Source organism: Vulpes lagopus, chromosome 13 (genome assembly GCF_018345385.1).
Source record: "Vulpes lagopus strain Blue_001 chromosome 13, ASM1834538v1, whole genome shotgun sequence".
NCBI classification, from domain to species: Eukaryota; Metazoa; Chordata; class Mammalia; order Carnivora; family Canidae; genus Vulpes; species Vulpes lagopus.
The window spans coordinates 38,363,559-38,507,737 of record NC_054836.1 but is presented as its reverse complement, the minus strand read 5'-3'; the positions used below and the strand labels follow the sequence as shown (position 1 = coordinate 38,507,737).

General features: G+C 39.2%; 4 protein-coding genes and 1 pseudogene across 4 annotated transcripts; 3 read left to right on the top strand and 2 right to left on the bottom strand.

The window, feature by feature from the left end:
* The first annotated feature begins 63,407 nt into the window (after positions 1-63,407).
* NPVF (neuropeptide VF precursor) lies at positions 63,408-66,686 on the top strand. Its single transcript, XM_041727452.1, has 3 exons — positions 63,408-63,549; positions 64,843-65,236; positions 66,635-66,686. Exons 1-3 carry the CDS (start codon positions 63,408-63,410, stop codon positions 66,684-66,686), a joined length of 588 nt encoding a protein of 195 aa, XP_041583386.1.
* A 17,393-nt stretch (positions 66,687-84,079) lies between these two features.
* Positions 84,080-90,558, bottom strand: LOC121474572 (translation initiation factor IF-2-like). The gene is made up of 3 exons (XM_041727507.1): positions 90,456-90,558; positions 89,451-90,146; positions 84,080-84,219 (listed from the first exon to the last, which is right to left on the bottom strand). The coding sequence occupies exons 1-3, from the start codon at positions 90,556-90,558 to the stop codon at positions 84,101-84,103; spliced, it is 918 nt and encodes a 305-aa protein (XP_041583441.1). The 3' UTR covers positions 84,080-84,100.
* A 189-nt stretch (positions 90,559-90,747) lies between these two features.
* On the top strand, positions 90,748-125,921 carry C13H7orf31 (chromosome 13 C7orf31 homolog). Its single transcript, XM_041728033.1, has 9 exons — positions 90,748-90,881; positions 101,135-101,302; positions 110,715-110,786; positions 112,781-112,810; positions 115,831-116,012; positions 117,759-117,847; positions 121,650-121,824; positions 122,121-122,212; positions 125,103-125,921. Exons 1-9 carry the CDS (start codon positions 90,748-90,750, stop codon positions 125,919-125,921), a joined length of 1,761 nt encoding a protein of 586 aa, XP_041583967.1.
* Positions 125,922-134,512: 8,591 nt separating this feature from the next.
* LOC121474882 lies at positions 134,513-135,410 on the bottom strand (annotated as a pseudogene).
* A 5,081-nt stretch (positions 135,411-140,491) lies between these two features.
* Positions 140,492-143,081, top strand: LOC121474881 (cytochrome c). Its single transcript, XM_041728034.1, has 3 exons — positions 140,492-140,644; positions 141,744-141,920; positions 142,050-143,081. Exons 2-3 carry the CDS (start codon positions 141,752-141,754, stop codon positions 142,196-142,198), a joined length of 318 nt encoding a protein of 105 aa, XP_041583968.1. The 5' UTR covers positions 140,492-140,644; positions 141,744-141,751; the 3' UTR covers positions 142,199-143,081.
* Positions 143,082-144,179: the final 1,098 nt, after the last annotated feature.

Below are 144,179 nucleotides of genomic sequence, written 5' to 3'. Positions count from 1 at the left end.
TCAAAAGTTAAACAGCATTACACGAACATGATATTTTTCGGTTCAGCTGAGGACACTGGAAAAAACAGGCAGAATAAGCGAAACTTTAAGTGATCTCCCACCTTTGGTGAATTTCAGTTATCCTATTTATAAAGATAAATGAAGGAGGGGGAAATATGTGATAAAATTTAGCTCTAGAAGCTCAGCACTTACAAGATCTACTCTCAACCATTTCCACCCAGAAGGATCTCCTCAGGGAGGCTTGGCTGCCTTTGGCCACATCACACCCAAGCCAACTCTTGATGTGGGTATCATAGGAGAAGGAGGGAAGCAGCACGGCCCAGTGTCTCAGGCATCCTTTCTCTTCATTGCACAATGTGTGCTCTTTGTCTACCTCCCCACATAATTCCCCTTACTCCCAAACACAGGCAAAGAATGCAAAAAACATCCAAGCGAAGCCTAACTTTTGTCAACTAGATTTGATTATTCTTTCACTGAGACAAACTTCTAGTCAAAACAAAATCTGTTGGGAGCTAGGGATGAATAACTGAGGACAGAGATTGCTCCCATTTATAAGAGAAAACTTAAAATTCTCATTTCTCCTTAAACCAGATGTGTATGCTGTTTACACACTCTCTCTCTCTTTCTCTCTCTCTCTCTCTCTCTCTCTCTCTCTCATTTTTCTAGTTTCCTTGTTGAAGAAGAAAATGTCTAATTTACATGTAGAGCCCACAAATTATAGCCATACCAGACAAGGAAGCAGATGAAGACTGTGATTGATATTCCAAAATTTCCGTCCTGATTTCCCCATCCTCAGAATTAGCCACTCTATAAATCAAACCGACATATGAACATCTGATGTTGAAACCAATAGGTCACATCTGTGAAAAACATCAGAAACATAAAGAACTGGATTCTTCTGTTTTCTCCGAAAAAAACATCACCCCCTCCACCATCCCCATGACCACTTCCACTGTTAAACCTTAAAATATACTGTCTCTTCTAAGGAAATATAGTTTTCCATATGTGTATTGCTATTAACAGTGGCCATTTTTTTTTCTTTCCAGTTTGTTGTGTAGAAGATTAGGAATTACCACTATTTTTTCACAGTAAACGTGCATGAAACTTTAGCTGTTTCTAGGTATACATGAGACACACACATGTATACTGTCAACCAGTGACCTAATAGAGATGGAAATCCCTCATTTCTTAAGAGCATTTCTGTTTCTCTGATCTGGGCTCATGCATCTAGGAGTTGAGGATACAGACTACACATTTAGGAGCTGTTAAGAGTTGCCTGCTACTCTCCCCACGTCACCTTATGAGAATCACTTGTGGACTCTGGGCTTTGGTACTTCTCTCTCCAAGAATCTCCAAGAACAAATACTCATGCTGTTTCTCCTGTGTGAAACCAACACTAGTGACCCTGGAATATGCATCCTGGGGTCTTTTCCAGTCATGGTGATAGATTTATATTTATACAATGTTTAGAGCTGAAAAAACTTCATAGACCATCTTAACCAAATTCCTCATTTACAGCTAAGGAATCTGAGCAGTGAAGTGCATAAGTGACCTCTTCAAGGTCACACACCTTGTGGACAAGCCACCTCAGCCTCCTGATGCCCACGCCCCCCGCCCCATTCTTTCTTTCCTCTTTGCTCTATTTCAGCTGACTTCATCTATACACAAACAAAGTCTCCTTGGTGACCCTGGCACACATCTGCTGAGTGACTGGTAAGTAAGGGAGTAGCCCCTGGCTAGTGAAACAAACCTTAGTCTTCATGAAATTAGCCAATCCCTAGAGTGCTGATCCATGGCTCACCTCACACTGCTTGAACCAAATGACTATAGCATGTTGCACATAGTATGAACTCAATTAAATATGTGTCCAGTGAATAAAATAAGCTAATCAGCCCAGATGGTAGAGCCACATGATTTATTTTGTGGTTATAAAGAAGCAAATGTATTGCTATGTGGCACATTGTAGAAACGACTAAACCTTTCCCCAAATCAGGAGGCTATAAGCCATCACTAACAATAGGGCCCTGGTGGCCCTCACTCTTTCACCACATATTTAAAGGTTCATGTGTTGTGGGAAAATTTGATAAGGTGCTTGGTGAACAGAATTGGGATCAAAGAGATTAGAGAACCTTTAAGGCCATTCTCTTATTTTATGTATTTGGGACTCAAAGACTCAGACAACTAATGAAATTTGTCCAAGGTGCCCCTGGCCTCAAGTCCAGTTGTTGCCACCACTCTAGGCTGCTGCCTCCATGCTGGGGGGAGGAGATTTGGTTCAAGAAACTCAATCTCTACAACAGGGAACCCGTGTCTAGTGTTCAATGCTCTATACTATAGATCATCAAACATCTACTGGCTAATTAATAAAGATTGGAAATTTAGTCACTTTAGTTTGAACTGCACCACTGATAAGTTAATAACCATTTTACTGCTTCTGTGCTGTTTAGGTCAGCTAAATCAAAGTGAAGATTCCTTCCATCTGGCTTGGATAGGAGATCTAACCCAACACCTCCTCTGAAACTAGCTTTGGCTTCTTCTTCTCCCAAGTGAGCTGAATTTTGACTTCCTTCTTTTCTGCTCTTACATTTTCTGAAGATTCTGGAAAATGGTATCTATTCTGTGGGCATTGAGAATACACAGTCTATGATCACCAGGCTTGTCATCCTAAGTGTGTTGGTCAGACCAGCTATCTGCTATACAACCTCCACACCCCACCCACTCTCCACAAATATCTGTAGGATAGACTGATCCTTTTGCTCAATAGCCCAGGGGAATGGGGATCCTTGTCTTCTTCATTAACAGCTATAAAAACAAGGTCTGTGTGGAAGTGTCCAGAAAAAGAAGGTGATGCCAGCTTCTTTCTATATCATGGGAAAGAATCAAGAAGCCTCTATGCATGCTCAAACCCAAATCCAAGGTACTATAGACCTCCTCCTACTCTCTATCACAGCTCTTCAACCAGAGCTGGTGTGTATAAATTTTAGGGCCTCTGGAGAGATAAAAGAATTTAGCTATGTGCCTACTTCACACCCAGGAAAATCTTTCCTCTGCAAGCTTCTCAAATGCCCCATGTTTCTTGGTAATCTTACTACCTTCTTAGAAGGCTTCCACTGTTGAATCTACTGACTTCAGTCCTCTGTATGAAAGGACCATCCTTTCTGATCTATATATAAGAGTGCTGCCCAGCCAGATCATCCCAATACACCTGGCAATCCATGGAATGACATGGTGCTTCCAGATTGCTCTCATGATCTATTGGTTCTACTTGTTAGCTGACTCTCTTTAACTTAAAAAGGGAAATAGAGGGATCCCTGGGTGGCACAGCAGTTTGGCACCTGCCTTTGGCCCAGGGCACGATCCTGGAGACCCGGGATCGAGTCCCACATCGGGCTCCCAGTGCATGGAGCCTGCTTCTCCCTCTGCCTGTGTCTCTGCCTCTCTCTCTCTCTGTGTGACTATCATGAATAAATAAAAATTTTTTTAAAAAAAGGGAAATAGAAAAAACCCTAAAGAAATATAGTCAAGTATGAAGTGGCATCCTCCTGTTTGAGAAAATGTTGGCAGTGTGGGGTCAGCAATCTGGGCTGCAGTGCCAACTCTATCAAGTAGTAATTAACAAACAACAATAATAATAAGGAGGATAAGGGTGATGACAAGTGGCTTCATTTACTGCATACTTACTATAAGGTAGGCTACAGTCTTAGTGCTTTACACATATAATCTCATTTAATAATATTTGCAGTGTAAGCCAAAAGGTCAGACAATTTTCTCTAAGGCTTTGGTTTTCAGATCTGCTACACTGAGATAATAATTAAATCACAGAGTTGCTGTGCAGATTAAATAAGATAATGGAGATAAATGCAATTCTATTAACTCTAAAGTGATTTACAAATATTCCTTATTATTATTATGATAATTCCATTCCTTCCAAAAACATATAAAGTCCCCAAGCCATAGATGAGTCCTGACCAAGTACAGATGTTCCCTAGCAGTGGATCCTGGCCCCTCAAACACAAAGCACCCAAGCACCATCTTTCAGAAGGCAGTTTTGTCTTCCATGAAATTGGACAAAAAGGTCTAAACTAAGTGAATGCCAACATAAAGTTTAGAAATTTGATTTCTCCTTCTCTATCCCAATAAGGCAGTGATGTCTTTAAAATAATGTGCCTGGGTTCTGACGCTCCCTACCCCCACCCACCTAGATGTTTCCATGAAAGCAGAGAGGCTGCCACTATTCAAGTAAGCCTTGCCCTCTGGAAACCTTCCCAGCCTGAAGAGACCCCTGGTGACTTGCCCCCTCCCACAGGCCCCTTCAGGCAAGAAGGGAACCTTAAAGGGGCTCCACTGCTTCCAGAGTGGAGTATTCTGGTAGAAACATAGTTTTGTTTTGTTTTTAACTATTTTAATGGTGGTCTTTTTCATGGTTAAGGGTTTTAAGTGCTTTCCCAATATTTATTTAAAAAAAAAATCCTCTATCCCTTCAAGAACTGAATTGTATCTTCACAGTCTCCTCTTCTCTCAGTACTAACTTTCTGGAAAAATGTCCAACTGGATGGAGCAGCTCCTCTGCCCAAAGATACCCTTGGCATTGCATGGTGTTCTCAAAAGGAGAATGCTTTTCATATCTCCTACACTTCTACAACTTGGGTAGTATGGCTTTCAGATTTAAACTGCCTTTAGGTAAAATTATATACTTTACGATAGTAAGCTGTAGGCTCTACTCCACTGGATTTTCAAGAGGCTCTATCACTGCGGCCTTCAAATGATGGCATGGCCAGCTGTGATGCAAAACAAGGCAACAGAGGCACTGATCAGTGAAGAAAATACCACATAGCGAGTTCCATAACCACTACACTACGGACAGGGAGGAAGCAGCCAGCTCTTAGAGGTTAAGAAGAGGGGGAGGGGAACCTCACTACTTATTAGTTGTGTAACCTCATGCCAACTATTTAACCTCTCTGATCTCGAATTTCCTAACATATAAAACGGTAATAATGATAACACCTACTTTATAAAATGATCACGAGGAACAAAATACTGAATGTAAAACTTATTTAAAACGCTCAGCAAGTTGTGGAGCTGCTCAGTATTAGTTTCCTGTGACTGGCTGTAACAAATGACCATGGAAGAGGTGGCTTAAAGCCATAGGAATTTATTCTCTTAACAGATCTGGAAGCCAGAAGTTCAAAATCAAGATGTCAACTGTATTGGCTCCTCCTGCAGTCTCATGAGGGAAAATCCATTCTATGCCTTTATTCTACCTTCTGATAGCTGCTGGCAACTCCCCTATGTGTCTTCTCTCCTTGTCATCTCTTATAAGGACAGTTGTCAGTGGATTGAGGGCCCATCCCAACCCAATATAATCTCATCTTGAGACCGTTAATTACATCTACAAAGATCCTTTTTCCAAATAAGTTCCTATCCATAAATTCCTTGTGGACATATCTTTTGAGGAGACCATAATTCAGCCCATTATACCCTCTTGCCATCCATTTAGGTCACGCGAGTCTCAATTTTTTTTTTCCTCTGTGAAACAAAACATGGGTCAGCGTTTTTTCCACAAATTTCTTTACTCTTCCTATTCAGAGGCCTCTCTGGTCAGACTCTTCAAAGCTATGATAATACCTATTTTCTTTCTGTCCTGTAGCTCAATAGTTTGCATACGGAGCATGGGCATAAATGTTGGGAAGTATACAGTAGAGTTTCAGGTAGAAAAAACAGAAGATGGCCTTGTTCAAATTCTTCACATCCTTAATGAGGTAACAGAGATCTGAGAAGTAATGTGCCTTACCAAGGTAGTGCAGGTAACATGATAGCAGAACCATCATAGAGTCAGGCACCTGCCCTAGGCCCTGCCTCTCTTTGCAGTCCCCTCCCACTACGTCACTCTTCCACCAAGGCTTACAGTTGTAATGATATCCTTAGTATTCTATAAGCCCAGAAGAGGAAAGCCAACATGTCTCACACCTTACTGCATGCTTCTGGTTAATTCTAAAAGTCACACCAACTTTAGTCCATAAAATTAAGATGTAAATAAGCCAAAGTTAGACCAGCCAGGATGCCAGTCAACTTTTGATTTGCTTTTCTACATTTCAAAGTACAAGTACAAAGAGAAAGTTTGGAACATGTTTCCCATCCTACATACGGGCGATAGAATCTTATAACTTCACTTGAAATTTTGATCACATAAATAACCTCTTATATTCTAAAGATTCACCCAATACACCAATTGTTTGAAACTCAAATACTCCATTCTCTAGGATTGATATTAACCATAAAGAGTACATTTCCAGGTTATTGCCTACAAAATAATACAATTACAACAAAAAAGAAATCAATATTAATATTAACAATATAAGTAAACAAAGGAAACTTAAATTGAATTAGAAAATTGAATTCTTTTATTAATTTGCCCAGAATTTCGACTTGGGGAAAAAATAGGCTTAATAAAAGGAACATGAGGAAGTAGAAAAAAGGTTTTGGAAAAGTTGATGGGGACTTCTGGGTATTTTCAAGGGCATTAAAGATCAATTAAATTTAATTCCATTGTGGGGATCCCTGGGTGGCTCAGTGGTTTGGCACCTGCCTTCCGCCTAGGGTGTGATCCTAGAGTCCCGGGATCAAGTCCCACATCAGGCTCCCTGCATGGAGCCTGCTTCTCCTCTGTCTGTGTCTCTGCCTCTCTCTGTCTCTCTCATGAATAAATAAATAAAATCTTTTAAAGAAAATTTTAATTCCATTGTGAATTTATGATTTTTTTTTTCCAAATGAAACCTTTTATAGCTCTTTACAATTTTCAGACTGCTTTCACCACATAGTCTCACTTGCAAAAGCAGCCAGGGGAGTGGAGATTTTATCAGGTAACCACAGCAGATGAATTCCAGCAAGTGATAAATTAGCAATTGGGAAGTGGTTCTTACCAATCTCTTTCAAACCCCCACTACTCTGAGTATGGTCAGGAGCATCAGCATCAAGGAGCTTGTTAGAAATGTAGAATCTCACCTAGACCCCAAGACCTACAGAAATCAGAATCTGCATTTTAACAAGATCCTCAGGGGATTCCTATGCACCTCAGCATTTGAGAAGCAAAGCTGCTGCCAGAGGTGTCTTTGTGAAATAAAATAAAGTGGGTAAGCAAGGAAAAATACTCATAAAGAATATACATTTGATTTTTAATTATCCAGCAATGTTGCAAATTGAGCCAATATCCTTTTTGACCTCTATAAACAGATGCTGGATAAACTACAATAATTTAACAGAAAAACAAAGGCCAAACTCAAAGACTGAAAGGGAAATTTCTAGTTACCAAAAAACCTACAAAGGAACTCTTAGCACAAGAGCAAATGTACCAAAATCCTGAGGGATAGCACTTGGCTGCAAGTACTAACAGCAAGGTACTAGAGTCATAAAATCCCCATGAAAATCAAAGATGAGGCCTTGGACCCATAGGAAATGTGATGCTAGAACACAGACTCTGTCACAAATCCTGCCCCCGGGAGGATGGGAGACTTCCAAGGGGGCTGGAGAAAAAGCAAAGAAGCATCAGGTGATATGGGTCCCCAAGCCCTAGTCTGTGCCACGTGTAGATATGGAGTCCAAAAGAATACTTTCCACATTGTGTTGGGATCCCAAACTGACAAATTACTATGAAAATTCATCTTGGGCAAGTGAAAACCTTGGGACACCCAGCCATGACAAATATAAAAAACTTTTTTGTAAAGAGACTCCCACCAAACACAGCACATATGACTCACACAGACCAAAAATAATCTCAGCTGAGAATGAGTCCACAAGCAAAAATTAACACCATATGAAGAATTCACTGGAAGGGGACATTATCAGGTACCCAGAGCAATAGATAAGCATGCTTCAGAAAATAAGATAATAGAACCATTCTAAAGAGACTACAGTTTTATTTAAACCTCAAAGCAATTTACTAGATAAGAAAACCGAGGCTAACGGGTGATTTACAGGTAGGGAAACTCAAGTAAGGAGAGTCTCAGGCTAATAAAGATTGAGAGCTTCAATCCAGTGCCAGGGTTTTTTCCTACTCCATCACAGTACCTCTGTTCTTAATAAATTCTAGCTAGTTAGAACATTCCTTTGATTCATGCAAAACAGTAGAGAAAGAAGCCATTTTCTTAGATTGGGAAAGGGGAACTCTGATTCATTTCATTTGCTTTTAAGCATTTTTTTTAATGCAAAAAAAGGAAGGAAGTGGATAGGAATCTTTGTGTACTCAAAAATTCTTATTGGGGACAAGAGGAGGTGACAACGTAAGAATTTTGAGGCAATTGGACACAATGGGAGATGATGGGTAAATAACCATCTGAATGTTCAGAAGACAAGAATTTATTTTTTTGAATTTATTTATTTATTCATTCAGAGAGAGAGAGAGAGAGAGGCAGAGACACAGGCAGAGGGAGAAGCAGGCTCCATGCAGGAAGCCCGATGTGGGAATCGATCCCCGGTCTCCAGGATCACACCCCGGGCTGCAGGCGGCACCAAACTGCTGCGCCACCGGGGCTCCCCAAGACAAAAATTTATACCTTGGTAGTTGTCCTTATTTTTCCAAGGCAGGATGTCAACTAATCACTAGAACATGAGCCAAGAGGAGCTTTCACTTTTACTCCCAGAGCATCTTCACGGTGTTCCTGTAAGGCTATTTTAAGTAGCAGCTCTAACCTACAAACCTTTCTGCAGGGTGGTAGGGAAGTGGTGTACAGCTCAGGCACTGCAGCAAAGCCATAACTCCTCATCTCTTACCTCTTCACTAAATTACCATTAAATTCCATCATTCAAAACCGCCTGATCTTGGGCCAGATGCATATATCACAAAAAGGCATTAAAACCTGACCTTTTAGATCCCCAATAAGAAATGTCATGAGTCCATCACAGAATCATAACTCCCTCTTGAATTAGAGCTAAGAAAGATCTGAACTTCAAAGGGGAACTCTGATTATAGACAAATTTGAGGACTTTTCTAGTAACCTCTTAAAATTCTGAATTTTAAAGAAAAAAATGAGATGTCTTTTGTATTTCAGAGCAAAAGAAATAATGAATGAGTACATAGCAGAATGCTAAAGAAATGCTACATGCAAAAAAGTGAAAAGGGAGCACATTGACACATCTCTTTGAAGCCAGTTCTAAGATTACTGCAAACTTGAAAATTAGTAACATTTTTGCAGAGGCCCTAAAACCCAAAACAATTATCCATTGGCTCTTTTGCCAGATAAGATTTACATCTAGTGGCCTCATCATGTCGATACCACAGAGACTCCTATAAAGAGTACTGTGGGGTTTGGTGGCTTTGGAGCTTGCTCTTGGAATATTTATCATTTTAGTTCAGTAAATAGCTAGTCCTTTGCCAGCGGGGAGATAAGCAGGCAGCCTTATCAGTCTTACTACATTCTAAAGGTTTTCATTCCACAGCACACAGTGGGGGATCTATCATCCCTCTGATGATCATCCATGCCTATGAGAGTTAGAAAGTAGGTATTTAGGCCTTTGTAAAGAAGAATCATTTAAACAAGAAAGAAAAAAATGAATAGTAAGAAGAGGAGAAAGGGGGACAGGGGCAACTAGAGACAAAGATTAAAGAGCAACAGTGGCTGAGCCCTGCCATAGTTGAGGGTGTGAGGGATGGCTATGAGGCAATTCTAATAGAGGACATAGATGGAAGCCATACATAGTCACCTCCACCTCCATCCATACAAAAGCGTACTTGATGTCCAAGGGAAGGAGATGGCAAAGTGAGATGGCTTTCCTGACATCATCCACGTCTTCATTTAATAAATATTTATTGAGTTCTCACTGTGTATACATATATGCCAGAGATATATCATGAGTATAAAGAGGGAAAAAAGAGATGATAAAATATGCAATAGGTAAAATAAAATACCACTAATTCAAAAAAAAAAAGTAGAAAATATAGCAACTGTGGGACTATGTAGCTTCATGAATAAACAATATCTGAGTTAAGCCTTAAAAATTAGATAGGATTTGGACTTACAGATACACTATTGGGAAGTACAATATTCTCTACCACAAACAAAAGGGCCAGTGAATTATTGGGCTAGATGTACCTTTCAACCTTCCCTACATCTATGAATCACATAGGGAGAATTTTAAAAATATCAATGCCGGTGCCCCATCCCCAGATATTTTGGTTTAATTACTCTAAAGCGAGACCCAGATATGAGTAGCTTCACTTTTCTGATCACTCCCTTAGGTGATTCTAATATACACCTAAGGTTGAGAATCCTGAGCCAGAACAGAGCAGACATGGAGACTGGTATTTGCCTTTGGGAGTTTGTACCAAAACTTTATAAAAATCCCAATGTGTCATGACTCATGGATTGACACAAATCCCCACATATAAGACAAAGAGAGAGAACAAAATAAAATACTGATTTCAACATAGTCACAGTCCTTTGGGAGCTTCCATTTTTCAGTTGAAGAGGCGATGATATAGGAACTTTATGGACACTATTTGGTGCTCTGGTGGACTCTCTTCCAGAACAGCTCATACTTGGGGGAAATAGGTGAGGAACTGGCCACATGGAATCATAAGCAGGCAAGCTCACAGAGCACGCATAATGCTGCTTTTGGATATGGATTTGAAAACAGAACCAGGAGCACCTGATGATCTCAATATTATGATAGCCTCTGTGACAATTTAACAAAGCAAGATAGGCTTTTCTCAATCAGAAAGCACTTTTCAAAGTTTGAATTTTAGAAGATACAATGTTACAAACTTAGGTGAGCCAGGTGTTTGCTTTGGGCAGCATGAAGCCTTACAAGGATGAGGTTTAGGATTATGTATGAAAGAGTGAAAATGGATTTACATAGCTTTAGAGTAGTCTCCTGCTATAGACAGAGTTGACCTATCTATTGCTATACAGCAAACCACTAAAAATAAAAAAATGTGGTGGCTCAAAACAATTTATTGTCCTCAGGGTACCTGGGTGGTTCAGTCAGTTACACATCCAACTCTTGATTTTGGCTCAGGTCACAATCTCAGGGTTGTGAGATCACGCTATCTGTTGGGCTCTATACTCAGTGTAGAGTCCACGTGAGATTCTCTTCCCCTCCCTCTGCCTCTCCAGCTCATGTGTTCTCTCTCTCTCTCTTAAATAAATAAATCTTTTGAAAAAAAAAAACAATTTATTGTTTTCTCTCATAGTTTTATGTGTTGCCTGACTTAGCTGTCCAGATTTTTCTTGGTTGTCTCATGCAGTTGTAGTCAGATAGTGGCTCAATTGGACTGAGGGCTCAATTGGACTGAACATCCAAGAGGCGCACTCACATCACTTTTTACTACTGGTCACTTGCTGGGAGCTCAGCTAGGACTATTGACTGGAGTGCTGACATGAGCCTCTTGATGTGACTTGAGTTTCTCAAAGTATGATGACTGGGTCCCAAGAGACAGAAAGTAGAAACTGCCAGTTTCTCAAGTCTGGGTCTAGAAACTGGTAAATATCACTTTCACCATATACTGTTGATCAAAGCAGTCACAGAGTCTGTGACTTTTTGAGAAGAAGGGACACAGATCCCATGTCTCAAGAGAGGAATGTCAAAAATTTATAGTCACCTATATTCTTCCATAACTTATGAAGAGATTAGTCCTTCTTATTCTCAACACCATATATTTGAGCTTTAATTAGATATTTCTTCACAATTCTTTGATAGTAACTCTCACAGTAAATAAAAAAGAGCAATACTACGTACAATACAAATATGAAAGAGTGATACTGCGCTGTGCCTCACTGCAAGTTTATCACCTGTAAGTCTGAGTTGTTTTTTTCCCCACAGTCATGATGAGTTTGTACTCTACATCTCTCCTCTCTGCCTCGTACCCTGGGTGACCAAAAGTATATGTTTGCAAAGACAGGTGCAGAGACAGGGTAAGAAGGATAATCAGCAGACCAGGGCACAGATCAGGGCCACACACCAGGGTCAAATCCATAGCCTGGGCCTTACAGCAACCCTAGAATTTTTCCACAAAATGTGACTGTTGGAAATCTGCCAACGTCAGCCCCACAGTCCATAATGATCCAGTGCTCAAGAGCTTCTGCATCGCTAAATGTTTGCGGGGCTCAGAAATCAATATCTAATCACACTTAGCTGGAGCCCAATATTCTGTACACTCAGCAGTGTACGTTTTTGGTTGCTGGGTATATAAAAGTTAACACGGGAAGCAGAACATTTGTTGGAATGAGCTGCATTAAAAATATTACCACTGTGGTGCAAATCACTGTTAATGACATTTATCGAGCGCTCATTCTGCAAGGGTCCCACTCTACCAGGAGTTTTAAGATGATACAAAGGAAATAGAAGACACTCTTGTTGACCTCAGAAGCTAATGTCACTTTTTTCTCAGCCCCTCATTTGGAATGTAACAGCTAGATTACTTCTCAAAATCTCTGTCGGCTTTAAAATCTTGTTCAAAATAATGGGAGTATCAGCTATACCCGATGTCCTGGTAGGCCATTCCATTTTTTTTTTAAGATTTATTTTTATATTATTTTAGGGGGGGAAGGGGAAGAGAGATAAGGAAAGAGAGAATCTCAGGCACACTCCCCAGTGAGTATGGAGCCCGACGCAGGGCCTGATCCCACAACCCTGAGATCATGACCTAAGCCAAAACCCAAAAGTCAGATGCCCAACAGACTGAGCCACCCAGGTGGCCTTAAATGAGGCCTTTTTGTAAGTTCTTACAGGGCCCCAGGTATGGCCAAGTCCCTTCTGCCTCTTGTCTGTCCCAAAGCTGCAAAATTCACATTGAATTCATAGCCAAATCCCTAATAAAATGTCTAGTGGCAGCAGTGACATCCTTTCCCTTTTCCATAGGTGGGTTCTCCTATCACCTAAGGAACATATTTGTGCAGCACTTCCTAGATGAAGTGCTTCTCAAACACTGATGTTCATACAAATCTCACCCAGGGATCTTGTCACAATGCAGATTCCAATTCAGTGGGTCTCTGAGACTCTGCATTTCTAACAAGATCCCGGGTAATGTCAATGCTGCCAGACCTCAGACCACACTTTGAGTAGCAAGGACAGAGGTTACTATGGAAAGAGCTTTACCTGTTCCAGGCAGCATTCAAAGGAAGAGAGACAAAACAAAGGTCCCATGTCCACTATCTTTTCCTCTCTCTCTCTCTGTCTTTTCTCTCTTTCCCAAACTCATTCAAGCACTACAGAATATATGCCGATCAAACTTCCAAAAAAGCCTTTGGACCTTCAAAATTTTCCAACTTGGATATGCAACCTAAGTTCCAAATGTGACCTCAGGTTTAAAATATCAGCTCAGTTTTCAGACAAACAGAAAACACTGAAAACTGAGTTTGAAGTGTTAAATCTGTCCTTTTGGTATGAATATAACTTCAAATTACTGGTCTTTTTGACACCAAAAAAGGGAGGGATATGTTTGCTTCCTCATATATAGGTCCTGCAAAATTGTTTCTTGCCTGGGAATATTTTTTTAAAGATTTTATTTATTTATTCATGAGATACACATACAAAGGCAGAGACACAGGCAGAGGGAGAAGCAGGCTCCATGCAGGCAGCCCAACCTGGGACTCGATCCCAGGACTCCAGGATCACGCCCTGGGCTGAAGGCGGCACTAAACCGCTGAGCCACCCAGGCTGCCCTTGCCTGGGAGTATTAAGACAGAAAGTCAATAATTAAACTTTTTTCTAAATTAGCTATCTGTTAGAATCACAGGGATTTGGATTTTGTCATTTATTTTAGTTTGAATTATCTGGATATTTGTCCTAAGTATTCAAATCACAGTACAGACTTATACTGTTGTTGCTTTATTTTTCCCCCAACTCTGATATTCCTTACCCACAGATCACCTTCAGTCACCCTGACCTTCAAGGTCTATAAAATTGGCTCTGTTCCATACTCTCTGGAATGCCTGCCCAAGACCTTTTTTATGTTCCTGAGGGAACTTATATTCCATGGTCATTTCTAGTTTGAGTTTTCTGGTTCTACTGATTTTTTTTTAAGATTTTATTTTTTTATGAGAGAGTAAGTGAGAGAGAGAGAGAGAGAGAGAGAGAGCAAAGGGAGGAGCAGAGGGAGAGGAACAAGCTGACGCCATGCTAAGCACAGAGTCCTAATCTCAGGACCCCAAAATTATGACCTGAGCTGAAACCAAGAGTTGGCTGCTTAACTGACTTAGCCATCCAGGTGCCCCTGCTTCTACTGAATTTTTGTTCCATTGTGTACTTGTTAGGTGTTGGCATTTTTTTCCTGAATTGTCCCCAAACCAGCTCCTTCCCACCTTTATTTTAAGCAAGGTACATATATAAAAATCTTGTGTGTTGAAAAGACTTTATGGAAGGTCATAAGTGGAGGACAATATTGCTGCACTGCAGATAAATTTGAAGTACATATTACCCATCACTATGCTTGAGAATGCCATCAGGCACTCTCCAGTCTATCTCTGGACCTCTCGCCTTCTTGCTGATTATGCCTCTTCCCCCTTGCCTCCCGTTTCTCTCTATATACCACTTCTCTCCCTCCTTGCCCCTAAACAGTCCAATTTTATGTTCACATCCAGCTTATCCAGAGCAATTTGGCTTTCTCATTCTCTATTCCCAAACTATTGCCAGACTCACTTTCATACCTAAAACCCATCAAAATGCTCTCCTGTCTGAAAGAACCATTAGCAGATTGCCATATTTTCTTTAAGGGGCTTCAATTCTTTAGAGGTATATGGAATTTAAAACACCATTTTTTTTTTCATTAATAAGCACGATCTCACTTAGCCTAATAATTCTGAGGTAGGGAAAGCAAGCATTTAGGATGGCCATTTTATACAAAAAAAAAAAAAAAAACAGAAAAATCATGTAAATTATGCATAGTCCTCTAGATAGGGGCAGAACTAGTGCTGACACCTAGACTTCCTGGCATCTACTATACTCTCCCTTCTGAGTCATTTTTCTGCTGGATGAGACTAAATATGACATTTTATAGAGTTGAAAGAGCCCTTAACTTTCTAAGGTCCAAATTGGATAAATCCAAATTTTATTACTTGACACAAGCTACTTGATGAGTTCTTTACAAAGCTTTGATTTGCAGTGATCATTGGCAGCCCCACATGCAATTGCTTCTATGCAGAGGCCACAAATCAATCTTTCCTCATGCAAATGTTTAAGGGTGACTCTAGAACTGTGGAAGACAGTCCATTAGGCCAGGAACAAGAAAAATGACTTTATTTTTGATACCTACTGGTTTCCACAATTTTAAAGTCACTATTAGCAAGTGGCTTGAAGAGTGCAACAAATTATAAACAGAAGTTTCAGGTGCTACCATAGCAATTTGAAACCATGAAATTATACTTTAGAATTATTTAGTCGCCTTCACAACTTTTAAACCTTCTGAACTGTTTAAAAATCACAAAGATCTGAGAATCCTGGGATGGCAAGTGCAGTCTGGGGCTGATAAGTAAAGTTGGTTTAGGCAACATGCTAATGAGGTAAGTCCAGTCTTTGGTGCTAATTTGTCTATTCTCATCCTACAACTGCTTTAACCCAAAATTCACAGAGCAGTCCTATACTTGAAACTAAAAGTCACCATTTTAGAAAGTGACTGTGGTTACTAAAAAGGCTGTACTACTTTTAGTAAATTTACTGCAAAAACACAGAATTCAATTGCATGTAATGATGTGGAAATCACACACATACACACCCTAAATTTTGGAAGTTACATCCTGAAACTTTGCCTTTTTTTTTCTCTAAATAAATTCATGCTGAGAAAGAGGAAAGCAGCCCCTGACATCCAAAGAATTGACCTACTATGATTAGCTAGGCCTTGACACTGTCCTATTGTACATATACAATTTCACAGAAAATCAACATTGGACAAGACCACTCTGTGACCATGATCGAACAGATCAAAAACATAGCCACTCAGTAATCACATCTAAGCAAAAACATTGTCTAGCCACAAAATGCAGAAAAAAATCCCAGCTAATGTAAGTGACTGCTACTTCTTTCCCAATTACAGCTTCCTTCCCAATCGATAAGATTTACTGAGAGAGCCATGGAATTGTCCTTGATTTTAGGCAGCACCCAATCCAGAATGAATCCCTGCTACCTTGGATCCTCCCAAATTACCCAACCAAACTCAAGTCCTATAGTAGGTCCTTTTCTTTCTAATGCCCTCTTACTGAGACATGCCATGGTTCCCCATGGTGCATATTCTCCTTCACTGAGATGAGTAATAAGGACCTGTTCAAATACAAGTGTGTTCCTGGAAGTATTTGACCAAAGAGCAATGACAGGAAGTATAGATGGGTTTGGAATGAAAATGAGAAACATGGGACCACAAATGTTTTACCTTTGACAGAATGGGGTACAAATAATGGTGTGGCACAGTTAGATTAATGGTTGTGTAGCCATCCATATTCCTCTAGGCCACTATTTTGTAACTTTGTGGAAACCTGACTACTGCCACTGATACAATCTATATGAATCTATGTAAATATCAGTTGTGTGGTTGGAACCTGCCCCCACTTCTTCAAAAGTAGATGTTCTCTCCAGTCCAAATTGGATTTCTTCATATAATCTCCATAATTTATATACTATAATGTGTCTTTATACTCAAAGACTTCTACATCTTCTATATTTTTCATTTGGAGTGCAAAATAACATGCAGGGCAGCCCCTATGGCTCAGTGGTTTAGCGCCGCCTTCAGCCTGGGGTATGATCCTGGAGACCCGGGATCGAGTCCCACGTCGGGCTCCCTGCACGGGGCCTGCTTCTCCCTCTGCCTGTGTCTCTGCCTCTCTCTCTCTCTGTGTGTGTCTGTCTTGAATAAATAAATAAAGTCTTTAAAAAAAAAATAACATGCAGACTCTCATTTGAAGATCCCAGGCAGATTAGAGTACCACTTGTTCTTGATTTTTTTTGCAACCAATTAGGTATTTAAATGGTTTCTCATCTAAATTGAATTTGCCTTTATTATTTTTCCTTCCCCTTTCTCTTTTCCACAGCCATCAACCACATCCAGTAAACAATTATTTAATATGTTAGGAAAGCAAAAGTGAGATTGTAAGGAAATGGAAATGAGAGGGGTTAGAGTGAAGTAGTGAAGAACTATAACCTGGTAGCAGACCTGGGACTTGTATACGGCCATCTTAAGTCACTTCACTTCTCTGAACTTCAGTCTCCTCCTCCATAAAATGAGGTTAAGATAGGTCTCTAACGTTTTACAAGGTAAAATTGTAACCATCTCCTCCTTGCCCACCTTCATTCCTTCCTAACTCAGAAGAAAAGAAGCCCCTTCTTCATTCTATAGGTCTCCCTTCCCTATCAGATCCAAGTACATACTTCCTGGCTTCCATCAAGATGTTGTTCTTCCTCTTGAACCTTTAATCCTTTCGTCTTCCCATTAACTTTCTCTTTCTACCAAAAGCTCTATTCCCTATTCACTCTCAAGAACCACTAACCACTGACTTCTATGGCTCCTTTCACCACAATCCAGTTAGTAGTTTGCCCATTGATTCCACATTCCTTCCTTTGGAGCTAATCTGTTTTCAACTACTCCAATTTTCAAGTGATTTGGAAAACAGGTATGAGAGATCTGGACTCAACACAGATGGAAGAAAACATTTGGTTTCTAAATGGGCTTGTGTTGGAAATGAATTCTTAACACAACAGCATTTTAGGTTATAATCAACATATAGTTATATTTAATAATTTGTTTGGAACAGACCATATTTCTATTTTTTCCATGAGATTAATCAAGAGCTTTCAAGGAAACCTTTATGGAACACATGACTGCATAAATATCATTTTTTATTTAATTGGCATTTAAGCAAATGGGTTAATTTTTTTCAACCAACTATAAACTTATTTCCTTGTCTTACAGTTTTATTCATGTATGGTTGATTTTGTTAGACTAGAAAAATATATGAGAAGTCAGTTCTCCTTCTAAAAGGGCTAGACTGAGGGTGTGTACCAGGGGAAAATACCAGAATGACAGGAAGTGCAGAATTTTGACTATCTTTGCCTCAGAATACAGGCAGGGAAACTAGGTTTGTCTCCTCTGCTCCCACACCTATCAATCCTTACTCTTCTTTCTTAACAAGCCCCAGGACTAAGGGATAGACAACTTTCAAAGTGCTTTTAGTGAATAATCTGATTTTATCCTCATCACCCTGGGAAGTCAAAAGGAGAAGACAAGCAATCCTCTTTTCTCTCTCCACAGACTCTCATACCTTATATGTGGTACCTTCCTCACCTTCATTCATGTACGCCAAAAAAACATTTTTTTTGTGCTTTTACTCCATGCCAACAACAGAAAGTTTGAATTTAAGGGCTCTTGTAGTTCATTTTCTTTGGGGAAAGGTAGAAAGCAGTCCTCTGACTTGAAAGGAGATGAGTGCTAGGAATGTCTCTTACTTTGTTCAACACCAGCTTTCTTATCCTACCAACAACTTCCTATGGGGAAAAATAAAGCAATTATCCCCATATTTCTACTGCTAGAGAAAGAGAGGTTTGGAAAGTTTTTTTAGTGTTCTCCATATAGACTTCCTGATGGGATCCTCCATGCAAACATAAAAGCATTATTCCTTAATGATAGCTACCATCTGAAATTTGCTTTTCCATTTACAAAGTCACTCATTTGTGTTATCCTATTTATCCTCCTTTGGCCACAATCCTACAATCAAAGTGTCTCTTTTAATTCTTACAATGACAAAACTCAAAAAACCCTGAAGGAGTAGTGCTATAGATCAAATTTTGTCCTCCTAAAATTCATATGTTCAAGTCCTAACCACCAATGTTTCAGAATATGATCTTATTTGGAAATAAGGTCACTACAGATGTAACTAGTTAAGTTGAGGTCATACTGGAATACAGTGAGTCCTAATTCAGTATGATGGGTGTCCTTGAGGAAAAGGAGGATTTGGATACAGACACACACAGGGAGAGGATTTTCAAACATGAAATTAAGGATCAGATGATGCTCCTATATGCCAAGAAACACCAAACATTACCAGCAAACTACCAGAAGCTAGGAGAAAGGCATAGAACAGATTTTCCCTCACAGCCCACAGACCAGACCAATCCTGCCAACACCTTGATTTCAGATTTCCAACCTCCAAAAATGTGAGACAATAAGTTTCCGTTTTTAAGCTACCCAGTTTGTGGTACTTGTCACATCAGCCCCAGCAAACTAACACAAAAAGCTTGACCAAAATCTCTGAGGGGCACTGGGCACTAGTAGCATTGGTGTCACTCCAATAGAGATGACACAAAGAAGAGTCAGTGTCCCCACAACTGTGCCACAAACTAGATTAAGTTCTGGTATTTCACAAACTTCCTTTCATCAGCAGTGATGCCTGGGGTCATAACCAAAGGAAACCACAGAACTGGCTGGCACAATGGGATGCATGGGGGATCCAGAAGAACCCCAGAAGGAGGACATCAGAGTAGAACAAAAATGGGAAAACTGGGGCTGCCATTTGTGTGGGAATGCATGTATGAGCCCCTTACCCCAAAGGACCCTCATGAACACTTTGGGGGCCATTACTCAGCAGGAGGCATAATTTTCCCATGAACAAGAAGAACAAAAGTCACTGAAATAACCGGTTTAATCTGATCAACATTTTCATTAAGAAAATGACCCATAACTTTGAGCTCTCTACTGGGATTGTTCTAAGCTCATCTTAGAAAAGCAGCATGCTCCCACTTTCCATATCATTAAGGTAGAGTTGTTAACTAGAATAATTCTGTGTCTGAAGAACACAGTTTGGCAGGATTACAGAGAGAATGAAAGGAAATGGATTCAGAAGACATTAACAACTTCAGTCAGCTATGCTGACTTCCAGTCAAGTACAGTTTATAGAACTATTTCAAGATGAAAATGTAAAGTAAAATAAGGAAAGATAGGAAAAAACCCATGAAACAAGATTATGATGCAAAAATGTTCAATAAGTCCTTTCCAATTTTCTATGCACCCTAAAAAAAGTATGCTTAATTGTAAAATAGAACCTTGTTTAATAACGCAAGACCTTGTTCTTTGACAGAATCTGTTAGAGCAGGGCTGTGCAAAGGGGTAGCAGTAAAATGCAAAGGGAAGCAATGGATTGGATTACTAACTTGTCAATGAAAATTAAAAATATATATACAACTTAGGCACCCAAAACCAGTTTGTGATCAGATGGTATCACAGAGAACTGAATAATATTAGCAACAACAGGCACAAGGAGATTCTGGTGGTCTTAAAAGAAAACAGTATCATGGGGATCCCTGAGTGGCTCAGCAGTTTGGCACCTGCATTTGGCCCAGGGTGTGATCCTGGAGTCCCGGGATCAAGTCCCACACTGGGCTCCCTGCATGGAGCCTGCTTCTCCCTCTGCCTGTGTCTCTGCCTCTCTCTCTCTCTCTCTCTCTCTCTGTCGCTCATGAATAAATAAATAAAATCTTTTTTAAAAAAAGAAAACAGTATCTATAAATATTATTGAAAGTACATTTCAGAGTGTATATTAATTATATCATTTTTAAAGGATATTTAAAATTATGTAATTATGACTATGTACTTAATATAACCAACTTAGAAATAAGAATTATAGATATTTTCACAATGCAAAATTGACAACTGTTAATAACTATATATTCTATGTGGTAGAAATATCTAGGTTAGTTTTGTTACTCACTGCCCTTTTGCACTTTTTTAAAGATTGATTGATTGACTGATTGATTGATTGATTGATTGATTTTAGAGGGACCTTGGGATCATGGCTTGAGCTGAAACCAAGAGTCAGATGCATAACTGATTGCACCACTCAGATGCCTCTGCCCTTTTCTGTTTTTAAAAATATCTCAAAAATTTTTTAGAGATCTCTTATCCAACAATTTGTTTGTGGATCTGACATTTACTAGTATTGTGAATTTAGGCAAATGTTTTAACTCTCTCTGAATTGTTTCCTCGCCCATAAAGTGAGTTCGTAATAATAGAAGGTTATTTACAAGGACTAGGAGTAGTGTGCATTAAGAGGTGATGGTAGATAGTAAGCATCCCCAAAATGATGACTATACTTATTCCTGAATCTCCTCTCTAATATCCCCAATATGTAATTATGCAGTCCAGCCATAAGAATTTTGAGCTCTGACAAGAAAATCCTACTTCCCAGGCCAGCTTATTATGTTTTTTAATTCCCCATTGTCAGAAAGTCCATCAAATGATCTCCCTGTAACTGTCACCCATGGTCCTAGTTGGGGCTACAAAGTCATTCCACTCAGCATTATTTCAGTATTTTAATTCAGATAAGGAGCTTCCATTCCCCTCCATCTCCCCAACATCTTCAAAGCTTCTCTTTTCCTGGTTTAAGATATCTCTATCTCTCTATCCTCCCATGTGAGACTTAATTTTGAGTTCCTGCACCATGGTGATGAGTTTCTTCCTATAGTATGTTTCCATTGACCTCTATCTCTTTAAATTGCAATGCCTGGAATTGAGAATGGAACTATACTTTTCTCCCTATCCCATATCTTTGTTCTAGATCATGGATGGGCAAACATTTCCTATAAAGAGCCAGATAGCAAGTGCTTTCAGCTTTACAAGCCATACAGCCTCCATGCAACTCTGACATGTAGCACAAAAGCAACTATAGTCAGTATGTCAAAGAAAGGATATGGCTATGCATCAAAAACAAAAAAAAAAAAAAACTTTAAAAAATGGCAGTCTATGTTTGACCAATTGGTCATAATTTGCTGACCTCTGGTCGAGAGGATATTCTCTTGCCAAAGAAAGACTCCACTGGATTTTTTCAATGGCTGTACCACACAGTTGTGTACTTCGTCATACTTTCCATTGAGCTATGTCTTAAACAATAGAGCATTAAGTTGATTGCCTTTCTGAGTGCAAAGAAAGATATAGATACAAGAACAAAGTTTAGCAAACCTACCTCTTGGTACATGCAGCAAAGAGGAGCATGTTGGAACAATGAAAAAGGGATCCTTGTTACCAGTTCCTACACAGATACAGCAGCTATCAGCTCACCACATATCTACCCACATGCTACCATAACGGAGCTTAGTATGGAAGGAAGTTGACATCCCACATGATGGAAGATTTCTACAGGTAATGCAGTGGATTTAGGGTCCCAAGTGGGGGGATCCCTGGGTGGCTCAGCGGTTTGGCGCCTGCCTTTGACCTAGGGCGTTGTCCTGGGGTCCCGGGATCGAGTCCCGCATCAGGCTCCCGGCATGGAGCCTGCTTCTCCCTCCTCCCATGTCTCTGCCTCTCTCTCTCTCTCTCTCATAAATAAATAAGTAAATAAATAAATAAATAAATAAATAAATAAATAAATAAAGTCCCAAGTGGAAAACTTTGCCTTCATCTATGTTACATATCATTTTGATAGATTCAGCTCACCTCTCCAACTAGTTGAGTACTTTTCAGATAATCCTCTTATTATCTAATAATGTGTGGAGTCACATCTGTTCTTTCCTTTGTTTATAAATTATTTTCTCCTTTATTCATAAGATGTTTGCATAATTAAAGTATTTACATGGTAGCAATTAATTAGCTGCTAATGAGGCACAAAAAGTCATGTAATTCCTTTCAACAGTAGTTCATAATTCAATCCAATATTTTTTTGTTTACTCAGACTCAAGATTGCCCTTAATTAAGATATGCTATAATTTTCTGCCTTGACAATTCAGTGTCTATAGTGTCACTAGCCTATTATTGTCATAGAAATGAAAAGAATGAGTCAAAACTCAAAGATTAGTCCCATTTCTGTTATTTTTTGGTTTAAGCATTTGAACAGTTAATTAAGTTCTCTTCACCTCCATCTCTTCATGCACAAAATGGAGAAATAGTACTTCCCATGACTACTTCATAAGGTTATCTAGTTGTCAAACATGGACATGGATTTCAAGGTTATTTTTTCCAAACATGTAACGTGTTTATTATAAACAAAGATATCCACAATATTACCAGAAAGAGTAGATAACAAACAATTTTTGCCTTATCTCTAAATTTTCCTGGAAGGAACCACACCAAAGTGTTAATAGTGGTCATCTCTGTGGGGTAGAAATAGGAATGACACTTATTTTGCTCTTTTTTGTTTACATGTAATTTCTAGGTTTTCCACAATAAGCAAATAATATTTGTTTAATAATAAAAGATCAAATTTTAAAATAATTGCTTATTAAATTATAAAATAATACATATTAATCCTAGAATATTCAGAAAATACAGAAGAGTAGAAGAAAAGATGATATATTTACATGTGTTTACTGCGGTGTTACTATAACCCATAAGGAGTTGTAATAAAACCACCTCCAAGGTTCCACATTTCATGGTTCCTAGTACTCATAGGATTATCCTAAAAAGCAGCTGAATAACTATATGCACCAGGTAACATTTTTGATATATAAATCTCCATGGCAACTGAAATAAGGAATCAAAATTGTTATGGCCCCTGCAGTTAGAGGTGAATGATGCAAAGCTATTTTAGTTGCACCACTAAAACTTATGTTGCGATCCTGTTAAAAAACAACAAATAAAGAGGTTGTCTATTTTAAGAACTCATAAATAATTGGAAACAAATAAATTTTCTCTAAAAGAATATGTTGAAAAACCAGAGTAAATAAGACTTTTAATTCTTTTAAAAAGAAGTAAAGGTGAACTTTGGAAAGGTCAGATCTTACATTCTGCACTGAAATTCTTTCAAATCCTTTCAATTCTAAAGCACAAAGCCTAGCTCTTCCATCAGAGTAACTTAAAATCAGATCCTACATTTTAAATATGTGGAAAAACACTAAGGCTAATGTAGATTAGAAGCTTATATGTGATACAAATAAATTTCCTCTCCTTCTGGTATTACTACCAAGTGGGAAAGGGAAAGGAAATTTGTGGTTGACTTTCATACAGCAAGTGCATTTTTTTTCATTATCGCTAAACCTAAAGCCACATATAAAAAGCCCCTATGTAGAACTGCATAGTGATTGTAAATGTAGATAGTATCCCAGCAATTTTTTTCATTCTTTTCAGAAGGCTTTTAACAATGGCTAAACTTGTTAACTAAAATTAATCCAGAAGGAGAAACTATTCACAAATTATATATATATATATATATATATATATTTTAAGATTGTATTTATTTATTCATGAGAGAGAGAGAGGCAGAGACACAGGCAGAGGGAGAAGCAGGCTCCACGCAGGAAGCCTAATGTGGGACTCGATTCCAGGACTCCAGGATCATGCCCTGGGCCGAAGGCAGGTGCTAAACCACTGAGCCACCCAGGCATCTCTTCAAATTATATATTCTATAATAAACTTGTATCTAGGATATATAAGAACATTTACAACTCAATAATATAAAAACAAATAACTCAGTTTTTAATTGGGCAAAGGATCTGAATAGACATTTCTCCAAAGAAGAAGATATATGGATGGCCAATAAGCAGGTGAAAAGATGCTCTGTATCATTGGCCATCAGGGAAATACAAATCAAAACACAGTGAGATACTACCTTATACCCACCAGAATGGTTATAATCAAAAACATAGAAAATAATGTGTTGCTGAGGATGTAGACAAATTGGAACATCCCTTCACTGCTGGCTGGAATATAAAATTGTGCAGCCACTTTAGAAAATAGCTTGACAGGTCCTCAAAAGTTTAAGTACAGAGTTACTATCAAACCCAGCAATTCCCTTCCTAGGTGTATACCTAAAGGAAATGAAAACATACATCTACACAAAAAATTTGTTTTTTTTTTCACAAAAATTTGTACACTGTTCATAACATTACTCATAAAAGACAAAAACAGCAACCCAAATGTCCACCAAGTGATGAATGGATAAATAAAATGTATAATCATACATAGAATACAATAGAATATTGTAGATACAATATTCAGTATTAGAATAGAATATTATTTGGCCATAATAAAGGAATGAAGTACTGATATATGTGACAACATGAATAAACCTTGGAAACAGTATGCTGGGTGAAAAAAGCCAGTCACAAAAACCACATATTATAGGATTCCACTTATAGAAAATGTCCAGGATAAGATTACCTATAGACAGAAAGTAGATCAGCAGTTGCCTAGGGTTGAGGGGCAAGGTAACTGGGAGGAAACAGGGTGACTGCCTAAGGTACAGATTTCTTTTCGGAGTGAAAATGTTCTAAAATTGATTGTGGTAATGACTGCACAACTCTGGGAAATACTAAAAACCATTGGCTTGTATGTATACTTTAGATGGGTGAATTTTATGATGTGTGAATTACATCTCAATATAGCTAGTGTAAAAATGATAGATCAGTTAATAGACAGAGAGATGATAGATATCAGACAGACAGACACGGGTAGGAGCTATTGAAGGCCAGTTTCCAAAGCTCATTGGGTCTCAGAATTGGCTCATGAGAACAGCTAAGCCACTCCCAGGTACTGGTGTGTTTCTCTTCCTCCACCTCAAAATCAGTCAGTGAAAAATAACTTTTTAAAAACTTCTTCCACAACTCAACTCCTGGTACCTTCAGTAAAGTCAATTCTTTTATTAAAAACATGTATATAGGAGCACCTTGGTGGCTCAGTGGGTTGTGTCTGACTCTTGGTTTTGGCTAGGTTATGAACTCAAAGTCAGGAGATCAAATGGTGCATTGGGCTCATCACTGGCCATGTTGCCTGCTTTGGATTATCTCTCTCCCTCTCCCTCTACTCCTCACCCCAACTCTCTCTCTCTCAAAAGAAGTACATATATTAACTACTTATTTAAGAGATAGACACTGCACAAAAACTGTTTAACTTCTGTTATCTGCCTTTATTCATATTCTCTATACAAAAGTTTCACCCCACTTACCACTCACTGGGGAAATTCCCAAGCTAGGCATCTTCTCAATCCCATTCCAGTGTGGGAGATTTAAGATAACCTCATTCCTGTCCCCAGGGCAATGCTTTCTTGAAAAAGAAAAAAACGTCATTTGGATCTAAAATGAAGTATTTTGCTTATTCAAACACTGTGCTATAAATTCATCAATGTTAATAAAGAAGGCACAGTTATGCTTTAGGAATCTCAAACAAAGACCAAGGTTAAAATCCCAAGATTAACAAACACTGTTCTATCATACGCGGCAGATTTTCTCTGTTGCATTGCCCCATAAAGAGATTTGGATTCCTCTTATGACAAACTATTTTACTACAGAACTTATTTTTACTCATCTGAAATATAAACCTCTGTATTTACATCAACATTCACATCAAGATTTGTGTCTACTGTTGTAAAAAGTGATAGCTTGGGAATTTGCTATATAGTACCCATTTCATGTGTTACTGAACTTACTGGTTTATTAGTAAATTATTATTATTGTAGTAGCAGGAGTAATAACAGTAGTAGCATAGTCATTGCCCACCTAGACCTAAACCCCTTTTGTTTTCCCTACTATAAAAACCACAACATATCTTCCGGTTTTTGAGATGGCTGTTTTAAAACTGTCGGCTCCCTGCTAAAACATTTTACTATGAGCTTGAATCACAAGTGCTTCTAACATTTCTAAGGCTGAAACAAGACATGGAGCTTTATTTGTTCTCCTACTTCAGTAACCTTCACTCCCTCTTTGCTGCAGACCTCCATGCCTGAGAAGGCATCCTACACTCTTTCCTCCTGTTGTGAGAAGTTGGAGGGAGTTGTCCCTGCTGTAAAGAAGATATTTGCTCAGAGTCTCTGGTCTTAGCTGCTCTTCCCCAAAGGATTTGCTAGCCCTGAAAGCAAACACAGTGGGTTGGCCGGGAGCATAAGGAGCACCCTTTTCCCATAATCTGCAAAGACTCAGATTAAAGCAGGATATGAGGCCCAAATGTGCCTCTTGGATCCCTCCGCATTCCTTTCTGCGAGCAGGAAAAGGACAAGGGTATGAGTCCATGGTGCATATCTCTTTAAGCTGCATGGACAAGGAAGGCAGACAAAGGAAACATGGACAGTGGTCCCTAGAATAAGCCCTGGTCAGAAAACTACTGTGGCCACTTGGGTGAATAGAAGAGAGGAAGTCACATCCATGAACCGAGGTCTTTTCAAAAATTGACTTCACCATCAGTAAATATGGCCTAATTAATATCCTGGAATCTGACCAAGGAAATTAGCATGTCTTCTACTTTGGGGAAAGGAAGAAACATAGGACATAAGGGAGCCTCCCCTCCCCTAGACGCCGAGGACTTGGAATACTCAACTTCTGAAATCTTCAAATCCAATAAATCACCATTCTCTTGAAGCCCCTCTATTTTTACTTCAACAATTCTTTGCCGGCACTTCTGTCCCCTTGTCTCTTCACCTGATCTACTCTGGAACCCCCAAGTGCTAACATCCTCACTCCCCAAACAGGCAGCTGAGCCATGCTGGATGAGACCATAATATATAGACTGTGACTCAGAGCCAGTCTGCACCCAGTTCTTTTACATCTTCCAACAAAAACTCTTCCACACAGATGTTTTTCCAGATCTCCAGCACTCTTCTGATGTTTCTTTCTTCCTTTCCACCCGCCCCTTCTCCTCTAGCAGATGTGCTTGACTGTCTTTATACAGAGAAAATATGTTTATGAAGGCAGGAAGTTGAAGTTCTTGTATCTGAACCAATTCTATTTCCTTGCCTCTGGTCTCATAGAAAAAGATGTTCTTTCTCTTCCAACCATTAAGCAATATCCATCTTGTCCCTGAGTAGAATCTACTTGTGTCTTAGCAATACTTTTAGAAATAGAAGTCTTGATCTCAGTGTGTTTGGTTTGCATTTCTCTTAATATGAGTGTCTTTCAAAATATTTTTGTGTACATTGAATCCTCTGCCTGTTTCTTCCCTGTCACTTACTTTCATTCTTTTTTAACATTTCTTTACTTTCTATTTTTCTTCTTTTCTTAGTTAATCCTCTATGTCCTTTACTGTGTTTTAGAGTATCTGTTCTCACTCTTTTCCTTCCAATTTGGTATTGTTTCTATGATGATTTTCCTACATTCTTTCTTACATTCCTTTCATGAGCTTTCCCCATCTATATTTTATCTTCTTCTACTTTTTCACCAGTCTTTCCATGGGCTCTCACATCTCTGTTTGAAGCTCTTGTTTCATAAAAACAATTGTTTCATTGGTTATTTTTAAAAGTCATGCAATATATTTGGTTGCAATATTCATCTACTCCAAGGCAACATTTTTTTCATGAGTCCTTTAACATGCTTTCCCATTCCTTCCTCTTTTTATCTACAGGATAGATAGATAGATAGATAGATAGATAGATAGATAGATAGATAGATGATAGATAGATAAATAGTTTCTCACCTCATGATCTCTCATTACTAAAAGGCGTATGTTTTTTTGGACCAATTACTTGCAGGTATATGTTGGGAAAGGGCCAGTGGCACTTTCTAATCTGGCTGAAATTTTTTCATTACAAGGTTTTGTGAGTGGTGATGATTGGCAGCAGTGGCTCTTTCTCACAATAGCAACTTTCTCATCTCCCCTAACACTATGGAGACGGTCCATTTCCTGCATGACTTATTTGACTTGGCCTCCTCTAATTCTTATAAGCAAGCAGAGTCCAGTAGCAACCCTGACCCCCTATCCTGTTACAATGAGCATTTGGGCTTTTGCACCTCAGGGGGTACCCAATTTCACCTTTGCTGGCTCTTTGAGATCTGCAATTTCTATATCCTCTCTCCTCATTCTCATAAATTCCCCTCTCCTCCATTACCATTGCTTTGGGAATTCACAGCTCCTTGGTTTCACCAAAACTGGATATTAGGAGTTTGTGTTTTTTCCTTTTTTTAAAAAAAAAGATTTTATTTATTAATCTTGAGAGACACAGAGAGAGAGGCAGAGACACAAGCAGAGGACGAAGCAGGCTCCATCCAGGAAGCCCGATGTGGGACTCAATCCAAGGACTCCAGGATCACACCCTGAGCCAAAGGCAGACGCTCAACCACTGAGCCACCCATGTGTCCCTGTGCTTTTTTTTCTTATGGTCATTTTTATTTGGGGATGATTTCCAGAAAAAGCTAGAGAAAATGCCAAATTTATGCTGTAATACAGCAGAAGTCTCCTTACATTTCTCTGAAACTTCACTTCACATGTATTTTCAAGCTCATCTATTTTTTTTCCTCAAATTTAGTGGTAGAAAATAAAAAGCCTCCTTTGCACTTTATGCCCTTATCTACCATTGTATCTCTCTCTTGTCATTCACCAAATATTTATTAAATGCCTACAATAGATGGGGCACTGCACTCAATACTACGGTTATAATGTTGACCAAGGTCAGCATTGCCCCTGCTCCCTCTGAGCTTACAATCAAGGAGAACTGAGAATTAAATCAGCAATACAAACATTCTATGTTGCTATTACTACTGTTCCACCTCCACTGGCTTTTCAGCTCTGTGCAGTCAAATCTGCACATCTCCAATCTGCTGACCTTTTATTCAGGCAAAGTTACCTGGGACATTTTCATTGACCAATCCAATGAAAATCTATCAGTCTTCATCTTGCCTTTCTTCTTCACAGCATAGTTTAGTATTCTGTTCTCATTAAAATATACTGTACCTCAAATTTCTGTGGCCTCCCCACCCTCCTCATTTGCCCTGAAACTCTGTCCACTGACAGTCCCTCCTGCTTCTCATTGAATGCTGGTGTTCTCTGGGGCTTTGTCCTTGGCTCTCTTCCCTTGGCATTGTGCGTGTGTGTCTTCCCTGAATGACTATGCCCCCAACAGTTTAGCCACACTTTCTATTACAAACAACTCAAATTTATATCTTTATCTCAGACTTTGTCCTTGAGCTCTAGGTTCATATATTAGCCACCTACAGGACATCTGTATCTGGATGTCCCGCTTTCAATTCTAATCAGTTAGTTCTAAAACTGAATTGATACTTTAGTTTTTAAAATTAAGTCTAAAAAAAAATAAAAATAAATAAATAAAATGAAGCTTATATTCCACAGACTGGTTTAGTGGCTTTATCATACACTTCATTACCTAACACTAATGTTGGGTATTTACCTTAAATCTCTGCCACTTTTTGATACCTTTTCAAAGGTATTTTTATTACCTTGTATTTTTTTAAATGTATTTTTAATCTGCTCCCTTGCCTCCTTGGGCAAGCCCATCTTTACTGCCCTAATTCAAGCCCTTGCCGTTCCAAGCCTGAACTAGTACTATAGCCTTTTAGGTGGTTGTCCTGCTCATTCTCCCCCTCTCTAGGCAAACATATCACTAATACCAGAGTGATCTCCTAAAATATAAATCTAATCATGATGGACTTCTACTTAAAATCCTTTACTTTTTTCCCCTACCTCTGGATAAAATATAAACTCCTTTACTATAATTTGAAAAACCTTTCATGACCAGGCTTGTGCCTATTTAACCCCAAGCTTGTATCCTGCTATTTCCCTCTCTTCCCTGCCGTATACCTTATGCTCTGCTGTACCTCTCTCAAACCGGCTATGCTGGTTCAAGCCCTATGGCATCCAACATGATCCTTTTTATAATACACTTTCTGGAACATTCCTTTTCCTGGAATATACTTATTCCATGTTTCCACCTAGTGAATTCTTGCTCATTCTATAATGGGCTTTGCTGCCCCCTTGTCTGCCCTCAGCTCACTCCACAACTTTATCTCCTCTGAATCCATGTCCTGGATGCACCTAACAGTATCTGTCTCATATGTTTGGATTCTGTGTTTCTTCGTTGGGACTTTGACTGCTGAGAGCAGAGCCCCTTGAGGGCAGCGACATGGCCTTATTCATTTTGCATCGCGAGGTAACTTTTCAAGAGCCTGGTGTTCAAATGCTTGTGAATCAATGAGGGAATGAATGAATGCAGTATGGTGAGATCATAATGTATGGAACAATATACACTAGTCAGTGGAGAAAGGCATTTTACAGCCATAGTGGTGTTGAAAGACGGGAAATACAGTCCTTCTCCCTGGCTATTAAGTGTTTTACATCAGATCCTTTCTGAAGTGTTAAAAGTTAAATCAATTTCCAGGAAAACATGACTGCCGATGTAAAATATGTCCTGAGGGGAATATTTCCCCTCCTAATACTTTCCATGCGTATGAAAGGGAAAAGTGCACCTACTGCACATGTTCAATGTTGTCATCTAGAAGCTCATGCCCTTACATTTCTCCGGGACCTTATTTTTAAGCTAGTAAATCAGTATGTTGGCCTGGGATCAGTCAATGCACAAAGTTGGCAAGTTCTTTGCAGTGTAACGAGTCATCTCCCTGTCAGTACCTGGTCAGATCTGGCACAAGACAGAGCAGGCCAAAGGGGCTAAAAGGGATGAGATTAATCTTGACAGACATGAAGAACAATGCGCCATGTAGCAAAGGGTCACCACTGGGGCAAGGACAGAGAGCCTAGGACATAGCTCTGGAAGACAGATACTAGATTCTGGTAGTATCCATGATGAAGCCAATGGAGATATCAGGCCACCACTTAAAGAATCCACACATGTCAAGAAATATTGATAAGATGAGGATAATGTCCTATGATAGAAGTCCCATGTGAGGGCAGAGGCAGATACAAAAAGCCATGGGCAGAAGTCAAGGTACCAGTTCAGACTGGACCCAAGGGAGCACAAAAAAGAAGTAAATGCAGTGACACAGTTTTCTTAAGAGACAAAATCAACACTAAAAGATGATGGCAATATAGTATTGATTCTGGATCAGTGACATTCTTAGTTTATATAAATAAGGACTTCATACCAGACATTTTTTTTGGTTTTGTGTGCGCAGAATTACTTCCTGATACTCTTCTGTTAATAGAACCTATCCTTCTAGCAGAAAGCCCATTCCTTGTGGTGTGAGTGGAACTAACCTCATCCACCCCTGGCTCCAGGGTGGGCACATGACCCAGACCTGATTTCATGTTCCTTCCCTAGGCTGTTGGGGTCCCTAAGGTAGCCTATTGTAAGTCTTGGGCACATGGCAGCCAGATTGCTTACCTGGCTAAGGAGTGAAAAGGCAGAAACAAGTACAACTAGGAGATGCAGAGAGGGTCAGAGACTCCGTAACATCATTAGATCCCTGAAGCAAGAGGCTATCCCTGAAGTTCCTTTTAAAAGAAGTCAGAATTGGGTGTCTGCAGCCAAAAGAGTCCTTTTCTCTTAGAGGCCAACATGCGCAGCTCCTAACAGCATGCAGGGCTTGGCAGGTGCTTGAGGCCAGGTTTGCAGTGTGAGCAGAACACTGGATCTTCTGAGAAATTCTCACAATTCTCAATGCGAATACCAAATTTTATGTTGAGATTTGTTCTTTGAAAGAGAAGGGAAGTCTTTATTTTTGGTCACTGCTGTTATCTTTTCTGCTCCTTTTTGTTTTTCATCCTTTTCACATCCACACTCAACTTTCTGGAAAAGGGGAGGGAAGGAGCTGGTTAAATGACAACACTAGATCACGTGAAGCCATCACAGGATGGTTGGCAGTCCATAGGGTGGCCAGCAATCATCCTCTGGATACTCAGGGTCCTCCTGCTTAGGGGAGGGGAAGGATGCCTATACCACAATTACCTGTCATATGAGAAGTCTGCATAGGCCTGACCTCCCTTGGGGTTTAGTCTCCCCCTGAAACTAAAGTGGAGATAGAGCTCTCCTTCATCCCACTCCCTGTGGGATCCCAAAATGGTCCTGTATAATTAGCCTGAAGACATTCCCTGCTGTTTGTTTGTCACGAAAACAAGCAGGAAGCACTAGAAAAAAGAGTAGTCATTTAGAGGTAAATAGCAAGGCAAGGTTGGAAATGTTTGATCTCATATATAGATATGGCCTTTGTATTCCCCAAGTAATTACTTTGGGTTTACTTTTTTCTGAAAGTGCACTGAGATTTGAAGGTTAGTAGGAATGAACAATAAAATTAGGTACTAAAAACAAACAAGGCTCTCAGGGGATGGATCCAAATAAGACAAAGCCAAAGTCTTGGCACTATTCTTGGCTGCAAAAAAACAGACCTCACAAGTTTTGTCAGCCCTTCTGTATCCATCAGACTTGCTTTACCTACACTGATTAACCTGGAGAAAGAATCTGAAAGTTTGAGTCAAAGCCTTTGGTTTTCAGATAAGAGAGCACATCAGCTTTCAGAGAAAATTCCAGATGTCCCTATGTTTCTTCATTATAAGCCCCTCTCCGTGATCTGCATTCCAGAAAATTTTGAATCACATTTCTGTAAGGTACAAATAGCCCTGACGAAAATGTGTCAGGGGTTTCATTTAAAAACACTAATAAACCAAGCAGGTGGTGGCCAAACTGGAGGGTATGTTTGATCCTCTCCCAATTTCCCACTGCTGTAAAGACAGAGACCAATAGTAGATCATTCTTTAGTCAGTTCTCTTTTTTAAGATCAAGAAATCATTTTAGAAGACCTCTTTTTTTTTCCTCCAAGGGCTTTTATAACATCGGCACGCAGCTCGCAAAATAGAAGGAGAGAATGGAAACCACATCCAGAAATAATCATCTTCCAGCCACTTGTAATGGATTATAAATGTTAAAGGGGCCATTGACTAAATTAGTGTGCTGGTGTTTCATAAAAAGTTATGTAAATCTTAAAGGGAGGTAATGCTCTTCTCATTATGCTCAGCGATGAGGAGATGGTGAGACAGGAGATTTTGCCACAGAACAGTAGCTTTGCTTCATTTCTTCTTATACCACCAAATTTAACAGACAATTTGAATAAAACCGTCGCCTCACATACGCACATAAACTGAATCTTATTGCTAGCTGGGGCATACTGAAAAACATGAGACTAATGGAGCCAAACTTCCCACAATTGTTTGATCACTTTGTTCTCCCTTTTTAAATTTTTTTAGAAGAGCTAAGTTGCGTTTTCCTCAGCCCAAACTCAACTAGTAGATAGTAGAAGGTTCTTATTACTCTTTTTAAACTTGCAAATGGGATTCTCTATCTCAGAGGCCCAATCATCATTTCAAAGGGAAGATTTTTATTTTTAAGAGATTCTTTTTTTAATTGGTTACTTAGAAAGTCTGTTTTAGGAAATGTACAAATTCGCTGCAGTTAACTTGATCTATATGGTTCAAAAAAGGGCAAATTCTACCAGAAGGGAAACAGCATGGACATTGGAATGCAGTTATCTGGGATAATAATACTAAACAACTCAGGTAGAGGAAGTAGTTCCCCTTTAATATCTCAGTTCACACTTCCCCACTATCACTATGCAGGTCACATTATGTTCAGAAGCAATCAGATGCATGCGACAATTGCTTTTTAAGCCCCACAGAATTCGCTGCAGTAATCTGGCTGTTTTCAACCATTCTCCAAATAAAAATATTTGTGCTAAATATGTTTTAACAAAAAGCTAAATAGGATTTAACAAAAGGGGTTTATAAATTATTAATTATTATTATTATTGGAAACTGACATACACATTCCCCTGCACTCCACCACCCTTCATTGAAAATGTAACAGAAGCAAAGACTGAGAGGAAGCTGAAAGAAATTACGAGCACTTTCAACCTTTTGAAATGCCTAAAACACTAATGCACATGTAACGTATATGCAATAACCCTGCAGTAAAGAGAAAGACGTACAGAAAAGAGACTGTTCATAAAAGCTTTGGTAATTGTATAATTCAAACGGTCAAGTGAGATGTCAAAGCATTTTGTTATTTGTAGTACCTGTTTAACTATAAATCTATATTTCACATTGGGTGAAAACCTGAGTTTGAGCAGTGTTGGCTTTTTTCTATTTAATTAACCAGGCACTGCGCCCAGAGATAGGGCTGTAGCTATCAAGGAACCCCAAGGGCCACAGGGAGGGACCGATTAGGTTAATACTGAATCCTCTCTGAACCAGGAGGATGACTTTCACCTGGCAGCCTTGGAAAGTTGGTCGCCCTTCAGTCTCTTTCCTATAAGCAGAGTCTGCCCCCACGTGGTGAAAGCCAGGGGATGCTCTTACTTCCCTTGAGCCTCTCTCTCGCTCTAGGACAGGTAGCAACCCGGGCTTTTTGACCAGGATCCTACCTTTGAGCTGCTTTTTCCTGCTTCTCTCCCCTCTGTCCTCTTTTCCCCTTTTATTCTTGTTTTCTTTTCTTTTGTCTTTCCTTTCCTTCCCAGCTACGTCTTCCTTCCTTCTTGCTTTCCAGAGCCTTCCATAGTATTATTATTTAGCAGCCCAGTTATGAGGGCTAAAACTGATGCAGACCTCTGTCTAGGGAGAGAATTTGGATTCTGATTTAAGAAATTTAAACAATATGGTTTCAAAAAATAATTAAATAATAATCACCTTAAGAGGTAATACCATGACCTCGAGAGAGCTTAGCAGATGCTGAATGAACAATCAGGAAACACAGGTTTCACTGGCCTTGACCCTGTCCCTGGATTATGATATGAACGTAATACATTTGTATGAAAACTAAGAAATCTGGACATAAGTGCAACTTCATAGAGACTTGGAGGCAGGAAGACAAGATGGATTCCTCTGCCTTCTTCAAAGAAAAGCAGAAGGGCACCTTACCCATCATGTCCACCAGCAAATCAGCAAGCAACCCAAGCACACACAACATAAGTAATCAAAAACAATGTCATTATGCAAATGTGACCACAAGATAAAGCTCCTCATTCCCATCATGGCCCTATTCCAACCAGCCTGTCATCCCTAGGACCATCCTGAGCAAAATATACATCCTGGATATCATTTTCATCATACCATTGCCCTACACAGAAATCTTCAAAGGTATATTTTTTCAAATACACCTTCAAAGGTTTGACTCTTCAAAGCTATATTACCTTCAAAGTCTGAGTACCTTGTACACTCAGGATCTCATTCTTGCTCTCTCTCTCTCTCTCGGTCTCTCTCTCTTTGTCTCTCTCTCTCTCTCTCTCACACACACACACACACACACACACACACACACACACAAATAATCTCAACCTACTCGAGTTCTCTACTTCTAGTCACTTTTCTCTTCCTGGGTGTTGTTCAGTGTCCATCTGTTTCTTGCCTTCATGCTTTTGCATTTGCTGTTTCCCAGCCTGGAATGGTCTGATTCAAGGCCCACAGTCTTTTGTGGAGCTTATGTCAGTCTGGAAGTCCCTTTTTATTTAACAAAACAAACTGTATTAGCGCACAGAGCAAGACATGTCACCCAAGGGGATGTAAGTTGAGGGCACTTTCAGAGCCCTATGAAAGCCTCATGTTGAGATATAATGCATATATTTTAATACAATGTAATTTACAGAGCTATTAATCATCCAAGGCAGGAGGTGGGATGGGCTGGGGAGGGGTAAGTGTTGATAAACTAACAATGAAGAATTCACATGGCTTATGCTATTGCCAGAATCCTGAGATGGAATTATGGCCCCATAACTCAAAGTTGGCCGGCTCTTTCCATTTTCTAATGGATGTATTGGAGGCTTGGGTTCCTGCTCACTTTCCCTGTTTACTCTCTTGCTTACACTCCCAGTCACACCAAGAAAACCCCTAACTACTTCATAATCTACCTCAGAGGCAGAAAGTATGACAAGTTAGTTAAACTGCATCTTTGCTGAGGAAATGCAGAAAGAGCTCCCCATAACCCTCCCGATCCAAGGACTGGCCACAGGGTTATGATGGGAAAACCTCTCTTTATAGCAGCCGTATAAGTGTCATAGAGCATCTGTCCACTGCCTCTAGATTTGGCCAGCATTGCTCCTTCCCAGGGGCAGTAACACATGGTGTACAAAATGCCCACAGGTAAGGGAAGAACTAAATACTACTCAAATATTACATCACATGTCCATTTGCATGAAAACCCAGAAGAGTATTTACCTAAGTGGAATCCATCAATACACTGAATCAGAATCATCTGGCATGATCATTTGAAAATGCAGGTTCCTAGGCCAGGATCCCAGACCTATACTGTCAGAATCCCAGAGGTAGACCCTTGGAATATAAATGTATGAGCAGCAGTTGAAGCCATTCTTATCCATCCTAACATTTCAGAACATCCTTTCCAAGTATCTACTGTTTTCCTTCATTGTGCTAAATGCTGTATTCTAGGCAGCGCCTACCTTAGATAGAACCATGGAATAACTAAAGGTATCAAGATCCATACATTATAAACCCACCTTTGCCCCTGTACCTACCTCCTCAAAGTAGCCCTTTCGAAGCCACAGCACTGAAGGTTTATCAGTGCACTCATATTGCCTCTGCTCTCCCTTGAAGCTCCAACCTGGACTTATCTTACTCATATGAACATTATATGAGCATCTAGACCTTTCCCTCCACCCTCCTCTCCAACAAAATGTTATTTCATCTCTGCCTGATTTTCCCAGGATTTTGACATGCATTAGATGAGAGCTAACTAATTGGGTCTGATCACTAATCCATGCTAAAGGGTTAATGAATAGGTACTTCTTGCACTTTGTCAATGTTACAGGACATTTTCTGGGACAGATGTGGAGAGCTTTGGCCTTCTAAATTACAGCATTAAGCCTAACCTGTCTACCCTTTGCTAGTAGGTCTCAGAATCTACACAACTTTGTCTCTAAAATGAATTCATAATCCCCATTTGCACCCCCCAAAGAGTAAGATTTAAAACTACTTTATAAACTCAAAAGTGGTTTATAAAAATAATGTATTATAGTTCATCTCAAGACCACCCCTGATTCAAAGATATCATGGCAACTGTTTTCCTGGTTTTCACTCTCTTGGTAGCAAACAAAAAATTCTGATTAAAGTTTTTCCAACCAAGTCCGTAACAAGTACATCCTGTGATTAGTGAAAATCACTAATTTTCACTCAGAGTTGAGCCTGCCTGCAACTCACCTTCTTTGTCCCTTTCCATCCTCATGAATTTTGGCTTAGACCTGCCAAACCATATGGACATAGCCCATTAAGGATCAACTAAGTATCCTATTCTCTCATTTTACAAGAAGGAAACTGCTTCAGAGAGGTGAGAGGAGATAGTAGTGAAAATGAAGAAAGTAGTGGAAATGGGGCCAGAACCTGGATCTTCTAACTCTCAGCCCAGTATGCCACACTGCCTTGAGGTCACTATATCCAAATACCATAACATGTCTCTGGAATACTTTTATAGTCCTTACAGATGTGCCCATCATGCCTGATTTTACCCAGTCTTCATATCTTCCTGCCCATAACAAATTGCCCTCTAGACAGTTCTTCCCAGAAGGTTTTTTCTTTTTAATACTAAAAATATCCTGGGGAGTGAGACAACACATCCAGATGTTATATGAATAGGTGCCATACCCAATGCTCATCCACATAGACTAGAGCTGCCTCTTGAGTTTGGTACCATGGTGACATGTCGCTGCCTACTCACTGCCAAAAGCCTTTCATGTGGAGGGATAGGTACATAGAGACGGGGAGATGGATGGATGGTTAGGCTGTTACATAGTCTGCTCTGTAATAAGGCAGGTTCTCACATGGACTGTGGGAAGAAATCATTACAGATGGACAAGAATCCCAACAGGGCACCCTGTAACATGGTCAAGGAATCTTTCCAAAACCTGTGTTTCAAAAAGACTGAGTTAAAGTCTCTGCTCTATAGGCTACATTAGAACACTGAAATAGCCCCCACGGATAGTCTTTGCACGTGAATTGCTGGCATACAGGTTTTTTTAGCCTCAGAATTCCCTTGAATTTGGGGAAGTGCTACTTGAAATACAATACACGTGTTCTCTGAGCCAGTGAGAGAAATCTAAAGGCTGGACAATGCTGTCAAATAAATATGATGCACAATGACAACGGTGGTCATGTATAACTAGCCTAGTGAATTTGAAAACCAAATCTGAGAACATTTGGTGGCTTGATTAATTTGCTTTGCCTATCTGCCATCTGTTGTTGTCTCCAGGAGCCTAAGATCGGTAGACGTGCTTGGTTCTGCTGACTTGGTCCAGCTGGAAACTCTCCTTCTATACACAGGGCAGAGTGGGGTCTACACAAGAACGAAGGTGCCTGGCCCCTGCTCTGATCTCACCCCGTGGTTATGAAATCGGGTTTTGTAAATGCAGCTCCTCCTGTATGTTTCAAAACTACTTTTACATCCTCTACCTCTGTTTAAAAGTTGTGTAAACTCACAGGTTCACCTGTTTTATGTCTTCCCATGCTGATGACTATAGAGAAAAGTGAGGTCACCTGGTGACAATTGGGCAATTGTTTCTTCGGAGCTGAGCTGCAGAGTATCACATTTAAATTTTGCCTTTATTTTGCTTTGAGCTGAATTACTTCATTCTTTTCGTACAAAGATTTTCGTCAAATGCCTTATACACACTTGGTGTGTAGTGCCCTAGGTAGGCTCAGCCTTGCTTTCTGAACTAGGTGATGAAAGTATCGCTCATCTTTGCCCTTGTCTTACTCCCCCAAACCCACACCCTTAACTTGCCTTATTCATTTTTCAACAAAAATATAATTAGTGCTTCATTTGTGAGGGGCCATGAGCTAGGTACTGAGAGTTCAGAAGTAAAAGCACAGACCTTGGTCCTCAGTGAGCTCACAGGCTAGTTGGGGAAGATAAATAAATAAAACTATGTTACAGGGGATCCCTGGGTGGCGCAGCGGTTTGGCGCCTGCCTTTGGCCCAGGGCGCGATCCTGGAGACCCGGGATCGAATCCCACATCAGGCTCCCAGTGCATGGAGCCTGCTTCTCCCTCTGCCTGTGTCTCTGCCTCTCTCTCTCTCTCTGTGACTATCATAAATAAATAAAAATTAAAAAAAAAAAAACTATGTTACAAACATTACGACAGAGATTTACACAGGGTACTCACGACAAAGATTTATAGCTGTTCACCAAAATCGATTTCACTCTTCTTCCATATTAATAGAGTTTTAGCTGAGCATGTAGCCGGCCCCCAATCCCTCTGAACTCTCTCTTGGGCAACTAGGCATGGACTGGTGACTCAGTTTTCCCCATTGGGAATATGAGATAGAAGTGATGTGTGCCCCTTCATAGTTAGGCCCTAAAACATTACACAGATGCGTTAGCACTTTCTTACCCTTTCTCAAGAACTGGAATGTGGACTTGCCTGCAAACTAGCTTCAATCATGTAGAGGAGGGCAGAAACAAGGCAGAGGAAACACTGAGTGCACAGAGCAAATGGGCCCGTCTACCCATGCTGGGCTGCTTTGGGAATGAAAATAAAATTCAAAATTCAAAATAAAATTTTGAATTTTATTTTATTTTAAAATTCAAAATTCAAAATAAAACTATTTGTTCCTTAAGCCAATGTATTGTAGGGCCTTTGTTACAACAGATCTGCTTTCACTCTACCCAACAATGCTTCTACACTTGTGGGACTTTAGCATGGTCTGAAATGGGAGGAAACAGATATGATCAGAGATCATATCACACACCAGGTCAACCCGCTTCCCTAGCATCCACCATAGGTTCATATCTACTGCTGCAGGCTGGCCATGGAAGCACTGTTCTGAGAACTGCAGAATCATTGACTAATAAAAGGCCAGAACCAGGAGAAACATTTAAGATTACCTAAGAGTGGAAAACGTGTGCACGACGGCATCAGAAAAATCTAGGTTTGATCATGAGAGACTCCTAACTCTGGGAAACAAATAGGGGGTCGCAGAAGGGGAGGTGAGTGGAGGGATGGGGTAACTGGGTGACCGAGGCATTAAGGAGGGCACATAACGAGATGAGCACTGGGTGTTATACTATATGTTGGCAAATTGAATTTAAATAAAATTTTGAAATTTAAGAAAAGAAAAATCTAGGTTTGAATCCTGAATTTGCTTCTTACTACTTCTGAACCTTGGGTACGAATCTTAACATCTTTGAAAAAGAAATGTTAATCTCTACCTAATAATATCTGTCTTGCAGCACAGTTGAGAGGGTTGTGATAGATATAAATACCAAGCCCAGCACTTGGAACACAGTAGCCTTCTATAGGTGATTAGTAATAGTAGTATTTTGTAGACCTGGTGAGAAAAGAACTAAATGCTCTCTCACCACAGAGACAATTCTTTCCTGTAACCACCAAGTCCACAGCTGGTTCAGCCAAAAAGTTTGCCTCCATTGAAGAAATGTAGAATTTGATCTCCTCACCTCAAAAGCAGGTAGGAGTATATTTTACTCTGAATCTTCCTACACACATTTTCAAATCTAGACTAATACACACAAACTAACTTATGCCAAGAGGATAAATACACGTATTAAAAACAGAGAGGAGAGTTGACTCCTGTGTAAATTTACTTTAGCACCAAATTTTACATCACTTTTTCTGGATGACTGTTTTACTGGATTATAAACATAGCAAAATAAACCATGCATCTTTCATGGCATCTTCCTCTAACTTAAAACATTTGAGACGATGGCAGGCATTCTGCAAACATTTAATAAATATTACATGAATCATAAAGTTTTAGAGTTATAGGGTCTTTGGAGATATCATATCTTGCCCTTGTTTCAGGTTAATTTGTTTATCCACTCTTTCATTAATATACATTTATCAGGAACTATAATATACTGACAGATTGGACTACACTAGAAATTCAGAAAGTAACATCACAATTGGTAAAATGACTTGCTCAAAGTCAAGCTATTATAATCAGGAATAGCATGTAGGTCTTCCAGCCTCAGTGGTCTTCTTGCAGAGTATGGAGCACACAAAGATCTTGCCCAAATGGCCCCTTGGGTCTTTCAGTTTGTCACTGCCCCAACATCTATGCAAAGCTGTCTGCTTATCCTTCAGGGCTCAGGTCAAAGAGGCTTTGCTTGGCAATCCCAGCTAACGTGTCTAACATCCTCCTTCCCACAGCTAATGATAAGATGAGCTCTGCTATAATCAAAACAATTCTTCATCAAATATTCTAAAAGTTAAAAACTCAAAGAATAAAAATATTCTTAATGTTTTATTCCCTTAAAGTCCTACTCCCCTGAAGAAAAACCAGGAATACTGTTCTCCCTTTTCTTCTTAAATCATGTCCAAATCTTTCAGTGAATATTTCACCTTGTCACTTATGATTCCTCATTTCTTTTTTACCTTTTTTATTTTGAAGTAATTTCAAACTTTTAGAAAAGTTTCAATAATAGCACAAATAATCCCCATATACTCTTGATTCAGATTCACCAAATGTTAATGTTTTAACCCATTTATTTATCATTCTGTGTGTGTGTGTGTGTGTGTGTGTGTGTGTGTTCCCTCTGAACTGTTTGGGAGAGAGTTACAGACATAAATACTTGAGTGTATTTCTATAAAAAAAAAAACAAGGACATGTTCTTATATAACAACATTACAGTTATTAAAACCTAGAAAAGTAATATTGATACACAGCTATTATGTAATATACAGATCTTATTTAATTGCTATCAATTATCCTAATAATATCTTTTATAGCAAAAGAGAAAAAAATTTGTACTGCTCAATCTAGTCTAGAAAAAAAAATCTGTACTATTCAGATCTAGTCTATGTTCACGAGTCTCCTTGAATCTTCTTTAATACAGAACAATTCCTCAGTATGTCTTTTTTCTCCGGTATGTTTTTATCTTTCATGACCTTGGCATCTGAAAGAACAGGCCAGGTATTTCGTAGTGTGTATCTCCATTTAGGTTTATCTTATGTTTATTTGAGATTAGATTCACATTATATATTTTTGACAAGAACCTTATATATGTTGTGCTCCTCCCATTGCATCTTTTCAGAGAGTACACAATTTCCATTTGTCCAGTTCCTGGCAATATTAATAACTTTTATTATTTGGTTAAGATGCCAGCAGTGGGATGGGGGATAAAACTGGGATTAAATTCCTCCCAAAGAGATGACTGCCACTTTTCTTTAAGATTTTATTTATTTATTCATGAGAGACAGAGAGAGAGGCAGAGACATAGGCAGAGGGAGAAGAAACAGGCTCCTTGTGGAGAGCCTGATGCAGGACTCAAATCCAGGACCCCGGGATCACGACCTGAGCCAAAGGTAGATGCTCAACCACTGAGCCACCCAGGTGCCTGGCTGCCATTTTTTCATGTAAAACTCAGATGCGACTAGACCTACATCCTTAAATACACCATTTCCATCTGACAAAACAGACTTATTGGCCCCTTCCCGTCTTGCTTTCTTGAGTCCATTTTGACTTATCCCCAAATGGGTATACCTAGCCTGAGCTACAAGGCCTCCATTGACAAGACTTTCAGCTTCAACAAGAGCTTAGTAGCAGATTTCAGTTGCCTTAAGGCAGGGGACGGGGAGAGACTCCAATTGGTGGCTATCAGAAAGGTGGTCTATTGTACTAAAAAGTGGCCTTTCCAATACTCTAGAAATCATTATATCCTTAACAAAAGCTGAGATGTCCCTTTTTCCATCTGGGTTTATGTATTGTTCCATTTGGACCAGCCAGGAGGGGATAATACATACGGTAGTCCCTGAATAAGAACATTCCCTGACATTTTTTTTAAGATTTTATTTATTTATTCATGAGAGACACAGAGAGAGGCAGAGAGAGAGGCAGGGACATAGGCAGTGGGAGGAGAAGCAGGTTTCATGCAAGGAGCCGATGTGGAACTCAATCCCAGGACACAGGCACCATGTCCTGAGCTGAAGACAGGCGCTCAACCACTGAGCCACCCAGGTGTCCCCATTCTGTGACATTTATGGGGCATGTGCAGTACAAGCATATAAAACATCTCTGCCAACTATGCATTCAGCAGTGGAAACCACAATAGTAGTATACTGAAGTGGCCCAGAAGCCTCACACAGTAAGCCACTTGAGCTTCCCTTCCCCACTTTGAAATGTGCCCAAATCCTCTAGGTTGAATTCAGGTACCAAGGAGTCTAAGCAGATGCACATCAGAGTCTACACAAGATTCCAGATCATGCTATTTCCCAGATGGGCAGGTAGAAATAAAGGGTAGTAGGAGAATCTAGGCTATGGGAGGATGACAGTGCAGCAGAAAGGGAAGTTTATTGCTAGGCTTTTTCTCCCCTTTCAACCCATCACCCTGGGATGAGAGCCTAAGAACAGCTCTACTTCCTCCCTCAGACACCCCTGCTCTCCAGCAAGCACCAGGATCCCTTTTCTTTCTGCCCCTGAAAACATGCCACTACAGATCCACCCTGCTATTCTGAGGGGCTTTAGTGACCCTTGTGCCTGGTGCCCCATCTTCTCACCAACCAAACTGAGCTGTGAAAAGGGCCAGATAGAAGAGTGCACTGTCTCTGTGCTATTAGGCAAAGTGCTGGGTTCACTTTTCTTTCTGAGTGGACTCCTGCTTATGACTTAATCAATGCTTTCAATTCATCCAAGCCAATGTTTTTGGTTCATCCAAAGTTCTGTTGAAATAGCAAGGTCCTGATTGCTGACACCAATTGTTTGGTTTGGGGGTACTCCTGGCTCAGTAACCACAGACATACTGCCTTTTAGCTAGGGCCATGGAGTTTGCTTGCCTGTTGTCATAATAACATCCCTTCCTCTATCTGCAGAAAGGAAAGAATAAGCAATAATCAAGTGCCATTTGGGTAGCTTGTTAGTCCTCCTTTTTCTTGCTCAGCCTTTAAGCATAATTCAACTTGTGTTTATTAACAGGACAATAGAAAACACTTCTTCCACCCTCATCTCTCAAACGTACCCTTCCTCTCACAACTTGGGCAAGAATACTCACTACCAGATTGAAGACAGTTTTTTCATCTCTCTGAACTGGATTCATGAGACCATCCTCTTCCAGAAAGTTATAGCTCTGTTAATATTCCATCCTTGTCCCCAAAACTGTCAAAATTACATTAATTTTACCCTTTTATAAGCTACGAAGTTAGCATGTTGCTGTTTCATGGGTGCTTGTAGAAAACACAAGACTTTTATATCACAAACCATGAACTTGGTTACTCACAGCACAGTAAGCATCATGAGCATCAGCATGCTCACATTGGTTCTCCTTGTCCCCAGGTCACATGGGGACAACATGGAGGACCCTGATGGATACCTGCATTTGCAGTGTGTTATGTTATAGGAAAGAAATACTTATCTTTAAGAATCTACCAAATTTATAGCAAGCAGTAAGCAAGCCTATCTTTTGTCCCAGAGGGAGACATTATCTTAATTTCAAAATTGCTCACTGCAGATATAACCCTGAGAAATACCCTGGGTAAAGGGAGGTCAGGGCCTTACATTCTTGGTATACCCAACAAGATGCGTATAAGCATGAGAAATTTATGGAGGAGTTTTTCGCAATAACAACCAGCCCACTGGGGAAAAAGTAGTAATTTTTAGAGATCTGCATTGTATCACTTGCCAATTTCCTGACTTAAATACTACCTCATGGCTGACTTCAAGCTTCCACTGTGATATCACTCAAGTCAAAGTTCGGAAAAGATGTGCACACACACTAGCTGGACCATTCATTGATAATTGTTGCTTGAATCAATTATTGCTATGATTATTGTCCTTGTCTTTGAAATGCATTGAAAGGTATGCATTTCAAAGTCTATTCACCTATGAGAACAAGAATGTCTCTCATCTGAGGATCCTAAAATAATTTCTGAGGAAGTTTGGAAGGAAAATCTTCAGTTATATTCATGGATAAAAGAAAACCCATAAAATTGAAATATTGAGAATTGTGGTATGATAGTCCCAACTTCTAACTGGTAGTCAATTCTCCACATTTCTTTCTACATCTTTAATAAACGATTAAACTCATGCCTATAAATTTCTGAGTCATTTTCTCTGACATTTATCTGGCCTTAATTTTCTTCATAATATTTATTACTCCTTAAATTTCCAGGCCCCCCCTTTAGTATTTTTTTACTTCATGGATTGTCTTACTGCCTTTAGAATGCAAAAACAAGAATTTTCACCTATCTGGTTTATCCCTCTGTCCCCAGAACCTGTAAGTGAGAATTAGTCAATAAATACAGGATTTATAAATGAAATCTGGGTCCTGTGTTAGTTATCAATCCCATCTCATTATGCTGCCTCTGATTTTGGGATGGTGGGCATGAAGATAGCAATCAAGATGGCCAACAGAAGCTCCAAATTTTTTCCTCTTTTTTCTTTTAAGATTTTATTCATTTATTCATGAAAGACACACAGAGAGAGAGAGGCAGAGACATAAGCAGAGGGAGAAGCAGGCCCCATGCAGGGAGCCCCTTGAGGGACTTGATCCCAGGACTCCAGGATCACGCCCTGAGCTGAAGGCAGACACTCAACCACTGAGCCACTCAAGCGTCCCCAAGTGTTTCCTCTGATAATTAAACCTTGATTAGGTTTCAGGACATCTGATATCCCAATGCTGCCACTCATACACTATGTATAATCAAATCATTAAACCTTTCCATGCCTCAGTTTCTCTATCTAACTCAAGATCTTGGAAAGAATGGCTTCAATTTTCATTGTCATCTGTAGACCATATAGTGCTGGGCGTGTATCGGTGATAGTTTTTGTCTCATGCTGATGACCTCTTTGCCTCTGGAAGGTGAAAAGAGAATAGGAATGAACAGCTAACGTTTTACATTTCTGTCATCTATCATAGTGATTCAGAAAATCTGAAGATTCTTTGAAGACAATATCTGTTTCTCTTTAACCAGGATTCAAACAATTATTCTGACAAGTTTCCCAAACTGAACACTCATCTGTATTATCATCTATAAAATGGGGCTGATAACATCTACATCACAGTATTGCAGTGTCAATTAAATGAGACAACCTAAATAAGTGGTTCTCAAGTGAGGAGCTTTCACCAACAGCATTGGCATCATCTGCCAGCTAGGTAGAAACCACAAAATCTTGGGACCTGCCCCAGATCTCCAGAAGCAGAAAGTCAGGGGTTGCCCCCTTCCATCTGTGTTTTAATAAGCCTTTCAGGAAATTCAGATGTACATGAGAGTTTGAGAATCACTAACAAATGAAATTACTTGACATTCATTTGGCACTCAATGTCTGCTTTTTTTTTATTCATTCAGCTTTATTAGCCACCCAAACCAATCCCAGCTGAGCTGCAGAATTATTTCACCTCACCACACTTGATAGATGGGAACAATGGATAGGAGACTTGGGAGCAGACCCTGCTCTAAAACCCAACTACAAATGCTTGTTCTGGCTGTTGTTCCTCTTCTCTGCAATGATCATATTTTGACCAAATGTTACCTCCATATTTATGTTTTTATCTCTCCTGTATCTTTTTATTTATCAAGGACTTGTTTCAATAAACCAATTTACGCATACCCAAGTAGCCAGATAGTTGCCTACATGGGCAGAGTCTAAGAAGGCCGTAACACTGGGGTGACAGAGAGAAGAGCATGTGCTTCAAGATCAACCAGTGCTGGGATAACACCATCCAGGGAGAAATTAGCACTGGAGAAATTAGCCTTGATGGATCCTGAGTTTTTCAAATAAAAATTAGCATTAACAACAAGAAAAGCCTATATTTATTGAATGTCTCCTATGTGCCAGGCACTAAGCTAGGCATATTACATTTGATATATATTATCTCATTTAAACCAAGACCACTAGTTATCTTTTTGTCTTTAAACATATCTTATTTAAATACTTCCAACAGGGGCACCTGGGTGGCTCAGTGGTTAAGTGTCTGCCTTTGGCTCCGGGCATGATCTCAGGGTCCTGGGATAGAGTCCAGCATCAGGCTCCCTGCAGGAAGTCTGCTTCTCCCTCTGCCTATGTCTCTGCCTCTCCCTATGTGTCTCTCATGAATAAATAAATAAAATCTTTTTAAAAATAAATACTACCAACATTTTAATGCAATTTTGCAACATACAACACCCACGATTTCATTGTCCAATATAATAAAAAGATAATAAAGATACTTTGGGGAAACAGGACTTAATTAATAACTAGCTTTTTGGCAAACTCTGTTAGAATGCCTCAATTCCATTAAGTGAGTGATATCAGTTGGAAAAATGAGGCTAATTTTGCTGCAGGTTTAAAGAAAGTGGAAATAACCTCTAAATAGTGGTTTATCTGCACTTTGCAGTAAAGGTTCTTACTTCATTCTTAATTGAAAAGGCAAGTTACTGTTGAATTCTGAAAATCCTGAAAGAGATTTTAAAAGTAATTTAATGTAGCATTTTATGGTTGCTTTTGTAGTTTAGAATTTGCGATGGATATCGAGGGATGTATATGCCTTCTGATCCCTTAGATTTAATCAGACTTCTCGCTTGCTTGCATAATGGTTTATGGTACCTTTGATGATTTGCAACCAACCTAGCTCTTTTAATAATTTACTGTAAAAGCATTTAATTTTTAATGGACAAGAATGGGTTAGAGGTAGCTTTTGCATTGGTAAGTGCTCTCCTGAAGACTGGGAAAAAGGAACAGTGTATTTAAATTCCAAACATTATTGAAAAACATGCGTCTTTTATTACCAAAATCAAATGCATAATTGAAGAATATACCTAACCCAAAATTATTGTTCATGCTTTATTTAACCAGAAGATAGCATTGCTTTCATGATGCTATCATGAGGACATTTTTTCAAATGGCCCCCCTTTTTTTAATCTTCCATGCTGCTTTCAATATTCTGTCCCACTAGATAAAGCCTATCTCCCACAGGGTGAGCATATACATCATTTTATTACAACTTGCTCATCAAGAAAAGCCCAACAAAAGAATGGTTTGTAAGTCTGGTACAGAAAAGAAATACCATCTTATACTCATTTTCCTTAAAAGTTTTTCTAAGATCTCCATATAATGTGCATACCTAGGAATGATTTCACAACTAGTCTTAAAAATATCAGAGTTTCCATGTGGAAAGAAAAATGGGAAGATGCCAGGATAAATATTTTTTAAGACTTGATGGAGGACAAAACATATCTTGCCTTCAGAGGCACATAAAACAAAAAATGTTGCAATTGCCGAATAACCCCTTTTTCAGATATGCCATATGTAAAAATCAGAATGACCTCACAGAACTACTTTCTAGGGAATCAACTAACAGCCCACAGCCCTGGAAACTTATTCTCTACTCTCCTAACATTCCACAGCTGACTGTCCCCAACCCTACCCTGAAATGGCCCACAGGGAGAACTCTGATGGTCAAGAGTCCAAGTCTAAGCTCTATTTCTAAAGCACCTTTGGAACTAAGACATCAGAGCAGTTTCATGAAAATGTGAAACTCATTCTCTTTGTTTTGGCCTTCAAACCGTCTTGAGACCAACGCCTGCTACACAGATTGGCTCCTAAGAACCTTTGGTTCTTAGCCAGAAAGTTTGTGCTCTGTCAAAAATTACCCCATCTAAAAATGAAAGTTTGAGGATCCAGCACCATTCCCATGCTTGGTTTCCTGGAATAAACCTGCAGGTGTGAGACTTACCTGGTTAACAAGGACTCTATCTACTGCCCACTATCTTTTGGCTTCCTGGCAGAGGTTATATGTAAAACAGCCCAATACCAACTTTCTCTATTAGCCAGATTCTCATCTCCACCCCAGCTAAAGAACAGAAACTTGGAGATTTAATCAACTATCCCCCAGATTTAAAGAAGTATGAATTGATCCGGAGTAGACAAGTTCTGGGACACCTGACTTGGGTGACCCTTATCAACCACATACACACGTATTTCTTTCCTCTCTGGCTCTTTCAAATTCTTTCTCATATCATCAACATTGACTTAGAGGTAAAGAGTCATTAATGGTCATCAGGCAATCCACAAACCTTTCCTGTAGAAGAAACTGAGAGCTAGGTAATTGCCCAAAGTTACACAAAAGCCAGAAACTAGTTTTCTAAATTGAGTGTTCTCTAAATAGAGTGATTTTTGAAATCTACTTTCCAAATCAAGTGCTTTCCCCATTACATCATAGTCTCACTCTTCCCTTTACACCTCTGTTTTCCTCTCCACCCTCCCCTACCCTCCCCTGCAACTACTCTCATCACCTTTGCTTTAGCTTTAGGCTTTTCCATGGTGCCAGGGGAACCCACTTATCTGAAGTGGTAGGCTTCATTGCTTAAAAAAAAAAAATTAAGGGATGGGTGGGGAGGGATAGATAGTAGATGTTCCTGACCCCAGTCTAACAACTTTTTTCCTCTTCCTCTTCCTCTTCCAATCAGGTGTGCTGCCTCTTTTTTTACATTCTGACAACATCACAGAATGAACTGACTTACCCCTAGCTTATCTGTCAGCCTCATCTCTACAACAGAAACATAATTAAGTTTCTTGGGCATGTTAATTCCTTGTAATGTCCTCACCAGGTTCAGGCTTTGTCACCCATCTTCAAAAGAGAACAAGGAAATGTAGAAAAGAATGTTATAAATGTAGCCTCTAACTTCTATCCCAGCTGGGTTATCCTGGGTTATCTAACCTCTATCCTTGGCCTCACCCCAAAATTTATGCCAACTATACATGAAGTGATACCCTAAAGTGTTAACATTGGTTATTCCATGGTCATAGGCCAGGAATAGGGTAGAACCAGAGAGAGAGATTATTATCTTCATCCTATTAACATCTTTTAAAAGATGAGGAAAAAGGAAAGAAGGAAAAATGGGAGAAAAACATGCCTAAATCACAATAAAATTTGTAAGCCTGAAACCTAGAGTATATCAGAAAAAAAATGTTTTAAATATATATTACAAATAAAAAGGCTACAAGGTATAATCAAACCTATAATTCTTTAAATCCATAAAGCTAGGTTTTTAATGAAAGGTGAAAAGGTCTATAAATTCCATTTTTCCCTTAGCAGTTAAAAATAAGAAAATTCTGAGTTATGGAGTGATTGTGAATAGAAAAGAAAAATGTCTCTGTTATGACTGGGTGCTACAATTTTTCATATATACCACTGATATCTATACAAGGGGGAAAACAGACTGAGTAACAGTCCATCTTGTATTTTTGGCAGACTAAATGATTAACCATTTCACATCTGAGTCAGTCTCAATCCAATCAACTGTATGGAAATGAGTCACTATTAATAGAAAAAGTACTTAACTCAAAAAGGTTCATTCATTAATCACGTATCAACACACCAGAAAGATAATTTTTCTGCTTAAGTTCCCAGGCTCTACTTGCTCATTCATTCCTTCACCAGATATTTGTTGAACTCTTACAGTGAGGCAGGCACTCTATAGGGCACTGAGGATAAAACTCTTTAAAATAAAGAGTATTGTTGATTGGAAGGGAAAAATTAAAAAATAAATAAATTAGCTCATGATCTAAACATTAACATAGATTTTCCACACAGACAAAAAAAAGAAAAGTGCTGTAGGGATGGGGGCGAAAGGGAACAATTACATATCTATTCTAGGGCAAGTGGAAAACTCTTCACAGAAGAAGTGACACCTGAGCCAGGACTTAGGGAGAAGTTGGAGTTCATTGCAAAATTTCCAATGAAAATCAAAACCTGAAAATGGAAGAGGCCAAGTTTACAAAGACTTCCATTAGGCCAGTATTTCCCAATGTGTTTATAGATATTATTTGGGAGAGAAAAAAAGGGGTGGGGGATTCCATGGTCAAAGGAAAGTTTAGGAAATGCTGGATTCTACAGCCTGAAAGTTTTCTGTACTGCAGGACTTCTCAGAACCTTTACATCCTCAAAATTTATACCAACAAAATACATGAAAAAGATACATCCAAGTGTGAACACTGGTTACTCCATGGTTATAGAACTGGGGTGGAGTGGAATCAGTGAGTACTATAGGAATCTAGAAAAGAGGGATAGAATATTCAGTAATTCCCAGGCTTAAAGAAAGTCCCCTTTTCTTTATAGAACTTCGGGGTTTACTTGTCTGTGTATACACTTTACATCTGTATTCATCATCTGTACTTGTGGATTTATTTTCATGTGTGTTTTAGACTAAGATAAAAGAAGGTAATTGTATGCTCCACCAGTGAAAGTTCGAATCCCTACTGGAAAAAGCAGCAGACAAGTCTTAACATTTTATTATTATTCCCTTCAACCCTACAACCATTCTCATTCCTGAAGCCTGTTATCATCTTACAGAATCTAGAGCCTCTACCACCATTTTGTTTGGTGTCAGTGTTCAAAGATCAGAAAATCCAGAGTAAGATGACTGAGCAATACATATGCATTTGATTGGTAATTATATCTGAGGACTAAACCAAATAGCAACCCAGCTATCACTTTTCTTCTTCGTATAATGACCAACAAAGATTAATAATCAGATCGTCCCTTCACACTCATTGCACATGTGTGTTAAACTATGCTTTTTCTATTTGTGAAAAGGAGTATAATTAGGTATATTTTAAGAAGTACTAAATATTAATAAAAGGGGGGAAATGCAGATGGTCTAGATAACACAGTAAAAGATGAATGACTCACAGTGTCACTATTTCTGTGAACAGAACCTCAGAAACTGCAGATAAAGACTCCAGACCTGTGACACGACTCTATTTAAAGCATGTACTACCTGTATAATAGGCTGGAGAAGAACTGATCCAACTGATGGAGGGGGCTTTAGATCTATGACTTGCATTATCATGATGAATTCTATATTAATATTAAAGTTCTATCCATCACATTGGAAATTTCCCTAGAGAGTTTTTTAACATTTCCCTGGTGGCTGCCTCAATATGTAAATCACTGCCATCCTGGGAGACCAATGCAGAATCTCTGCTTATAACTTTTTCTACATTACAGGGTTTTTTCCCCCATTTTATTTCTGTGCAAAGCGAGTTCTTTTGAATTTTACAAAGAAGAACGTTGCTCCCTCTTCAGATTACCTGAGTCTGTATCACTCTCGCAAGCCCTCTAGTTCAGCTGTTCTGCATTGTTTCCTACTTCCCTTTTGTTTGCTGATAGTAAAATTAGCAGCAGCAAGAGGTTTGCTCTGTAGGCTTAGGAAACTTGGCTCGAGCTGCTAGTACAAGCAATAAATGCTGGCCAGCTTATATTTTGTAGCCTGTAAAATGTTGGATACCGTAGCTCAGATTCTTTGGTCGGTGGCCACAGTCTGCAAATGTCACATTTCATCAAAATCACTTCGGCAACTGTTGTTCACAGGCCTGACCAAAAGGAGAGAGGGTGATGCAATCAGAGCATGTGGGAGAGGAGTTGGAGTCTTGTGGAGTCTCTTGAGGGTGTATCAAGAACTGTGCTGCCCCAAGTTCTCAGGTGTGACAAAGATCTAGGGATCTCCTTGACGGTAATTACAATAAGCTCCAAATTCAACTACTTTTGAGATTTGGGATTGGGGTAAAGGAAAAGAACAACAGGCCCAGAATCACCCACCAGGCCTGATTCTCTCTTCCGTGCCAGAAAGAAAATCTTGGAGATAGAAGATCATCTTCCACCAGCCTTCCAATTATGCTCTTCTCCCTCCCAGCCTGCATCACTCTTCCTCTTCCTCCCACCCCACCATTAACTCTAGAGGATAGTGAGAATAAAAGCAGAGCAGTAGCAGTGATTAGTAACTGACATTTAGGAGGATCATTCGGGGCTGATGACTCGCCAGCCCTGCTGAAGCATTTGCTCAAATTTCCCCCCAGATGGGCCATTCAGAAACCGTGGGCAGCTGAACACAGAGCGGGTGAACACTGACTAGCTGCCCTTCACCAGACAGCTTGCATTTATTCCGGAATGGGGCCAACCTACATCATCCTCCCTGACGCCAGCATTTTTCACAATTTACCCCTCAGAAGGCTTCCAGGAGGGGGGTGAAGGAGAATGACTGGCACAACCCAGAGCATCCTGAATGTCCTTTACTAGTGTGTAGTTAAGGAGAGGGGTGTGGGACTAAATTGTCCAGCCTCCTAGATGGAGAGCGCCTACTGCAGGGAGAAATTACCTGGCATATTTTTCATTCAAAAAACTTTATAAATTTTTTAATCTTACTCTTTCAAAATGAGCCATAAATGGGTCAAATGATACAGAATAGCAAAATGGATTTGGTATGAATTCTTTATAATTATGGAAATGGCAGCTTCCTTATTGGTTACATGAGTCACATAACATGTAATTCCCTGTCTTGGGTTATTAATAATGGATACAGAGTTATCAAATTGTTTTAATGAACACTTCTAAAATACTTTCTGTCACTGAAAGCAAATATTTTATTGCAGACAGATCTATTTGTAGGACTGAACTAGGATGTCCCATTTTTACTACTTCTAATTTAGTGTAAGTATTGTCAAAAAATTGACAGAGAACAAGGAAGCTAATTATCAAAAGAATATGTGCTTATATTTGGAATTATGCACAAGAGCCTTATTTTTACTATCTCCAAAATAAACTTACCAATCTTATTATTCAAGGAAAGTCCATTATTTAAGGAGAGGGAATTTTGGACTGTTTCCAAAGACGACCCAAGTGTCAGACGGAGAATGGCAAGTCTGCCAACTTAATAGAAAAATAAACTTGCTTGCTCAAAAAGCAATGAACCATTCTACCCTGGGTCACAGAACTCACTCAACCTTAGTAAACACAGTGGGAAGAAATGAAGCAAGCCAGTATCACCACAGCAAAATAAAGGGTGTGAAACATTTAGGAAAGAGGCCTAAGTTAAAAAGAGTTTAGGACCATTTAGGGACCAAACCACCTGGTCTTGAAATTCTCAGGACAGTGCTTCATATCTGGTGCTGAGCATAATGGTGGAAACAGGAGCGCCTCCAAATGCCAAAGAGAAACACCTGAGCCAGGGCTGCACTCACCTGCCAGGGGAGAAAGGGAATCTTACAGGCTCTCAAAGTTGGCACTGCTTTTGATGGATATATGGAGAAATAGCTGGGAATTGTGCCCTCAGCTGCCCCTGGGGAAGGAAAGATCTCAAATTTGTTTTGTTTTGTTTTGTTTTTACCATCAAAGCCCCACATGAGCCACAAAAATATCTCACAAGAACACCTGCTTGCAAAAACAAAGACCCAGATGGCACAGATGAAAGCACTGTCTACTAGTATCACTGGGCTAGGACAGAGACCTCCTCAGCATCTTTAAAGAAAAACAGAGAAATGCCCACCAACAGAACGGTCAAGTGGCTCTTTAATTGCAACTCAGAACTTAGTTTTTCACCAGCTTGGAAAGCAGTTTTCCTCTGCATGGAGAATTGGATTCAGGAAGGGAAGAGTCCAGATTCTCCCTCACACTCTATCTATCCAGCTGTATTACACATTTTTATATGGTCTTCCCAGTAGCAACACCTACCCTTGACTCATTCACAGGTTTGCAATAGGATCTTCAACGTTAGTGCAATGTGACCCACCCTTGGCCATAAATGATTGGTTCAGGATGGGGCACTTTATCTAGACTGAACCAATCAGAATCCTCCCCCAGTTATTTTGAATCTGGAACTGAGATAAAGCAGTTTTTTATGAGGTTGCTGAAATTGAGAATATGTAAACTCAGAAGGGCTGGGCTGAGAGGTGGAAAAATCAAGATAGCAGTAGGAAGGAATGATGAAACTGATGCACTGAGAGAAGAAATGAGAATCAAGGAGAAAGTCCCAATGGTGATTTAAAGTCCTGGGCTCCAGATGTTCTACGGGCCCCCATCCCATTCATAAGATATCCCCATATCCTCATAATAAATTCTCCATTTTGCTTAAACACATTAAAAATTTCAGTTACGTGCAACTGAGGAGCTCTGAGTAATATATCAGGTAAAGGAGAGACTAGTTTTGCAGCTGTGCCAATATAAAAAGCCTCAACTACAAAACATTTACAAGACTAGGAAACTGCTCAAGAGGCAGGGAGGTCCAAAGTAAGCCCACAGAGATTTTTCTCCCATTTCATCTCTCATCATGGCCAGGATTCTGGAACTCCTCCTCCCTGGTTATTTTTATCCAAGTTAGATTAAGTTAAGATACTCATTAAGGGAAGTTTTGAAATGGTAAGTTTAAACAAGCAAATCAACCAAAGAATATGGAAGCATAAGAAGGGCAGTTCCACTGCTCTTTGAACTAGATGTTGGGGAATGGGGCATGGACAGAGGTGGTATTCACTGAAAGATCCACATCAGGCTCCTAGATGGATGCTTCTAGATGATGGATCATCGGCTACTCCCTATATAGATGAATCAGAGAGGGCTCCAACAGGGCCCATCAGCCAAAGCCCACCAACGCCTGGGTCATTCAAACCTATGTTTACAATACACTGTTGTCCCTAGAGATGGTATGCCTGCTTGTACATCTAAATATGTTCTAAAACTTTTACCAGCTTTGTCTGTTTTCTTTATTACTGTTTCTCAAAGGGTAAATATCTGATTTCTTAAATTCATCTGGTACAAAACTTAGTATAAAATTAAATCCATTAGGCATTCAATAAGATTACATTAATATTTATTTAGCTCATTTAACCTCCAGTAAGTTCTGAATTTTCTGTTGAGATCTCATCTTTTAGAATCAGGAGATTGCCAGAAAATCTTCTCCTTTAATTAAATTTATACCCCCAAGTCACTATAGACTTAAAAGTATGCTTTTGAGGGCTCCTTTGGAACAAGAAGGGGGCATTTCTGTTGCTTGCTTGGGATTGGTTGCATTTTATTTGTCATAGAAGTTGGTTGAGTTTAACCAACAGAACTGCCATGTCGTAATTCCTGGCTATGTCATGGACACATCCTTCTGAAGGTCCAATAAAAACCAGTGTTGAAGGAAAATGTAAACCCCTCCTCAGTAGTGAAATCCAGCCACTGAGATCTAAGGGATACAGGCACCGATTGGCATACAGTATCCACATGAGCTCAGACCTAGAACAGAGAAGAAGGCAGTATGGCCAAAGCCAAAGGACTGGTAAAAAAGAAGAGCAAAATCCAAGTGTCAATGTGTTAACACAGGAGCGGTCAGAGCTAGGGCAGCTTCTGCTAAGAACAGCAACTGCATGGCTGCTATGGGTCTTCAAGAACTCCTACCAGGAGTACTCAGGACCCCTAGTCACAGTACATCTCTAGTAGCCCCCTGTATCATCTCTTTTCATCAGAGATGAAAGAGCATCTAGAAAAGTCCACATTAGTCATGACACTCATTGTTATTAGTTGCTCATCTGCCCTTATTCCTGTTTGAGATGGGAAAACAGTTGTACTCAAAACATCCTTCAAACCCCACATCAGTGTAGGCTTAAGCAACAAATTTCGTCCTCAGTGAAGATGTGTTCAGGCTGGTGGAAAAATCAGGCTACTGGATTCGACTAGGTCCTTCCTAAACTATTAAAAGTCTGAAATTTGGGCAGCTTGGGTAGCTCAGCGGTTTAGCACTACCTTCAGCCCAGAGTGTGATCCTGGAGACCCGGGATCCCTGCATGGAGCCTGCTTCTCCCTCTGCCTGTGTCTGTGCCTCTGTGTGTGTGTGTGTGTGTGTCTCATGAATAAATGAATAGAATCTTTTAAAAAAAGAAGTCTGAAATTTTCTTTTTTTTAAGCAAATTATTATGTAAAAAGGCACACACTTGGTAAAAAAAAATTAAATTATTCTGCTCAGGTTAGAATAACAAGATGGCTACTTGCTTATTTTAAAAATATAAAGGCAAAACTGGCCAAAAAAAGAGGGAAAAAAAATCCCAGGAAAGGTCTTGGTTTCCATTACCTATATTTGTATAAAAGCTATGTGTTGTTTTAACTAAACATCTGGTCTTTGTCCCTCATGTAGAGAATTCTGAGTTTTCTTGACACTTTGGCAAGAGGTACCATAACCCCCTGCCAGGCCAGTAAAAATCACACATTTTTCCTGCAAAGAAAAAAATGTCAATAAAAATGAAACATTAAAAAGCATAAAAGCCTGAACTGGAAAGCTGTGCTGTAGAGAGGCTGCTTCCTAATCAGCCTTGCACAATTGCTTTAAAAATTCTTTAAAACATTGCCACTCCATATCGTTGGAAAGATTTAATACTGAAAAGTTTGTTCAGTATATTGTTCTAAAATATGTCCTTTAGACACAGGGACTTTGCGGTTTAATCAAACTTCTAGAATAAATCTTATGAATTAATTTTTATAATTATTTAATGTGTATTCCTGTACAAACTGATTCTTTAAGTGACTCCAACTTGAATTGAAATTCAACTGCTTTTACTATGTGGAAGAATCATCTTTGTCTCACGTTCACATCAGCACCTCCAAGGCCCTGGCATTGTACTCTGTCATAACAAAAAAGCAGAGAAGTAAATACAATCCTACTATTAAAATATGACAAGCTCATTATAACACCCCACCCATAAATCTTGAAACAAAGACACCATCACGCATTTTTAAAATAGTAATGTTATACAATTTGCATGGGATATTTTATTTGGAACCAAGGCAGGTATTTCTTTGTCTCTGTGCACAATACACTGAAATGTATTATAAAGCAATGTCACCACCCACCTCTAAAGGGGGCCTGAAATTAGTTAGCAAATGGTTACAAAATACTTTGCAAACAGGCAATGCAAAATAAGACTACAATGCCCATGAAGTCTTCTGCAGAGTGCAACAACTGGACTATGCTTAGATGGAGAAGAAAGAAACCATCAGGATGCAAATGCCCTGGAAGTCAACTGCTGGGCTGAGGATGAAGAACAGGGTTCTCTAACAAAATTCTTCTGGATATTTAACATTTACCACCTCTTTGGTAGAGCTCTCCGTGGCCTTATGGGGTATAGATCAATGTGTGGAGGAAGCTAGCTCTACTGCACAAAAACTTTTTTTTTTGCTGCACAAAAACCTAAAGAAAAATTTGCAGCTCATGCCACAAAAACAACCACTTACTTTAAATATTGTCCTAGAGGTGCAGATAAACTAGAACCTTACAAGGTCCTAAGCAACTCAAGTCAGCTCAGTTCCTGATTGGTAGAAAGGATCTGTCCCCTCCTCTTACTGTCTGCCAGAGGCTGGGGGGCATCTAATGGGCAAGGAAAAAAATAAGTAATCAGAGAAGCCTTTTTCTACCCTCAGCCAGGGGATCAGGGGAGCCTATGAAGTCTGCCTACTGGAAGACCCTGAAGCATCATCAGGAAGCCCTCTTTTGGGCTGTGTCATCCCTTTACACACCCTTTCTGGTGTTTGGATCCATTTGCACAGCAAGATCCATCAGAAAATATTGAACTTAATCAAGCAACATGTTGCACTGTAACAGGATAAACCCATGCTCACATTCAACCTACTTATACCTGACCATGTATGAGTCTCAGTCTGGGAAAGCCTTAGATGTGAATCCTCACCAGAAAAATGTTAAGATGTTAAGATTTCTGGATAACCCAACAAACTTAAGCTCTAATAATATATAAGTCACAGGAAGAGGAAACTCTGGTCAAGAGCCAAAACTGTAGAAAATAATTAACAACCACCTTCAATTTTAACCCTTATTCCTGAGACACCTGGGTAGCTCAGTGGTTAAGTGTTTGCCTTCCGCTCAGGTTGTGGTCTCGTAGTACTGGTGTCGAATCCTACATCGGGCTCCCCTGGAGGAGCTTGCTTCTCCCTCTGCCTATGTCTCTTGTGTGTTTTTCATGAATAAATAAAATCTTTAAAAAAAAAAAAAAAACTTATTCCTAATACCAGTAAAAAAAAAAAAATGTGTTCATTCATTTAGAAATAAAATGTCCTGAGCATCTGTGAGATAGACAATGGAAATGCCACTGTGTTCTACACAAGCAAGGCTCTGTCCTGACATAGTTTCCCCGAGCAGTACAGGAGGAGGAGAGGCAAGGTATGGTGTAGGACACGTCCGAGCGAAAAAGCCACCACCAGTAAATACATCAAGAGGCTGCAGCTGGAGGTCAAGTGAGCTGGAGGTCAAGGGAGACTTCGTGTAACACGTGATGCCTCCTCAGCTGAGACCCAAACGATCAAGAGGTATAAGAAGGAGAGAAGGGAGTGGACGAATATTACATGCATCAGAAAATCATGAGCAAAGGCAAAAGAAATCACATCCATTTGGAAGAAAAGAAAGAAGTTTGTCAGAAAACACAGAGGTGGTAGGGAGCGGTAGGAGAGACAATGCGGGAGACGTAAGGAGACTACACAAAATGAAAAGTGGGCCTAGGTGAATCCAAGAAAAATGGGAAATCACTGAAAGGTTTAAAAAAAAAATCACAGATATGTTCTACTTTGTAAAAATGCTTCTAATTACTCCATGGAGGAAAAATTGGAGAGGGCCAAGGAAAAGGTCTAGGCAAGAGAAAATAGTGAACCAAGTACTGGCGATGGGGATGGAGAGACGTAAACAGATTAATTAGAAGTTAGAGGAGGCGTGCCTGGGTGGCTCAGTGGTTGAGCATCTGCCTTTAGCTCAGGTCGTGATCCCACGGTCCTGGGATTGAGTCCCGTATCGGGCTCCCCACAGGGAGCCTGCTTCTCCCTCTGCCTGTGTCTCTGTCTCTCTCTGTGTCTCTCATGAATAAAGAAATAAAATTGTAAAAAAAGAAAAAAAAAGTTAGAGGAGACCGGGCAGACTGGCAGAGTGAAAGCACATTCATAATGCTTGGATTCAAATAATCCTGGCTCTGCCATTTGTAGTTGCTTCATCCTTCTGCACCTTAGTCTTCCTTTCTTGAAAGTGGGAATAATAACAATAATAGTAGTAGCTACTTATGGGACTATTATGAAGGCTAAACAAGTTAATTCACAAGGTACGTAGGATAGTTCTTGGCATGTGGCAAGTGCTCAAAAAAAAATACTGTCTGTTATTATTGAATGTGATAGCTCAAAAACTAGAAACTAGCTGTTTATTAACTCTAGAATGGGATGAGGGAGAAAAGGGGAGAAAATAGTTGTGAATCTCGCAAAGAATTTGAGCCTGGTCAAATGTAGTGACTGTGCCAGTTAATCTATTTATTGCCTCTCAGCTCCAAATCCGCTCTTCATTTCATGCTCTGAGATAATAGAGATGGACCCCCACAAGCATTTTATCCTTTACAGCAGGCATAATTTTAAGCTTTGTCAGTAAACAGCACTAGAGGGGTATACTACAGGAGAAAGGGACATCCCCTGGCTCAAATGGGTTTCCATTTGCTTCTTTTTGCTCCTACACATGGCTGTCAGTGGTGCATGTGGGGGGCATCTGTAGTACTCAACCCCATGGGGTTTCAGTGGCTGATTCCCACTGAGTCTCAGAAATATCCCAGAAAAAGCCTTCCCAGCCTTGACCCATTGGTACCCTGGAAGCACATCTCCCACCTGTGACTACAGACAGGCTCTGGCCTGGAGCAACCTGGCATGCTTCTCTGCCATCTATTCTTTCTCCAATATGGTTTGAATTCCTATCAGTTTATCCTTTCCTTGGATACTCTCCCTTGGCCCTCCACGTATTCTTTCTCATTTCATAGTTAACCCAGATTATCATTAAATTCTTTATGTTGTTTAAATTACTATGTTATTTTCTATCTCCTGATTAGACCCTGACAGAAATAGTATTGTTCATTGAAATGGGAAACATAAGAAGAGAGACAGGTGTGAAAAAGATAAATTCCAATTTGGACACAGAGGACTTGAGATGCCTGTGAGGCATCCCTATGGCACTATCTGGTAGGAAACCAAGGATCTGGGGGCGGGGGGGGGGGGGGCGTCTAAAGCTCAGCAGAAGTGTCCAAGCTGGACAGAGAGGCTTAGATGTGAGTAACCCTCAGGTCTCTAAAGTCTCAGTTAATGAAGCATGTATGTAAATGCCACACATACAGAAGATAGGTTTTTTTTTTTTTAATTTTTTGTATGCCCCTATGCCTCATCAAGAATCCCTAAATATGCTATGTATATAGGAGCACAATTCATCAAAAGATTTATAGTGATTTCACACGGTGTGTGTCAGGTCATGTTGTTTTGTATCAGTGTTTTCAAAGCTCACTGAAAATACAGTTGAAAAGTGCCAAGCTCTATGTTAATAAGATAACTCTAATTATGCTCCAAACTTGGAAGTTTGAACCTGGTGGAGGCAGGGAAGTAATTAGTCATATCGGCTACACTAGATGCTGACTGCAATCAGAAAAACTCATAGATGTGCCAAAATCCCAAGTAGCAGTACTGAAAATCGGTGTCCTGCTAACGTCTGGAACAACCAGATAACAAACACACTTTGAGAGAGACCCAGGCTGATCCCTTCCACTTTTTCCAGGGTGTGAATTCAGCCAACATAACTTGCTCCTTGCTTCACCCATTTCTCAAAAGTTTGGATCTACTGACCACAAAAAAAGGAAGTTCCATCAGCAGTTTGCAAAGGAACAATTTGAAAGAGAAATGCATTAAATCCTCAGGGAAATTAAACCCAAATAATCCAATAACAGTGTTACAAAATTAACCCTAGACTATGAATTGAATTAATTGCCTCCTACTGTGGGGATTCTTGGCTAGCACAGACCAAAACAAATGAGGCCAATGATGTCAACTGCCTTCAGAGAGGACTGTGGGCAAGTGCGACCTCAGGGCACCCAAGAGTTTACCCTTTGTTGTATTTCTCATTTATTCTGGAGATCTATAATACAGAGAAAGTCTTCACGTCTGCCCATCACAAACCTCAAATTATGGTTAGTTGCGGAATTGGCTCGAGGTGGCTCTAGAAGTAGCTAGAAATCAATCACTGTAAGGTCTTTTCTCCTGAGAGGGATGAATGGGCAGATGGGAACAAGTAATGATTTCTCTAGAATCCAGGCAGTCTAATGATAAGGCAGGTTTTTAACAACACCAGTCATCTGCTCCAAAAGAGACTCGCTTTGGCATTTCAGTAAATAAGCATTTATTTCTATAAATTCTTTTTTTTTTTAATGCCATGATGTCAGTATGCCTGTGGCAGTGCGAGATTACCTAAATAATATGAGCCAGGGGAGCAACAAAATTAGCATGTATGTGACTTACCAAACCTCTGCTAGGGTTCTTAAGGGCTCTGCAGAGGAAGGTAGGATACAGCATCATCACGGAAATACAATCCCAGTGATTTATACAGTTTTGCCAAATAAGGCCCACAGGGCAGATACAAAAGGCCTGTAACTGCCTCCAGCTTCTCCTGAGACAGCCAGTTTGTCAAAACGCCTAGCACATGGTCTTATGCCCACCTTTCACGTCGCAGCTGACATTTACTCCTGAAGCTTTAATAACCAAACAGCATTTTAGAAAAAGTTAATTAATGTCATTTTATTTGGGTATTATGTGACTTAGAACTCTTTTTACACTCTGAATTTTGTTTGACATTTTGAAAATACTACGCCTAACTCTTTTGTGTGGGTAAAAAAAAAAAATTTTTTTAACATAGCTAGCATGTACTGAATACTATTTTTTTCCTTCTCAAGAATTGACGCAAACACCAAAATATTTTTCATTTGAGCTCAAAGAAAAGAAGCATCCTGTTTGTTTGGAATCTTAATTACCATGGCCCCAAACTTATCTAATTAGACGCTCCTTCATAATGAGGAAAATTATTTTCAAAGTTAATGAATTTGCAAACAGGAACATTGCTGTCTTTCCAGAAAGAATTACCCACATTCCTTAAATACATAGTTTAGTTAAGCACTCTAATTAATACTAGTACTTAAAACATGTGGAATTGGTTTCACTGATAAATCAAACTTTCCTTTGTTTTTAGACAGTATAAAAAGACCACGATTCCCCTTCTTGCAGACACCAGGCTACACATAGAAACTTAATTCTAGATTCTGAACAAAATGAAAGTTATTTCATCAAAACGCTTTATTTTATTGATTTTAGCCACTTCAAGCTTGTTAACATCAAACATCTTTTGTACAGATGAATTAATGATGTCTAATCTTCACAGCAAAGAAAATTATGACAAATATTCTGAGGTAAGTTTTTTAACTCTAACATGACTAGTATTAACTATATATTTGTCCCAAATCTAATGCTTTTGTATTTTGTAAAGAGTCAGGAATAAGTTAGTTTGTGCTTCATTGTTTGTCAAACTGTTGCCTTCCCATGACAGTACATTGATGTAACTTGTATTTTTTAACACAACAGCAAACAGTCTGGGCTCTCTAATGACAATTTATGTATAGGATATGATACTTAGCAAGAGTAAGGTGCATTAATAATTTTCACTTGGCTTAGAAGTACACAGTTGTAATAAATATTTGCAGAAATAAGATCTGGATACATTTCAGCTAAACATTTGAATTGTCTTCAGCTACAAACAAAAAAAAAGGATTATATTTTCTGCTTAGTAAAGTACTGATGAGCCATAGATTTACCATAAACTTATGGTAATCTATATCTAAGTAAAGTATTTATCCCTAGAGGGTAGAATTACAAGTTATTTTTATTTTCTTCTTTATGCTTTTACATATTTATATATTTTCCAAGTTCGCTGAAATGAGTATATGACTTTTTACAATCAAAAAAAGTCATTCAAAAATCTTCATAAGGACGAATTTTCACAGTAAAGCTAAATCTAATTAAGTATTTGCTATATTTCAAATGGTTCCTTTCAGTCCGTATTTTAGTGGCACAGTAACCCACAAGCCAACCAGTGCTTTACTAAAAATGTAATCTGTATATTAATAAAAATACCATCAGTTTCCTACAGCAGAGCTCTAAATATGAGCAGATAAGAAAGAAATTCAGTGGCGCTGCCTCTAACTCTACCCCAAAACCCGGCTAGTATCTCTGTTTCCATGTATCGGCCACTTTGGCGTTTAAAAAGAGGAGACACAAGAGACATGAAGAAACAGCGGGAGGTTTCTCTAAAATCAAAATATAAAAATATGTGAAATATTTCATAAACCACATAGATTGCAGTTTTAAAAAACTGAATGAGAATAACTGCAGTAAAACAAACTTTTGCCTCATTTCAATACTTTATTACGCTCCTGCTGCTCAAACACACTGCTGTATTCACTGTATTTATTTTATTAATATTTTATGGTTGTCTTACAGTAGTCCAGGGACATTGAAACTGGACTGCTTAAAGAAGCCTAATACGAACTATTTATCTTTAAAAATTCTGCATACGAATACACAAACTTTGTTTATAGTTTTAACAATTCTGCTAACTAAAGTCAGGATTTAAGTTAATTTGAGGTTTAAATCTATTGCTTATAACAATGATTTCTTTTAATATTCATTTCTAATCATAGCATGAAGGAGACTCTAAGAGGGAAAAGGAAAGAAGTCTCAATTTTGAAGAACTAAATGATTGGGGTCCAAGAACTGTCATTAAGATGAGTGCACCCACAGTCAACAAAATGCCACACTCGGCAGCCAACTTGCCTTTGAGATTTGGGAGGACCATGGAAGAAGGAAGAAGCACTGGGGCAATGGCCAACCTGCCTCTGAGATTTGGAAGAAATATAAAGGAAAGCATCTTAAGACATATTCCTAATCTGCCCCAAAGGTTTGGGAGAACAACAGCCAAAAGTGTCGCCAAGATGCTGAGTGATTTGCTCCAACAATCCATGCATTCACCATCTGCCAATGAGTTACTTTACTCCATGAAATGCCAGCCTCAAGAAATCCAGAATCCTGATCAAAAACACCCATGGTAAATACCTGAAAACCAGTTAAAATGCATGGGCCATTATATATAGCTGGTCCAAAAATGCTAAAAAGGATTACCACTTTTCAGAAGAAGTTTCTAAGAAAGTTAAGTTTCTTAGAAGGAAAAAAGCAAAGGGACAAGGAAATAAATATCTGAGCTGAGAAGCACAGAAGACCAGATATAAACATGATCATAGGTATAAAGTAATGAGATGGCTTTCCCTAAGCCCCACGTGGGCATCAATCTCATTATTCAATAGCCACATACCGAGTAGGAAGATTCAATGACAGGATTGGGAATTTAAGCCTATGAGATATTGTCCAACATTTGACCTCTTTAATGTAAAAGGTCTCGCATGAGGGAGCTATCTATAAGTACAAAGGAAGCCATCCCAATATGTCAGGTCTCAAATACAGAAGGTTTTCTCCCTCAACTTTAAATCAAATCTTTTTCTTTTTTCTGGATCTCATTTTATAAATGAGTTCTATTATAATCATTGCTTGTATTAATATTAGCTACTATGTACAAATCAGAAAGCAAGAGGTTCATTAATAGGCAACCTACCTATTATTTTCTAGTAGAGAATATATATATAAAAACAACAAATTTCTATGAAGTAGAACATGACACTTTAAGGCCTATGCAAAGTAAGGCAGCAAGCTGTGACACCTTGTAAGTGAGACCTTTTCAGAACATTCCTGGTTTATTTTTTACCATGGCTCTTATCCCTATCTGATGTATGCTTAAGATCCATTCCCCTACTAGAATTCCCATGCTTTCTGTCCACTGTATATCCCCAGTGCCCATGGGAGAAGAAAAGGGGAGTATTTCTACATGTGGGAATCTGGGAAAGTTTCATGAGTTAGACTTTGAAAGGTAGCTCTGTTTTGAACATTCAGGGACTGGTTGGAGGAGAGAAGATACTTTCGGGCAAAGAGAGGAGTATGAACAAGACAAGACAAGCACAGCCAGGGTTCAGTTCGGCAAGAGCATCAGGGGTGTGAAGAGGAAAGGAAAGAAGGCAAGAAGTTTGGGCTAAGAGCAGAGAGTGCACACAGGGTCAAGTAAAGGACTTTGGGCAAATGAGCATTATTCATCAAGGAAAGGAGAACCACTGACATTCTGCTGAGGTCCTAAGATATTAAACAGAGGTAGAAATTGGCAGCTAACCAGATGTTGGCAATGGGACAGTCATGAGGGAAAGATGAGTCAAAGGTAACTTGGTAAGTAGGAATACATACTCATTACAAATTCATGTTCTCATCAACATCTCACTTGTTTCAAATGCAACACGATTCAACTCAAATATAATTCAGCAATGAGGATCATGGCTTGTATTTTTATATGTAATCTTGCTATTGTTATGATGGATGAGAACATCTTGCACTGCTTATGTTTTAGGAGACTGGGACTCAAGGAAATAGATGATGCAGAACTGAAACAAGAAAAATAAGAAGTCTGGAGCTTGTCCCTACAGATGATATAAAGCTGTGGCCTGTAGTCTGCAAACAACTCTATAGTGAAGACACCAATGAATGAAGAGTCACTGTATTTTGATGGGTTATTACTGACAATTTTTCCTTGTCACTAGAGCTAGTATCTTAAAGTTCTTTTAAAAAACCATTTAAAGATATTGTAATTGTAATAATTGAAAATGAAATAATTTTCATCTAAATAAAAAGAACATTGCAAATACTTAAGAAGCCTTTGGTAATGGAGGGGCTTGGGGGGAGGCTGAAGCCATACACCATCTTATGTAAAAATCATGGACACAGCCCCATTTGAAGTAAGAAATTAAAGAGTAGCCTGACAAAATATTATTATGAAATTTAAATAATTTAAGAGAGTAACATGGATGACAAATGAACAAAAATAACAAATCATTTACAAACATGTTTTTATACACTCATTTTTTCCATTACATCAATGGTTAATGATTGTGTGATAGGTTGAAATTTTTCTAAAAAGGAAGATTTTTAAAAAGGCAAGTGTTAGATGTCTCTTCTCTATATCTGGAAATTTGCCTTCTGGTGTGTCTCTTTTCTCCTCATTTAATAGTTTGAGTTTTTAATTGGCAGAAAAAAATCTGGTCATTCTTAAACAATTTATAAGCACAGTACGCCACAACACAAATGCACAGTTATTTGACTTTAGTCCTAAATCAGATATAGCTGGTTTATTGAATAGTCTGAAGTCCATAGGGTGCAAATAAGAAATGGTGTTATTTTTCTTCTATCCTGCTCCCAGCTGTGCAGTGTTGCATCTCCTTTCCCTGCTGAGTAGTGATCCCTTAATGAGATACCCTGGACGGATTCTATAACCTCCTTGGCCACTTCCTGATATTAGAAAACTCAGTCAAGTCCACAAGAAACACTCTTAACTAAGACAACAAACTGATGGTGACCAGAAGGGAGGTTGGTGGGGGGATGGGGTAAATAGGTGATGGGGATGAAGGAGGGCATGTGTGGTGATGAGCATCAGGTGTTGTGTGGAAGTGTTGAATCACTATATTGTACACCTGAAACTAATATTACACTATATGTTAACTAACTGGAATTTAAAAAAAAATCTCAGTCAAGTCCAGTTAATGATGCCAACCTCATGTGCAAAGCAAAGCTTCCCCTCCCCCATTGCTGGCTAGGCCAGTGGCTAGAGGCCCTGAAGTGGTGAAAGGGGCATGTCTCTGCTCTTCCTCTCTTCCTCCCCTTCCTCATCTCAATGGTAGGGTGGTAAGCAGCAAAATAGTAGGCCTATGAAAACAATCTCTTCTCCTAGCTTCTCCAGGGTGTCTAAATGGGCAGAGGTGGGATGGGGGTAAGGGATCAAGAGTAGCCTTTTTGTCTTCTCTCTATAATGTGACTGCTTCTACAAGTGAGTTCTTCAGGAAGCCCTACATGGATCTGCACTTGCCCTGGTCACTGACCTGAGAGACTCGGATGCTACTTCCAACTACTGCTACCTCATCTATACTCCCCATAGCTTCTTACTGACAGAAAGGCTAGAGCCAACCACCATCTCAGTGTCCACTTGATCCATAGAAATGTGGTCATCCTTGTGTGCCAAGGGCTGTATTGCATGCTGCCCCCACTTGTCTCCAACCCTCTTTGCCCTGCTTAGGAGGGACAGGGGCAGATGAGTAAGTCTACTGCCTAAGCAAACAGCCAATCAGAAGTGAATTGCCCGTGCCCACTTCACGACCCTGCTCTCTATGAGGGATTTTCTAGAAACCTCTCTTGGCTGGCTTCAGAGGGAGGAACAGCTGCAGGAGGTCTCCTGGGGAGGGGGGGCAGTCTCTCAAACATAGCTGGGAGGGGCCTGGACCGATGCAGGGGCTGTAATGGCTCTATCACCTCTTTGTAAACCCTGAAGTGGTGTCTGGCCCCCACCATTCACAGTTTTCATTATAATGTCAGGTGTTTTGGTATATTTGCACATCCAGGTTTGATCCCCAGTCGCCAATACTGAGCAACAGAGAAAGTATCATGCAACATCCTGATACACTAATAAAGAAATAAACAAAAGGCCATTTGACCCCTTGATACTATATGATATAGGGAAATTTCTTGTCATCTAATATGAGTTCTTTATCTAAACCCTTGAAATATATGGAAAGTGTCAGGTAAATAACCAGCTGCCAGTTGTCCCCTCACCTACTGGCTTACTCTGTTTTAACCCATCACTACTCACCAGACCCTTTGCTAGCTTCAACAAGAGACCATTTGCACAGGAAAGTTTGCAATTTTGCTCTGGATTTGTGGCATCTTGAGGAGGGGATCACATTCCAGAGTCTTTCACTGAAAAAGTTTCAATTAGATGAGCCTCTTCTCCTGAGGATCTCTTCAACTGGACAACTAGTAGGTTCTCTTCCTTGCTCACCCCAGGACATGCACATCCATGCAGTCACACAGGGTTGGTTAAATGCTCTGTTGTTGCCTTCTTGAAATTCACAATTAATTTTGAATAAGGGGTCAGTCAGTATTTTTATTTTACACTGGGCCCCTCAAACTATGTAGTCTGTCCTGTTCCTCCAGACTTATCCCTTCTGGTTCTTGAATACTTCTAGTATTCAATCCCTCCCCATGTTTATTAATCAGAGCAGCTCCCATTTTCCACATGAAACCCAAGGGCCAGCCTGTCACCTGAGCCTAGGAGGTCTGCTTACATCCTAGGGTATCAATATAACTGCACAACTTGCAAGATGTGGTCACAGTGCAAATCTATTTTTATATCCCACTCTACCTGCTTTAAAATGTAAGGGACAGAGAAGAGGGCATACAGCAGTTCTCCCCCGGCCCTGGATGGAAGTCTTGAGAGATGCCATGAACCTCCCAGCTCTCAAGTGATGTCAGACCCTTGGTCTGTCTAAACAAAAAACATGGGATCTCAGTTCCATTGCAATCAGCATTTCAATCTGTGTTCGGCCATCCATTTATTTGTTCTCTACTGTTCCCATATAAGGCTGAGTTTGGGGTCAGGATTGTACTCAACTTCTGCTTCTCTTCTAGGGTCACCTGATTTCTCACTCTCTGGCTGCTTTGTTGGACTCTGCTGGGATGGAAGACAATCTGAGATGAAAGACACAGATGAAGACCTTTCAACCCCCAAGCTGGCCTCAACTCCTGCCCTAGGACACAGCCACCCACTCCATGCATGACCATTTTCTCTTCTGAAGATCCTCTTCAGTAGGACTCCAAATGGTTCTTGCAAACCTCTCTTTACCAAAATCTGGTCACACACCGTTCACTCTCCATACTTCCAAAACATTTCTGCTATCCTGATACTCCCAGAAGCTTTAGCTTTTTGGCCTGGAGTTGGGTACCAGGCCTTTTTTCTCTCAACTACATGGAACCCATTTCTTCATCATACGGAAGGCCCTCCCAGGTGAAGAATAAGAAATGCAGTAATCTCTGACACCTGGGCATGGGTAGAGGGCATTTAGAGCTCGGTAACAAAGCTCTCCAAAGAAATCTCTTCATAAACCCAAATCCCACCTTTTCACACTCTCCACATTGGTAAGGGGAGTGAGGACTAGTGGAACGTCTTTCAAAATGCTTCCTTCAGAGTCTGGATATAGTGATTTTGCTTTGGAATTTTATGTCTGTTAAATTCTGGTATTTGGCTAAAACTTCATTTTTTTACATCCTTTGCAACAATGATGGAATCCTCCTTATAAGGAATGCTTACAGTTGCTAAAAATGACATTTTCTCTGAATCATTACACATATATGTGCATCTTTCTGAAAAAGAGTTCAAAGCTCTTGGGCAAAATTTCAGTGGGGTTTGTGATCTCCATAAAGTTTAAGAATCACTGCAACAGAAGATTTTTATTTCTAAAATTACTTTAAATGAATATCTAGTTCAGTTTATAAGTGAATATTGTTATCTGATTAGACAACTAAGTACTAAGAATGTAATGCCAAAACAATCAGAGTCATTCAAGTGGCTTAACCCGATCTCTTCCAAATGCTGACTTTTTATGGTAGCATAAAATGGGAATGACATGGTAATTTTGCTCTTCTCCTTAATGTGCTTCCCTAGGCACATCCCCAAAACATCCCATTCTATACCCCTCCTCCTCTCTTCCAATACTTCTCCCCTTTCCCAAGAATATTCCACTTAGATTAGTCCTGACCTAAACTTCAGTCAGCCTGTAAACAGTGAACAAAGCGCAGGGGCTTTGAGAAAGCTGGGGTTGACAACGTCAACGATTTTCATGGAAAACAACTTCCATGTGATCTCAGGTCCACATTTCATACATCATACTATGACAATGACCTTGAGAAATACAAAATGGAAAAAAAAATGTACCGACTCTGGGACCAATTTCTCAGTGAGAAAAATGAAAGGTCAGTATTCACTTAAGTGTGACCAACAAAATGAAATAGGCAAGAAAGGTGAGAGCACTGGTCTCCACTTACTTCATGTGTGTTTTCTCTTTTTTTGTCGTAAAGCTCTTCCTGCAGACATTATGGGACCCCCTTCCTTTGGAACTTATCCTATTATCTAATGAACATACCAAACTACTCTCATGTTTCTGTACCTCTCCCCAGCTTAGTAATAGTGATGATTTGTTGTTATGATAACTGTCTGTTTTAATGTCTAATGCTATCATAACTATTTCTGTGATGCTCATTTTTATATGTGAGAAGTAAAGTCAGAAAGAACTTTCAGAAGAAATGTGAGCTAAGAAGTGGACAAAACTGAGATCTGACTTCAATATTTGTGCTCTTCCTCCTCCATCCACCAACCTGTTCACCACCACACAACCACCTCCCGTCTGGCCCTCAAACATTTTAAGTATTTAGGAAACATTTGTTGAATTAACCTTTAAAAAAGAAAACATGAGTGCCCTGAGCCCAGCCTCAGTGTTTTAGAAAACTATATGCAGATGCAGATTTTACAAAGGAGGGAGGGAAGAAAGGAAGAAACAAAGACCACAGATTCCTGGACAGTTTTAACTTAGTTGTTCATTAAGGTATCTACCTGAGAAGCAGTAAGGAGGTGCCTAAGTTATCACTAATGAACAACTATAAAAGGTTAAAACATCACAGAATAAACTCTAATGAAACATTAACTAGCAATTTTTTCCCCCTATATCAGACCAAGGGTTATTGTTGATGATGAAACTCAACAACCAGTTTCTGCCTCAGTGGGAGAACTGAACTGGTCAAGACAGATGCTAAAATATGTTGTCACTGGGGCACCTGGGTGGCTCAGGGGTTGAGCATCTGCCTTGGGCTCAGGTCGTGATTCCAGGGTCCTGGGATTAAGTCCCACATCAGGCTCCCCACAGGGAACCTGTTTCTCCCTCTGCCTATGTCTCTGCCTCTCTGTGTGTCTCTCATAAATAAATAAGTAAAATCTTTTAAAAACATATAATAAAATATGTGGTCATTGGCAAGCAGAGTGGGGGGGAAAAGGCATTTATGTAAACTTGGCCTGATAGGTCTTTCACTCCGTGGGCTATTTGCAGCCTTGCACAGATCTCATTTGTGAACTGTAACAAAGCAGTAAAGGCATTAAAATAAATCAGAAGGAAGTCTGCCCCCAGCCCACTGCCATCAATTGCAGGAATATCCGAGTATTATAGCCTTTACCTTTCTCTCACCTAAACTGATGTCTGTTACTAATCACTTTGCTTCTTGGAGTCAAGCTTGAATTAGGAAAATATTATGTGGCGAATGTCCCTCTTTATTATATCAAATGTTTATTTTAACTTACTATGCATTAATTTGGCCCTGAGTTCCTAAAATGCTTTTTAGATATTGCACATTTTATTCATTGTTGTTACAAGTATTAAAAAATCCAAGTAAAAGGGATTTTTCACTTGCCTTTCTAATCTATTCTTTTTATTGTGGTAAAATGTACACAACATAAAATTTACCAGCTGAAGTACCTTTAAGTGTACAATTCAGTGGCGTTAAGTACATTTCACCTGTCTTTTTAAATAGTCTGGCACTCTTCTCTAATTATACTCATACTATTAATACCTAAAAAAGTACATCTAAAGCTTTAGCATGATTTTACCTACCAAAAAAATTCCTTTAACAAGGCTAACATTTTTAGAGATGCCAACTCTGACAGACTCCTATTATTTAGGAGTGTCACATTTTTCACCAGAACATTAGGTTTTTTCTATATTCTCTTTAAGCTTGTCTTGAAAGTGGGTTATTGTTGCTAATCCTTTTTCCTCCCACGCTACTTTATCATCTCACCAGCTCGTAATATAATGCTTTCATTTGGGGCCAGAGCTAGTGCTTCTCTGGAAATACCTGGAACTGTAAAGTTCTGTTAGCAGCCAGCTATGAGGAGATATTTATTTCAGAGAAGTAATGAAAATTATCCCAAGAAATAAAGAATGGCCAACAATCATCTGTATGCTTGCTATTTTGTAGCACTTTTCTTTGAACTTCAGGGATGTAACATATTCTTCTTAATAGTCTATTTTTGTCTTTCATATATCATGAAATTTTACTCTTATAACACTAAGATAATATGTATAATCCTATCCCTTTAGCCTCTTCCTAAATACAGGAACTATGAAAAGAGTCAAACAGGAAAATCTCTATTAGAATCAGGAGTGGGGGATCCCTGGGTGGCGCAGTGGTTCAGCACCTGCCTTTGGCCCAGGGCGCGATCCTGGAGACCCGGGATCGAATCCCACGTCGGGCTCCCGGTGCATGGGGCCTGCTTCTCCCTCTGCCTGTGTCTCTGCCCCTCTCTCTCTCTCTGTGACTATCATAAATAAATTTAAGAAAAATAAATAAATAGAATCAGGAGTGGAATTAAATTATGAGATTAATGTCAAATTAATACTCTCTTCATAGAGGGAGAGAAATATTATTTTAATCCTGAATAAAATTCTCTTAAAATTTATTTCTCACCAGATTTCTAGGAATTGGTAATTGTGATTAATAAAACACAAAAATTATTGTTTCTCTTTCTTAAAATACACAACCATAGTAATTACCTGCAGAAATGTGCCCACATAATTTTCAAGTCGCTTTTAAAATATCATGAAATGTCATGTAGCTTTTCCCATGTAATTTAAAGCATGAAACTGTAACAAATATTGCAAAATTACTTTTAACCACTAGAGGGCAGAAAATACTCCACATTCATAACTTAACCAATTTTAAATTCTTAAGCCAAAAACAACAATCATCACCACCACCACCACCACTGACACACAACAGTCTTTAAGAGCCTCTTGTTTTATACTGTATAGTATACTGTACACTTAAGTCTCAATTAACAACTTAAAAATTTTAAACTAATGTACAATCACCTCAATTCAACAGTTTTTAGGAAGCAAAGGTTAACATTTTTGCAGGCTCAGTCTAGCTATGAGTTAAGAATTATTAGCATCAGAGAATTCATATCCCTTAAGGAAAGCAGAGTACTTTATTTTTTTTAAGTTTTATTTATTTAAGTAACCTCTACACTCAACATGGGGCTCAAACTCATGACCCCGAGATCAATAGTCACAAGCCCCTCTGACTGAGCTAGGCAGGCACCCAGAAAAGCAGGGTACTTAAAAAAACAAACAGTACCCACTGAGAAACAGCAAGATCCTATGTTAATATATCTGCAATGAAATGCAAACATTGTATTTATTATAAAATTGAAATAGTCACTGAATTCACAAACTGATCAAATATTAAAATATTTACATTAAACCCTTTAATTTCTTTTTTTAAGATTTTATTTAATTTTTTTTTAGAAATAGAGCATGAGCTGGGGGAGGAGCAGAGGGAGAGGGACAAACTCCACACTGAACCCAGAGCCTTGACGGGGTACTCGATCCCACAACCCTGAGATCATGATCTTAGTGGAAATCAGGAATCTGACACTCAACTAACACAGCTACCCAGGGAACCCTAGACCCTTTAATTTCTACATGCACCTTCTTCTACTACAAACCGGCTGTAGGTCTACTTCTGGCAAAGATGGTTTTAGTCTCCTCTTAATATACCTTTTTGATCTAATTAACTTTTGCTTCCTTCCCAATTAAGCCATTTGCATTTCAGTAATTAAAGCATTACTTTGTTTGATTAGAAACCACAACCTCTTCACTTTTTCACTCTCATTAATTAAAATGCATCATGCTAAATTAAGCCATTTGGATTTCAGTCTGGGTGGGTGACATTTTAACAACTGCCCCTTCAACCTTTTCCCTCTGTCAATCTTGGCCATGTCCTCCATCATGGGATGGTGAGAAGGCAATGGCATTCCTCCAGATGGGGGAATGGGGCAGGCACGGAGCCAGGGATTATACATCACTGAAGTCAGCAATTTCTCTGATGCATGAACCTTTCACTTGCCAATCAAATCGGATAAGGCTTTTACCTTGTGGGGTTATGCATGACCTTAACCAAGACACTAAATCATTTCTGAAGTCCTGTTTCTTACCCTAAGCAAACCTGCTCTCCCCACTTTTCAGCCCTATGAGCACTGTTCACTCTGAGACTAACAAACACAGCAAAGTGGTAGAGAAAAGCTGAGGGGTAGGACAGGGTGGACGTTTCACTTCTTTAAGGAAAGCAACGTGCTTCTAAAATCAAGGCTGGTCAGAGAAGAGAACGGCTTCTGCATTATTACCTATGGGTGGAAGTTACAAATTGGCAAGTTTGAAAAGAACTTCTCACAATTATAGCTGCCCAGTAGTTGATCTAACACGAGCTATGGAAAGGTGTGTGAGCAAAGATTGGATGGTTATACATCAGGAATATCACAGACATCACTTCTGCATGGACTGTGAAGTTAAACTAATTGACTTCCAAACTTTATGAGTCTTCTTTTAAGATTAATTTTATGTTTAGAAAGAAATAGGTGTACGAAGTCTAAGAAGTCAAAAGAATTCTACAGGATTTGTATTAGGATGACAGCACCACCCCAGTTTTCCAGGGATAGTTTTAATTTAGACTTACTTTCCTAGCATAATTTTAATAGTGTCCCCCTTTCACCCATAAAAATGTTCCAACTGAATGAAAAATTACTGTCTCAAAGCCAATCTCATCCACTCCCAATTTCTACTCCCCAGGAGCAACTACTTTTAACTCGTTCAGGATTTTTTTCTATATGATGTCAAATTTCTAAACAAACAAAAAAGCATGATTATACATTTGTATCAGTTAAAAATTATCTTTGAATTTAAAGACAGGGGTGAGGTGGTAGGGGGATCACTGACTTACACAAATTGAAAGAGATTCCTGGAAGGAACATTGTTCAAAGACTTGCTAGTCTAAGAATAATTTCTCTTTCTTCACAGTGTTGGGATTTTATATCCACCCAAATTCTTATCAAAGTGTAGGGGTAAGAGAAGTAATGACAGGCCATTTGTCCTCCAAAGCACCTCAGAGAGTTAGTCAAATTTCTGTTAGGCTCAAGACACAGATAGACTTGTCCCTCTGCCCAGTCTTGCTTCCTTTCCTCCCTTCCACAGGTGTTGATCTTCAACAAACATCCTATACCCCAAACTCCCTCTCAGCATCTGCTTCCAGAAAACCTCATCCACAGCAAATAGTAATATAGTTCAAAATTCAAAAGGTGCAAAAAGGGAATATGGTCAGCTACCTCCCACCCTCCACTGAGTTCTAGTTACTAGGTCCCCTTCCTGATGAGGTCAATCAATGTAATGTGGCCAGGTTCTTGTGCATATTTCTAGAAATATTCTAAGCACATGTAAGAAATATTGAGTGTATACCTGTATGTACAAACACATAATCAATAAGAAAATACATAAATTTCTTTCATTTATTAACAAATAGTTAACATAGCCTACAACTGTTCTATACTTTGATTTTTCTTCCCTTCAGATATATCTCAGAGGTTGTTTGAAGACAATAAATAAAAAGTATCATCAGGAATGCCTGGGTGGTTCAGTGGTTGAGCATCTGCCTTTGGCTCAGGTCATGATTCCGGGGTCCTGGGATCAAGTCCCACATCAGGCTCCCCATAGGAAGCCTGCTTCTTCCTCTGCCTGTGTCTCTGTTTCTCTATCTCTCTCATGAATAAATAAATAAAATCTTTTAAAAAAAAAAGTATCATCACTCTTACCACTCTTTTTAATGCCTGCATTGTATGGATGTAATATAACTTAGTCAATGGACATTTAGGTGATATCAAATCCTTTCCTGTTACAGACCATGCTGTACTGCTTAAGCCCTGTGGGCATGCATGTGTGCAGAGAAAATTCCTAGGAAAGGAATTCCTAGGTCAAAATGTTATCCAGTCACAATTTTAATAGATGTTGGAGAATTCCATTTATATTATACATTGTCTCCCAATATATTCCATTATATTGTCTTCCATTTATATGGTACCAATTTACATTACCCCAAAAATAAATGAGAGGCTATTTCTCCCATACACTTACTTTATGTGTATCACAGAATAATGAAGTCCAGCATAATATATAAATAAAATAGAAATTTTAAATGTTAGGATAAAAAATATAGAGGTTTTAATACCTTTTCATGCCCTATTGGATCATCTTGTGCCACCTTGGTGACATTTCACCTCACTTTGGAATTCAACAGGTTACCAAACTACAGAGCTTTCTGTGATATGGATCAGACATTTTCAATTTTGCATCCCCTATGTTGAACACACTGTAGCTGTTCAATTAACATTTATAGAATACATGAAGTAATGGAAAAATGAGAATACACCTGGTAAGCAATATACATAAGCCTATAAAATCTCTCATTTCAATGTGCCTATTTTACCACCAATATGTCTGAGAGTTGTGTATAAATATATATACACAGTTCACTACTGAACAACACAGGGGCTACAGGCACCAACCCCTATGCAGGCAAAAATCCAAGTATTACTTTTTACTCCTCCAGAACTTAACTACTATAGCCTACTGTTGACCAGTAACATAAACAATCAATTAACAGGCATTTTATTTGTTGTTTTTATTATATACTATATTCTTAAACAAGCTACAGAAAAGAAAATGTTATTAAGAAAACCATAAGAAAGTACTGTAGTGTACTGTGAAACATCCACATATAAGTGGGCCCACACAGTTCAAATCCATGTTGTTCAAGGGTCAACTGTAGAATATACTGGTAAAGTGTATGTGTATGTGTGTGACACATGTATATGACCAAAATACTCAAAATTCTTTTTAATAATTCCATTTTATACACACACACACACACACACACACACACACTTTAGCTATTCATCAATGGACACTTATGTTATGTCCTGGCTATTATAAATACTGCTGCACGAACATGGGAGTCTAGATATCTCTTTGAGATTGTGATTTCGTATCCTTTGAAAATATATTCAAAAATGGAAATGCTGGATCATATGATACTTACATTTTTAATTTTTTGAGGAACCTCCATACTATTTTCCATAGCAGCTGCACCAGTTTGCATTCCCACCAAAGTGCCAAAGTGCATGAGGGTTCCCTTTTCTCCATCCTCACTAGCACATGTTATCTCTTGTTTCTTTGATAATAGCCATTCTAATGGGTGTGAGAACATTTCTCACTGTGGTTTTGATTTGCATTTCCCTGATGATTAGTGATCTTAACCACTTTTCATGTGCCTATTGTTCATTTGAATGTCTCCTTTGGAAAAAATGTCTATTCAGACCTCTTCCCCCTTTTTAATCAGATTATTTGGGCTTTTTTGTTTCTTTGTTTTTGTTCTTGTTTGCTATTGAGTTATGTGAGTTACTCATATATATAGGATATTAACCCCTTATCAGATATGTAGTTTACAAATGTTTTCTACCATTCCATAGGTTGCCTTTCATTTTCTTGATCATTCCTTTTGCTGTGCAGAAGCTTTTTACTTTAATATAGTCCCACTTATTTATTTCTGCTTTTGTTGCTTTGCACTTTTGATGTCATATCCACAAAATTGTTGCCAAAACCAATGTTTTCTTTTAGGAGATTCATGGTTTCAAGTCTTGAGTCATTAATCCATTTCCAGTTCATTTTTGTGAGTAGTATAAGGGTCCAGTTTCTATATCCTTTGTTTGTGAATATCCAGTTTTCCCAGCACCATTTATTAAAGAGACTGTCTTTTCTCAACTGATTCTTCTTGGCTCCTTTGTCAAATATTAGCTGACATATATGCATCTGTTCTGTTGGTCAATGTATCTGTTTTTATGTCTATACCATACTGTTCTGATTATATTTGATTATTTGATTATAGCTTTGTAATATAGTTAAAAAATCAAGACATGTGGGACACCTGGGTGGCTCAGCAGTTGGCGCGCCTGCCTTCTGCCCGGGGCGTGATCCCGGAGTCCCAGGATGGAGTCACGCATCGGGTTCCCTACATGGAGCCTGCTTCTCCCTCTGCCTGTGTCTCTGCCTCCCTCTCTCTGTGTCTCTCATGAATAAATAAATGAAATCTTGAAAAAAAAAATCAAGATATGTGATGCCTCTAGCTTTCTTCTTTTCAGAATCGCTATGGCTAATCAGGTTCTTTTGTACTCCCATGCAAATTTTAGGATTGCTTTTTCTATTTCTGTAAAAAATGCCATTGGAATTTTGATAGAGACTGCATTGAATGTATACATGGCTTTGGTAGTATGGACATTTTAACAATATTAATTCTTCCAATCCATGAGTATAGGATATCTTTCCATTATTTGCATCCTCTTCAATTTTTCATCATTGTCTCATAGTTTTCAGTATGCAGATTTTTCACTTGGTTGGTTAAATATTCCTATGTATTTTATTGTTTTTGATGTTATTGTAAATATGATCATTTTCTTTCTTTTTAAATAATTTATTTTTAGTGTATAGAAATGCAGATGATTTTGTATGTTGATTTTGCTTCCTGTAACTTTACTAAAGTTTTTTTTATTGGTTCTAACAACTCTTCAGTAGAGTGTTGTGAGGTTTTTGATTACTGATTCAATCTCTTTACTCATTATTGATTTGTTCAGATATCCTATTTCTTTCTGATTCAGTCTTGGTAAGTTGCATGTTTCTAGGAATTCATCCATTTCTTCTAGGTTGTCCACCTTGTTGGTGTATAATTATTCATTACAATTTCTTATGATCCTTTGTATTTCTGTGGTATCTATTATAATACCTCCTTTTTTCATTTATAATTTTATTAACTTGGGTCCTCTTTTTTCCTTGGTCTAGGTAAGGTTAGTCAATTTTGTTCATTTGGGCGGGGGGGTCACCTAGGTGGCTCAGTGGTTGACTGTCTGCCTTTGGCTTAGGTCATGATCCCGAGGTCCTGGGATTGAGTGCCGTATCAGGCTTTCCACAGTGAGCCTGCCTCTCCTTCTGCCCATGTCTCTGCCTCTCCCTCTCATGAATAAATATATAAAATCTTTAAAAATTTTTGTTCATCTTTTCAAAAAACCAGCTCTTAGTTCTGTTAATCTTTTCTATTGTTTTTCTATTCTCTGGTTTATTTCTGTTCTAATCTTTGTTATTTCCATCCTCCTGATTACTTTGGGTTTAGTTTGTTCTTCTTTTTCTTATTCCTTGGGGACTAGTTAAGTTGTTCATTTGAGGTCTTGCTTTTTTCTTGATGCATTTATCACTATAAACTCTTAGAACTGCTTTTGCTGCATATCCTACGTTTTGTATGCTGTGTTCTCATTTTCACTTACCTCAAGGTATTTATCTCTTTTTTTTTATTTCTTCTTTGACCCATTAATTGCTCAGAAGTATACTGTGTAATTTTCACACTTATGAATTTTCCAATTTTCCTTCTATTATTAATTTCTAGTTTCATACTATCGTTATCAGAAAAGATACTCAATGATTCAACTTCTTAAAGACCTCTTTTGTGAACACATGATCCATTCTAGAAAATGTCCTGTGTGCACTTGAGAAAAATGTGTATTTTGTTGATGTTGGTTGGGATGCTCTCTATACATCTGTTAGATCCAGTTGGTCTATAGCATTGTTCAAATCATTGTTTCCTTATTGATTCTCTGTCTGGACGATATAACCATTGCTGAGAGAGGTGTATTAAAGTCCCCAGCTATTATTACATTGTTGTTTATTTCTCCTTTTAGTTCTATTAGTATTTGCTTTATGTATTTAGGGGCTCTGATATTAGTTGCATAAATATTTATAATTGTTATATCTTCTTGATGACTTACTATTGTCATTTTGTTCATTTTTTTCTGAATGCTTTGTAGATATTATTGTTCCTACTTCTTCTATCTTCCTTTGTTACTTGATGATAACTTTTTGTGGTAGTATACTTTGACTCTTTTATCATGATCTTTTATGCATCTAATCCAGATTTTCTTTTGTGGTTGCCATGAGGCTTGCACAAAATATATTTACAACATTCTATTTTAAGCTAATAGCAACTTGATTTTGGTAGCATACAGAAACTTTATACTTTTATTTCTCCCACTTTCACATTTTAGGTTATTGATGATACAATGTACATATTTTTATATCATGTATCCAATAACATATTATTGTAGTTATGGTTATTTTTAATACATTTGTTTTTGAACTTTTAAATGAGAGTTGTAAGTAAATGATGCACCAGGGTAGGCCTCCTGGCTGGGCTACATGCCAAACAGGGCTGTTGGGTGGACTCTCTCATTGGGTGGGGATATTGGCTGTGCTTCACAGTCAAATGTGGCCACTAGCCAGGCTCTGTAATCATCTCTGGTCAGACAAAGTCACAGGCTGTGTTCCATGGTGAGTGACTCCATATCTGGGCAGGGTATGGGCTGAGCTCTGCAACTGCCCCTGGTCAGATTGGATCTCAGACTGTGCTCTCCAACTGGACTGGACTCTGCACTCAAGTAGGACTGCGGGCAGAACATCATGGTTAGGCAGACCTCAGACTGGTTCCTATGATCAGGCAAGGCAACAGGCCCTGAAGTTGGGCAAGACTACAGGCTCTGCTTCATGATTAGGTAGGCTGCTGGCTATGCTCTCTGGTCAAGAGGGGCCTCCCAGCTGTATCCTGCAGTTTGGTGGGGCTAGATAGTATATGCTGAGGTCTGGCAGGGTCACTGGGTTCCCTGTTGGGCAAGGCCATGGACTGGGTTCAGTAATAGGGTTGGGCTGTAGGCTGGGCTCCACAGCTGGCCAATAATGTAGGCTTGACTCCATGCTTTCCTAGGTTCACTGTTTATACTCTCTAGTTATACTGGGCCAGATTATACTAAATAGTTGGGCAAAACTGCTGACTTGGCTCCCTGCCTGTGAATGGCTATAGGATGGACTCTGTGGCTCCTGGATTTCCTGATCAGGCAGGATTGCAAGCTATACTCAGCAACTGGGTGGGAATGCAAATTTGCTTCCCTACTGGGAGGGTGAGGCAACATAGAATAGGCTCAATAGCCAGTAAAGCCTGTTGGCTAGGGACCCAAATCAAGCAGAACTGCCAAGTTCCCTGTTCAGGCACCGCTGCAAACAGGAATGTGATTTGCCAAGTTCTGAGCTTTGCTTGCTGTAAGCCCCACCCTCTTCCCCATCTCTATCTTAAACCCAGTGGTTAAGCCTCACAGATTCTCCAGTGATCTCTGTGAGGAGAGACCCAAGAGGACTTACAGGGAAGCATCCCACAATACTCAGAGGCTGGATGTCCACCTTGGGCTCTATATTTTTCCCCGCTGGAGAAACCATAGGTCCTGAGAGGACATTAGCACAGCCAGCCAGAAGGGCAATACAATTAGATGAAGTCACTCCTACTCTCCTAACGAGGTTCTTCTCAATCTCTGTGGACATGGAGGCGCTTCAGCCTCACCCCTGGTTTCTGTGATTTTCACAATGGTGTCTTGTCTATGGATAGTCACTGGTTGGTCTTCTTATATAGGGGAACTGAAGTTCAGAATGTCACCTATGTCACCATATTGATTGTCACTTTTTCTATGTTTAATTTAAACAAATGCTATGGTGCTTTAGATCTCATTCTGTTTCTTTGTTATTCAACAGTTTTTCTTTTCTATATGTGATACGATATGTATAGTTAGGAAAAAGGAAACCAAACTAGGCATTGCAGCAGAGGGACTTACAGAAAAGTGATCACACAGATGTTAGAGGCCTGAAAGAGCAAAACAAGAATAGAAAAAAATAACAATAAGCTGAGGAAACAGAGGAAAAATTAGAGGTTATCAAGTCCTGGAAGCTCATGAATCTTAGACTCAGATCTATGAGGGAGGGCCTCAAACACACAGCAAAATCCAGAATAACTAGAGTAGCTGCTGGAATATGAGAGCTGAACAAGGATTCTGGACACTGAACAGTGCTGAGGACACACTGGAGTTTAGGCCTAGTGAGAATGGAGGGACTTTGGTGAACATTCTGGCCATTCAGCTAAGGCTCTTTTGTAAAGAGGCAAAAAGTCAGGAGGGAAGTTGAAACAGACCCACCCTAAGAAAGCCTAAAAACAAGCCTCATATATGCTGGTAATTTAACTGCCTGCCAGAACAAAACCTAACATTCTTTAAATACCTATAACATAATCCAAAGGATGAGTCCAAAGTTCCTTACTTGAAAAAGTGACAGAGAGAGAATGTGAACCTAAAAGAAATTTAATGGAATGGCCAATATCAGAACCTGTCCATGAATGTGAAGTAAAATTATACCATTATACTATGGGCCAAGTGGATTTTTTTTTTTTTTTTGGAATCAAAGCTTTTCTAGGCATGAAGACATATCAAAGAGATTTTGAATTGACAGTTTCCCACCACATTATAGTATTAATAAATAAATCAAAGTATAAAATAAAAAGTAAAAAAGGCTTTCCCTATTCTCAAGACTCAACCAGACCAACTAGCTTAATCCAATGCCAAATATTCAACCCAATTCAACAGACTTACTTGGCACCTATGTAGGTGTTTCCAGAATTATTTAGCCCACTGGCATTGGTTTCAAGGAGAGAATACCGAAAACAATTATTATTTTCATGAGCACTTAGGTACCTTTTAGGTACTAAGTAAAAAAGATAGCATTGGGAACCCAAAATGAATAGAAAAATATGATTCCTGCTTTTCAGGAACTCATATTACTGAGAGAGGTAGACATTTAAGCCAATAGGTACTGCAATATAAGTGCTGTAGTACAGGGACAAGCACTGAGGGGGAAGACAAGAGGGTACATTTAACTTTCCACAGAGAATAAAGGAATATCAGGATAGCAGAGAGGAGCATAGCTTTGATGTCCAGACAAACATGGATCATTTTTCATATATGTCAAATAAGGATACTATCTACTCCACAGGGCTGCTGTGGGATTTAAAATGATGTACACCAAAAAAATAAATAATAAAATAAAATAAAATTATATACACCCACACACACACACACACACACACACACATTCTATCATAGCGCCTGGCACTATGTTAAATAAACTATCATTGCTAAGGTGTGCAAGTTATCAATTTATTGGTTCTCCGTTGTAGATTCACTCTTCTTTGCCCTGCATTTTGTGATAGTGGAAGCTTCTCCTTTGTCAGGGGGCAGAATCTCAAGCTTCATCAAGAGAGGGCACTGGAATGACCCTGCAAGGCAATGATAACAGTAAGACACTTCTATTTCAGGTACTGATCCTCTATTATTATTACTAACCACCAGAGCCCAGTAGCCGCACAGAAGAGTTCCAGCTGTGCCATTAGACCACTCTCTCTCCACCTGCAGCCTTATCCAGCCATACCCTCCAGCAATGGCAAGCCAGTTCTGGCAAACTCACATCCTCCAAGACCAGACCATTTCTAGAGAACAGTGCCAACCTACACCTCCGGCAACTTTTTTCTCCATCTGAAGGCTGTGTGTATCTATGATAGGCACACTATCTTCCAAGAAGTTTAAATCTCCCTCTTTTAGTAGTGAACCAGCTTCTACTAGCTAATAGTTCTTTATATATTAAATTTGTCCTGCTCAAGTAATGGGTATGGTTTCTGCTCCTTAATGAACCCTGACTCATAGACACAGTTTATAAAAAAAGAATGAAACATGATATAAGGGAATGGCAGGTGGAAACGTATGGAGACCAGAAAAAGGCTAAGTCAAGAAATTTCAAGTAGCTCAGTACAATCAAAGAGTGGGCTGCCTGTGGGGCAAGATTGAGAAAGATCAGATTATGAAAATCTTTTTCAGATTAAGAAGTTAGTCTTCATTGTGTGAATAACAGGGATCCACGGTGGACTTCAAGTAAGAAACATGTCAGATTCGCATTTTACAAAAATCTCCCAGATGGCAGTGCAGAGAATGATACGATGAAGCTAAAAACTTGGAGGGAGGCAAAATAGAAGAACACTATGACTGACATTACTAGAACTCACTAACATTTCCAGGTCCCTCTTTTTCTAAGTACACAGGGACATGACATATCCCAGGCCATGCCCTGTAACTTCTGACGGCCACTGAAATGTTTAGAAACTGGTGTGAATCACTTGTGAGCAGAAATAGTTAAGAGCTGGTGCTTAATTATCTACACTCCCTTCTGCTGATGCAAACCTTAGGCCCCATATTGAGGCCTAAGACAGAGTTATGAGACAGTGGGTTCTCCATCAACATAAGCCCTGAATGGCAAGGCACAGAGGACCCCTGTAGTACTGGTTTAGGGATCGCAAGGAGAAACAAGCCACTGTGATTTTAGGCCACTTAGATTTGGGGGTTATATGTTAATGTGGCATGAACTAGCCTAGGGTCTACTCCTTTGGCTCTTCAGTACCCGCAGACACATTGCTACCCATATTTAAACATCAATGCAACAATAATACAGCATGCTTCCAACTAAAATGATATTATTTTTCATACAAATGAATATCCTATCACTCCCCAGAAGGTCCTAATAATCACCATGTCTATTTCAGGATGATGTTAACTTCCTCTCCTCGTTTAGTTACAAAGCCATTAAAATATTCTGCACCCTAAATACTACATTGTAAAGTCAACCGCCAACAAACACCCTAATTAACATTAAAATATTAAAACATTCTAATATTTAGAAAGCTAAGAAAAAAAGCAAACTACATAATATGTACAACATTACATAACAAGTGTTTGTTATGTAATGATAAGCCATCCTAGGACTTGGTGGTTTTAAAGACAACTGTTTTATTGCCCTATGACTCTGTACATTGACTGAGATCATGTGGGCAGTTCTTCTGCTGGTCTGTCTCATCTGGGGCCTCTCATGTGGATGCAGTCAGATTACGGGTGGGGTTGGAGTCATCTCTTCAGATAACAGGGACATTATGACAACAGGGTCTCCCTCTTCATGTAATCTTTTCACAGGGTCCCTCCAGTAAGGTAGTCAGGCCTACTTCATGGTGGTTCAGGGTTCCCAAAAGCAAATGTCTCAAGAAGGATAAATAGGAAGCTGCTAGCCCTCTTAATGACTGGGTCTAGAATTGTTATGGCACCATTTTCACTGCATTCAAGTGGTCAACATGAGTCACAGACCAACCCATACAGATATGTGGGAAGTACACATGAGCATTAATAGCAGGAGCTGTGGTTAACTGGGGGGTCATCTTTGGAACCTAGCTCCACTAGGCTAGGAAAAAAAAACATACAGCATTACTACAGTCCTCATTTCCATAATTCTTAGGGCTGGAAGCACAAGAGTATTTGCCTCTCAATACTCCACCTACCACCTTGGATTTTAACTGGTTCCTGGTTCCATATCCCCAAGAGACCACAGGCCCTGGGACAATCCCTGACACATTCCAGCCAACTAGGGATTATTTACTAAATAAGCACATTTTATAAATGTCTGCATCTATGTCATTTCAATGACTATATAGTTCCTTAGCTACTCAAGGCAAAAAACTCAATTTACTATTAATTAAAGCATCACTAAATTCAATTGCAATCACTTTAATTTTAAAGCCAGTGAAAGATGTATTTTTATTTTTTTTTAATTTTTATTTATTTATGATAGTCACACACAGAGAGAGAGAGGCAGAGACACAGGCAGAGGGAGAAGCAGGCTCCATGCACCGGGAGCCCGATGTGGGATTCGATCCCGGGTCTCCAGGATCGCGCCCTGGGCCAAAGGCAGGCGCCAAACCGCTGCGCCACCCAGGGATCCCTGAAAGATGTATTTTTAATTGTCATCCTAATAAGTAGGATATATACATTGGAATCAGTGAGTGATTCCAATTTTTTGTCACAGAAAAAAATCGTGATTTTTTTTACCTAATATTTTACAGCCACTGAAAGAGACTTCCCGACCCATCTTCTAGGAAAGGAACAGGAGTCAAATTTTTTCCATTTAAAAAATACTCATGAGGGGATCCCTGGGTGGCTCAGCGGTTTAGCACCTGCCATTGGCTCAGGGCAGGGCATGATCCTGGAGTCCTGGGATGGAGTCCCGCATCGGGCTTCCTGCATGGAGCCTGCTTCTTCCTCTGCCTGTGTCTCTGCCTCTCTCTTTCTCTCTCTCTGTCTCTCATGAACAAATAAATAAATAGAATCTTTAAAAACTTTTTTAAATAAAATAAAATATACTCATGAAATCATTATATCAAAAATATATCTGTACCCCTGTGTTCATTGCAGCATTACTTGTAATAACCAAGACATGGAAACAACTTAAGTGTCCATTTACAGATTAATTGATAAAGAAAATGTGGCACATGCATACACACAGGAAAACTATTCAGTCATAAAAAAGAAAGACATCTCGCATTCATGATGATATGTATGCATCTTGAGGGCATTATGTTAAGTAAAATAAGACAGAGAAAGATAAATACTGTAAGATCTCATTTATATGTGGAATCCAAAAAAAAAACAAAAAAACAAAACAAAACTCATAGAAAAAGAGATTAGATTTGTAGCAGCCATGGGCAGGAGGTAAGAAATAAGAGAATCAAGTGAAAGTGGTCAAGAATTACAAATTTTCAGTTATGAAATAAATAAGTACTAGTGTGTAATGCACAACAGGATAACTAGTTAATGCTGTATGGTACATCTGAAGTTGCTAGGAGAGCAAATCCTAAAAGATTTCATCACAAGGGAAAAAAGTCTTTTTTGTAAAACTATATGTGGTGATAGATGCTAAACGACTAAAATTACTGTGATAATCACTTCCTAATATACACATATATGAAGCCATTATGTTGTACACCTTAAACTTATACGATATTATATGTCAATTATTTCAAAACTGAGGGGGCATAGTTTTTTTAAATACTCCTATCTGTCAAGAAGTACCAGATTCCTCAAAACTATATTTGGTTCATTATCAAATACCATTTAGTTAAAAATCTCTATTACATTTAAAATAAAGGTTATAGATTATAACTGATAGTTGACATGATCATATACTTCCTGTATATTATTTCCTTGAAGGTTAAAGGTCTATTTTTAGTGTTTGAAATTACTGTCAACTCAGATACAATATTCTATGCATATTTTTTTTCATTCCCAAATTTCATTTTCCCTGCTGGAAGGATTACTGGTGACTCAAAGAATATATTAAGGTAAATGAGGTGATGAAGAAGAGATTAACATGTCAAAACGTAGGTTATCAGACCTTAGTGACTCCACTGGTGGTACTGACATACCTTAAGGAATCTCAAATTTAGTTTGAGCACCTCTAGGTAGGTGTCTAGTTTGTGTTGTTGAGGTCACATATATATATTACCTGATGGCTGAGGCAGTGTGAGCTAAGTCAAGAAAGCCTAGAATAAGGGACATGGTCAAGTACACCCAGTCCTGACATCCTCAAAAACCTTCCAGATAGGAAAGGATTTCCAAAGAAAACACTTGCTTTACAAAGATCTGACAATGAATCTTTTTCTTGCCTATAAATTTTATTTGGGAATAGCAAAGTTAAAAATAAGTAATTATATTCTCCTACCCTTTACTTCCATTTGACAGAAAATAAAATTTCAAGCCCACTAGAACCTGGAGATGATCACCACATATCCCGGCCAATTGACCCACTGTTGCCCTAACTTCCCTGGTATCCCAACCGTCCATGTACATATAAGCACATGGCTAGTGATGCAGGTTCAGCAGATATGCCTGAGTAAATCTATTATGCTCATTACTTCCCAGGAAGAATCAAACCATAAGGAAGAGGGACAAAGGTCAAGCACAAGAGAAAGGTGGAATATGGAATTTACTGCAAGGCTGGGCACAGGAAATAGGCTGAGCTGATAGGGAATTTAATGAGAAGGAATTTAAAGGGAAATCCTGAAAACCCTAGAGCAACAAAAAGGCAAAAAAAAAAAAGTTAGGATGGACCTCCACAAGGTTTTATTTGGGGGGGGGGGGATATATAAAGGGGTGAAAGATAAAGGCTAATTCACAGCTCTGTCTCCAGCAGTATTTACTCTTGCAAATTTAGTGGAGTCATGGGACAGGTGCAGGGACTAAGAAGCTGATCCAAGAATACAAAACTACTACCTTGCCTACTCCAATGCACCTTTCTTTCCCTCATGTCGGCTAATATTCACCTAGAAGGCACAAGCACAAAATAAATACCCACTGGTCAGCTGACTTAAAAGTTGTGAAAAACCAAACAAGTCAGAGAATGAGGACACTGTCACACCTCCCATCTCAAGGGTGGTAATCCCTCTTAGCCCCATAACCTTCCATGCTCTTGCAGGCTCAGTTCTAGCCTCGCCCAAAACCTGAGCTCCCCACACCCCCATCCTTCTGGGGAGCCGAGTTCTCAGTCGCCCCCGAAACTGTGGCCCTGCAGGTGCAGAAACGGGGTTCGCATTTGCTCCTGGGGGAAAGGGGCGAGGCGGGCAGTAGGAGTGCGGGTAACCTGAGGTCATCCAGGTGGGGCGGGGTCCTCGTGACTGCGAAGCGCGAGGGCGTCCGTGGCCCACCTGTCGGGTCGCGGGTCCGCACCCGCCCAGGGGAGGGAGCACCCAGGGTCTCCCGGGGCGCATCCCGGGCGCAGCGCGCGCAGCATCCTCCGAGGCCGCCCCGGGTGCGGCCGCACCTGGCCCGCGCCGGCGGGGCGGGGGGGTGGCGAGCGGGGAGGACGGCCACCAGGGTCTCCGCTGGCCCCCATCCCGGCCCGGCGCCCGGCCGGACGAGGGGAAAGCCCTAGAGCAGGGGGCGCTCCTCGGGCGGTTCGAGGACCCCGGGTCGCTGCGGCCGAGGGCTCCCGGGGCCGCCCCCTCCCCCGCCAGAAATGCGTTACCTGGCGCCACGGTCACGGCTGCCGTCACAGGCGCCCCAACCCCACCCCTGCCGGCCCGCGGCGCCCCGCTCCCTCCCCCGCACCTGCCCCCGCTCGCCTGCTCCCCGGGCCGCAGGGGCGGACGACCGCGGGATCCCCCGCAGAGGCCCCCGCAGAGGCCACCAGCTCTGGGGAGCGCAGGGGAGACGCGGTCCCGGGCCGCTCCCAGGCCAATGTCCAGGTGCGGCCGAAGCCCGGAGTCACCGCTTGGCAGGACGCGCGCTGATGGCCCGGGGCTCGCGGGCCCCACCGGGGCGCCTCCTTGGCTCCCCCCTCCAAGCCCGAGGGCGAGGGGGGGGGTTCTCAGCCCTCTGGGATCCCCCTGGGGCTAGGCCCCGCTTCTCCACCTCTCTGCAAAAGGCTTCTCCCATTCCGGGTCCCGACACCTTGAGAAGCACAGCTGCCGATTCTGTTGGATGGAGTAGGGAGCGAGTTGGGGGGAGGGGGTGGGAATCAGCAGAACTTTAATAGTTATGGTAAAATTTGAGGCAAAAATCTAATTTCAGTCGATGTCCATGCAGTAGTGAGTGGCCTTTTATGGACGTGAACCTAAATGTCCTCCACCTGGTGTTTAGGTTGTACTTAGGAACATCATCTTCTGCTTTGTGGATTTCTTTTGGTTGAAGCTCATTTCCATAGAATTTAAGTTGCTGCTTATTACTGATGTGATCATCTGAGGGTCCATAGACAGCCTCTAGGTGAGGAAGGAAGTGATTTCTATGCAGTGTTGAGTTGAACAAATTTAGCAGCATAAAGGATGTTTCCCGCCTTCCCTGAGGGAGGGTCATTGTGATAGTGATCAAGGCAAGTGGACTACTGAACCAAGGGTGCCTCCTTTTCTCTTCCAGCCTGTGCCTTCTTAATATAAAGAACCATGGAGGTCATTCACGGCAGGCCCTATTGTTGCAGAGAGCTTGAAGGGGCTGACCTACTGTCCAACACCTTCTACTCTAATCAATTGCACACCCCGCTACAAACAGCTGCTCGCCCAACTGCCTCAGAGGACAGGTAAAACAAACACTAGAGAACATAAATCATTAAAAGGGGCTTTAATGTATTCCTTTATTTTTATATGTGGGAAAAACGGGGCTCTTCCGTTTATCACATCAGAGGGATGGCATAACATGACAATTAACTTACCTGTAAACTGTCCACATATGTTAGGAACTTGATCAAAAGTAAGTGGGTGTGTATCTTTACAAGGCAGACATCAGTTTCATCCACTACATTCCAGAACTCCAAAATGATCACTTCCATCATTTGAAAATTCATCTGTTTCAGTCAAACTTTTTATTTTATAAAGAGTAGCAGAGTGGTTCTCTATCGTCCCCTAACACTCCTGGAATCTGTTGTTCATAGTTGCTATCTAAATTTTTGCTTTACCAAATTTCCTGTAACACATTAATTACAAATTATTATTAAAACTGCACCTAACAGATACTGAGTGATTACTGTGAGTGGGCCCTGAACCAAATGCTTTGAATGTAGCAATTCTTTTAATCCTCACAACAACCCTGTGAGATAATACTATTATTATCCCCATTTTACATATGAAGTAACAGATACAAGCAAGTAATTTTCCAAGATCTTAGTGCTAGCTTCCATGAATAATTTTGAAGCAAAAAATTTATCTCAAAACACTTGGACAGTGAAAAAATAGCCCATGTGGTTGTTTTGTTAATCATTTCACATGGCCAAACCTCTTGTTTAAGAGTTCCTTCTTTAGGGGATCCCTGGGTGGCGCAGTGGTTTGGCGCCTGCCTTTGGCCCAGGGTGCAATCCTGGAGACCCGGGATCGAATCCCACGTCAGGCTCCCGGTGCATGGAGCCTGCTTCTCCCTCTGCCTATGTCTCTGCCTCTCTCTCTCTCTCTGTGACTATCATAAATAAATAAAAAAATTAAAAAAAAAAATTAAAAAAAAAAGAGTTCCTTCTTTAAGAAATCACTAAGGAAGCCACCCAGACTCAGTTTACACTTCCAAAATGGGGGTGTCACTACCACACAGGCAATCCATCCCAATTTTGAATGCTACTGATTGTTAGGTAGTTTTCTTTCTACTGAGAACATTTTTTCCTCTTCCTAATTTCTACCTGCTCATTATAGTTCTTCTCTCCAAAGTCATGCAGAATAAGAATAATCTATCACCTCCATGACAGCAGCCCTTCAACAAGAGTTTGAAGATCCTTTGGCTTTGTAAGAGTTCTCTTTTCAGACTAAACAGTGGTTCTCTGCAGACTTCACACTTTCTTAAATGTAGGCTTTCACAAATACCTTGATCAGACTTCCATGGATCTAATCCGGTTTGTAAACATACTCTTTATATGAAAAAAGAAGAAAATTGTTTTCCCATAATTATAAAATTAATACATGTTCCCCATAAATAATTTAGAAGTCATGGACATCCATAAAGAAAAAAAATTTTCCATTTTTGTAACAGAAGAAAAAGCATGAAATTAAACGACAAGGAAGAAAACCTCTGTACTTCCTTTATCCAGAATAACCACCGTTAACATCTCGACATGTGTCTTCCCCATTTTTGAAAATATAAAGATCATATTTAACATATTTTTTGTAAACTGATATTTTCCCTTAATGAAAGGAATATTTGCATATTTGTGGGAAAGAGGACATTTCTGAGTCAGCCCATGCTGCACATGCTCTTCTGTTACCTGATTCCCAAAACTGACTACTTAAAGTAGACTACTTGAGTACTTAAATTCCTACCTGAGTCAAAGGGAACTCTTAGCAGACCATGCCTGATCTGGGGATAGGCAACTGTCCCTGGTTCAAAAGCATTGTAAGATTTTATATTTGGCCGAAAGGGATCTGAGTAGGAATTTAAGGCCGTTCTCTCTGATTAGATTCACTATCCTCTCAAAAGCACTATGTAAGGCTTTTCACTGAAATTTTTATCTCTCCTACCTAAATAGTCCTATGGTTGGTTGGTCAATAATTGGCTCTAAACCCTTTTAAATGGCATGAAATTTAAGAGAAGCATCTTTGAGAAAATATTTTATTATTTTATTAACTAATTATAAAATTAAACACATGTTCAGTTACCTATAAATTACAATAAGGTACTACTTCAAGCAAAAGGCAGGTTCAGCCATGTTCCTGATTCCTAATAACTAAAACTTGCTTTCCCTTTTATTACATGTGAATTTTTTCCTATCCTAGTCCCCAAAAGGGAAAGCCAGGATGATCATGCACTCTCACAACCCCTCCTTTTAACTCCCTTTTAAAAAGCAGCTGGGCAGCTTACAAAAATAGAAGTTCTCTTTTTCTTCTGAACTGCTCTGAAAGGTGGTCATCAGGGTAACACTGGTACCCCTACTCTGTGTGTACTGAGGCTCACCTTCAGAGCAAGGTCAGTCTGTAGCTCCCAATTCAAGCCTCAAGGTATTTTAAGAAGCAAAACAAGACAAAAAGCTCCTGGCCTTTAGGGGTTGCTCTTCATAGTGGTAAGGATGAATGTGAATCCTAGTGTATATTAGCTCTAAATAATTTAGAAGTCATGGACATCCATAAAGAAAACAAATTTTCCATTTTGGTAACAGAACAATGTACTTTTCTTAAACTTGGCCGTACTTATGGAGATGCCTTTTTAAAATATCATAGGTATTCTGAAGGCCATTTTAACTGCAATGCAAAATAACTTCCTCACATCAGCATACCTCTTTCTTTTCAGAATAGGCAGTCTAGCTCCACTGTTACCCAGCACAGGTGTGCAGACAGGACACATCAGAACCACATGAGCAGCTTTCTAAAAATAGAGATTCCTAGCCTCTATCTGGAGATATTCTGGCTCATAAGATCTGAGGTGGGTCCAGGAAATCTGGACTTTCAGGTTTTCAGCTTACTTTGAGAACCACTGGACCAGCAGAAAGCATTGAAAACAGTAACAAAACCAGGATTATAGTTCTGGCTTTCACCCATTGGCCAAAGGGCAGTTATTCTTTTTACTGTAGTTTCTTTCTTCACTGGTGTATTTTGGAGCAATTATAGTAGTCACTATTATATATACTCTGACTTGATCTTCTTTAAAAATATTAATAAGTGGTATTCTTTTGTATTTCTTCCATTGAAATTTTAAGAATGGCTGGCACGGCTATTCAAAATCATGACAGATGTCTATCTCTGTTTTCCATTCAGTTGACATCTCCTTACCTCTAGCAAGTTCTCTAGCTTATTAAGCAAACAAACATCAATTAAGGAAGTACCCTAAGAATTGCTTAAGATTTCATCAAACATTCCCATTTGGTTTCTGGATTCATTCCATTGCTTTCAGATTCTTGAATTTCTTTTTATTACAAGTCCTCTGCCAACTAAAAATGAGAATATATTTGTTCAGAGCTTTTCTTTAATCATGCCTTCCAATAATTACTGGCTAAATTCAGCCCCCCAAGTAGAATGTAATGTTCCATAGTGACTCCAGAGCAAGATGCTTGTTCATCTATAGGAAAACTATCACAAAAACAAGTAACAATAATTTTGTATGGCTAGAAATTGCAGTACTAACAATTTGTTATTTCCTTTGTTATGGAGACCTGCATTATTTAACCTTTCAAGTCATTTAATTCTAAAACTTCAATATTTATTTCAATTCATTCCCTTTATAAGATGCTATTAGTATTAAAGCTAAGGGGGGAGGTACAGGAGACACTAAAATAAAGGAGAAATAGGACTTCTTTATGCTTTTGCCTTTTATTTTAAATGGTTTCCTGCAACTTACTAGCTTTAGATGGATGCCAACCCAAATGATTGATTAACATTATCTACTGGCTCATCTTCCTAGGACAATGTAATATATGGAGGTCAGATGTTGAGAAATTGACTCATCTAATTTAAATATAACTTTTTAAAACGTAGATATTAAAGCTTAGCTTGTCATAAATCAAATGTGTTTAAGTATTTTTCACTTGTCGTGCCCTTCATACCATGTCTACTGATCATCGCCATAAAGCTGGTGAAGACCTCAGAGGTCTAAGAGCTGAATACTGCCATCCTTCTACAGCACCCTAAATCAATGGTCACCCAGATTGTCCTTGACTAGCAAGTGCAGAGCTTGGTAAACTTCTATAAAGGGCCAGATAGTAAATGCAGTTGACCACTGAACAACACAGGTTTGAACTGCATGGATTCACTTACATGTAGATTTGTGTTTACAAATACAGTACAGTAATATAAATGCATTTTCTTTAGCTCACTTTATTGTAAGAATACAGTATATGATACACATAACATACAAAATATCTGTGTTCACATGTGTGTACACTATTACAAAATAGTATAATCAACTATTTACGTTATCTGTAAGGCTTCTGGTCAACAGTAGGCAATTAATAGTTAAGTTTTGGGTGAGTCCAGAGTTGTATGCTGATTTTCACCTGCATGAGGGGTTAGCACCCCTAACTCCCACTCATTCAAGAGTCAACTGTATGTTAGGCTGGTCTCTGTCAAACTACTCAACTCTACTATTGCACAGCAAAAAGCAGCCATAGACAATAGATAATACATAATGAATGACTGTGGTTATATTCCAATAGAATTTTTCTTACAAAGACAGGCAACAGGTTGGATTTGGCCTATGAGCCATAGTTTGCCAACTCCTAATTAGTGACTTCCTATGATAAAGCATTCCGTTTATAAGACAGTGTTAGTTCTTTATTCCATTCAGCAGATATTTACAGGAGGATTACATTAAACCAAGTGCTCTGTTGGTACTAAGATGTTCCACAGTCCATACCACCCCTCTCTCTGCACTACTCTCCCATGTTTCTAATTGGCTCCCCACTGCACAGATGTTATAATCCAAAGGGCTCTTAAGGTTCTCAGCTATTGTTCTTGTTCTCCTCTCTTGCTTCACCCCTTACCAGACAGAGCTCTTCTCTGCTATGCTGCAAATTCCTGAATTCTGTATCATCTCTATGGATTTAGTCCAAAATTCAACCCCATTTTCTTAGCCCTTAAGATCTAGATAAGTTCCACTCAAATCTTTATTCTGTACCTTCTGGAAGTCTAAAGCCTTCCTCAAAACTTTCCACATTCCTAGGATAGGGGTGGGGGTAGGCATTAATAACCTTGTTTTGGTTTCCTTTGGTTTCACTTATGCTGCTTCTGTTCAATGACACTTTGACCCAGCTGTGAAACACAGTCATCCTCCAGTTTCCTCCAAAGACCTTATCCACACAGCATTTGTGAGCCTGGTAAACTTCCCTGATCAGTTAGGGGTCAAAAGGAAGAATCACATGACACCGTATAACACATAACTTAAGGCCCCTTCTTAGCCATCACTTGTGTATTCTCAAAATTTCTTGAGCCCAGCTGTCACCAGGGTTCCTCACTAGCTTTTCACTCAGTGCAGTACCCAGCCTCCTAATATCTTGCTGGCTTGTCCCTTCTTCATCTCCCTTTACTGTACTTTTCTTTAATTTTCCTCTCACAAGAGCAAAAAACTAAATCCTTCCCACTGCAAGGCAGCTTAGTCAGTCTTAGGTTGCTCGCTGTCTTACCAACACCCATACTTGCAGACTCTCAATCTCTATACCAAGTGGTCTAACAAAATATTTTATAAAACAAAACAGATCCTTTCTAAAGAAGGGTTCTGGAGCCAACACTGTCAGGAATTTTTTCAATTCCATAACCTTTCTAACCTCTATGCCTTTGACATGTTATTCCCCCACCTAGATGTCCTACTCATTCTTTAGAACTCATCTTAGACAGTGATTTCCCCCAAGAGTCCTTCCTCTAGAAAGGAATCCTGTTGGTTCTACAACGTGCCTCGTGGTATACTACCTATCTTGGACCACTTAAAACCAAGGTCAAGTCATGGCTGACACAAATCTGGGCAAAAGACAAGAGAGGTGGTCTACTTCTAACTTATCTTTAATATGGAAGAGTAACCTTCTGGAGCTAATTGTGGAGATAGTCTCCTTTAGATTTCTCACCTGGCTGATTTCTGTACCCTTCACCCAGCGACCTCTTACAACAGAAATGAAATTTGCAAGAGTTGACACTGCCCTAATGGCAAAAGTGGTTCCTTTTTCTTGTTTACCTCTCTGGAGTCCTATATTCCTCTTATGGAGCTCTGGTAACTCTTTCCAGTCTTATTAACAACGAGTTGCTTTTTAAAAGATGTTTCTCTTTTTTTCCTTTTTGCATGCTTTTGGTCTGTCTTCTCCAGGTAAATCAATAAGGTCAAACAGAAATAGAATTACACTTCTCCAAGAAAAGTTAATCCAAAGTAATTAATCCCCTTTTTAAGATTTTTATCTCATTGTCTGCTCTCAAGGAAAATAACCTAGTCAATAAATATTTGTTAGGCATTATATATTTGCAAGACACTATGCTATATCCTGAGGATTCTGTAGTGAGTATGACAGAGTCCTTGTCTATGGTGACTTGCCCTTTCTGCTGTGCTATGGAAACTGTGATGAATCAATTTTTCTTTGTTCTGTACAGTATTATATTGTTCATCTCTTGGTGATAGATTACCAGTTTATTATAAAAGGATGTAACACAGAAACAGCTAGGTGGAAAAGATGCATAGGGCAAGGTATGTTGAAAGGCACATGGTGCTTCCATGCTCTCTAAGTGTACTACTCTCCTCCACATATCCATGTATTTACCAACCCAGAAGCTCCCTTTTCAGCACTTTTGGTTGTTTTCGGTGGAAAGATAGTCCAAATAATATAGACTGTCATTACTGGAAACTGGGAGTCATTTTTTTTCCTTGCTAATTAGGAAGCAGATTTCCACATATTCTTAAGTGTTTTGTGAGACCTCCTTCTAAGGAAGAAGCTTTCATTCCTGTGTGACAGGCTACAGTCCAGGAAACAAACCATCTCTTTGGCTTCACTCATTCAACAGACTCCAATCACTACTTCCTACAAAGCATGTTTACAACAGTGAACCGGTTAGACTCCCTGCCTTCCACCCCCTTAAGAAAGACCAGAGAAAGTCATCTGAATTACCAGTTTTCAAGATCAAACTAAGGCCTACCAGCCAATTTATGAAATTTCCACATCTCCAGTCCACTGAATGGTACAGTTGTAAGGGATGAGACCTGATTCCTAGGAAAGGTAACTGTGGAATGGAGCAATGCTTTTATAAAACTTTAGCATGCATAACAATCATCTAGAGGGCTTATTAAAACAGATTACTGGGGCCCACCCCCAAACATTCTGATTCCTAGCTATGAGGGAGAGCCTGAGAATTTATATTTCTAGTAAGCTTTTTTTTTTTAAGATTTTATTTATTTATTTATGAGAGACACAGAGAGAGAAGCAGAGACATAGGCAGAGGGAGAAGCAGGCTTCCCATTGGGAGCCTGATGCGGAACTTGGTCCCAGGACCCTGGGATCACAGCCTCAGCCAAAGGCAGACACTCAACCACTGAGCCACCCAGGTGCCCCTTTGGTAAGCTTTTAAGAGATGTCAACGTTGGGGCACCTGGGTGGCTAGTTGGTTAAGGGTCTGACTCTTGGTTTCTACTCAGGTCACAATCTCAGGGTGCTGGGATCTAGCCCAGCATCAGGCTCCATACTCAGCAGGGTGTCTGCTGGAGGATTCTATCTCTCCCTCTTCTTCAACCCCCTCACTCCCTGGTGTGTTCTCTTTCTCTCAAATAAATAAATCTTTAAAAGAGAGAGAGAGGGGGCAGCCCGGGTGGCTCAGCGGTTTAGCACTGCCTTTGGCCTGGGGCATGATCCTGGGGACCCGGGATCGAGTCCCACGTCGGGCTCCCAGCATGGAGTCTGCTTCTCCCTCTGCCTGTGTCTCTGCCTCTCTCTCTCTCTGTGTGTCTCTCGTGAGTAAATAAATAAAATCTTCAAAAAAAAAAAAAAAAAGAGAGAGAGAGAGAGAGAGAGAGATGCTGATGCTGCTGGTCCATGGTCCACACTTTGATAACCATTACAGGATCTCTAGATAAAGCTTAAGAGCAAGTGCTTCTGCTCCTTTACAGGACTCTCCATTTTAAAAAAATCAAAAGACAATCTCTATGTCCATCAACAGATGAATGGATATTGAAAATGTGATATATATATATATATATATATATATATATATATATATATATATATTCAACCATCGAAAATAATCAACTCTTTCCATTTGCAACCATATGGATGGAACTAGAGGATATTATGCTAAGCAAAGTAAGTCAGAGAAAGACAAATATATGATTTCACTCCTATGTGGAATTTAGGAAACAAAACATGAATATAGGGAAAGGGAAGGAAAAATAAGATGAAAACAGAGGAAGACAATCATAGGAGACTCTTAAAGATAGGAAACAGAGGGTTGCTGGAGGGTGCACTTGATGGAATGAGCACGGGGTGTTATATGCAACTGATGAATCACTAAATTCTACCTCTGAAAATAATAATACACTACATGTTAATTAAATTGAATTTAAATTTTAAAAAAAATCTCTAGCCAAGACCACTCAATGGAGAAAGAATATTCTTTTCAACAAATAGTGCTGGAACAGCTGATTAAAAGAACGAATTGTATCCTTATCTCACACCATGAATAGAAATTAACAACAAATCAACATGGATCAGAGACTTAAATGTGTAAGAGCTAAAACTATAAAAACTATTAAAAGAAAACATATGGGTAAATCTTCATGATCTTGGATTCAGCACTATATTCTTGACCGTAAAAGCATAAGAAACAAAATAAAAAATAGATAAACTGAACTTCATCAAAATTAAAAACTTTTGTGCTTCGAAGGACACTATCAAGAAAATGAAAAGACAACATATAAAGTAGGAGAAAATATTTGCAAATATTTGCAAATCATATATCTAAGAAGGGACTTGTATCTAGAAGCATTACAACTCAGTAATAAAAAGAGAACCCAATTTAAAAATGGCAAAGGATCTGAATAATAGACATTTGTCCAAAAAATATGTACAAATGGCCAATAAGCAAAAAGAAGCTCAACAGCATTAGTCATTAGGAAAATGCAAATCAAAACCATAAAGAGCTACTACTCCAAATGTACTGGGAAGGCTTATATGAAAAAAGAAAGTAGATTAATGGTGGCTTTGGGCTTTGGGGGAAGGGCAAGAGGGGAAATGAAGGCAAACAGTATAAGGTTTCTTCTTGAGGTGATGAAAATGTTCTAAAATTATGATGGTAGTTGTACATATTTGTGAATATACTAAAAACCATTTAATTATACACTTTAAGTAGAAGAATGGTATGGCATGTAAATTATATCTCAATAAAGATGTTTAAAAGAAATAAGCACATGGACTCCAACTGTAAAAAAAAAAAAAAAGGGTATCTCTAAGCCCTCAAGAATTTAACCTTGTTCCTTCAGCAATCTGATGATGCCTAAATAACCAGTGTCTTTCATAATCTACTCGGCACTGAGAATTCTGCTTTAAAAATGCAATCTAGGGGATCCCTGGGTGGTGCAGCGGTTTGGCGCCTGCCTTTGGCCCAGGGCACGATCCTGGAGACCCGGGATCGAATCCCACGTCGGGCTCCCGGTGCATGGAGCCTGCTTCTCCCTCCGCCTGTGTCTCTGCCTCTCTCTCTCTCTGTGACTATCATAAATAAATAAAAATTAAAAAAAAAAATAAAAATAAAAAAAATAAAAAAAAATAAAAATGCAATCTAAAAATAATACTGAAGCTGTAGGAATTTTAGTTGTTTGTCTTAATCTGTTTGGGGTGCTATAACAAAATACCACAGAGTGGGTGGCTTCTTATAAACAACATTATTTCTCACAGTTCTGGAGGCTTGAAGTCCAAGATCTTGATGCCAGCATGGTCCTATTCTGATGAAAGCCTTCTTCCTGGTTCAAAGCTGGCACCTTCTTGCTGTGTCCTCACATGGCAGGAGGGACTAGCGAGCTCTCTGGGGTCTCTCTCTTTTTTTTTTTTTTAATTTATTTATTCACAAAAGACACAGAAAGAGGCAGAGATATAGGCAGAGGAAGAAGCAGGCTCTCTGCAGGGAGCCTGATGTGGGGCTCAACCCCCAGACCCCAGGATCATGCCCTGAGCCAAAAGCAGACCCTCAACCACGGAACCACCCAGAGACCCTCTGGGGTTTCTTTTATAAGAGCATTAGTCCCATTCATGAACACTCCACTCTCTTGACCTAGGCACTGAGTAAAGGCCCCACTTTCTTGTATCACCACATTGAGCATTAGGACTTCAATATATGAATTTTGGATACAAAAATACTCTGACCACAGCATTCCATGTTGAAATGATTTCAAAAGTCTCTTTCTTCACAGGTATCAGGAATTAAGGGAATCACTTCAACAATGTAGACTTCCGTGGGGTGCTGAAAGGGAATATGGTGGGATAATACCCATTTCACTCCCAGAGGAACACAGGCCAAAATATCGTTTCATGGGCAAAGGACATCAGCATTATGGATTTGGTGGAGAAACCTGGCCGAGGTAAGTAACTTTCTGCCCTTTACAGAGAGGTCTTTATTTTTCATTCTTTCTATGGTAAGTCCTTTGTTAAATTAAATCTACCTCCACACTTACTACTTTTACCGTTTATGACAAAATGCAGATGGAAAAACTAATTACATAACTTCTGATTGTGAAATAATTTTTTAAAAATCTGCATTTATGGATGTCTTTGGTATCCTTAGAGATGTTTAAGTATTGCAATCAGAAATTTTGATTAATTCCCTTGCTAATCACATTTTATCTAAAACTAAATGGGACTATTCCTGAGAGACATTAAATTAAAAATGTTTTGCTTGCGCAAATAGCTGGCCTAATTTGTACAGATGTGGTTGGTTTTTGGAACTTTTGATTTCTAATTTGTTCATCAATCTGTAGTCATTAGAATCTGCTGGGCACCATTTTCAAATATTAAAATATTTCAATAATCATTTGTAACTCTTAAAAGTCACTCAGCAACTTTATTCAAAACACATTAAAACTGAGGAGAAAGCAAAAAAAAATCTGAGCAGCAGATTGTCACATTAATTGTTCACTAAAAATATGAGATTTTTTAAAAACTATGAAATTTACTCAAGCACAATCTATCAAACCTTCATACAGAGCCTACTGTTCCTGCTTTATCTAACAATCCTGCTTACCTAGTATACTAACAATCTAGCTAACTAGTTTTTTGTTCTAAAGCAATTTTAAAAAAAATAAATTAGGAAAGACAAGCTGCACATAGAAAGAGCTGGGCAGCCCCCAGTGGCTCAGTGGTTTAGCGCCGCCTTCAGCCCGGGGTGTGATCCTGGAGACCCAGAATCGAGTCCCACATCAGGCTCCCTGCATGGAGCCTGCTTCTGCCTCTGCCTGTGTCTCTGCTTCTCTCTCTCCTCTCTGTGTATTCTCATGAATAAATAAATAAAATCTTAAAAAAAAAAAAAAAAAAAAGAGCAACAGCCAAAATAATGACAGATGGCAGGCAACAACCTTCCTGAAGCCTCAATGAAGAAATAAGAAGCAGACAAATGAAAAGGCCTGTCAGTCCAATTGGAAAGATGCAAATATTGACACACTATAGATAGCAAGGGCCTCAAGATCATGGCTTCATCCAAAAGATTTTTTTAAAGTCCCCACTCTCATGGAACTTACTTTATAATATAACATAAATAGATTTATAATACTTTTGTGAAGAGACTATTGGTTTTACAATACAGAGAGACATCTGGAAGATTCAGTACCTTTCCCTGGATCAGACAACTTTGAAGTTGTGGAATGGGAATTGGAGTCCACATTTCTTGGATTCCAAAGCTCAAGCAAGTTCTTTTCATCTGTCCATTCCAACATCTGTCCAAATCTGTCATTGTTTACTCAATAATAATATTCAAAATGTTACTTAAAAAAAAAAACAAAAAAACAAAATGTTACTTAAAAATAAAAATATTCATTTGTTCAATAATTTGAGTACAGCAAGCATTGTTCTAGATACTAGAGGTATGACTCCTTACAGAGCTTACGTCTATTATCTTCAAAATTTAGGTATTAAAAAAAATGCACAACATTCTAAAAGGATCAGAATTGTATTCATGGAACTCCAGAGTGCAAAAAAGAGAGCCAAAGATGAGTTTCTTAAGGGAAACCCAGGTTGAAATGGGAAGTTTGTGTTTTGTGCCTCATTGAATGCAGCCTAAGGCCACTGGGAGATGAAGTAGTTGTTCCAATTAGAACACCCATCATCCACACCTCAGAAATGCAGGTTCCTGTGTTCTGTTCTCTTCACAGCCTTTTATGTTAAATATTACTGTTTTGGCATATTTATCTCTTAAAAATTTATTTAAGGCAAAGTCCTACTTTCTGATACAAAGCATATCCCTTGACAAACAGCTACAGGATAGGGTTTTACTTATTTCCTATTAGGAAATAACGTCTGTCACAGTATTTTTCTTTTCTCCCCAAAAAGAGCCTTTTAAACAGAATAGCAGATTATTCTCCAGCTGTCTGTGGGGTCAGGCCTCATCTGATCCATATAAAAGCTTCTGCTGACAGTCGTGCCCTACCACTTTCCATGGAGGGCATGTGCAGTGGGGTATTGTGGCGCCACACATACACCACTGTATGCATGGGGAACAGGATCACTCCTGTGCCTCACCAACCCCTCAGTCAAAGGACTTGGTAAAATGAAAGTACCTACTTCTAAGTTAAATGTCTAGTGAGATGTCTTACAATATGTCATCTGAGTCTAAGAACATAAAAGAACGTGACTTACAAATGGAAATATAATCACATACATTTATATACACATGTTCCAATGCAGCGTACCCCTTCCCACATCACTCTTCCTTCTGACACTTTATGACATTCTCTAAGTAAAACTCTTTTGAAGGAACTTTAACAGTATCTACTTAACAACAGGTGCAAGTTTCAGAAATTCCAAGCAAAGTTTTCATCACCTAAACCAGTGTACATTTGCTTTGAAGAATGAAGTTACAAAGTAATAATTTATAACTCTTTGCACTTCCATAAACACTTTAAGATTTTATTTATTTATTGAGACAGAAAGAGAGAATGCAAGCAAGTGTGAAAACCAAGGCAGGGGCAGAGGAAGAGAGAATCTCAAGCTAACTGTACACTGAACTTGGAGCCCACATGGGATACAATCTCAGGACCCTGAGATCATGACCAGAGCTGAAATCAAGAGTCAGGTGCTTAACCATCCAGGCACTCCCATAAATACTACTGAGCTTGATAAAGTAGCATAGTTTTTACTTTGTTTAAGATAAAGGAAATGAGGGACACTTGGATGGCTCAGTGGTTGAGCATCTGCCTTCGGCCCAGGGCGTGATCCTGGAGTCCCGGGTACAAGTCCCACATCAGACTCCCTGCATGGAACCTGCTTCTTTCTCTGCCTGTGTCTCTGCCTCTCTCTGTGTGTCTCTCATGAATAAATAAAATCTTTTAAAAAAGAAAAAGGAAAAGGAAATGAGGGGCACCTGGGTGGTTTAGTCGATTAAATGTCTGCCTTCAGATATGATCCCAGGGTCCTGAAATCCAGTCCAGCATTGGGTTCCCTGCTCAGCAGAGAGTCTGCTTCTCCCTCTCTCTCTGCCCTTCTGCCCCTCTGCCTGCTTGTGCTCTCTCTGAAATAAATGAATAAAATTTAAAGAAAATAAAAGGGAACTAGATCTTCCTCTAACATGTTTGGCAAATGTTAAAGAGCTGCTAAATAGATTATATAGTGTCCTGTGAACTAAAGAATATTTTGAAATAATGATAGAAGTGGTGATGGTGGTGGTAATGCTTGAAGGTCAATGCTTATGAAACAAAATCACAGAATATCCCTCTCCTGTTACCTAAAAGTGAAATAAATAGGAAATTACCAGCAGCCCCCAAATAGTAAAAGGAAAACAACCTTAAAGCCATTCGTTTTAAATGTGCCAAGGAAAGAAATTTCTGTGTAGTTTATTTCAGTTCCTAACTGCTTCTCAAGAGGGCATTTGGAGCAGGGCAGTTCTTTGTTCTATACGTTGCAAGATATTTAACATCTCTGGCCCTTGCCCTATAAATACCAGTCTCATTCATTGTGACAACCAAAATAAAACTGGCCATGCCTATTTCCAGACTCTCCCAGACTCTCTGCTGGAGGTATAGAGGGAAGCCACATTATTGGTTGAGAGCTGCTACATCTAACCCCATTCCAACATTCCAAATGCATACAGAGACAAGGTAAATCAACAAAATCCTGATAATTCTCCAATTTGAAGAGGTTAAAAGACTGTGTAGGCAATCCTATTAGAATAGAAAAAAGACTCAAGAGTAGAAGCCCCTATTTTAAAACATCGAGATCTCAAGAGAGATAAAGTTGTACAGAACGTGTACTCTTCTGGAATACTGTGTTGACTTGAGGGAATGAGCAGAAGCCCAAGAGTATGGCTACTTCCCTAACTTAAAGGAAAGAGCCTTACAGAGGACATTTAACAGGATCTTAGATGGGAGTATACCCAAAATGCTTGCATTCTATCTGATACAGTCTCAGCACTTACTCTCTGCCACCTCCATGCCATCAAGCTAAAGAAACGATGAAAACAACAATATTCAGTCATCAAGCTTTTAGCACAGACAGAAAGGCAAACTTATTTCAGATGACATAATCAAGAATTCACTCACACTATATCATAGCAAATAACTGGGTTTAGACAGAGCCGTCCAAGTAAACACACATAATACAGAACATGTGGTAAGGCGATTTTGTAACCAGGAAGACAAAAGAAAAAAATATGACACACATATATATTATATATATTACATATATAATATGTTTTATATATATAAATATATTTTATATTATATATAATAAAATTATATCTATATAATATGAAATTATATCTATATATAAAAATATATTTTTTTAATATATAAAACACATGAAGAAACTAGTCTGAGAAAAAACACAGCCCAGGAAACAAAAGTAGATTCTCTACAAAAGGACAAAATAAGTATGTGAATCCAATAAAAAAATAAGATGATTAAATAATAGAACATTATAAAAGGGAAGGTCACAGGGCTAAGGGGAAAAATGAGAAAACAACTACACAAAAGCACTCACAGATCTAGTACAAAAAGAAGCAGCAAGAAACAGAATAGATGTCACTGAAAATTGATATAATGGGCTAAAGACAATAAATCACAGAGAAGGCAGAGAAAAAAGTTACGGATATTAAAGAGTTAAAAAGTGATGGCTATCGGGCAGCCTGGGTGGCTCAGCGGTCTTCAGCCCAGGGTGTGATCCTGGAGACCTTGGGATTGGGATCAGTCCCATGTCGGGTTCCCTGCATGGAGCCTGCTTCTCCCTCTGCCTGTGTCTCTGCCCTCTCTCTTTATTTAATAAATAAAATCTTAAAAAAAAAAGTGATGGCTATTAAGAACAAGCATAATTATCATAAGGAAAACTTATGTCCCAAAGGAAGAGCATGTAACAAGTAAAACAAGTAATAAATTAATCTAACAGAAAAGGTACTCAGAGATACATAAGTATCTATACACAGTATTAATATTAGTATTCCCTTGAAATTAAGAGCTGAATCTGAAAATCAAAAGGACGTACAATGTAACAGAAAAAAATTGGAGTAAAACTACTGAAATTGAGATACAACTTGGTTATATTATTTTATTCTTAAAGAAAGAAGACTGTGTTCTTAGGCTACTCACATTCAAATCAAAGTCTAGGGAATCCCTGGGTGGTTGGGAATCCCTGGGTGGCTCAGCAGCAGTTAAGTGCCTGTCTTTGACCCAGGGCATGATCCTGGAGACCCGGGATCAAGTCCCACGTCGGGCTCCCTGCATGGAGCCTGCTTCTCCGTCTGCCTGTGTCTCTGCCTCTCTCTCTCTCTCTCTCTCTCTCTCTCTCTCTCTCTCTGTGTGTGTCTCATGAATAAATAAATAAAATCTTAAAGATTTAAAAAAAAAAAAAAAAAACAAAGTCTAGTGCAGATATGGATGACTGACAAAACTTAGGGCACACATTTACACCCTGATTGCTCAGGAGGCTGGAAAGCAGGTTTTCTGGATTCTTCCTGGGCAAGTGAAGTGTGAGAAATTAACAAAATGTAGAGAGGGTATGATGAAGATGTAAGCTATCTGTGCCAGTCGACTGCCATGCTAAATAACAGCAGCAACAGAAATAATACACTTTTCTATTCAACATGAGTTCCGTGGACCAGCAGCATCTAGGAAATGGTGAATGCAAAATCTTGGACCCCCACCCCAGATTGACTGAGACAGAATCTGCATTTCAAGAAAATCCCTAAGGTAATTCTAACATGTAGCAAAGTTTGAGAATCGCTGCCAATATAAGAAAATGCAAGCCTTTTTCATACAAATGAAAATGCGCTCACCTCCCCCAAAAGGGGAAACTCAAGAGTTTCATCAGGTCCTGCATCCAGTTCCAAGTCCAAGATCTCTGGGTGATGTTCTCCTCTCTAGTTCAGTCCTAAGCTTGTCCTCATAGTCCTCAGCTGTGCATTTAATGAAGTAAACCATCACCAATATCCTATATAGAGTAATAAGGAAATAAGGGAAAGGATGAATGAAAAGAATTAAACTAGTTAATACATAGAAATATAATCAATGTGTTATATGTTATAATCTTTATATATAATTATATATTATATTAAAACATACTATATAATTATCTATGTTAATATAATTATATATACATCCAAGTTCCCTTGCCCTCAACCAGCACCTGAGCTGGTAGGAGTTCATTACCTGGTAGAGCACCCCCCCCACACACCAGTTTTCTTCCTGAGAGATCTAGCAGTCAGTGGTTTTGCCCTTGTGAGGCTGCTCCAGTATTCTATTTATGCCACTAGAAACAATACTAGGAGGTGTCTAAAAGATTCTTTAGAGTCTAGAAATACTCCTTTTCCCCATCATTGAATAACAGCAGTCTTCTTACTCTTGACATTCAGGATCAATCATCCCAGGCCACTTGGTATAATCCTTTCTTGCCTGTTTTCCCCAATCATAAGGAGCCCCAATGACCACATCATCAGTTCAGCTTCCAATTCAATGGAGCCAGTGTGTTTCCTGATGAAGCATTTCTCCCTTGACATCAAAACCAGCAAAACTCAAGTGGTTGAGAAGGAAGTAAAATTTTTTCATTTTTTAAACCATCCATTCCAACTGTGGGAAAGAGAAACCATTTATTGGTCACTGGTTCAGAGCACGTGCCACACTCTTGAGAACAGCTTCAGCCACAAATGAATCTTTATTAGGCTGGTCTACATTCTGTAAATATGGTAAGACCAGAGTATCCTTTAAATCCAATCAGTGACATCTTTTGTGGTAAATTGAGTTCCTTAGTCAAAAGTTGTATTTTTTCAGATGGCATGCAGTGCATAAGGTATTCAGTAAGTCCACTGGTGACGTAAGTGGCAGACGTAGAGTGAGAAGGAAAGGGAAATCCATCTTTCTAAGTATCTACTCATGTGGGGATAAATCATCTCTTTCATGATGGAAGGGGTCCAGTGTAATCAGCCTCCCACCAACTGGCTCACTAGTACACCCAGGGAGATTACGTAGGTTTAGTAACTTCTGCTGGCAAACTCAGATGTGGCCAGGTCAGTTTGATGAGAAGTTCATGTTGCTGAATCTATTCATAATTTCTGCCCTGCCTCCATGATAACTTAGTTTATGAAGCCACGGAGCAAGCACTGGAGTAACTGAAGAAAGCCAGACTGTTGGTCACTTAATCTACCTAATTATGAAACACATCCTCAACTATAGGGCTCTCTTGGTTAGCATTCTTGTAAAAATAACCTTCACACTCTAGGACCATTCTCAGAGGGTGAGAAAGCAAGTTTTCTAGAATCTATCTTTGGTTGATGAGATAAAAGATAGGTATTTAAAAGATACTAGGAGCCCCAAGTGACAGTTGAGTCCTAAAATGTATATTAAAACATTACAAGCACCAAAAGTGAAGGCTAATGTAAGCTATGAACTTCAGGTGAAAATGATGTAGGTTCATCAGTTGTAGTAAATTTACCACTCCAGTGGGAGATGTTAATAATGAGGGAGGCTAAGCATGTGTGGGGATAAAGGGTACATGGGAAATCTCTCTACCTTCTCTCAACTTTGCTGTGAACCTAAAACTGCTCGAAGAAAAATAAGTCTTTCTAAAAACAAACCAAACACAAGGTCTAGTTTCGTTTGACCACTACCCCACCAATCCCAGTTTCCTTCCTAAAGGGAATCACAGCTACCACTTTGGTATGTCTACTTTCATACCTTTTGTTACACAATTACATAATTATTCATGTACCCACTGGAAATAAATGTATTATATTGTTTATGTGTGGAATCACTGGATATATAGTTGTAGGCAACTTGGTTCTTTTTTTCTCTGTATAATCTAGAGACTGTAAACACAGATCTATCTAATTCTCTTTGTGTTCAACAATATAGATGCATCATAAACTATTTAGCCATTTTCATATTGTTTTCTTTACTTTTTGGCATTAACTATATGTAATGAATATTCTTGTATGGGCCTCCTTGAGCTCCTACACAAATGTTTCTCTAGGGAAAATCCTAAGTGAAAGTTATGGGTCATAATATATGAATATTTTCAATTCTAGAATAGCCCAAATGCTTTATATTCTCATGGTAGAATGTAAAAGTATCCATTTCCCCATACTCTTGGCCAACTGTGTTATATTATCAAACTATAATTTTTGCTCACCTAATAAGTATAAAGGTTATCTTGGTTATCAGAATGCATTTCTCTGGTTGAGTACTTATGTTTATGTTTTCTTATGCATGGAAAATATACATAAGACATTCACATTCTCTTTTCTGTTCTTATTTTTTGCCCATTTTTATTATCTTTTAGTTATAGATTATTAGTTATATTCTAGATAATCCTTTATATATCTTTATGGCAAAATTTCTTCCAAACTTTGCTTTGAGCTTTTTTATTCCATCCTATCTTCAAAAGTTTTTCTTCTGATGTTATCAGATTTCCTTTTGGATTTTGAGTTTAAAAGAAAAATCTAAGTTAAAATGTTTTCCCCACCACATGGGACGCACCTGTGTGGCTCAACCTGTTACACATCAGACTCTTGATTTCAGTTCAGATCATGATCTCAGGATTGTGAGATTGAGCCTGAATCGAGCTCTGCCCTGGGCATAGAGCCTGCTTAAGAAAAAAAAAGTTTTCCCTACCATGAAGGAAAAAACATAATTCTTGTATATTTTCTTTTGATATTTGTATGTTTTTCTCAATTCTTTACATTTTTAATCGATCTGAAATTATCTTTAAACATAGGATGAAACAGAAATCTACTTTTCTTAAATGGCTAGTGAATCTTTCCTACATTGTTTATTGAAAAGTAAATCCTGGGATCCCTGGGTGGCGCAGCGGTTTGGCGCCTGCCTTTGGCCCAGGGCACAATCCTGGAGACCCGGGATTGAATCCCACGTCAGGCTCCCGGTGCATGGAGCCTGCTTCTCCCTCTGCCTCTCTCTCTCTCTCTGTGTGACTATCATAAATAAATAAAAATTAAAAAAAAAAAGTAAATCCTTTTCCACTAATTTATTTATTTTTTTTTTAATTTATTTATGATAGTCACAGAGAGAGAGAGGCAGAGACACAGGCAGAGGGAGAAGCAGGCTCCATGCACCGGGAGCCTGACGTGGGATTCGATCCCAGGTCTCCAGGATCGCGCCCTGGGCCAAAGGCAGGCGCCAAACCGCTGCGCCACCCAGGGATCCCTTTTTCCACTAATTTAAAATGCCACCTTTTCATATGCTAAATTTCCATACCTACATGATTGTATTAGTCTATTTGTCTTTTACTATCTGCTCATCACTATGTTAATTTGAAAAGATGTTCAATTTAATCTTTTCTTTACAGAAAACTTCCTATTGAGCAATACTATTATTTGACGCAGAATAAAAAAAGTGACGTCTATGGAAATGATTCTTTGTAAGTTTGGGATTTCTTTTCCTTATATTGGACCAAATAACTTTCTTAAGTAAAAATGAGTTATATGAGAAATATAAAATCCCCAAAATGGGAACTTTTAGAAAAACAAGTATTCTTTAACAGGGATCATTAGTAATAGAAACCAAGACCAAAGAAACAAAAATAAAACAATAAACCAAAAAGACCCACTAACATTTTGTGACATTTAAAAAGAAAAAAATACAAAATACGGAATAGCAATGTTCAAAGGAATTCATGCAAGTCACCTGGGTCCATTTCTCTGCCTTTGACCTAGTTAGTCTAGTAAGAATCCATTAAATTTCTTAAAAGGTTCATAGGAAATGCTCCAGCAGCTCTGCATAATTTTTTCATCAAGATTTATGAGGACAGAGGTTCATTATGACAATCTACAAATAATTTGTACTAAAATTACTAAGTCTCCTTTTTAGATAAGGAATACTTTTTAATTTATCCTTTGCTTAGAGGAATTATTTTCTAGTATAATAAATTATTTTTTCTTCTTTGAAACAATTTGGTGTATAATTACAAAAGCATACTTTTTAATTTTCAGATAAAAATAAAATACTGACAACACGGAAGTAACAATGAAAATATCACCTCTTTAACTATTAGAACGGTCAGGAATCTGCTTTTAGGAAGGATGTTAATATAGAGTTCAACCACGAGAGGGAGCCCAAAAGACATGAATTTCGTAGATGTGAGGCCCTGTTTGTTTATTCCTTTGGGATCAGTAAACTTGGAAAAGTAAATGCAGAGTGCAGCAGTAAAATAATGGACTCGTTCACATCAAGGAACTGGTCTCAATGAGCATTTTTAATTTTCATTCAACCTTTCAAACGCTCAATTTTTAAAAAAATTCTTTAAATTTTTTTTTGAATCAAATTTTAGGTATATACTTGTCAACATCATAGCTTAATTTGTCATCTGAGAAAAATTTCAGATGCTGATTTCATATTTCATAGCCAATCTAGTAACTCAAGACCCCCTGGATTCTTCATATTCATTGCCCCCCACCTCTTCCCCAACTCAACCACAAATATAACTAGAAGACATGTTTGTGTTTTTGTTTTTTAATTCCAAGCCTACAAACTTGGGAATCCAAATAAATATATAAACCTTAAAATTAATGTGAATTATGTGTTTATAATACACTGTAGACTCAGAAAATTATAAGGCTTATATACCACTTTCTGAATAAACATGTACAAATTACCTTATAATCCTTTTTATAGATTTTTGCTATCAACAGATATCACTGTACTTATTTTTCATGCCTGAAATATTTCAGAAATGTCTGCATCAGCTGAAACTAAGTGTTGAATCCAACAAAAGTAGGTGACAGTCCTTCTCACATGTGGACTTTGTTCCCGGGGCTACAGTATTATTTCTTGGCAGGCAGGGCTCAGAGTAATTAGTAAGTATACAACTTTCAAATGAGCTGATTCAGAAAAGCCAGGCCTCCAGGAACTTGTTCAGTTTTGTTCTAGCCTTTCTGGCATCTGGGCAGTATTTACTATCACGAGAGATCAGCAATCCTGAGCAAAGGGACAAAGCACACATAGTACTTATATATCTTGTCCCAACAGGACACACTCGGGTCACCTTAGGTCATGTAATTGCACCACATGCATGGTGTCAGGCTGCCACAGAGCACTTTGGCTATTGCCTGATTACGAGGGTGAATGTCAGAACCAAAACCATGGTATTGTTAGAAACAGTTCTGCACATGCGCTGCAAGTAGGAAATGCAAAATGGGTGCTGAATGGGACTGAAGTTAGATTGGTCGCTAGAACTGAGATGTGAGGACATCCTATCTCTCTATCCAGTCAATATTCAGTGTTCCAGAACATCAATTGAGAATATTAAAGACACTGTAGTTTGAAAATGAGATACATCACTATTCTTCTAATAGGAACATATGCTTTAAAAAATCTTTAATATAAATGGGGATTTATTTCCTGTTTTTATTCTAGGATGCCCAAACCACCTAATTCAACAGTAGGGTAAGTATATACTTACATTTTCCTTCCCTGTTATAATCAAGAAAAGAAATATTGGCAATCCGTATGTCTCAGTGTGAGGATAAATGTGCCTTTTTATGAAAGATTTTTATTTTTAACAAGTGGGGGGAGGAGGCTGGTTAATTATATAATACCTTGCTAGCCTTTTTTTAAATAAATTTTTTAAATTAAGTACAGTTTAAATTTACAGAATTATTTGAAAAATAGTACAGAGTTCCTATATACCTCATACCCAATCTCCCTATTAACATCCTATATTAGTATGGTATATTTGTCACAATTCATGAGCCAATACTGATGCATTACTTTTAACTAAAATCCATACTTTATTCAGATTTTAACAAAAATACATACATGTATTTTTGTAATACATACAAAATTTTTAATGAAATCTCATATGAGATTCCTCAAGACATAGAGTCCATAGCTCACAGGTCTTCAAGTAAAATATGCTTTGCTAAATCATTGCCAGATATAACTTAATATTATTAACCAGGAAATAGTTTCTAGAATCTGAGGGGAAAAATATTTCTGCCTCAATCCCAAATGATCAGAATTAATCAGGGCCTCTCCCTGCCTTCCTAACTTCTACCTTTTATCCCTTCTTCACAAAGTCAAAATCCTGACTACAGGTTTACAAAATCAGAAGGATCCAATAAAGTCATTTTGCAAATTGACTTCCTATCAAGGGGACCAATCCCTAGGGGGTAAAAAAATGGCTTTTAAAATTTTTGTTCTTCTTTTATTGTGATTTAACATGATCTTGGCCTTTAGAATTTGTCTTCTAAATTAAGAAGTCAATCTCTACTCTCTGGTCATGTCTTTGTGATGAGAACAAGATACAACGAAAACCAATGTAATGGCCTTTGTCAGGAAGTCCTTAGCAACATCAGATTATTAGAAGATGGGGCCACCCTGCCCTGACCTCTGGGAACATGCTAGTAGCATTTAGCTTGTTGAATGATCCTCTGAAAAAGATTACAGATAAAGCAGTTAGCAGAGGCCTGGCACATAAATGCTTTGTTGTTGTATTTGTTGTTGGGGTTAACAATATTTCAAGCAACCTCCTCGGAGTATAATTCCTATTCATGTAGTAGTTACAATGTCTCAGGACCTCCCACTGAGATATTCTGTAGGGAACATTAGACAAAGGTGACTGTTTTGTGAAATCTCCATACCACATTTCCTTTAACTGCATCAAGTCTGTGGGAAATGGTATTCGAAGTTTAAAAATTAATCCCTTATTGATTTCTCATTCCCACTGATTCTTACATCTTTGCTCAATCTGATACATACTGGGAAAAATTCAAGAGAACCAGGATGAATCTTCTTCCCAGATAAGTTAATTAGCACATACTGAGACAATCATTAGACCCTATTTACTAGGTCATTCTTTCTGGTATGTTTTGTGACTAAATCTCTCTGATTGTTGGACAATATTTGAACCCCTGCCTTTCTCATTCCATTCTTCACTATTCCCAGAGTTTCTATCATTCTTGCCTAGTCTCATGAAGGTGAATGAGGCAAGCCCCCAAGGCTCTGAAAGTATAAGAACTTCCTCTAGAACACAGGCTTTTTACTAGACCTCAGTAAAGTCCATCCTTTCCTGACGTAGACTGGACATGTTTCCATGAGCAAAAATGTGTTCATTCCTGTTTTATTCACACAAATAGTTTGCTCAAACTATAAATGATCACTTACTTTTAAGCGGATTTGTAAGGGGAAGTTAATTCAAGGAAGATAGTTAACTATGGAATCCATCAAATTAGACAATGGAAATATATATTTAGAATAAGTAGAAATCATTGTGTCTTCTATAAAATGAGGTACAGCCAGTATTTCTTCACTGAAAGCAGTTACTAGGCTAGTGTTTTTATGACTATGAGGGACAGCAGTCAGATTTGAGGAATGAATGTCTTGATTCTGTGTTCTCATGTCATCACAGAGTTGACAACTTTGTGCCTTGTACCAAGCCATGTAGTAATTGATGTGGTACTTTTTAAGCAAAGTAAATAAATCAGAGAAGTGTTTAGTGATTAGCAATAAAATGATGCTATACCCAATGCAAAAAAAAAAAAAATGTGTTCAACTGAGAGAGTGTGTGATAAAGGCAGGAAAACCAAATCACTTTACACAAAAACCAAATGAACTAGCTGGCCTCATAAATGACTTTTGCTTGGAGTCAACTTTTTCTCTTACAAATCAACCTTCTTGTGGTATCTATGAGAGACAAGGAATTTGTTATGAATCTTATACTGCTAGGTATTTCAGAGAGCCCATCAAGATGCCAAGGCTGCTGAATTCAGTACAGATTTGCATCAGTGTGCCAAGTAAGCAGTAGAAGCCCAGATCTGGGCCAGCTCTCACAATTTTTTTAAACCTCTGCTAGTTCTTTTAAGAACTCTGTTAGTTTTTCACATCATAGGAAAATTATATCCCTGTGAGTTTTTTTTTTAACTTTTTTTTCCATCAGCTAGTATACTAGCTATTTTTGGCTTTTTGATTTCTAAAGAGTACTGTGTACATAAACGGGCAGTATATTTTGTTGACTGCTTAAAAGAAACAGATGGCCTGGGTTGAAAAGTTCAATGCAAGATGGTTAGAGATCACTTTGCGTACTGAATGCCCAAAATGATCCCATAAAATAAAGTACAGGGATCCTCTTAAAATAAGAGGTAGGAATTGAAAGCAACTAGAAATTCTTCCTATAACATTCTAAAAACTATACATTTCATGTTGTGAAAATTATTCACAGATAAAGAATTCAGTATGATTTATTTTAAAAATTAATTTGTCTAGCAAAGTTAAGAAAATTTCATGTTTAACGGAATACATTCTACCAGAAAGCTAACTCCATGAGTATAGGGACTTTGTTTCACTGTCATATCCTCAGGGATTAGAACAGTACCTGCCACAAAGAAGAATCCCAATAAATACTTGATGATTAATTTTTTCAATTGCACTTCTTTCTATTCTGTTTTGTTTGCTCAACTAAATCTCAGAGAAATCTGTTCTTCATATCCAATTGAACACCCGTACCACACACACATCTCACGTGGTGCCATGTTCCCGACCTTTACCTCACCTAAGGATCTCTACACCGGCATTAAAGCCCGAAACCAACAGCCATTTCCTCCCACTGTGCCAACAAAGGCTTATGATACAACGATTTTGAAAACAAGAGGTAAAATGTGATTTGATATCAGAACAGTATTGATTCTTCTCATATTTGAATTTTATTCAATAATAAAATTAAAGAAAGTAGGGCAGAGAACTCAAGTCACAAAAGTGTGACCCATCAGTAGATTATGAAAGTTGTTCTTAACTGTGGCCACACTTTAGAATCATCCAGGGCCCTAACCACAGACTAAGTAAATCAGATTCTCTGCATGTGCGCTTAGCTTTTCTTCTTTATATAGAGTCTCTCCCATGGTAGAATCAGAAACCAGGCATTGTAGAATTATTTTTATTCTTCCTGTATTGTCTATTTTCATTTCCTTCCTGTTCTCTCTTATGGTTTAGCTTTTAAAGATTTCACCCTAGCTCAGATGATCAGCACAACAATGATATTTGGTTCAGAGCATCAGGGTCTAGATATGGGTATAGTAGTTGTGATGAAATTGAAAGACTGTCTTTGAAATAAGACTCAGAAGATAATGAAAACAGTTTGTTTAGGTCCCCTTAACACTTGGGGCATCTTCTTCAGATGCAGGCCTTGGAGTCTTTCCAGATGTGTTTTATTAGGACCGTAAGGCCATACACTAATCACCAAGACTCTCCCACACTAGATACCTTAAAACAGAGGAGAAACCTATGGAGAAAGATTGAAGGTCCTAGAGAAAAGGTAACTGAAGGTGACAGAACAGGTGCATAGTAGGTAGAGAAAACCATCTGTTGAATGAATTTAATCTGTGAGGTAGGTAAGACCCAAGAACTGTCCTATGAATGCAGTTTCTCGGTATATAAATATTTGGACCCAAATGTTTGCCATCATCAACATCAGCTTCAGTACCTTATTAGGAGACAGTAACAATTTGAGAGACATAATCATGGAGTGTTTAAGAACTATGGAGTCAGACTGCATGGGTAGGATTCTCGCTCTACCACTCACCGGTGAACCATAGCAAAGTCCCTCTTAGAGGACTTTAAAAGGATAAGTTTGTTGTAGTAACCCTTATAAAATATCTTTCCAAAAACTACTACTGCATTAGTATCTCTACTCTTTTTTTTTTTTTTACACTTACTTTAACTCTTCTTTAACAGAAATTTATAGTATGTGGATTAAGAGTGCAGGCCTAGTACCAGATTGCCTGAGTTTGAATTATTCCACTTAACTAGCTATGTGATCTTGGGCAAATTGCTTACTTTCTTTGTGCTTCAGTTTCATTCATTAAAGTGGAAATTATAGTACTTTCCTCATTGTAATGTGATGATGTATATAAAACACATAGTACAGCACTGGCATATGGTAAATGTTAAATAAATGCCAGCCTTTGTTCTTATTACATATAAGGATGGATGTACAGAGCATTATTTAATGTGTAACTTATTATAGGGCCAGAGGAGGCCATGCTGTGTTTGATAAAGCTTATCAAACTACCACTAATACTTAAGACGGTATAATCTTTAAAATGTTCTCCTTCAGCGCCTTTTTGGTAAGCAAGTGTTAATTCCATTTCTTGATATTTAGTCAGAGAAAGCCCAAATCAAGTAGTATAGAAATGTATTTGCCAAGCCTTCAGAGACCAGAAAGAGGATCCAGGAAAATTTAAATTTAAAAGTGATGACTTACCTAAGAATCCCTTTCATTAATCAGAGAGGTGCAGTACAGTGCTAGCATCTTATTTCTATTTCTTGCACCCCAGAACTCTATTCATAGAAAACTATTCTTGCATATTACAGATAACAGTGCTTTTCCTGAAAATTTCAGGTAATCCTTACAGATACGAACTGCTTGATTTTCCAACGGATTCAAAAAAGAAAGCCTTGACTTGGCCAGGTCAGGGTGTATATTATGACGTAAGTATCTTTTAAACTGTGTTTTTAAAACAAAGTTTAAAAATGTTTTCACACTATACATTTATAAAAACCCCAAAGATGGATTGTTTTATTTTCTATCTGGTTAAAAAAACCTTGAGATTTTGACCATAATTCACATGTTTTTGTTCTCTTAGTTGATGTCACATACTTTGGCAGTTATGTAACATTTCCACAACTATAACAAAAAAGGTTCCCCCACTGAAAGAAGGTGGAGGGCTGCATTTCACTGTGTATCCCCCAACTCTATTCTTATAATTCATAGTATATTAACTACAAATATACACAGGTCCCCTCAAGGACCTCTTCCCACTGGCCATTTCTAGCCATTACCAAGCCAATCAGAACATTCCTTTTCCTTTTATAATTGGCAAACAAATTGATTAAAATACTTTGGCTGTTTTTGTCATTACCTCCCCAAGTGGCCAAAGATTTTTTAAAAGGTTTTCTGTCTAATAGCCAGGAGATATATTTTTGGAACTATTTAAGATTTTTATTCTATTTCTCAAGAACTCAACTCTTAGTTTTTGCAATATGAAAATACTCTTTAGGATAAAATCTACCTTACGATCATCTTATTTTTTGAAAGAGTGTGAGGGAGTCGGGGGGTGTGCAGAGAAAGAGAGAGAACCTTAAGCAGGCTCAACTCAGAGCCCAACACAGGGGCTCAATCTCATGACCTGAGCCAAAATCAAGAATCAGATGCTTAAAAAATTTTTGAAAATTAAAAAAAAAGAGTCAGATGCTTAACCAACTGAGCCACTCAGGTGCCCCTTGTAATCATCTTTTGAGTAAGATGAGCTATAATAACCACAGAGATCAAATGCCATAAACCTCTACCTTTGACTAGAGTATTTTAACAAACCATTTTCAGAGCCTAACTGAACCTACTATCCAATTTTCCTTAACTGTAAATATTTGGAAAGCCCTTTGGGTTCTCTGGGAAAGAGCATCCACTCATATCATCCTTACAGAGGAGTGTGGTTTCTTTCTTGAACCATCTGCCATATTTCTAATGTACAGTCCCCACCCCCCTCCTAGAGATACATTCCTCATTCCTAAAACAGTTCTGTCTCTGCACAAAAGCATCCATAATCCATAATCCACATTCACCCTCAACTAACCACAATGAATTTGGCAAGGACACAGGTACCTTCTTTAGAAATGTAACATCTTATCAAATAATTGGCTGCCCACAGTTCGCCTCTCCTTCACCACCAGCACCCTGGACCCCACCCCCTACTTGCTCATCTCCAGCAACAACTAATGTATCCAGAATGAGAAATAAACTGGTGGGTTTCTGCTCTACCCTGCATGTTTCCCCATTTATGGTCTCACCCACCCTCTACTTTCCCTCCTCCAACTCAGGCAGTCTTTCCTCCCATTGTGCATCCTCTTCTCCCTTGAACTCTTCCCAAGACCTAACTAGATACCAAAGGAAAATATCTCTGCCAGTCTTTCATTTCTTATTTACACCCTCTCTCTTTTGTGCTATGTTTCATATGTAAATGAAAAAAATTCTTAATCGCAACTTCTTAATGTAAAAATGATGCTGATACAAAAGAATTAAGTGAAACACGACCCACTAAGGAACCAGTGTTCCTAGTACTAAGCTCTCCAAAAGGGCAAAGGGGTCTCCAAAATAAACCTGTTCTTGTTTTCCTATTAAACCTGATTAAGCACCATCATTCAAGACTAAAAACAACAACAACAAAAAACTATATTTAATTTCTTGGGTTTTTTTTTTAATGTGTTACAACAATATTAAATCTCTGTTATTTTGTGGCAACTTACAGAGTTTTGGTAGTTACCACGGGGCCCTTAGAAATTTGCACATACTTTGCATGTAATAGTTATTCAGTAAACGTTTACTAAGCAACTTATGAGTTATATAGATTTTATGGGCTACCTAGGAGTATAACTATAATTTATACGGTACTACTCTGAAAATGTATTTCAAATTTAAAACAACTAATATCACTGTAGATTGGAGTGTCTGCCTAAATAGTAACATCTCGGGAACCGGAATTCCTTCCTGCTTTTGTACTTCTATTGCATATCAGACACAAATTCACCCTGTGAATAGTACATTTAACCAATGAATTCCTATTGAGTGGATGATCACCAGCAGCCCCTCTCTCATTGTCCTCTTAGAATAGCATTACCTTAACATACTGAAAATTAGCCAGCTCTCCACTCTCAAATATTCCTGACTCTTTAAACTCTTCTCAAGACACCAGAGGTTACAGTAAAATCTCAAATCTCCCATTTTCTTCCTCTGCATTTCAGTAGGTCACTGCTGTTATTTAAGCTAGATTAAGACACAGAATTAATCCAGCCCCTTGAAACAGTATTTGGAAAAAAAAAAAAAAAAGTCCTTATTTCTAAACTATCTTTGCAAATCATGATCAAGATAAGGAGAACAAAGAATAAGCAAGCCACGTATTTGTTAAAGGTTTATAGAGGCGGTTACTTAATACATGAAACAGTCTTCTGTCAAGTGTCTTTTACCATGACTATTCTATATATGGAAAATGGGGATCATTCAAACTTCATAGGGTTGCTATATTCAGCATCACCCTGAGATCCAGAAACGTTTGAAGGCCCCATGCCTTAGGGCTCAGCTCTAGCTTCCTCTGGCTGTGCCCCTCCCCATGGTGCAGGATGTTTATGGGAACAAGAGGATATGTCCATCTAGAACCCATGCTCCCCAGTCTCCCAACTCCAGCCTGATGTCAAACTGCAGAAAATCTTTACAAAATGGCTCTGAACCCAGTACTCAGACCCTTGTAGGGTATCTTTCTAGGTCCATCCTCCTAGAGGTTGACACTGCTTCCAAGCTAGTATATACCTTTAGGCCAAAGGGATGGCCAAGTGACGGCTGTTTGCTGGAAGCAGAGGTAATAGGTACAATAGATCTTGAAACTGAGGGCCAGGGTACCCTCATATCCAAGACACTTCATCATTTGAGATGGAATTGGGGGTAGGAAGAAAGCAGTAAGGAATGTTGAGGCCAAGGGCCAGCAACTAGCTCTTTGTGAACTACCATATCCCAATACACAATTAGGATAGTCTAAGAAGTCTAAATTTGAACCTGGTCTTCCAAGTTTTCATGAAGGTATTTTATCGAAGTAGGAGGATGAAACACATTTTATTTCTTTAACAGCTTATTTCCTTGATTCATAAATTAAACTAGTTAGACTAATGGAAGGTGGGTTCTCCCGCTATACTCTAGCCCCAGGACCTGCAAATGTTAAGGGTGGGCCTGACCGTCAGGACAAGTGCATAGTGTTCAAGAAAGTTAATTCCATACTTTCCACTGCCATCCATATCCCTGCTCTTACTGTTCCTTCGGCCTCCCCATCTCTGCATGTCCTAAAGGCCTATTTCTGTAGTATGACATAATATGGCCTCTTGTCTCCTCCCTTCTTCTCTGTTCTGAGCCCTACTTCCCTGTTCAGATGGTTCCTCCTTAGAGTACCTTAGAGCCCTTTATATCTTTAATAAAATGTTGTTGGAGGTAGAGTATTCCGAGTGATATTTCTCCAACGTACATTATAGACAAAGTGCCTGCTAAAGCAAAAAAACTTTAGAAAAGACCTCACCATTTCTTTGATAAAATATTGTGTTTAAATATGGTTAAGTTGCAGAATACTAGTAATTAATGAAGAAAAAAATAGTATCTGACTTTAGCTTGGAATTTCCTTTTCTTCCTGCTGACTTAGTGAATCAGCCCTTACTTACTAGATGACATTAACAACAAACTCTTTTGTTTATGTTCTAGTTTCCTGAATGTGTTGAGAAAAATAAGCCTGTATTCTACCCAAAACCTCCTAAAACCTTCGCTCCTAACACTTCTTTAAATTCGTGGGACCCTATTAGCTCTCTAAAAGAAGCCAACATACAAAGAAATCTTGAGAGGTCCCACTGGATCCCTTCATACACTCATGATTTTACAGGTATGAGTTTACTTTAATATGAATAAAAAGAACTAAATTGGAAAACTTGGCAAATGCTGTTACAAGCTTGCATCTTCTAGTGTTTTTCCCTGTTTCTTTAATCTAAGTACTAATACAAATAAGGGTGGGTCTTAAGCTTCTCCTAGTAAGAAACTGGGAGGTAAAATTTGTTTTCAGTTTATTCATTCTAATTATATTACAAAGGGAAATGGGTAAGAGTTTTTCTATAAAAGATCATTTAAGTGTCAACCATCATTTGCTCTAACAAAGTAATAAGATGTGATGTTTCCATTAAGGTCTGGGGCCCATGAACCCCCTTGAACTGGATGATTACCATGAAAAGGAGGTAGCAGAGTTAACTGGACAGATAGGATTTGACCCAGAGCCTGTAAGTAATTGCAGTTAACTCTCAGTTATTTAGGGGGAAGGTATCCAGGTGTTAGGCTCCTTCTTGCTTTGCCCACTTTTTCTTTGCTTCATGAGAACTGGTGACCAGGTTAGCAAAGGGAAAATTTAACTTATCTTAGAAGTTAATTCTGAATTGATTTTAATCAGTTTGAATACGCTTGTCCACTATTTCAAAGAACAGGCAGGGTTTCTTTTCCTATTCACAGCACTGGTGTTTTGTGGGGTTTTTTGAACAGATTTTCTACTAGGCTACTCTTCTGAAATTTACAAAGGAATCATTTTAGAAATGCTTTAGTTTAATGAGATTCTTAATAAACTCTATGAAATCTTTATAGATTTGTATATCTTGTACATTTTCACTACTTTTGAAGAGATAAAGTCTTCTTCCTGATATCTACCATAATTGAGAGTTGACTGAATTACAGTGGAAAGCCAATAAATTCTCTACAAATATCAATACAGATTTAATTGGTTATGTCATTCTTTCACTGAAAGAAATGATCAAGCCCTTCTGTTGGCTTACTTAAAACATGAAATAAAATAATGTAACAGTATACATATTGTTTTATTTAGGGCCTAGATTTTATCCTATAAAACTACAAAGTCTTTAAAAACAAAACTAGTATTTTCAAAGATATAAACTGTAGAAAGACCCATAAAAAGTGACTGTAGGATATTTCAGTATGAACTCTTTTTAGACTGAACACATTTATTTTACATTGGCTTCAGTATTTCCCAAGGTGATAAAAGATATATATATCATAGTACCTTAAGTAGTTCCACAGACTATACTTTATCACTTACTGAAGGGTTTTTCCTTTATGTTTCACTTGCAGCAAATATTCTCTAAGACTAGAAAACACTATACATATACTTATATTGTCGAGCATGTTCAGTAGCTGTCCAAATTTCCACAGATTTGATCCTGTAGGGTCCAGCCCCTCAGAAAGCAGCTTTACCATTTTTACAAAAAAGTACATGTACAGTAATACAAAGTATACCTGTCAAGTATATTATAAACAAAATTATTCTGCAAATAAATCAACAAATTTTTATTAATAACAAGATAAAACATGCCTAAAATGGTTTAAAAGTAAGTTTTAGTGAATCTTGCTGGTCTCTAAAACACAAATAACAGACTCTGGGAAGGCATGTTTTAGTGGTAATACGATGAAATATTTTCTTATAGTAGAATGAAATAAAGATACTAAAAACTGCTTCTTGCATAAAAGGATACTGTAAAGTAGGATATGATACACCCTAGACTTTTTTGTTTGTGACAAATTTAACATAGTATTTCAGAGAGCTGAGGTTTCTTTTTTTCTTTATAGTATCTACTCAAACCTGTTAGCTAAAGGTTAAAACGTATTCATAACAGATGTTAATTCCTCCAACCCTGAGCAAATTAGGATCCAAGAAGACACTCCTAAATCCATTTTATTTCCTAAATCCAAACTACAGTTATGATTTTCTCACCATTCTCATTTGTATTATCTCTGCTATCAATTCCATCCTTACCATCCACCCATTCTTTTTTAGTTTTTCTTCAACATATTGTCATAAAAATTTTCAAACATATGGAAGGTTGAAATAATTTTGCAATTAACATCCATAGACTAACCACCTAGATTCTACCATTAGCCTTTTGGTATACTTCTTTTATCACATAATCTATCTATCCATCTTTCCATCCCTCCAACCATCCATCACTACTTTATTATGTTTCACGCATTTCAGAGCAAACTGCTGACAATGGGATACTTCAGCCTTAAACATGCAGCGTGCATAGCATTGAACAGTTCAATTTGTTGCAGTTTTTCTTTTAAGGCAAAATACATACCCAATGAAATGACACAAATATAATTATAAATTCAATGAGTTTTGACAAATGCACACACTTTTGTAAGCCAACCACCTATGGATATATTGAATATTACCACCATCCCAGAAAGTTTCCATATGCTCAACTCCTCCCTCTTCCTCCTGACCCCCTCTCCAGACATATATCTATTAATAACCTTTTAAATACACTTATTACTTTTGCAGTTACCAGGCAGGATTCACAATATTTGTCAAACATTTCAAAAAACACAGATATGACAAGCTCCCCACAGACCAGTCTCTAAGCATAGCACATCTGTGGCCTCAGCACCATCTGAGATGCTTGTTAAAAAAGCAGATTCATGAGTCCCATTGCAAAACCTCTGAATCGCAATCTCGAAGGATCAAGCTTAAGAATGTCATTTTCTGGGATCCTTGGGTGGCGCAGCGGTTTGGCGCCCTGCCTTTGGCCCAGGGCGCGATCCTGGAGACCCGGGATCGAGTCCCACGTCGGGCTCCCGGTGCATGGAGCCTGCTTCTCCCTCTGCCTATGTCTCTGCCTCTCTCTCTCTCTGTGACTATCATAAATTAAAAAAAAAAAAAATGTGATTTTCTCCGAAGCTGATTCAGATTCAACCAAGGTTTAAGAACCCCTTGGTTGGCCGAATAAAAAAGACTTTCACTGACATTTAAGCAACTGCACATAACCATTAACATCATCCATTGGGGATGACAGTTTTGCTTCAGAGATTTTTTTATCTCTGAAAGTTTTAAAGCAAAGAGTTCCTATATAGAGGAATTTTTCTATAAACAAGTAAAAATATCTATCCCCTTTCTATATTAGCAAAAGCCAGTCAAAGAGAAAAATGTGTTTATTAGAGCACAAATGTCAAGGTCTATAAACAAACAAACATTGCAATATGTACTCCTACACCCATCCTGTGTTTCCTCAGTGAAAATGGGTATGAATTTAACCTGCCATTTGTAGCAATAAACTTGCAATGCCAGATTTATTAACTGATTTTCTCCTTTTTGTCCCACCACTACAGCAAGAAAAATTCCATCCTGTCTTAAAACCTTCCAGGCCCTTGGAAGGACGAACTGCTCGACTGATTCAGAACCGACGTCCTCTAGAGGCTATTGTCCAGCAAAGACAGCCCTCCTGTCCAGATTGTACCCCTAGAGTTTTGTGTACTTTTCATACCTTTGTACCCAGTTCTACAGAAATGATGGCACTTTGTGATAACACACTGGCAGGTGTCACCCATAAAAAGCAGGAAATTGAAGACAAGATTAAGCAAGAACAAAGCTTGCTATCTACCTATGCATCCCCACCTTGTTATCCAACAAAAGATCTGAATAACACTTGTGACATAAAAACGTTTCCAAAAATCACAGATACTAAAAAGATAGAAGATCTGTACTGGAGACAGCTGGCATTAAAACCCCAACATACACCTTACTGCAGCCCAAACCATTACATTCCATATGAGCGATTTAAATGTGTCATAGGTGACCAGTATACTAAGTGTCAAAACTCTGTTAGCCTTAGTAAGCCTAGTATTTTAGAAAGTAAACGAGACTTGGGAGCTTTTGATTTAGAACATTTTTTAAGTAAGCCAGAAGAACAGTCATCCTTGAACACAGAAAATGAGGAAACAAGACCTATTCTGAGTTGGATTCCTAGAGCTGGAGTGGCCAAGCCTCAGACTGACCTGCTGGGGCTTAAGAACTCTTTTTCAAAAACTGGTGCACAAAAACGTTTCCATAAATCAATTCTTGAAGACCATAAAGACCTCAGGGATAAAGTGCATTCAGGGATGAAACACCAATTCTATGGCCATAATTCCTATTATTTCTATAATTGATATTCATCCTTTCCTTCAAAACCCAGCCTCTTGCAAGAAAAGTAAAAATATAACAGAATTTCTTCCATGTTGTTGGATTCTCTTTTCTAGAAGAGCCATAATAATCTTGTTAATGAAATTTATGTTTTCAGGAATTTAAATTAGGATCTTGTCTGAGGATGTTGTTCTTGGTAAGTTTAAGAATTTCAATAAAATATTAGAACCAGAAAAATTTATAGTCTTTAATCTCATTTTCATATTATACTCCAAGGAAGTTCTCCAAAATCTTAAAAAACAATGTTTGACAAAGTTTACATCATTGTTTTATAAAAATGAGTATTAGAAATTCATATGCCAAATAATTGGTGGATGTCTATACAAAATACAGTACTTTAATAAAATAAGTATGTGAACACTGTCTCCTTCTGTAAATGTTTGTACAAAATAACATCAAATGCTAAAGACAAAATTCACATGCCCACTTAACTGAGAGACAGCTTTATAAACATTAACTTAAGAAATTAAATATATAGGACCTGTTTTTTTTTTTTTTATGTAAACATGTGGGCAAAAGCTAGTAGAAAAAATGAAACCCAAAATACTTTGCATGCATGCATCAAAGTTGGATGTTTCTTTTCCTTTAACCCTCTGATAGAGAAACATAACCATTTATTTTATGCAGGAAAAAAAAAGATTTTATTGTGAAGATCTAGCAATGGCTTTAATTAATAAATGCTGAGTTCTAATTGTGGCAAGAAAGGATGTTAGTCTTCTTTGGGCTGCTAAAACAAAATACCATAAACTAGCTGGTTTACTAATAACATTTCAAGTTTAGGAAGTCCAAAGTCATAGCACTGACAGATTTCATGTCCGCTTCCTCACTGACAACTATAACCTCACATGGTGGAAGGGGCAACGAACGGATCTCTCTGGGGCCTCTTTTATAAGTGCACTAATCTCATTCATAAGGAATCCACCTTCGTGAACTGATCACCTCCCAAAGGTCCTACCTCCTAATAAACTTCAGGGGTTAGGATTTTAACATATGAATTTGGGGGGGCATAAACCTGCAAATCGAAGCAGATGCCTGATATCAATTATTCTAAAGCCAAATATCATTTTTGGAAGGTAGCTACCAAGAGTTTAGCTAACCTTCAAATGCAAGTCAACTCATTTAATGTGCCAAAAGGCACATTTTAGACATAATTTATCATGGAAAGTTCATAAGGAATTTATAAGGAGTGTTTTGTTGAGATTTCTTTTTAATTTTTTTAAAATATTTTACTTATTTATTCACGAGAGACACAGAGGGGCAGAGACACAGGCAGAGAGAGAAGAAGGCTACGTACAGGGAGCCCAACCGGGACCGGATCCCGGGTCCCCAGGATCCTGCCCTAGGCCAAAGGGCCGGGACTGTCCTTTTTTTTTTTTTTTTTTTTGAGATTTCTTTTAATTTTTATGTTTCATGACCATGTTCATTTAACTATACCTTCTATAAAACTATTCTGGACTAAAATTATGGAATTCTTTCCAATCTCTATTTTAGAGCATTACTTTATATTATGTTAGGTATTATGGAATACAAAAACTTACATGGTAAAATAACATTGGAGAAAACAGGGAGCAACAAAGCCAATCACATTATTTAATCACAGGATTCTCCTTAGCCTTTTATATGAAACATATTTGGGAATGTGAGGTGGGTGGATATACTCATTTCTCAAACAAATTTGATCCTTTTATCAGAGAGGTTATCATCAGACTACAATTCTAAAGAATTCTGGAAAATGCAAGTCTGCAGTATAGGAATTGGGGGTTTTAATTGCACATTTTCCCCTGGGTTGTAGGGACACAGAATTGCATTAGGACTATGGGCATTCACTCCACCCACCTCTATGCAGAAGTAACACAGCCTTCTCTCCACACTGATCTTAGTCAACCTCTTCAATACTCCTAACAGGAGGGATCCCTGGGTGTTGCAGCGGTTTGGTGCCTGCCTTTGGCCCAGGGCGCAATCCTGGAGACCCAGGATCGAATCCCACGTCGGGCTCCCAGTGCATGGAGCCTGCTTCTCCCTCTGCCTCTCTCTCTCTCTCTCTCTCTCTGACTATCATAGATAAATTTTAAAAAATTTTAAAAAAATAAAAAGCAAATAAAAATTAAATTAAATTAAAAAAAATACTCCTAACAAGATGTCAGATCTAATTCTCTGTTAAGGCCTTACTAGGTGACAGCAAATACCTATACTCCAAGTATGCTCATCATAAGCTTAATTTTGAAAAATATTTATGGAGTCTTCCAGATTAAGATATACCAAATCTATCCATCTAATTTCATTTACTCTAAAAGGCACATTAAAACTTGGTGACTTATTTTGTTTTTCTTATTGTATTTTTTGTTTGTTTTATCCTACACACAAAAGCATAAACCAGCCAGGTCATAGCGGAAACAGAGCCAAGACATCAGGAACATTTTGGAAAAGAGATAAATGAAAGATAGATCCTAACTGACTGAAGACACTAAGAACCCTAAACTGGCAGTGGGGAAAACAGCCTGATTTACATAGTAGATTTCTCAAAAGGTTCAGGATCTCAATACCTAGAGCTTTTGGGTCTGGTAGTAAAGGCAGGGGGTGGGAGGTTGCTGAATAAGGAAGACTATTTGAGAGCTAAGACACAACTGGCTCCCTACACCCTCTCCCTGCCCTGCCCTGCCTCACTCCACAGCACTAGACAACTGCCTTCCCTCACCCTGGCAGAAGTTCAGAGGATAATTTTCTGATGAAAGATAAAATAGGATTTCTGGCATGGAGAATACCAGGCATAGCTGAGACCTGGGTGCTGTTCTGAAACCAGGAGGAATAAGTACTTGGATCAATCAGGTCCCAGCAGGAAACAGACCCTCAAAGGATTCCACTGAGGGGAGTTCAGTAAAGGAACAATTTACAAAGATATATGGGCAGGGTTAAGAGAACCTCTAATAGTGGGGCAGCCAGGAACCAGCAGCAAGAAGTCTTACCACTCCCAACCCCTTAGGAGAGGTAAGGGTCCAGTGTTACAGGGCTTCCCATTGACATACCCAACCAGAAGCCAGAGAGCAAGGGGGCTCAGGTGATGTAGTTCTTAGATACTAATGTACTAAGGCAAAAAAAAGGTGAAAAATGGATGTAGACAGGCAAGAAGAAAATAAGCAGCAGTGATCTTATAAATGCCAACTCCTCAGTGCTAAGTGGCACAGCTTTCTTCCACTCTAGGCTACCAGAAAACCGACATACATCAACTCTCCTGGAGAGAAGAGAATTCACAGCTGGGTTGAACAAGGCCACACACTGCCCTCTTATTTTAGCTCTCATATTAAAAAGTGTCCTTTTCACGATCTACTTCATGCCACGTTGTTCACATTTCTGTATCTTTTGTTGGTGATTTTGCTATTTCAGATGGCCCCCAAGCACAGTGCTGAAGCGCTATTTAATGTCCCTAAGTGCAAGAAGTCTTTGATATACCTTACAGAGAAAATGTTTAAGTGTGTTTCATTCAGACATGAGTTCTTACACTTGACACCAAAAGTGTGATGCGTAAAAGAAAAAACTGATGATATGGACCTCATTAAAACTTAAAAATTTTGCTGTGTGAGAGATCTTGTTAAGAGGATGAAAAGCTACGCTACGGACTGCAAGAAAACATTTTAAAAACCACATATCTAACAAAGGACAAACATCTAGAATATGTCAACAAATCTAAAATTCAATAGTTTAAAAAAATCCCATCAGAAAATGGATAAAAGACAAACATTTCACCACAAAGGAAGATATACTGACGGCAAATAAACACAAGGAGGATGTTCAACACCATTAGCCATTAGGAAAGTACAAATTAAAACCACAATGAGATATCACTACACACCTGTTAAAATGACTAAATAATGAAAACACCAAATGCTGGTGAAGATGTGGAGAAACTAGATCATTCATACATTACTAGTGAGCTCTAAAAAACAGTTTGGCAGTATCGTAAAAACTAAATATGCAACTTCCATATAATCCACAAACTGCACTCCCAGACATTTATCTCACAGAAATGAAGACTTCTATTCACACCAAAATCAGCATATGAATATTTATAGTATCCTTATTCATAATAGCTCCAAACAGGAAACACAGATGTCCTTCAATGGATGAATGAATAAACAAAATGTAGTACATCAATATGATGAAATATTATTTTGTCATTTAAAAAAACGAAGTTCTAAAACATGTTATAATATGGATGAGCCTTGAAAACATTATATTAAGACACAAAAGACCACATACTATGTGATTCCATTCATACAAAAATCTAAGGTTAATCTATGGAAAGTAGATTAGTGGCTGTTCAGGGCTGAGGTTGGGACAGGGGGAGATAGAAGGATGATAATTAAAGATAAAGGTTTTTTTCTTGACATGATGAAAATGTTCTAAAGCTAATGATTGTGAAGATTAGGGCACCAGGGTGGCTCAGTGGTTAAGCATCTGCCTTTGGCTCAGGCTGTGGTCCTGGAGTCCTGGGTTCGAGTCCCACATCAGGCTCCAGTGGGTAGCCTGCTTCTCCCTCTGTCTATGTCTCTGCCTCTGTGTGTGTGTGTGTCTATCGTGAATAAAATCTTTAAAAATAAAAAAGATTGTGAAGATTGTACATATCTGTGACTATACTAAATACCTAACTAAAACTAAATTGTACACTTTAAATGGGTAAACTTATGGTATGTGAATTATAACTCAACAAAAAGATTAAAAAAGAAATTTGTGAAAGGAACACAAACTCCTTTGAAACAGTGAAACAACTGTTCTCTAAAGGGAGAGACTGCATTGAAATGGGCTCCCTAATTTCTTTTTTTAAGATGTATTTTTTTACTTGAGAGAGAGAGAACGCACCCACATGCATGACTTGGGGAAGAGGCAGAAGGAAAGAATATGCAAGCAGACTCCTGCTGACGTGGGGCTCAACCCCACAACCCATGAGATCAGGACCTGAGCCGAAAGCAAAAGTTAGACAATCAACTGAGCCACCAGGTGCCCCTGGGCCCCAGCCCCCCCCTCCCCAGTTATAAAAGGGAATAAGAGAATACTTGACTGGCAAAGGCCAAACTCACCCCTAATGGTCAGAGGCAAAGTGGGAATGGCTATTATAATAGGTAGGGTAATCAGAACAGTTTGATACACAGGGATATTTGGCAGTGGCTAACTGTTCTTGGGATACTTAGGACCAAAACAGATAAGCAGGACAGATAAGGTCTGTACGATCTGCATAACCAAAAAAAAAAGTTACAATAACCAAAAATAATCCAACCAGTCACCAAAAGAGACAAAATCTCTTGCCAAAACTCAGACTTGATTTAAGTCACGATTCTTAAGTACAATTAATGAGGGTGAAACTGATTAATTAATAAGGTAAGAACCTACAAATAACAAGGATCCATTCTAAATCTTCCACCTAGCTTTTCACAAAGGGATCCAAGGGGTAACTATACACTGCAGAAAGGAAAATGCCTGCACATTTTAATACTGTTAAGGATTTGTTCTTAGCTAACACTAATCCCTTGGGACCCAGAAGACCACCATGATCCACTGGTCAGAGGAGAGAGGTTCGGCCAGCTTTACCCCAGTTTGCCTCCTGGTGGAGCCAAAGGAACACAGACATGCTATAGCTATTTCCTCAGTTCTTGAGTGTATCCTTGGAACAGATACACTTAGCAACTGGCATAACATTGCTGTGGCTCCCTAACCCACTAAATAAGAAAAAGCCCAGTGGAAGTATCTGAGCACCTTCCCCCATGTGTTCCCCACTCCTGCAAAATAAAGTTAATAACACATCTAGGGGAAGGAGGTAAAGAGAGCAGAAAGGTATCAATCCCACCATCAAAGACTTGAAAAATCCAGGAGTGATTTTTCTTATCCCACTTAAATCACCTATTTGGACTATTCACAAGATACATGAATTTGGGAGAATAAAGATACACTATTTTAAATTTAAAATGTGATAATGTTAACTAAAGCTACTATTCAGTATCTAGTAAGAATATACTCTTTTTATGTCCTCTGGAAAATTTAAAATTACTGGGATTATCTCTTATTTAAATATTTGGTATAATTTACCACTGAAGCCCTGAGCGTCTAGTTTTCTTTGTGAGATTTTAAGTTATGAATTCCATTTCTTTAACAGTTATATTACTCGTTTGCTCCTTATCCCTAAGGCTTTTTTTTTAATGTATTCTTATTTTTTTTAAGTAGGCTCCACACCCAACATGGAGCCCAATGTGGGGTTCCGACCCATAACCCTAAGACCAAGACCTGAGCTAAGATCAAGAATCAAACACTTAACCAACTGAGCCACCCAGATATCCTTGCCTAAGTTTTGATAAATAATATTTTTCAAGGAACTTTTCATTTGACCTACATTTTCTTTCTCTTTTAAAGATTTATTTATTGAAGAGAGGGAGAGGGCACACGTTGCACATCATAAAAGTGCATGAGCATGGGGGAAGGTGTAGAAGGAAAGGGAGAAAGTCTTAAGCAAATTCCTGCTAAGCACTGAGCCTGATGCATGGCAAGGAGCTCCACGTGGGGCTTAATCTCATGATACTGAGATCACAACCTGAGTCAAAACCAAGAGTGAGCGGCTCAACTGACTGTGCTGCCCACACACTCCTACATGTTTAATAAAGTAATGCTTATTTTCTTTTCAATGTCTTTAAGATTTGTCATTTTTCATATGGATTTTTAGTACCTTTTCTGTTGATCCTTCTTATCACTTATCTCTTGTATTAGTCTATTCTCTTACTTTCAAACCTTTTGTATTCTTGTGTTTTAGATGTATCTTCTTTATGTAGAGAACAAATATTTCAGTTTTTGAAAAATCCAATTTGAAAATCTCTGTGTTATAACAACAGAATTTAGTTCATTTTATGTAGTAACTGATCTCTCTGGGTTTAAACCTACCATCTTACAGTGTGTTATCCTTCCTGTTTTTCCTTTTCTTGCCTCTTTAAAAAACTAATCACATTCCATTTTTTCCATTACTTTGAAAAACATATAGAACTTTTCTATTATTCTCTTAGTTTCCCTAGAAACTACAATATACTCTCTTCCTGAATAGCACAATATATAGAATATTTTAACTCTACTATTGTGATTTATGTGCTATAGTTGTTGCCATATATATTAATATTAATGCACACTTTTTATTATATTAAAATAGTCTGGCAATAAAAAGGCTGCTTATAGAATACTGTTAGGTTAAACTTTACTTACAGGATGTTAAATCCTTAGAATTAAGGTTTCCCTCAGAAAAAGATTAATGAAAACATTGATTGCTTTTCAGATTTGATAGTCACTGCTTCAAAAGGTGGTTTTACCTGAATAAAACAAATAAAACCTGAATAAAAACAAACAAAAAAACTTCAGAACACAAATAACACTTTTATTTCAGTATGCATCCACATCTCAGCATTTAGTGGTCCTGAACAGAAAAGTGGAAAAATGCAGCAATTTGCCAGGAAGTGAAGCCCACCAATTTCAGGGGTCTGCTGTGCACACTGAGTTCTTTCTTAATCTCTGCTGAGGACCATGATCATAAAGCAGCAGCATCAAAAACAAAATACGCACCAAATTCAACGTTCTTTTTGTTCCAGTTGTCAGATTCCAAACGAGACCCACGTGGATTCCAAGATGACCAAATGAGAACTCTGTTTAAAACCTCAAGTTTTAAAAGCAAAAGCAATTACAGGAAAAGAAAACAATTCATTCAGAGGAATTACGTGTGCTTACAAATGTCTTCTGTGGCCTTTCTCCGTGTTTTACCACCAAGAACTTTGAGAGCTGGCAGGTCTGAGTGCCCCTGGTGGCTGTTCTTCTCATTTTAGCAAAACCTGAGCTGAAAAACTGCCATCAGCTGATGATGACAGCAAAGAGTGGCAGGGCTAAGGATCTAATATTCATTCCCAGGCTGCTGGAGAATGAGTAAATTGATTCCAAAACTAAATAAGGGAAGTCAGAAACTCTTTCCAACCTTACCTGATGGCTTTTAGCCAAAGCAAGGAAGTGTCATGGAAAGTGCTAAGTGATGATGGTACAAAAAGGGACTTGAGGAGAAGGAAGGAAAGAGCAGCACCATTAAGGTAGGGGGAAAGCTATGGAGAAAACCCTGAATTCCTCACCAAAGGCCAACTTCAGAGGGTAGCAGAGGAGGTCACAATCTATGCCTTGGCCAAGGGTGGTAGTGGGAAGTAAAGAAAGGACAATGGCTTGGAAGTGGGAGGGCATCATTTAAGACTAAAAAGAAAGAAACCAGGAGTGCAGATGGAGTACTCCACACACACCCAGCTATATAGCCCCACAGGCTGTGACCCAAAACCTTCACACCTACTCTAGCAAGCCACCCCAAGCTAGAGGGCTGTTGCAGGGAGGGGGGAATGAAGGGAAGAAGGGAGAAAGGAATTGAGGGAGGGGTGAGGGATGAGAAGGGAAGGCAGAGACCCCAGACCATGTAATCAGCAGCAAGGTGACTGTGTGATTTGTCTTTTCATAGTTGAGTTAGGTGTGCCCCACTGGTTATGATGGCAATCTATTTATACTTCCTTGATCCCACAAGTTCAACTATGTAGACAGTGATTACACTTGACAGGATTTGTTATAGCACAACTTATGTGTTTCAAGTGGACAAAAAATTAGTATCATTTACAGAAGGGGAGCTTCCTTTCCAGTACTTCTAGGTCTATAAGACATAGCTAGGAAATTTACTACTATGGAAAATAAGGGCTGCTTAAATCAAAGGCTGGAGGGGAGAGGTCCTGTAGTTTCTCTTTTTGATTAATTGCTATAACACTGTCCTTCCGGTGGCTGAGGGAGTTTCATGTTTTCTTTAGCCATCATCAGGCTCCACAGCTCTTGCAGGACAAGTTTAATGCTATATGAATCCTGCCATTTTGCTAGCACTGGCATGGTTCTTGGGTCCACCGCTCCATTAGAACTATTAACTCCATTCATATTAATTTTTGTTACAAATCTTACAAAAGGGAATCTTCTGGGTATTTAGCTCCACATTCTATTTTAAGGCTGTATATGAGATTTTCATAAATTGTTCCTAGAGGCCTAATTATCATCCCTGTCCATCTTATAAGTGTCATGTCTTCACCATCTTCTAGACCCAGCTAACTGCCATCTCATACTCTTTTCTGGCCTCCTTCTAGTTCTTCCAAGTCAAAAATTGCAAGGGACTTTTACTCCTGAGCCCATGGTGGCTGCCATCTTGTGTCACTTTGTATATATTTCAGCTACAAAAAACATCATTATTTGAACAATGTCCATTTAGATTCAATGACATATTTATCTATGTTGTTGCTCTTGATTTTTCCTTTATCTTTGATCTCTTAATCTGTAATAATTCTTTTGTATAAGAGCACCCTTTAGAATTTTCTTCCTTGTGGATATGCTGGTGACAAACTCAGTTTTTGAAATGTCTTCCTTTCTTTTTTTTTTTTTTTTTTTTTTTTTTAAATTTTTTTTTAATTTTTTTATTATTATTTATTTATGATAGTCATACGGAGAGAGAGAGAGAGGCAGAGACACAGGCAGAGGGAGAAGCAGGCTCCATGCACGGGGAGCCCGACGTGGGATTCGATCCCGGGTCTCCAGGATCGTGCCCTGGGCCAAAGGCAGGCGCCAAACCGCTGCGCCACCCAGGGATCCCTGAAATGTCTTCCTTTCTTAAGAAATATTTTGCCAGATAAAGAATTTAATTTGACAGTTATTTTCTTCCAGCACATCCATATACTGTCCTCTGGCTTCCACTGTTGATGTAGAGAACTCAGTGGTCAGTACAAGAGTTCTTTGAATATCAGTATTTTTCCTCATTTTGCTTTTACATTATCATTGTCTTGTTAGTTTTTTTTTTATTTATTTATTAGGAATGACTGATTTTCTTAAATCTATGAACTGGTATCTTCCACTCAAATATTGTTTCTACCCTATTCTCTCTTCTCTCCTTCTGGGGCTCCACTTAAAAGTACATTATACATTATCTCAGTATCCTCTTTTGATTATTTTTCAGTTTTAGAATGTCTATTTGATTCTTGTTCAAATCTGTTATTTTTTTTTAAAAGATTTTATGTATTTGAGAGTGAGAAAAAGACAGCAGGGGTAGGGGGAAGGACAAGCAGATTCCCCCGAGCAGGGAGCCCTATGCGGGGCTCCATCCCAGGACCCTGAGATCATGACCTGAGCCAAAGACAGACGCTCAACTGACTGAGCCACCCAGGCACCCCTGTTATTTTACACATATATACTTTCCAGTCGTCTTCTAAAATGTTCAAGCCTGGCTTTTTATGTACAGAACATAATAAATATTTCATAGTTTATCTGATGATTTTAAAATCTGGAATCCCTACTACTCGACTGTTGCTTATGCTAGTTCTCACTCATATTGTGGATCTAATGATCTTTCCCCCTTTGCTGAACACCTTAAAAACTTTATTTGTAGTAATAACCTGAGACTTAAGCTGATATTACCTACTTCCAGAGAGAATTTTCATTTGATTCTACCAGGTGCTTAAAGGCAACAGAATTCCTAATCCAAGTTCAAAATTTAAGATTTTCCCTAAAGAAATCAGGCCACAGATCTTGTAAGATCAGTATTTCCTCCAGTTTATCCTCACTTCCAGCCTGCAGCTCTTTGAAATGCTGACCGAAAGCAAGGGCTGTTTGCCAGGTACCAGGTTCTCAACCTCTGCAAGTCCTGACCTGATATTATAAATAGAAATACATACATTTCTACATACAGATATAAGTATCTATATATATAAAGACAAATAGTGTGTCCAATGATCCCTGCAGCTGGTATTTCCACCTTTGTGAAGGTTCCTTCTACATTGTACCAGGATCAGTGACTGGTAACAGAAGTAATGGTATATCACTTCTAGGATTATTAAAGACTGGCATCTGTCTTAGCTTCTCTGTCTTGGGGAAGCAAGTTCCATGTGGTAAGCAGTCCAATTCACAGGCCTCCAGCTAGGAGCCAATAAGGAACTGAGGCCTGACAACCATGTGAGTAAGCTCAGACTTGGATTCTCTAGTCTACTTGAGCCCTCAGATAACTGTATCTCTTCAACAGTTTGACTGCAAACTCACAAGAGACTCTGAGCCAGAACCAAAACGCAAAGCTGCTTCCACAGAAGCTGTAAGGTAATACGTCTGCTTATCATACTATATGCAGTGTATTTCAGTGATAATTTTTATTTCTACAAATTAGCTTTGGCTCTTTTTAAAAATCTGTTTTTTGATAGTCTCTTGTTTGTTGCAAATGCTTTTGCTTTCTTCTTTGTCTAAATGTTTTAAATGTCTTCGTATTATACATTAGAAAGGTAAATAAAAATTTTCTCTGTTTATAAAGGAAAATGACATTGTTTCCCCTTTTAAGAACGTTTTCTGTGAAAATCCAAAGTCCTCACTCTAGCCTTTAAGAATGTAAGTTTCTCAGAGGTCTGGGCTTTATCCCTTTTGGTATGTAAACACCTAGGAAGACAAGAGCTTCTTCACCTTAGGAGCCTAAAGTAGGTACAACTACTTATTTCTCAGGAAAACAAGTTTTATTATTCTTTTGGATGAGGACAACTAATTAAATAAATGGCTACCCCAATTCCTGAGGGAACTCAGGGTAAAAGAAAGTGAAAAAAACTCAACTGAGAAGGATCTGGCCACAAACTGTAATGGCAAGTCCTCCTACAGAAAACTGGTTACCATTAATCCATATAACAAGCAATAATTGTGTGGCCAAAAGGGAAATAGGCTACTATTGATCATAAAGCCTCACGTTTATTACGTGCTAACTAAAACCAGTATGACAGAAAAGCATTATAATTAATTTAGCTGTATAAATTGTGTGAGACTTTATTCTGATTTGGTAGTTTCTTGTAGACTACTTATATATAACCACTTTATTGTGCTTACCCAATAATGAACAAGTTTACTTTCACAATATAGTAAAGTGAGGAGACATCTCTTTCCTGCTAAGATTTTTACTTCTCCATTGATATCTAATAATTCCAACTCCTATGGCCCTTTGCGGGTATAATTTTGCTCTTTGTGTTTTTCGTAATGATCTCATGCTTGGCATTTCTTAAGTGTAGGAATCCTGAAGGCCTGGGTTAAAATATTTCTCTGCAGATTTATGTTTGCTTCTGCCAGATACCGGAACACATTGCCCACCCACAGCTACTATGTTAATTTTCCAGATAGAGGTTTCCCAGAGGGGCAGGTAAAGTATAATCAAACCCTAACACTGCATGAGAGCCCACCTGCAGTTATGAATTCTCAAAGGATACTTCTTCCTTCTACTCAGTACCCAAGGCCAAGCCAGTCAAGACTAACCTGGTTATTCCCTCTGCCGGTGAAGAGACTGTATTTTACACTTTGGATTCAAGGGTTTCAGCATTACGCAGTAGTCTCACCCAACAAAGGGATCCAAGGGCTGTGGTTACCTTCCCTTCCCCCTCTAACCTTTTTTTTTTTTTTCCCCTCTAATCTTTTATGAGCTTTACTCTCATTCTGCTGATCTATTAAAGCCTAAAGCTCTTTTACTTCAGCAAAAGTCCCTAGGGTACCCCAAAGTCAGCCTAAGCTTACCATGTTCATTTTTCAGTTCTTGTTCCCCACCTCACCCCTGCCTCCAACTAGATTTCTCTTACTTTCTTAATGACCCTCATTAAGTGTTTTGGTCTGAGTGAAGAGGGTATCTTATCATTAGGTCTTTTTCATCAGAAGGGTCTTTAAAGGGATCCCTGGGTGGCTCAGCGGTTTGGCGCCTGCCTTTGGCCCAGGGCGCGATCCTGGAGACCCGGGATCGAGTCCCACATCGAGTCCCACATCGGGCTCCCGGTGCATGGAGCCTGCTTCTCCCTCTGCCTGTGTCTCTGCCTCTCTCTCTGTGACTATCATAAATTTAAAAAAAGGGGGGGGGGTCTTTAAAAATACGGCATCTATAATGTTGGTAGAAGGGAAAAACCTAAGGCATTTGCTTTGTCATAGTTACACCCCTTACCAGCCACTATCGAGCCTACGGAGAAGATGGAGGTAGACGAACAGATGCAACATAGAACATAAAACCGGGGGGGGGGGGGTAGATAAATTAAATAAATAAATATAATGGAATAGAATAGAATAGAAAACCGAACAACTGCAGAATTATCATTGTTCTCAACTAATTCCCTCAGGTATTGTGAGTAAACTGTAAATACTGTGTGTCTCTTCCAAACTTGAATACATAGATATTATAAAACATAATAGGTGTGATTTCTGTTTCACGGGATGCTTTTGTGGCCCTAGTGTGTGCAATTAGAGGGAAGTCGAAATCAGGACGTAGAAAACAATAAAAAAAATAATCTGGTCGTATAGAGAGACGGATGGTGTGGAGCAGAAATCATGGTACCCGTGGTCTGGAAGGGGAGTAAGGTAATATAGTTAAGTTTACTGCTTGACTTGGGAGTAGGAAGAAGATGGCTAGAATGTAAGCTCCACCAGAGAAAGAGTCCTCCACGACCTACTCCAGGTAAATAATATGCATTCAATAAACACTTGTGAATGGATAACGGCAGTGCTAGAACATGAGAAAGGAGGGGGAAACCCATTCACAACTCGGGGGCTGAATTAGCGGGGGCAAGGGAGTCCAGAAAAAATATTTGCCAGGGACAGAACTGAGCACGTCTGGAAGGAGAGCTAGTTCTGGAGGGAAAGGATGATCCCCGGAAGCTGTGGTTATCAAACCTGCCTTTGTCATATGACCCCAACCGCATTACATCTCACTTGAACCGGTCATTCAGCCCAGGTTAGAGGAGATGCAAATCCTCTCTAGATTTCCAACAATGCTCTAGCCACTTGACAAGGCTCCTCGCTAGCGCCTGCACATCCTCCTCGTTCCGCACAGACACGCGAGGGAGAGACGGGTGTCGGCGGAAAAGCCGGCAGGTGCGGGGCCAGAGCTACAATCCAGCTTCCCTGCTGCAGACCCGGGGTGTCCGTCAAGGGGGGGGATGTCAAAGTAGCAGAGTGAAGGCGAAACAGTACGTCGGGAGCTCAGGTCCAACTCTCACAACTCCGGGTTCCAGGCGATGCTTTGGGGCGCGGCTGGCGGCAGCCGCGAAAGCAGGACAGAGACTGCGGAAAGGCCGCCAGCGGCACGGACAGCAGCCAGGAGACCTCTACGTGCGTCAGAGTTGGGGCGTTCCCCTCCGGGCAGCAAAACGCCCCCCCCCCCTCCAAGCGCATTACGTCAACGAGCCCAAGAGCAGTTACCTTAGCACAGTAACGCCCTCCATCCACCACGCGACTCCGCTCCACCCTCCCCTTGGGCATACGCATGCGCAGAAAGGCAGGACGGTGACGTCAGCCCTTCCCGGCACCGCCTCGTTGTCGTACATCCAGCGGCCTGTCGTAACTGCCGGCGGGAGAGCAGAAGGGCACCCGCGCGGCACACCCTACCCTGCTGGCCGGCCTCCGCGCCGGTCGTTAACGCAGGCCCTGGAGCCTGAAGCCAATGAGGCGCGGTGACGTCACTGCGTAGCAGGCCGCGCAGCCGCAGGGCGGGCGGCGAAGGGCCGCATCGAGTTCGGTTGCACCGACACCGGTACTTAGGTGCGGACCGGCGTGTCCTTGGACTTAGAGAGCGGGACGTCCGGCTTGCGAGCGGGCTTCTTCGTTTCGCGCGCGCGACAGAAAGGCGGTGAGCGCCGGGCGCGGAGGCCGCGGCGGGCGGGAAGCCGAAGCACGGGGACGCGCGACTGTGTCGAGGGGTGCGCGCCCTGGCCGAGGCCGGCGCCCGGGTTCGGCGAGTGGGGCGCACCTGGGGCCGGAAGGCCCGGGCTGACCCCCCGCGCCTGGGGCCGGCCAGAAGCCGGTGGGCTGCGGCTGGAGATGGGGCGGAAGGGGGCGGAACGCCGGCTAGGACGGGGAGTGGGCTCGATCGGGGCCCTTAAAGCCCGGAAGCCGCTTGGATGCTGACCCAACCCAGACCGAGGCCCGGGGGTCTCGTAGCCGGGGCCCGGGGCTGTGGAAGTGACAGACTTCCCGGGATGAGGGCGGGAATGTGGGGGGCTGTGCGCAGCGCCTCGGCCTCCTGCAGAGGCGGCAGGAACCACCGCTCCTGCAAAAACGAGCCCTTTTCCTTCCGAGTCACTTGTCGCTTTTCCCCCCTTAACCTGCCTAGGCATCCCGGGAAGGCAGGTGTCATCAGTCTCCTTGAAAGCCCGATTGGGTGACCTCGTGGGCGTCTCCAGAGAGCCCAGAGCTGGAGGACGGATGGGAGACCTCCCACCCGCACAGCAAGGACGTTTATACCGGCCTGAGCAGGCTGTTAGCAACCACAGGACTTGGGTTTTGTAAATGTATTTTGACTTATCAGAGGTGGCTTCACATTGCAGTCTGATTAAATAGGCTTTCTTAAAAGCTGAAAGTTTTGGTAGTTTGGTAGTTTTGGTTTAGTGTAATCATGGTTTTCGACTTGACTCAGATTTGTGACTTTCTGTGACCTTGACCTCAAACTTTTGAAACCGTTTTTGAACTAGGTTCCCACTTTGCTTACTTGGGCTTTAGTTCTATCCCTCCAATACACATAGATGTGTATTTAAGGAAGTTGTTCCAGCTAGTGGTTTTGGTACCTAGAGAGCCTGTCGCAAGCACACTAAGTAAAACTAGATTTCGCCCTGGTGATTAATACTCTAGATTTGCAGTGTGTTAGTAATTCAGTCCCTGGAGCGACCACTGGTTGGTTTTCACTGGATTTTTACTCGGAGAAAAAAAGTAATGGAGTCTTTCATTTTTAGATTGAAAAATGGGTGATGTTGAGAAGGGCAAGAAGATTTTTGTTCAGAAGTGTGCGCAGTGCCATACTGTGGAAAAGGGAGGCAAGCACAAGACTGGGCCAAACCTCCACGGTTTATTTGGGCGGAAGACCGGTCAGGCCCCTGGATTTTCTTACACGGATGCCAACAAGAACAAAGGTAAGGGTCTGGGAGGTGTGGGGGATCTGTTAAATAACAGAAGCACAATTTCATGAATATAACCAATGATAAGCCATTTATCAGAAGTGTAAGATACTTAACAATAACAATACGTCCTTCCTTGTTTAGGCATCACCTGGGGAGAGGAGACCCTGATGGAGTATTTGGAGAATCCCAAGAAGTACATCCCTGGAACAAAAATGATCTTCGCTGGCATTAAGAAGACAGGGGAAAGAGCAGACTTAATAGCTTATCTCAAAAAAGCTACTAAGGAGTAATAGTTGGCTATCGCCTTATTTATTACAAAACAAAAATGTCTCATGACTTTTTTTTTTTATGTGTACCATATTTAAATTGATCTCATTGACCAGAATTCAGATCATGAGTGGCTGATAGAAGGTTTCTCTTGGACAGTCCTGATTTAAATAAGATTGGCTTGTGGTTAAATGAATATGATCAGTTTTTTGAACTTTGATAGTAATTCTGGTTCAGCAAGTGCTCTCACTGTTTTCCCCTTCTAAAAAATATGATTGGAATTGATTAGAGATGTTTAGCTTTTCACAGAGATGGTAAATGCCACCTCTAAATTTATAGATTGGTTTTATATTTAGATTTATATAACTGGTTATATTAATATATTTAAATACTGAGGAAATCCCTTCACTCTCTCAGAACAGCAAGACTCAGCTGTGTTTCAAGTTGTGTTCCCTAGCCTGTTAAAGGCAGTGGCTGAAGATAAGCTGGCAGTGTCCACTTTATCTTTTTGGTCTTAACTATGCCAATTTAATTAAAATTCTTTGCATCTAAAATGTTGCCTTTTGCTAATTGAAAGGCATTTTAGTGTGGTTTGTGCGTAATATTAAAATTTTAACACTTAGGTTTTATACACCTGTAAGGTCAGACGCTTTTAAAATTTAGTGTGAGGAGATACAGCAGCACACTTGGCTTGTGAATTCTTGACTAAGACTAGGTTATTATTCAGGATTGTCTTCTAAACAGCTATTCAGTGACACAAATGTGGAATTAACCATGTATGTATGATTGGTAATGGTGCTTTTGCCAACTCCTTAGAAAGGTTGAAATAGAGGAGATCCGTCATCAGCACAAATTTGTAAATTATGTGATAAGGTTTAAGATAATTAAAAACAAAGTCACAGATCATGATTTTTCTAATGTGCTTGATTTAATGACTGCCAAAATTTTGAGTACAAGGATCCTAAGCACTGGTGGAGCAGTGTTACTAGCCATAGTACTTGATTGTTTACTTAGTCCTCTAGGACAGTGCGAATTAGAACAACACTTCAGTCATTGATCTTTAGAATTTCTATTGGCCAGAATGAGGAGTGGAGTGTTTATGCCAAATATAGATAGAATAACGTGCTTCTATTCCTAGTTTTGTGGTATATAACTGTATGATTTATATACCAAGTTATTTCATACATGGTCCATGCCATAAGATTTAGAGTAGGCCCTGGAAATTTTAATGGAGATGATGAGATTCTCAGTGAAAGAAATCTGGTGGTGATGAGAGCCAACCCTGGGACAATAAGGAGACTGGAAGAGGCCTTGTCAGTGCTTCCAAAGGTAATGAGGGTAATAGGTGGCTTGTGAAGGCTTGACAAAGCAGTTTGTAATTGGTGAATCTTATTTTCAATCATTGGAGAACTGTAAGTAAGCAAAGAAATCAGGAAACCTGTTGTAATTCAGGGAAAAGTCTTTGTAACAGAGAACTTGGTAACTGCAGAAGATAGTGGTATTCAGAGACAGTATAGCAATTTATCTTCTAAGAATTGTAGATGATCATGGGAAGATATGGAGACCAGGAAGATATTGATTTACTTCTCTGCCTCCTACGTTAACTAAAGCCTGTGTTGGCAGAGATAATTACTAAGTACCTGCTGTGTTCCAGTCCAGTTGTACTCACTAAGTGCCCCCGGTGCATTACTTATAACAACGTTAAGTGCTCCTACAGTTAATTCAAAAGTGAAATTCCCAGCTTTGAGGTGTATACGCTCTCAGGAAAAAAGAAGACAAAAACACTCTTTTTTTAAAAGATTTTACTTATTTATTCATGAGAGACCCAGAAAGAGGCAGAGACACCGGGAAAAGCAGGCCCCATGCAGGAAGCCGGACGTGGGACTTGATCCCGGGACTGCAGGATCACACCCTAGGCTGAAGGCGGCGCTAAACCACTAAGCCACCCGGGCTGCCCAAAAGAAAAAAATCTCTAACACATCTTCATTCCTACTGCTCCATTAT

Coding starts and splice junctions, on each gene's coding strand:
- NPVF (XM_041727452.1), top strand. CDS start 63,408: ATGAAAGTTATTTCATCAAAACGCTTTATTTTATTGATTTTAGCCACT. Junction 63,550..64,842: donor TGACAAATATTCTGAGGTAA/GTTTTTTAACTC, acceptor AGCATGAAGGAG/ACTCTAAGAGGGAAAAGGAA. Junction 65,237..66,634: donor CCTGATCAAAAACACCCATG/GTAAATACCTGA, acceptor CTTATGTTTTAG/GAGACTGGGACTCAAGGAAA.
- C13H7orf31 (XM_041728033.1), top strand. CDS start 90,748: ATGGAGGTCATTCACGGCAGGCCCTATTGTTGCAGAGAGCTTGAAGGG. Junction 101,303..110,714: donor GGTGGAGAAACCTGGCCGAG/GTAAGTAACTTT, acceptor TTTTCTTTACAG/AAAACTTCCTATTGAGCAAT. Junction 110,787..112,780: donor GTCTATGGAAATGATTCTTT/GTAAGTTTGGGA, acceptor TTTTTATTCTAG/GATGCCCAAACCACCTAATT.
- LOC121474881 (XM_041728034.1), top strand. CDS start 141,752: ATGGGTGATGTTGAGAAGGGCAAGAAGATTTTTGTTCAGAAGTGTGCG. Junction 141,921..142,049: donor GGATGCCAACAAGAACAAAG/GTAAGGGTCTGG, acceptor TTCCTTGTTTAG/GCATCACCTGGGGAGAGGAG.
- LOC121474572 (XM_041727507.1), bottom strand. CDS start 90,558: ATGGACCCTCAGATGATCACATCAGTAATAAGCAGCAACTTAAATTCT. Junction 90,147..90,455: donor GCAGAAGATGATGTTCCTAA/GTACAACCTAAA, acceptor TCGGGCTTGGAG/GGGGGAGCCAAGGAGGCGCC. Junction 84,220..89,450: donor CCCCACCTGGATGACCTCAG/GTTACCCGCACT, acceptor ATTGCCTTGCAG/GGTCATTCCAGTGCCCTCTC.